Source organism: Ylistrum balloti, unplaced genomic scaffold (assembly GCF_031769215.1).
Source record: "Ylistrum balloti isolate Yb309-2 unplaced genomic scaffold, AGI_CSIRO_Ybal_v1 Utg370602, whole genome shotgun sequence".
NCBI lineage: Eukaryota > Metazoa > Mollusca > Bivalvia > Pectinida > Pectinidae > Ylistrum > Ylistrum balloti.
The window spans coordinates 141,879-286,057 of record NW_026782372.1 but is presented as its reverse complement, the minus strand read 5'-3'; the positions used below and the strand labels follow the sequence as shown (position 1 = coordinate 286,057).

The 144,179-nt window shown below is 33.7% G+C and overlaps 2 protein-coding genes across 2 annotated transcripts; one reads left to right on the top strand and one right to left on the bottom strand.

The window, feature by feature from the left end:
• The first annotated feature begins 23,492 nt into the window (after positions 1 to 23,492).
• LOC132556919 (U6 snRNA-associated Sm-like protein LSm7) lies at positions 23,493 to 26,376 on the top strand. Its single transcript, XM_060221375.1, has 4 exons — positions 23,493 to 23,555; positions 24,075 to 24,183; positions 24,839 to 24,910; positions 25,447 to 26,376. Exons 1-4 carry the CDS (start codon positions 23,529 to 23,531, stop codon positions 25,584 to 25,586), a joined length of 348 nt encoding a protein of 115 aa, XP_060077358.1. The 5' UTR covers positions 23,493 to 23,528; the 3' UTR covers positions 25,587 to 26,376.
• Positions 26,377 to 27,669: 1,293 nt separating this feature from the next.
• Positions 27,670 to 122,309, bottom strand: LOC132556915 (unconventional myosin-Va-like). The gene is made up of 44 exons (XM_060221372.1): positions 122,283 to 122,309; positions 115,942 to 116,049; positions 102,973 to 103,084; positions 102,447 to 102,503; positions 101,503 to 101,647; positions 100,849 to 101,005; positions 99,698 to 99,828; positions 99,162 to 99,256; positions 97,846 to 97,953; positions 96,670 to 96,776; positions 95,747 to 95,878; positions 95,078 to 95,211; positions 94,498 to 94,579; positions 94,193 to 94,333; positions 93,568 to 93,777; positions 92,712 to 92,852; positions 91,294 to 91,323; positions 87,753 to 87,850; positions 86,538 to 86,624; positions 85,924 to 86,035; positions 83,549 to 83,760; positions 82,927 to 83,041; positions 82,094 to 82,285; positions 81,566 to 81,655; positions 80,839 to 81,072; positions 80,161 to 80,245; positions 79,427 to 79,674; positions 78,983 to 79,087; positions 77,805 to 77,966; positions 77,382 to 77,555; positions 73,870 to 73,996; positions 71,412 to 71,601; positions 43,573 to 43,693; positions 42,010 to 42,024; positions 38,348 to 38,425; positions 37,910 to 38,003; positions 37,460 to 37,609; positions 36,920 to 37,071; positions 36,464 to 36,553; positions 35,727 to 35,877; positions 35,281 to 35,417; positions 33,926 to 33,997; positions 32,770 to 33,027; positions 27,670 to 32,152 (listed from the first exon to the last, which is right to left on the bottom strand). The coding sequence occupies exons 1-44, from the start codon at positions 122,307 to 122,309 to the stop codon at positions 31,913 to 31,915; spliced, it is 5,706 nt and encodes a 1,901-aa protein (XP_060077355.1). The 3' UTR covers positions 27,670 to 31,912.
• Between the last annotated feature and the right edge of the window lie 21,870 nt (positions 122,310 to 144,179).

Here is a 144,179-nt window from a genome sequence, read left to right as displayed (position 1 = left end):
GACTGTAGGATCGAAGTAGTGAGTCTGTCAGTATAATCCGGGGTCGGAGTAGTGAGTCTGTCAGTATTATCCGGGGTCGGAGTAGTGAGTCTGTCAGTATAATCCGGGGTCGGAGTAGTGAGTCTGTCAGTATAATCCCGGGTCGGAGTAGTGAGTCTGTCAGTATTATCCAGGGTCGGAGTAGCGAGTCTGGCAGTATAATCCGGGGTCGGAGTAGTGAGTCTGTCAGTATAATACGGGGTCGGAGTAGTGAGTCTGTCAGTATAATCCGGGGTCGGAGTAGTGAGTCTGTCAGTATAATCCGGGGTCGGAGTAGTGAGTCTGTCAGTATTATCCGGGGTCGGAGTAGTGAGTCTGTCAGTATTATCCGGGGTCGGAGTAGTGAGTCTGTCAGTATAATCAGGGGTCGGAGTAGTGAGTCTGTCAGTATAATCCCGAGTCAGAGTAGTGAGTCTGTCAGTATTATCCGGGGTCGGAGTAGTGAGTCTGTCAGTATAATCCGGGGTCGGAGTAGTGAGTCTGTCAGTATAATACGGGGTCGGAGTAGTGAGTCTGTCAGTATTATCCGGGGTCGGAGTAGTGAGTCTGTCAGTATTATCCGGGGTCGGAGTAGTGAGTCTGTCAGTATAAGGGATCATGTTCTCCATGTTCGTTTTTCTTTTTGCTTTATTAATATTTCGTATTGACGATATTTGCAAATTCAACATACAACACAAGACGCCCTCACACTATGTTATGTTTATCTAATACTTCTATAGGTAAATAGGTCGAGCTGCTCCAGGAACCACTGACTTAGATAATTATTTTATACAGAACAAACAAAGTCCAATTCACATGCACTATTACATAATATGTACTATTAAACTCCCCAAATCAGAACATCTAATTGACTTGTATGTGGAGTACGTCTGGCTTTTTTGTCTGATCATGTGACCTTTCAACTTTGACCCCACACCTGGACGCTTCCCCATGTGGGGAGTCAGACGAAAGGTAAACATCAAAGAAGAGCCATCGACCTTTTATGATAAAGCATGCGCGTCCACTGTGCAGTCTAACGTCTGACATCACAGGTGTGACCTATGACCTTTCTTTCCGACCCTTGACCCGACCTCCTCCGATGCAGCAGGTTATCTGCTACTTCTGTCGAACTGAAATACTTTGAATATCAGTGTTACACTTGACCCAATCTTTACAAGTAGACAAACGCATCCTCAGCGTAGTGATACCCATTAACCTATTAAACACAGTGCAAAATAGTGCCTACGTTTCCCACGCGGAGAGATAAGAACTATTTGTTTTGGCGTAGGCATATCAATACTCTATTTTATAAAGATATACTGATATAGGCATATAAATACGCTACACGTCACAAAATCGGGGAGACATATTTATCTACGATTTTTTCTCTCTCTCAAAAGTCAATGTCATATGCAGATCGTATCTGCTGAATGCGAAGGCAATGACCGATGTTTTCATAGTGTCAGTACATTGTGTATAGTACAAACATCCCACCCGGACATAGTATACCAACAAACAATAATCCACATCACTATTTGTTAATATTATCAATGATCATTTATCATGTGTTCTAAATTTCAAAGTGAGACGAATAAACATTTTCAAGAATTTGAAGAATTAAAAAGATTTCAAAATTCGTTCACTATGTGGACAACAGGTGCACTTATCGTACCCTACACGCAGGGTCATACGTTCATTTGATTTCATTGTACCTTGGTTTCGTCTAGTCGATTTGCTTTCATGACGCCATGTTATGCAGGTTTGTTTCTATGACAACGACCCATGATATGAAGCTATTTGTTATGATCACGATCGCTTAACTTTGTATGACATACTTTTTCAATTTCAGACTGCTTCGGAAAAAAATCATCAACAGGTAAAAATGGCGAGATTTTTCAGTACCGTTTTCATTTCTAGTTAAATAGTCATAATTCATTATGCTTGCTCACGTGTAAGCATAGGTAGAGCCATTACAATGGCGACAAGCAGGGATGAGATTTCTGACCAATCAAATGCCAAGAGGCACGAGACATTGCAATTCCCGACATGTAAAAATCGCATTGTCATCTGCCAAAGATATTTGGAAACAATTAGGCAGAGATTCTTTATGTCACTTTTACCACGAGCCTGCCGTCAAATTACGTCACATTTACCGTGGTTATGTGCTTGTCCTATCACCCGTCGTGTGTCTTCTGTCAGCGTGTGATAATTCGTCGAGACAAACTGGCGCCACCAGTCAGACGTTCAGAATTCTCGGGTTTGTACGTATGCATAGTTATAATATGTAACAAAATTATTATAAACAATCCTGCCTCCTATGACGTCAGATGTCAGATATACACCAAGGTCAACCTTGATATGGAGTGACCTTGGGCTGAGATCGCCCTCGTTTTCTATCATGAGTGACATATGCTATACTGACGGTGTCGATTTCCGTCAACACACGGTGTTGATTTCTACATATCACTCCCGACCCCCATATTTCCACTTTTCCCAGTGGCAGTTTCATTTTTTTTTTCGCTTGTACGACCTCCATCCTTCCTAACTCCATTCAGTCATTTGTTTGAAGGCCAGACCTCCACTGCCCGTCCCCATCCCTTGCTGTTTTCAAGGACAGTCTGAGTTACGACCCAGTTTTCATTCTTTGAAGCAGCTGACGTCCACATTCCTAATCCTTTACAGATCTTAGTATGCCCGAACTATATTATGGTCTTAATCATGTCACAAACGCTTGGTAATGTTGTAAGGGAGGTAACTGTCATAAAACAAAGCACCACACAAACTTCCTTTGGTAGCATACACCGTTAAGGGGATTTTCTACATGTCTTGATCTTCACTTGCTCGTCAATTGGCGGTATTTTAAAAAAAAACACCACACCTGTAAGTTTTGTAATTTGACTCGAAAAGATTACGGATTTAACATCGAAAATCTGGCTTCCGCCATCATTCATCAAAAAGGCGTATTAATGGTTGGGTGAGGGTGGGTGAGGGTGGGGTAATGGTGTCAGGGTTAGTGGTGAGGGATGTCTGTGAGGGGTGGGGAAGGGATGAATTGATGTGGTGAGGGGTTGGGATGGGGGAGGGATAAGGGGCAGCGGCTAGGATACAGATGAGAAAGGGACGAGGATGAAAACAGCATCGTTATTTCGTTTTTTTTTTTATTTTTGTTTGTTTTTTTTTGTTGTTGTCTTACAAGGCAAACAATCTGTGCTGTTCATTTATCTAACATCACTTTGTTCACTTTTCAACACTTGTATACTTAACATCGTATTATGGATGAAACGTTGATGTTGATCCCTAAAGTGATTAAGAACAAGAGATTGCCTTGATCTGGCAAATTACACGTGTCTGCTTCGAGGTTATTAAACACACGCATCAACCTCAACAGTGGTCTATAATTGTATAATAACGTGTATGGTGTTTGAACTTACATCAAATTATATTTTCGCATTTTTATCAAATTAAATCAAAATTCCAAGTGGCAGAATCGAGTTTATTCAGGTCACGTGGTTAAAGAGACAGACCATGACGTCACTGTAATTACTGTCTATATAATACTACAGGAAGATAATGTTTAGACAAATATCCTCTAATTTGTTTTTAGTCGTTTATGATATGTTGAAACCAACCCAAAATACACTCACAGTATTAAGATGTTTAAACATCATTCTACTAATCTAGATACCAATGTACCTGTATGTGATAGGGGTTTCGTTATTGTCGTAATACGATAAACGTAAATATCCTTATAAGGAAAACATGTTAAGGTATTCAATATTATACTAAGAATTATCAACCCGACAGTTTGTTCTGCATAATATGCTTGAAACATTGGGAGAAAAATTAAAATGACATTTTTGTTTCAAAATTTTAAAGGTCGGCACGGTCAGCTTTACGAAATATAGAAACTTTTCATCTTTCTCACCTATAGTTATATTGCTCTTAGATGTCCATTCCTGTTTCTTAACCGTGTTGGACGATCGAGTGTGACCAGGAATATACTTTCCTAAAAGAAGCATGATCTCAAGTTTTATTAAGAACAAAGACAAGTAAAGTGTATCGAAAGCAAGGCGACAACAAGAAAAAGATGAAAGACCAAAATTATGGGAGAGTATAGTGACAGGGTGCGCTCGATTAGATTTTCATCGTGGAAAAGAGAGCTTATTTTCTCGTACAACTGGATCATATGCGAATTTTGCAGACATTATCCTTGAGCAAGATGATACTATACCGAAATTGAAGTCGGCTGAATGCAGCGGACCTCCCGCATGTTGTTCACTGAGGTAGACATCATATACTGCAAAGGATATTTAACCTCAGAAAGACTGGGTGCTCACAAAGCGATAGAAAAAACAAACGAACAAACATCATACATGAATCTGGTTTTAGGTATTCCCCGTCATCCAACGAAGTAACAATGCATTATTGGAAGAACAGAAATCACGTTTCAAGCATGAAAAGGTGACTTTAAAGGGCTCAATATATCTGTTTGATGCAAAACATTATAGTGTGAAGATATAAGAACTGGTTTGGACCGGGTCCTACAACAATCACAGTGTAAATCTCGCTCGCGATCGACCACGTGGGTTTTCCCGCGTATACTCCAGTCTCCTGCCAGAGCAAGAGCAAGAGTGGTGATATTAAGTTGTTATAATTGTTAATATAAAAGAACTTGGAAGCTGTGTGAAAGAGACCATATAATCACTCTGGACAAAACATATCGACCAGTTCCTTCAACGGTGATATACATAATTCTCATGTATATATATATTTACTTGTTTATGTTTTGGTTGAAGCGCAGATGTACATGTTGACCTCGACTTGAAAATTGAAGAGACAATCAAATTACTTTTGTTGTCAGTCCTGTTCATTGTTGGTAGCGCTTATTTGTCAAATCGACCACACAGGTGCGAAATATACAGGTATGATCACCTGGTTAATCCTTTAATCATCTGTGTTCTTTGTTCACTTCTGGTTCATTTCACTCCCTTGTATAACAAAAATTGACATGTCGGGGATTAGTAGAACGTTTTAAATATTTTTATACTTACTATCACAAGAAATTACACTCGTTTCTTCTGTATGGAAGCTTGGTAGGACTAAATTTAGTGAAGAAATATTTTTCATATTTTTACATCACTGATTCTGTCCGTGAAAGAATATAAACAAAAATGTGCCTTCTGATCCCCGACAGGAATCGAAGAGAATCCACGGGTCTACATCTAAATCGAAGAACCATCATACTGCATTGCCGGTTATTTTCGTGGGGGTAATATTTTCGTTATTTCGCGGATCATTGACGTAGTCTCGAAAAGTTGGACAGTGAAATAATAACACATAGATAAAATGGATATTCTCTTTTCGCTGATTGTGAAATTTGAATCCGTTGAAGTTAAAATTTGTCATTCTAAATGGAAATCAGGGAAATTTTGACCCGCGAAGATTTCCGGCTCTACAGTATATATCAATAAGTTTAAGTCACGCCGCATAGCTCAATTCACATCTTACTATTTTCGTTCATGTGACGAAAAAGTCTTAAAATATTTCATTTAAAACCTGTCATTGTGTTTGATTTTATCCGGACCTCGACACCGAGAACAATTTTAAAATACACGTCAAAGTAATGACTGCAGCAAGAATTGTAACAATAATATGAATATCTATCATTGTATTACGATGCTTGCCGGTAATGAGGCGACTAATGTGAAAGTCCCTTTAGAATCAAGACTATATTTATATAGATGATGTTATTACTCACTATAAATCGTCAATCCCAATAAAAGGAATTTATATCAAGAAATTGTTAACAGGAAATTCCCTAACCCTGCTTTATATGTCAGTGTTTAAAGGTTCGTGGCAAAGCTATTTATAGAATTTCAACATAAAATGCATGGACATGTCCAGATGAAATTGTTCCTTATATCACTTTAACACTAAATTGTTCATTGGCTTATTACTAATTAGTTGATGTTGGAAAAATATACTTGTGTGTTAATACACGACGATGTGTCGTGATCAGTATCGGACTCATATTACTGTAGTGTTTTGATTTTTGAGGGTTTTTTTCCCGCTATCGTTACGAAAACAATAAAACCACAAAAAATGATACCATGAAAATGGAAAATTACAGAGAAATCGTAGTCTGGATCATGATTGCTGTTAAAAATATATATTTTTCTGTAAACTTATCGCAAACCCGCGACAATCGTGCTCTAATGACTGCTAAGACAATAAGCCTAAGCCATTCCCCGCCCCGCCCCGCCCCGCCCCGCCCCGCCCCGCCCCGCCCCGCCACGCCCCGCCCCGCCCCGCCACGCCCTCCTTCTCCCCACTCCCCCGCTCCAACACCTCCTCCGAAAAACCAAAACTAAAAAAATATATTATTTTTGTATGAAACGGCGACGGCTTAAAATCGAAATCGCGGTTCCATTTAACGAATTACACCGTTGATAATAAAGTGTAAGGTAAAAACATTGCACTGAATAGATATTGCATTTATAGTCCTGATAAATGCCATAGCTCTGCAGAAATAACTCACGTCTTCATATATGTAAAACCCCAACAAAGTATTTGGTACTGACAAGTATCCATACTGAAGTCACTTTTAGAGAGTAAACTCTCTTCGGAAACCAATTACAAACAATTATGTTAACAATGAATTTATAGGTTAGGAATTTTTTAAGTGGCGCATTAAATATGATCGTGTATTCATGTCGAAAATTATAATTACGTTGTACTCTTCAAACTCGCAAAAAAAAAAAGACCTGATTACTTTTTATATTAAGTTTTAGACGTGTTCGTATTTAAGTTATGGGATATAACAGTACATTGTTTGACCTGTGTACTTTACAAGTCCTTCGCACCTGTACTTACCTGCCCAGTAGTTATCGCTACCTGTATAAAGCCAGGTGGATCTTCGTGACTGTCAAGCACTTTACAATCACATTACTGTCTTTATCGTAACACCAACCTCGAAGGTTTAGCGTTAATAGTTTACATGGATGTATGTGGAATGGAAATATAGCTAGATGTTGAATTATACATTTATTTCAAATGAAAATTAAATTTTATTTAAATAATGTTATGCAGTAGGTTCTTATTAATAATCGTCAGTTTCTTGTTGATTTATAAACATTAATGACTGCATTTATAATCTATAATTCTTTCTTTCGATAAAGTTTTTTATTTACTAATGTTTGTGTTTTTCGTATCCCGTTCATATTCCTTCTAAAGTCCAATTCTAACGCACTGACAGTATTGCAAAATCCGTATTGTGGGATATATATGGGAAAGCTTAATCGAGGCATTCTCGATATATTGTCCATGAATCGATATACTATTGAGTCCTCTTCAAAAATGACTTCAAGCGCACACAAAATATCATAAATTTGGGAAAAAATAGAAAAAAAATTATGAAAAAATAAAAACAAAAAACAAAAAGAAATCGAAAACACTACAGAGGCCAATCCTGTCCCTTTATTTATATCTTTGAATATCTTCTTGTTTTTATAACAATTATGAAACAAGGACGGTTGAACTTCGATATCTCGAAGTCGGCGGGATCGTGGGAAATCTTCGAGTTATTCGATTTAAATAATTCAGAAGAATGTTTAGAGTAAAGTTGGACAGGGCCGACGAAATACAGGGTATTCGAGTTATAGGAGTTAGAGATAATGAGGTGTAACTGTACTCTTAACCGAATTTACTTTGCTTTTTTAGGTTTTGTTAGGTGCTATCATAGTAACACATAACAGTACTTTATATCTTGCCTCAAATTCAAATATTCAAAACAGATAGGATGTTTTTTCACTGCATGATCGTAAGGCGTGACTTAATTTTCGTACAGGTACACTGACAAAAAAGTAGCCAACTCCATTTTCAGTCCCAAAATCACTTTTAGCTTTTTTCTCGCCTGTTTTTTTTTTTTTTTATTGGAGAGAAAATGGCTTATCGTTCCGGAACACCGTGTTTCTACACAGTTTCTTTTATTAAACATCCGTTAGGGACTTCCGTTGGTGTCTTTTCAGGCGGACATTTGTCTACTGTGTTATATAGTTGTGTCTAGTCGTCCCGGCTTTAATCCAGTGTACTTATACAAGACATCGTTCTAACACGAGTGCTGTACTTTTATCGTCCCCGCTTCTCTTGTGAATTATAAAAGTACAAGTGACATCTCGTTTTAAGTGGCCACGACATTTACAATTTTGCTGTCTACTTGTGTGTCATTGTTCTAGATGATGTGACCCCTTCACTGTTCGTAAATCAAAACATTTATATCCCCTCGATGAATATTTGTTTATGTTAAATGGCAGATATGGACTCTTAAGATATTTCAAATAATTACCGGTGTATTTGTGTGTGCGTGAAATCGCTTCTATTACTTTTGTCAATATGATTGCGTTCGCTATTTAACATCCTCGCAACCGACAGGGTGATAAGAAAACGTAGTCAGCGGAAGATTGGGCCACAGGTGAGGTTTTTAAAGTGCAATCACATTGAAATGTCATAATCATGACGATGTTACATGGTTATCATATCCAGTAATATTATACAGCAACGAGCTGACTAAATAGGTCACGTTGGATTTTCCTCAGTCCTCTTCCTAGGCTTCAAAATTCAAGCTCTTAGCAACATTGACGAGCCCTTAACAACATTGACGAGCCCTTAACAACATTGACGAGCCCTAGAAGGACAAGAAGCTGCATGATGCAGTTTCATTCATTGTTTTATTCTACTCTATCTTACTCTAAATTTGTATTATAAGGTGCTATTCAGTTGTGTGTCTTTTGTACAATGGTCGACGATAGCTTGATTTATGTTAAATTTAGTACTATCGCGTGGAGCCGACATTTCGACATGGGGTCGTCGCTGTTTCCATGACGTTGTGATAATTACCTACTGGATGTCATTTATAGCACCGTGAATAACATTTCTTACCAATTATAGTTTATATTCCGACATTACAAATTTAGAAATGTATATATATTTTAGTTGATAATGATTCAGGGGAGATAACTTCTACATCTGCCGCTTATCTCGATCTTTACCTACAACGAAACTAACTTGAACTTTTTTCTTCCAAGCTGTATGATAAGCTTAATGATTTCAATTACCCGACTGTGAATTTTTCTTTTCCGGATAGCAACATTCCTGTATTCCCAACCGAAAGCGATTGGATGTTGCAGTTGATTCGATATTCAACAGTCTGCTCCCATTATCTCGATTTCCGTGCAAGAAGTCGTCAACTGAACGGCGAACTAACACATGATTTTAAATGAAGCAGATTGGTGAAATATATAAGAAGGTTTAAGGTCACCACAATGATCTCAATGAGAAATATTCTATTTCTTCGTCGGATATGAAGCTGGGTGTGTTTGATGCTCGTTAGTTTGCATATTCGTTTCGTTGCCGTGTAACTTGTTCTCAATTGAGAACGTGACATTACTTAATTGGCGGGTATCGCCGTTGAACCAGAAGACGCTTACACTTCCGGAACACCCGGTCATTTTCTTCTTGGTCATTTTTTTTCATTTGTCTCCTTGTAAATTTTTCTTTAGTTTCTAATATGCTTTAGTTTTATTGAATTGGAGCTTGGGTTACGATTATGTTGACATGTTGGTATTTTCTTGCTGTTTACTGAAAAGAGTAACCAAAGTGGCCCATTTCCTGCAGTTTTGTGGATAATCCCTGAAGTATACTAGCTCAGGAAATTTCACAAAGTCATGCTTCAGTTATCTTAAGTCTTCATCTAAAATCAACAAGAAAAACCAAATTACAGATTCTTATTGCCTGCTCTTAAGTCCAGACTTAATTCAAAAGTAGTCAAATCCACAAACCGTGCCCAGAAATCACCCTTTGTCGTATTTTCTATATTGTAACATTTGTCAAATTCTCATAAAAATTATTTGGACATGTCGTAGTACATTGATTCCGTACTTTTTCCTGTTTCTTGAAAAAATGGTGCGTGCGGTGGGATGAGGGAGAACACAACATTATGCACAGTGAATGATAAACAAAGTGTGCAACTCCAGAGGGAACACGAATGCCATATTCTGGTTAATTGATGCGGACGTGTTGATGACAATGTGGACGTATCCATGGCAACGCGGACGTGTTCATGGCAATGCGGACGTGATCATGGCAATGCGGACGTGATTATGGCAATGCGGACGTGTTCATGGCAATGCGTACGTGTTCATGTCAATGCAGACGTGTTCATGGCAACGCCGACGTCTTCATGGCAATGCGGATGTGTTGATGGCAATGCGGACATCTCCATGGCAACGCTGGTGTGTTGATGGCAATGTGGACGTGTTGATGCCAACGCGGACGTTTTGATGGCAATGCGGAAAGGTCCATGCCAACGCTGACGTGGTCATTCGAATGCGGACGTGTCCATGGCAACGCTGACATGTTGATGGCAATGCGGACGTGCCCAATGCAATGCGGACGTGTTCATGGCAATAAGTACGGTTCATGTCAATGCAGACGTGTTCATGGCAAAGCTGGCGTATTTTTGGCAACGCTGACGTGTTCATGGCAATGCGGATGTGTTGCTGGCATTGCGGACGTCTCCATGAAAACGCTGACGTGTTCATGGCAATGCTGACGTGTCCATGGCAACGCTGACGTGTTCATGGCAATGCGAAGGTGTTCATGGCAATGCGGACATGTTGGTGGTAATGCAGACGTGTCTATGGGAATGCGGACGTGTCCATGGCAACACTGACGTGTTCATGGCAATACGGACGTGTTCATGGCAATACGGACGTGTTCATGGCAATACGTACGTGTTCATGGCAATACGTACGTGTTCATGTCAATGCAGACGTGTTCATGGCAAAGCTGACGTGTCCATGGCAACGCTGACATGTTGATGGCAATGCAGACGTGTGCATGGCAACGCTGACGTGTTCATGGCAATGCGGACGTGTTCATGGCAATACGTACGTGTTCATGTCAATGCAGACATGTTAATGGCAAAGCTGACGTGTTCATGGCAATGTGGATGTGTTGCTGGCATTGCGGACGTCTCTATGAAAATGCTGACGTGTTCATGGCAATGCTGACATGTCCATGGCAATGCTGACGTGTTCATGGCAATGCGAAGGTGTTCATGGCAATGCGGACATGTTGATGGCAATGCGGACGTGTCCATAGTAACGCTGACGTGTTCATGGCAACGCTGAAGTGTTCATGGCAATGCGGACGTTTCCATGGCAACGCGGACGTGTCCATGGCAATGTGGACGTGTTCATGGCAATGTAGATATTTTTCTTGATGTTGCTGTTATTGCACCATCAGGTGAACTTTTCTTGTTGTAACTAAATTATAAATTATCATCAGCCTTGTACAGGACACCGAAAGAGATATCGTTTTTCCATCCTCCGTGGGAGTTCTGTGTCCTACAGTATCTCCAATAAATTACTTTCATTGTGATTTTGTCTTAATTCGTGCCATTTAGTGAAATGTAGAATGTTTTAGAGTTCAGAAAATGTCTTGGTGCTAGGTAGTTTGGCTGGTGTTGAAGTGTCTCCTTTGTTGTTACTTTGCCCTCGTTAGGGAACGTGACCTTTATTGCTTGGACTGAACAAAATGTACTTGTCTTGCGTCGACGATGAAGCAGAAGACGTTTACTCACCTGTAACACCTGGGCCCGTATTCATGAAACCGTTCTCATGCTCAAACATGAATTTTGTGCTCAAGCTTTATATCTTGGTTAAAAATTAATAAATAAGGCTAATTTTGCCAAAGATTAAAAAAATGAAAGAACTTCAAGTCAAAGTTATATTCAGTGTTTATATTTGACTTTTGTATTATTTTGTATAATTTAGACGAATTAAAACAAATCAGAATCGTGCAATTGAATGAACGTGTTTGTTCTGTGTTACACTGTCTAACCGAAGTTGTCATTAGGAAAGGTAAGTTACCGTTCCTTATCATTAGGTTTAAAGTTGTCTATGTTGACAATTCTTCTAGTCTGACCTTTGTTTAATGTGTCCCTTATGCTAAAGTCATCCACTTCACATTCGTGATAAAGAAATAAAGGGAATTGTTTTAATATCATTTTGGCAAAATCCTGCTACAAAGCTGTCACCAAGTCCTGACATGGTTTATGACGTGGCGTTTTATTGCTAATCAAGTTACGTATTAATAGCAGGTTGATAAAAGTACAAAAGTCGGGAAGTACTAAAGTACTGAAACATTTCGATTATAAAATCAGCATATTATTTTTTATGATTTTTTTATTTCATTTTTATGCATCTGGTTTTTTCCCAATTGTACTGGATAAGGTTAAAATTTTTGTTGGATGGTACATTATAAATATTCATGCACTTGAGTGTTTCTAACTAAACTTTAACTGAGATTAATATTGATATCAGCACACTACATTGTCGCATATGACTAAATGTGATTAACGCGACCCTTCAGATTTCTGTAGAAGAATTTTACTAACCCGAGTTTGTTACATACAGAGTACCATAACGCTTATTCAGGTATACATTTTCTTACCGTCTTTGTACTTTTTCACAGCTCTCCATGTAATGTTCCTTTAATTCAAATATTAACCTCCTTTGGTCGATTTAGTGTGCACGTGTGTTTGGAATTAAAATTCTGTCAATATATCGGTATTTACTCCTTTTAAAATACTATTAGATGAATTGACAATTTACTAAACAATACCGTCACATTTTCATATATTCTGGGCTGATGCAAGGGTCAGTTTTATAGACCTCGTTATAGAAGTAGACCTAGTCGGAGTGGTTTTCTAGAGATATCGTTAAGATTACTGATAATTAATCATAAATAGAGAGATTATCTTTTACGTGCTAATTTACAAGCGGAGACTACCATGAAAATAAAAATACTGTAAAAGCCGGGCGATTAAATTTTTCGCTATTTTTGGAGGGTAAATAATAGCCGTTTATAGTACTTTCGGAAAAAATGTTATTTTGTTTCATATTTTTTATAGTATTATAACTTATAAGTATTAGATATAAAAAGTAAATTAACTTTAAATAAAAGGAAACGGCGAACAATCTTTTATTTAAGGTAATACAGAATCTGTCAGATTTCGATCAAAACCAAAGATTTGGTGTGGTTCAAAATCTAGATGGGATGGTGCACACATAATACGGTGAATCTCGCAATTTTCATACATCTAATTATTTTCGAAGAATGTACATTGTGTGACCCGTGCTACCACTCGAATGAATTAAAACATGTGCAGGTTAGGGCAAATCTTAGGGACGTAAAGCCCACCAGCAGTGTCTTCTTCCACTTGCATGATCCAATGTTGTACGAAAGACACACAAACAAATAAAGCCAATTTAATACAAATATACTGTATAGCCAAACATTGAATTAAACTGCATCATACAAATGTTTCAAAGACTCGCCAAAGAAGCTAAGTGCCTAAACGTTGTAGAAACTGTAAACAAAAGCAGGAAGCAAAAAATGACACGCAGACTACTGAAAAAGGACAAAGAGTATAAGACCAGATGTTCCGGAAGAGTAATCGTATTATGCTTCATTAGAAACACATAGCGTGTAAATCAGGAAGTAGTGTCACGGTGCCAAATATAACAACAACACATCCAGGTATATATAACTAACATAAAATATGTCCAGCTTCATATCCACAAAGAAATAGAAGTTTGTATATGTAATCACTATGACGACCGTAAACTTCCTCAACCTGCTTCTCTCGAAACCCTGTGTTGTTTGTTTGTCAGTTGGCGACAGTCGTGATGCGGGCAACAAGCCCTAAAATATCTAATCAATTTCTTAATGAAAATACCAAAGTTTGTAAATGCAGGAATGTTGTCATCCAGAAAAGGAAAATCTACAATAGGGAAATTGAAAACATTACTTTTATCATTCAGCTTGGTTAAAGGCCTTTTGGCTGCAGGAAGAGATCGAAGTGAGTGGCTGGTAAACGAGTCTGTAGTGTTCTTGATTTTAAATTGCAAACAGTTGAAACGGTTTGGTTGGATGCCACACAAAGTTGTATAGTAAAATTTGATCAGGTTCCGACTCCTAAGGCTGGTAAGTACGGTAGAACTTATTAATAACGAATCCCATTGGGCTATTGGAAATAGTTTGTTATACCCGAAATTCATCAAAAGATTTTCAGCAGTGTTTAAGGTTTTCACCATACATGTCTTTCCACAAGTCTTACTCTTGCATAAGAGCTCAATACATTCAATCGTTTTACTTTCATTTGAGGAAAGTTTGAGGAAAGATGACATTTTTCCTTCCATGTTTTTCGCCCGAAATACGAATGAAATATCAAACTTCACAGGTTCTTAAATAGTACAACCATTTGGAAAAATAAAGACACTGAGTATTGCTGAGTATCCATGTCCCATCATGGCACCATAAGCTATTACATTTATGAATTTTCTATAAATAGCAACATTGACCTTGACCCAACAACTATGAAACTTACACCTGTCCAAGGTAATTAAATGATTGATAAGTGTGTGAAGTTTGATGAGAATTCCTCGAAGAACGAAGTCATTAGAGCGCTGGTAAACATATACGGACGCATGGACGGACGGATGGAGAAAAATGTAGTATACCCACTCCTGGTTTCATCCCCGCCTCCTTCACCGAAGGTCGTAGAACACGGGAGGGGTGTTACTGTGGGAAGAAACTGGAAAACCTAAGCAGTTGGACAGGTGACCCCTTTTCTTCTCTTGTCTGTTTAGGGAATCGAACCCCAGACGTCTAGGTGTCAGATTACGTGAAATTGACAATAGTATTTTTTTTCTAATTTATTGTGATAAATTAAAGTCTATCTAGTATAGTAAAACTTGAATCAATTTAAAATAATTTCAAACTTTCAATGCTTAATGCATACATAATGTATATTGGGATGTAGGATTTATTCTGATGAGAATCGAAGTGGCGCTAGGAGACTAAAGTTCATTTCTCGTCACCAATTAGTTAAAAAATATTGTGTTTTGGCTCTAACCGCTAAATAATCTATATATAATACCAAAACGGAAAGGGACAAGCAGGGAGGAAAAGGGGGGGGGGGGGTGGTTCATAAAGTAAAGAGTGAAATGAACCATCACAAACATCATCGACTCATAAATTAATGTTGTTGAGACAAACGTTACACTGATCTTAGTGACAATTACATCATTTGTGTCTGAAATAAACAAACAAAATACCAACATGTCAACAGAATCTTATTCAAACTGAAATTAGATAAAACTCGACCAAAATATGAACAAAAGAAAGATATACACTAATACTTCTGGGGTCGTGTTTTGGTGGTACCAAATCACACTTGTGAAAGTATCATCTGACCAAGATTGTGAAATTTGCCTCGTTGATGCATCATTTGATATAGAAGGAACAAACGTGAGACTAAAATTATTTTCCCTGTGTAATTAACACTTGATTTACACGCACATAAATGTTCTCTGTTATCGAGCTTCTCACCTCTCTGTCTCTCACTCCATATATACTATTCAATACTCTGGATATAATTTATGTTATGAAATCGAAAGTGCACATTGCCTGCCTTGTAATGGGTGTACTGCGGTATAATCACCGGTAACCCGAGTACGCTAGGCATTTAACATGTCATACAGACCTATGGACGACAATTAAAGTCGTTAGCCCTCTATAATCACCCCAAACTTTACTTAAACTTTCAGTCTAATCGGTTGTAACAGGTAAAAAGACGTCCTGCACGACTGCAATGATTTTATTATTACGGTCTATAAACTGCACTAAGTACATATCATACCAAACCCTCCTGTCAAGGAGATTAAAAGTACAACTTTTTTTTAAGTCACTGAAGACAGAAAAATTATTAGTTCAGCCTTTAGCTGTCTTACCAAAAGCTTTTAAACGAAATGGCGCGGTTCAGAACATACAAATGTACCAGACATTCTTTTGAAATGACAAAACAAGTAGAAATTATAAAACCTTGTTCATTAACGAAAATAGTGCGCCTCTCCGTCTAGATTTCGAAATCTCCTTCGGTCATTTTTTAATTTCGTCAATTCCTCCCAGGTTTCAAAGTTCGGGCCTTTAGTATATATGGCGAGTCCTAGAGAAAGGAAACGACTGTATGATGCAGTCTTATTCATTATTGTGTTCTACTTATCTGCTTCTCATTTCATCAGGGGCCTCGGTGTAAAAACTAAATATTGTGCCCGAACGTCATCAGATTTGTTTTTTGGAGTAAGATACTGTTATCATGTCGGTACTTTTTTCGTATTATTTATCATCGTGTTTATCACACAGCTTAGTGGAAAGGAAAGCTGTACATGATGGTTTCGTTGTAGGAAAAGACCGAGATAAGCAGCTGATGTAGACGAGATTGTTGTGTCTTTGATTTCCAATTCTGATAGGTATAAAAGACCTTGCAAAGTCGTTTAATTTTTACTTATATATTTTGATGACGTCGTCTTTTATCAACAATAAGTTTGTTTACACGTCCATCATATTTACTGTTGATATTTTCTTGATTTTTTATACTGAAAGGTGTTATTCGTTTGTACAGTTTGAAAACTCTTTCAAGGAAGACATCAAATAACCTTTGCTCATTATTGGGAAGTTTCTTGAAACGGACGATAATTTCATAGAGACGTTTCATGAAACGGACGATAATTATATAGAGACGTTTCATGAAACGGACGATAATTATATGGAGACGTTTCATGAAACGGACGATGATCTATAGAGACGTTTCATGAAACGGACGATAATTATATAGAGACGTTTCATGAAACGGACGATAATTATATGGAGACGTTTCATGAAACGGACGATAATTATATGGAGACGTTTCATGAAACGGACGATGATTCTATAGAGACGTTTCATGAAACGGACGATAATTATATAGAGACGTTTCATAAACGGACGATAATCATATGGAGACGTTTCATGAAACGGACGATAATTATATGGAGACGTTTCATGAAACGGACGATAATTATATAGAGACGTTTCATAAACGGACGATAATCATATAGAGACGTTTCATGAAACGGACGATAATTATATGGAGACGTTTAATGAAACGGACGATAATTCTATAGAGACGTTTCATGAAACGGACGATAATTATATAGAGACGTTTCATGAAACGGACGATAATTCTATAGAGACGTTTCATAAAACGGGTGATGTTTCTCTGTAGTTATTTACACAGTAATATTACAATCAGTAATGTGAATGTGATGTGATGCATCTGGATAGTTACGTTGACACCTAAACATACCTAACTACTCCCGGTGGCTCAAAAGGCTCAAAATTGAAATTGTTCCACTGAAAATACAAGAAAGTTCATGGTCAAATTAACACACGATATATCAATCTGACCTGTCTCAACAAATCAATGAAATGATAAAAAAAATATCAATGTTGTTAATTCATGTTTGAAAATTAATAATTTACCATTGGTTATCTCGAACCAGCTTTTGAACAACGGGGCCAGGTCTACACCTGGCAGATGTACACGTTGAAATAAACACCAGATCTGGTTGTTCAAAAGCTTGTTCGAGATCTACAGAGGTTAGCAAAAATGTTCAAATATGAATTAAACAAAATTGAGAACATTCTTTATTATTTCTAGGATGTAAGCTTCTTAAGACAAATCATGTTGATATATTTTGACTTTTCCTTTCATGCTCTTGTATTTTCTGTGGCAACATTTTTTCACTAACTGGTTAGTTTTAATTAACCTTTAAGTAACCGGGACCTCGTAACTGGCTAGTAGTTTGATTACGAAGGAGAAATGCGATGTTGAGCTGGTCTTTTGAACGTTTTAAATCTGTTCTTAACTCCGGAATAGTCTATAAATTAAGATTCCATTTCCTAAAAATTCTACATTTTTGTAATGCTCTGTTCTTCACTGTTTTCGGGAACCAAATAAAAACTTGAAAAAAGTGACATTGGAAATAAAAATAAATCGTGACCTCGGGAAACGAATCGTGACCAATTTTTCATATCTTTCATAAAAAGACATATTCGCTTCAGGATTTTGGTAAAATCGCAAAATTTCGAATCATCGAAATCAGGCACTTTTTCAGCTTGCTTGTGGTCGTATTCATGTAGTTGTATAGACGTCTATATACAAGTGTCAGTCACGTGAACTCATATCTCACAATCCAATGTCAAGGTCACCCTTTGTGTCTTTCTTCGCACATTGAAGCGAATTGTATCTGACATCAATAATTTGTCTTTGTCTAAAAAGTGTTTTCTTCAATTAGTAAATTATAGAAAATACATTTATCAATTTACGAAGGAATATAAAAAATTGTAATTGGTATGTGTGTCACTTATCACGTCCTTGATTAATATCAAAATGAGAATTTTCTTTAGATGAACTAAACATTTTCTCTGAAAATAAAATACACAAAATAAAGGGGTTAAATAATCAATCAGAACGTTTTAAATTCTAGTACACTTTTAAAACGTAACATTTCGTAGTTTTCAATTATCACAATACTCACAATGTTGCAGTACTTGTGAAAATATTAAATTATCTCGCCATTACTCATGAAAATCGGCGAAAGATTAATAAATAAATAAACTAGAAAATTAACAAGCTGATTAAAATGCAGATACTAATTCTCGTTCGGTTAATCTCCTAACAGGGAGAGAAATGGAACGACAGTTCAGATTCACCTCTATCTCAAAATTATTTATGTGTCAATAAAGAAATCTATTTTACGTTGATCTGACGAGGCCGAAATTACTGAGGAATTTAAAGGTGCCCAAATGTCAACTTCAAAGACAGAAAATTTAAATAGGTAGCGTATGTTTACAGATATTTATGTTTACGTTGGTTGTGATAAATTATTTCTTGTCACGCAAGAATTCAACTAGAGTACATTTTTTTTTAATCGTTAATTTGATAATTATATTTCCAAGGGTATCCATAATTTTTTGTTTACATTTATGATTTTTCCGCCACTCTGTTATAATTTGATAAATGCTTCCACAGTCGTAAACAAGGAAGTTTAATTTCACACCTGTCAATTATGTTGTTCAGACTTTTCACCTTTCGGCCGGTATTCTTAGTGAAACGATGATGGCGATAATACTGTCTTAAGAACAGTAACGGAATTTCTGAACTTGAAAAAAAAAATGTTTAGTATTTATAGTTTTTAACAACAAATGATTTTGTCCCTTGCCTAATTTTGTCACAAGTAATGTGTTTTAGCTTAATTCTATTCCAAGTCCGTGGTTTTAATAAATTAACTGTTTAATCAACCGAACACTCACCAGAGCTACAAATACTTAAGTTAAGTAAGTACGTTCTAACGTCTGTTCGCCTTATTAAAATTCTTGTAAAACATAAAACACCCTATAGACCTATACCAAACCAAAGGTATGCACGTGGACTTATTCTATGTTCACGAAAGTAGTTAGTTCAGAGCGAGTGAGATAGAAGAACGACAACTCTTGGTCGTCTTTGGTTTAAACTCTATAAAATACCGGTGTTTGTGGCAGGGTTAAAAAAAGGGTGGGGTCAAATTTGAAAACGTAGCAAACATCCCTTTTGGAATTATTTCTCCCACGAAAGCGTCAAAAATTTTAACTACATCCACTCTTGGTCGAATCCAGGGACGTATATATATATACGTCCCTGTTAAATCATAACATCTTCGCTAAACCAGACTCTCATCATTGTCTCTTACGCTTGTAGACAGTCATCGTGAAATATCATGATTTGATGGTATTCTGTTATTTCTTTGTTCAATTATTGATTATTTCATAAATATAATAATGATAAAATTTATTTATTTTACGATAATTGCGAAACAAGTTATTTCATCTTATACTAATCACTCTGGTTGGCCCGGATGTAAGCACGCGAGGGGGCTTATTGTGGGAGGAAACCGGAGTACCCGGGGGAAACTCACGTGGTCGTGACCCCTTACCTTTTCACATCCGTTACGGGAATCGAAAAGGTAAAGGGTCGTTATATACCTTAACATCGTCAAGTCGACTAGTTTTTTGAGCTAAGTACAAACTGGTTTTTATTTAGTACATATAGTATATCATAATGTACTTTACATTTTGTTAAATACAGTGTCTGCCGCTCAGCTGAACGAGCAAGCCTCTTTGACTCAGTTACGGTGGAGCCGTGTGTTATTACGTCGCAGACCCGAGTTCGATTCCTGTCATGGGCAGTTGACAGGACAGAATGTGTCTTCCCGTGTGCTGATGAGTGACAGAGTGTGTAATACTCGTCACCGAAATGTCACACGTTTATAGTTGACTTCCTGTGAAGGATGAAACGTGCCTACATATACATTATCAACCAAACTATAAAGTTCTAAACACATTACTAATTTCAATTTGGAAATATTCACCATATATCAATATTTTAAAGAATTAGTTCCGTATTCACTATGTATAATTTTTCACCTTATTTCACAAAAATAACTTTTTCATATTTAAGTAAAAAATGATACGTGTCTCCAGGGAAAACATGTTTATTTCGGTATTATTTCAACTTTTTTTTTCAAAATATCTGCTTCTATAAGATAAATTTAATATTAGTTACTTTTTGAAGAGTCGTAAATTTTTAAAATTGCAATTGTTGGTAATTTGTATTCAAGTGTTTGTTTTTAATGAAATGCTGATATATCCATTGACAAAAAACAGCCTTCGAAATGATAATTTCAAGTTTCATTACACATCAAAACATCTTAATTTTATTGATTACGTGAAAACAAGCATGATTTTATTTTATTTTACTGATATAAATGTTTCGTCTACCATTGTCGTTTGTTGTGGTACAAGGGAAATAACTCCCGTGATTAAAATAAAGCCGATGGTAACTTTGTTCCGAGTCAGAAGTAGATACACGTCCGTTCCCGTGTTGCAAATGCGATTTATGTAAAGAAAAAATGGAATAATTAGAAAAAGTAACAGTGTAGTATATAGATTTGTAGTTTGATAAGTATTTCGGCTTAAATAACCAACACGTAAAACCTGAAATCTAACACTAATCAAACCGTGTCTCGTTCTGAACGGTCCGATCTTGGAAAAATTGCCTGATGTTTTCCAAAAAATGGTGTGGTAAAATGTTGGAATGAAACGTTTTGATGATGATGATGATGATGATGATGATGATGATGATGTTGCTGCTGCTGATGATGATGACATGCAAATGATTGTATGAATGTCATTTCTTTTTATTTATATGTATCAAGCAAAATTTTGAAGAAAAAAAAATCCTCGTCCTCTGTTCATCATATTAGTAACGGTTTTATTTCATCAAGAAAGATTCCGAACGAAACAAAAGGTCAACTGGGCCTGATTTCACCAGAGACGTATATATACGTCTCTGATTTCACTAACCTTTATGTGAGCAGAAATTATTCTGACAACGTTCAGCGGATGCTGGTAAACTATAACACAAACCAAGATCAATAAACATATCGTGGGTCTCGAAACCGCGAGCCATAGATGGGAGCGTGATCAAGGCAGTCAGACGCCTTAACCACTGAACCACCGCGGCGACCCTTCCTTCTTATGATCAAAGGTACTAGAATTAAAAGTTTGAATAAAATTGAAATTTCCATAAAAGCAACGCAATAGTGGTGCTTTATATAAATGATAAACCATCCGTGGTGAATGATTCTGTACACATGGATAGAAAATTATAACTTACCTCTATACCTCCAGAATCCGCCATGTGCTCGTTGATATGTGTAAGATGTTATGGAAAGGTTTCGATACCCATACTGATGTCATACATCCACGTGTTAAAACTTGTTTACCAATAAATCGGCACAATCTTCTGTATGTTGAAAGAGGTCGTTAACAGGTAGATGTAAAGAAGTTACTATTACGAGACAGATTGAATTCAAACAACAACTAAACAAATCACGTGATTTTTGCTCGTCATACCTTGTACAGTGCGTGATGCACGCGCTCACTCGAATGACATAAGGTTGCCCATACGTTCAGCATTGTTAGGTTAAGATGGAAGTATAAGAATGTTTCTGGGTAAGGACGTTTGTGTAGTGAACTAAGATTGCATTATATATAATATGATCATCTTCTCTGTAGTTATTGTTACATACTCCGGTATTAAGCTTATTTTCTTAGTAGAATTGTTACTATTCTAGACATTGTCGATATTCTGGAGATCGAACCACTATTCCGGACATTGTCACTATTCTGGACATTGTCTCTATTCCGGACATTGTCACAATTCCGGACATTGTCACTATTCCGGACATTGTCACTATTATGGACATTGTGACTATTCCGGACATTGTCACAATTCCGGACATTGTCACTATTCTGGACATTGTCACTATTCTGGACATTGTCACTATTCCGGACATTGTCACAATTCCGGACATTGTCACTATTATGGACATTGTCTCTATTCCGGACATTGTCACAATTCCGGACACATTCAGGACAGTGTTACACTGGACATTGCCACTATTCTAGACATTGTTTCTATTCCGGACATGTTCCGGACGGACATTGTCACTATTCTGGACATTATCACTATTCCGGACATTGTTACTATTCTGGATATTGTCACTATTATGGACATTGTGACTATTCCGGACATTGTCACAATTCCGGACATTGTCACTATTCTGGACATTGTCTCTATTCCGGACATTGTCACAATTCCGGACATTGTCACAATTCCGGACATTGTCAATATTCTGGAGATTGCCCCACTGTTCCGGACATTGTCATTATTCCGGACATTGTGACTTTTCTGGACATTTACACTAATCTAGACATTGTCTCTATCCCGGACATTGTCAATAATCTAGACATTGTCTCTATTCCGGACATTGTTTCTGTTGTGGACATTGTTACTATACTAGACATTGTCAATATTCTGAAGATCGCACCACTGTTCCGAACATTGTCACGATTCAGGACAGTGTTACTATTCTGAACATTGACACTATTCTAGACATTGTCTCTATTCCGGACATTGTGACTATTCTGGACATTGCCACTATTCTAGACATTGTTTCTATTCCGGACATTGTCACTGTTCCGGAAATTGTCACTATTCTGGACATTGTCACTATTCTGGACATTATCACTATTCCGGACATTGTTACTATTCTGGATATTGTCACTTTTATAGACATTGTCACTATTCCGAACATTGTGACTATTCTGGACATAGTCACTATTCCGGACATTGTCAATAATCTAGACATTATCTCTATTCCGGACATTGTATCTGTTGTGGACATTGTTACTATACTAGACATTGTCAATATTCTGGAGATCGAACCACTATTCCGGACATTGTCATTATTCTGGACATTGTCACTATTCCGGATTTTGTTACTATTATGGAAATTGTTACTATTGCCAAATAAGCTATGTATAAGAAAGAAAATTACAGACAACACTGTACTGTGGATCCGGTCCTAGCCCGGTCCCTACTTTACCTAATCCCATATTTTGGAGTAGCTCCCCTTTAAATTAACTTCCGGTGTCGAAAGGCGTGCGTTTTGAAACAGAGAATGTCTCAATTACCAAAACAACAACAGGTAAGACAACAATATTCCCGGACAAGTACTAACATTTTACGTTAGTTTACATCACTCTATCGTGATACCCCATTTCTGAAACTTCTGATTTGAATACAATGCGTGTACATTTGGAGTGTTGTTGTTCGGACGCCGGTAAAAGAATTGAATCCCCCTTACACATAGCCTTCGTTGCTATATTTTGATACTAGATTGTTAATATCGAGCATGGGAAATTGATAAGAGCATATTTTTCTCTCTGATCAGAAGTACATTTCTATCCGATCAGAAGACCGCACAGTTTATGCTTAATCAAAATTTTGTTCTGGTCAGCAACTCATATTACTTCAGTGTTTTCTACGTCAGAATGATGAATTCTGTTTCATCAGGTTGAATAGAGGATGCACCGGATCCAACCGTGTTTTCTTAGCTAATATGATAAATCCTTACTGTCTCATAACTGAATATTCAAGTCAAATTGCTGTTCAGACATATTTTAATTTCCAAACTAATGATGTATTTTACTTTTTTTTTCTTCAGACTGGAGATAAAGATAAGGACAGAGAAAAGAAGAAGAAAGAAACAATCTTAGATCTGTCAAAATATCTTGACAAACCAATCCGAGTCAAATTCAGCGGCGGACGAGAGGGTAACTAAGATTTATCTCCTGAGTGTTGAAGAAGCCAAACATTTATGAATTAACGAAATTACAAAATGTATTTTCTGAATACTAAACTTGAGATAAATATTTTTTAAATATCAGTCAAAGTCTGACGATAATTTATCAATCATGTCAAAACCATGTGGAGTGAGGGCAGTATGATTGTCAAGTAGGTCTATTTACAATCAATTTAATATAAAACTAATCGGGGCAAGCTTTGGCAATTTATTGGCAATGAACAACACTTAGTAATTTTTGGGACTCGGATATTTGAGTCCTTACCCATGAGTTTTCTATGGGACTCACTTAAATTTTGAGGACTTGCTACATTTCTTAGTTATAGGACTCATGAAAAATTGGAAAATGGTGTTCTGATATCAATGAAAAAATCATGAAAAAAATTGCTTGCACTGATTTGACTTTGAAATTATGTCACAGCTTTACAACTGCTAGCATGTGTCAATTTTTTCCTTTTTTTCCCTTGCACATGCTATAATCCCATGTGTGGCTATTATCTATACTTTCTTCTAATGTAGTGTCGCTAGCATCTTAAAATAAGATGATATGTAAATATTTCACTATCTCTCTATTAGATTACTTCAGTTAATTATCATTTACTTTGTTGTCACATTATATGTTACAGCCAGCGGAGTGTTAAAAGGTTATGATCCCTTGTTGAACCTTGTACTGGATGGAACAACAGAATATCTCAGAGGTATGGAGTAAACTTCACTAGTTAGGACAAACAAAATAATGATGGTTTTTCCTGTATCAAGTAGGTAGATTCTTTTATTTTAGCCGATAATTTCATATGGTTTATATAGGAGAGTAATCTTGATATAAGCAGTGCTTTCTTAAAAATTGTCTAAATACATTTATGAAAGACACAAAATATTAAATTTAATAAGGTTACCAGAAACAGAAAATACTTTTTGTTCTGCCTAAAGATAATACAGCTGGGTAAGTTGGCTAGAAACAGAAAATACTTTTTGTTCTGCCTAAATATAATACAGCTGGGTAAGTTGGCTAATATTTTGTATCAAAATTTGTTCTCAAACTATTAAATTCTAAGTTAACACTAACACTCTTCCAATGGCATTTATAGATATTTTGAATGACTCAAGTTTGCTAGCAACACTAACCATATTAGCAGTGATGAGGTTAACCTGTATGTGACCTCCGGGGTCACTAAAAGCTGAAAATGACTGCTATTTTTATGCTTTAATTTCAACTTTTTGTTACTGTTTTTAGATCCTGATGATCCCTTCAAGTTGACAGAGGACACACGCCATCTTGGACTGGTAGTATGTCGAGGGACGTCAGTTGTCTTGATTTGTCCATCTGAAGGAATGGAGGCCATCGCTAATCCTTTTGTCCAACAAGAAGGATGAAAGCTAGACTTCACAAAATGTTCTTCAGGCATAAACTTGTTATATACACTTTACTTTGAGAATTTTTTCAAAGTTCAGGGTGGAAAATATCATATTTTCTCAAAAATCATCTTTAATGTGAAACATTGAAAAATGACATCCAAGAGTTTCTTGTTTCCTTCAAACACAGTGATACTCAATATTGCATTTCTTGAATTTACCTGTCCAAATGGTAAATGATAATTACCTATGTTATGGTAAAATGTTTCGCTTGTCCATTGTGAACTATAGCAAAAAAAAAACAATTTTTTCTTATCAACCATGATTTCAATTTTAGCCAGTATCTAGCAGGGAAAATGTGCTATCAAGTTTATTCTATTGAAAGACCTTGACCTTCTTTAGAGGTCAAATTTGTTAAAATCTGCAACAACTTATTTAGAACCAAGAGGTCGAGGTCATGATTTTTAAAAGCTTTTTGCAAGGATAAATATCAGTAAAATTTGCCCAATATAAAAACCGACTCCTGAAGGATCAGTAAGTGAGTGAGACAGGTTTTTAAGGTCTCTTGTCAATACCATCTGATGGTGCAGAGTTCTGTATCAGTGTTAGAACCTGTTTTTGATCAGTTTGAAAAATTGTATTGAAGGAATTGATGAATTTTTATGTCAACAGAGAAAGTGCTGATATGATGTTTGTACTTACCATGAAGTATGAAGTGTAAGAGTATGGTGTGAGAGATGTTTGGACTCTATATAAATGGATGAGGATGTTGATTGTAAGTGTTGAAAACGTGAATAAAGAATGAAAGGACTCTATTGTTTTTTTTCACTTTATTTTATTAAAGTTTCTGTTTAACTGTTTACTGTATAGTTTGTTACCATCAAGGCCGTCTATTTTTTGCTGTTTTGGACTTTCTGGCTTTCTAAAACACAATCAGTAGAAGATACATGTGTAATGTCAAAAATGAAAACTTTGAATCATCTTGGGAAAATCCCTTTATAGTGTGTGGTTCGGTGAATCAGCTTTATACTGGACCTTTTACACAATCACTCCAGATCATCTTAAACATAATCTAGACCAGTATGTCCTGTTACATCACTTTATCACGGGATCAGTTGTTATACCCCCATATCATGGCTTATAATGGGCCCCCAGATCTTCTCCAGTGTCAGAGGTTTGGTCGTAATCAGTGCACTTTTTGGCATCCCCGTGACAGCATGTGGAAGCTCAACAATAAGAAAATTGACAGGCATAGACATGTTGACGGACATAGACGTGTCAACAGGCATAGACGTGTTGACGGACATAGACGTGTTGCAGGACATAGACGTGTCGATGGGCATAGACGTGTTGATGGACATAGACGTGTCGACGGACATAGACATTTTGACGGACATAGACGTGTTGATGGACATAGTGTAGACACGGTTATTTCCACTAGTTAAGGTATGTTTTGACATGTGTGTAACATGTTTAAAAAGATCATGTGTGAGTGAAATTTATGTGCATTTAGTGAGTACAACCTTAACTTGACATAATTTCAAATTGTTTACTGCCTACTGCTTTACAAATCTCACAGTGTAACAGTTGGGGTACAGGGTATGTTGTTAGCAGCTAGTATATTACTAGCGAGACATAATATCAAAGTATTTTAGTTTGTCTCGTGATATGCACTTGCATGAGAGAACAGGTCCCCTTAATAGCCTCAGCTAATGGGGATTTCCCTTTAATTGGGCATAGAAAAGTCAGACTAGAGATTGAAGATTGAAGCTAGTTCAAACCCAAGTGATGGGAGGGTGTTTTTCATTACTCCTTTCTATTACAGATTTGGTGTCGTTGATCACTCAAACGATAGAAGCTATAGTCTTGGGGGTCGAATACTTTGTGAAGGAGGGAGTAGTGTTGAAGTCTAGAGTACAGGTGACCTTATCAGCCTTGGTTAGTTAGAATTTATTTTTAGTAGAGCTGTAGAGTGTATGGCTACAGACTGAAGGGTCGCTAGTTCGAACCCCATCCGTGGCAGGGAGGTTTTTATATCTCCTTCCTATTACACATGTGAAATAATCTCCGTAGAATGTCATGAAAAAAAATAATCACAAGACAATTTTTGCCTGATCACATATTTAATAGTTCCAGCTATCACATTGGAATGATACAAGAGAAAACACAACAAGCGTTCCCCACAACAGAGGCACGTCAACAAACGGAGGATTTTCTAAATAACGTGCAGTGTGTATCACATGTACCTATTACATACATTATCCTAATACATCTTTCTAAAGACATAATAAGGGATTATAATATATTTGAGACAATCCTAAATCTGCTACTCAATGTTTGTTTATTTACTTATGTCTTAAAGACCTCGCATAGAAATGATAATTCTCTTCGAGACATTCATTTTCATATAAAATTTTGAGACGACCCCTCTTTTACCTCAGTCATTTTGAGACAAACCCAATTATCAATATCTCAATCATTTTGAGATGACCCCCTTATCACAAGTCATTTTGAGAAATTCCCTCATATAGGAGTAAAACATTCATATCTTTTCTATCAATTGCAACACAATTTTCAAAACGACTTTTCCTCAAAACTGCCTCCGACATATATGAGAAAAAAAAACATCATTCACAAGGATTCATATACATATATCGATGAACTTTACAAATTATAAGAACTGTTCATATATAGATTTTGAAATTAAGCACTTACCAAATCATCTTTATTAAAAGAAATGGATAAAAGCATATGATTGGACAATTTTTCCTACTCGGCCATATTGCATGCAATCCAACGTCGGACATGTAATGAGAGTAATAATTTAAGATCTGGTAGATTTTTAAATTGTTCACATAATTTGTGGAAAGTATCTTATAAAAAATTAGTACTTGGCAAGATTTTATTCTCAAAACATCGAAACGATGCACAATAATCCATTATTTTAAACCCATTTTTAGATGCAATATATAAATATAACCAGAAACAGGAGAACTGGTATCCGAAAAGCATTCAAACACAAGCCTAGTTCATTAATAATTAAAAAAATAAAACTTTTACTTACAAATTACTTGCATACAAAACACAAATTGATGCGATGCTACAAATACTTCAAAACATGCTGCATAAACAATAACATATATCTATATCTATATCCCGTATTGTTAAACTATTGCAAGGTTTTCACAAGTCTAAACAAATCCTGGCGGACATTTCCAAGACTTGTATCCTCTTTGTAAATATCCCTTTATAGAACAGTGCACCAAAATTACTAATCTAGTGTACAAAGATGATCGGTAAATTTTCTAAGAAAATTCCATCCATGTATTAAAAAAAGTTAAATATTCCGTCTTAATGTCTTTTTAAGTCATCAAGTGCATTGGAAGAGTGTTAATTATTGTTAACTACAGATAGTTTGTAGTCTGACCAAAATTACCTGTCGTGTTTACCTTTTAAGTCATATTAGTTACAGGTGGGTTCATATTCTAAAGGGAAGCGTAACTATATTCTGTACACTGAACAAATAACAGTTGGGCATACCTTATACCAAATGTAATTGCCCAACTCGAATATTCAAGACCAAGTTCAAAGCAACAGGAAATTCTCAGGTCTGATTACAAATCAAGACTTCCCGTAGAAAAAAACAAGATGGAGTAGTGTAGAAAGAATGGGCAAGTGTTTCTATTGATAGTTAAATGTTATTTACAGAAGGATAAAATCACGCTTGTTAAAAAAACTTGAGTCGTTTCGATAATGCCACTGTGTGTGTGTGTGGAAGACGGTGCCTCTTTTAAAGTTACATTTGGTCCATTTAAATATTAATCATCATTTACATCCATATTCAAAATGATAAACTGATATCAAAATAATGTTTATAAGCAATAAGAAATATAAACAGTGTACGTATGTTATAAATGTAGATAAGATGCATCACATGTTTACATTTTATGAAAAAAGTAAGAAAAAAAAAAAAAACACAATTTTATTATTTTTTGTATCAATTGTGTATATGTAGAAGAGGATTTGCCATTTTCAGGCTTTGCCATTTTCATTTGGCTTCAACAGTCCAATATAAATCTTAAGTCCGAAACAAAACAGGATTCAAAGATAATGAACATATATATTGGTAATAAAATGAAACATAAAAAAAAATGAATTCCCTCGAATTTGTCCTCGTTATATACGATCAAAGAAGTTATTTTCAGGGAGTTCTGCCTTTTGCTATTTTTCAGGACAACGCAAAATTGCCAAAAGTAATATCTTGAAAAAATGGAGTACATAAAGAAAATAGAAATATGTTTTTGCTTCAAATTTTGAGTTAACTTAGGGAAAAAAAAAACATGACAGACAAGATTTTTTTCTATGTCAACGAAACTGAATGTTATAAAAATGGTTCACAGTAAGTTTCAAATTAAATTTTCTGTCGTGCGATACAGGAGAATAAAGACTCAAATTAGCAGATATGATAAAGTCACTGCTTATAGGGGAGAAGGGCACCAAAAGGGCCACATCTCTTACATTCTACGTAAATGGCAACAATATAGTTCAGTCTGCATTATAAACGCTTACTGGTAATCACAAGACCAAAGGGAGATAACTGAGACAAAAGTCTGGAAATAACATTTATATAACAGTTGTGTAATTTGATAACATAATGGTCAAACACCATTCATACGCTAACAAATCTTTAATAATTAAGATAGTAAGTAGATGGACGAAATGAATTATCAAGAATTATACATAACAAAGTTCACACAAACTTCCTTTCATGTGTAAATAACTTGTCATCATTGAGCTTATTCAAGTAAAATTTCACAACCCAAGAAATCAACACCATTTACAAACTGGCAGTTGAGGAACACAGCGTATTCGATATTCTAAAAATATTACACTCCTCTTTTTCCATTGCTTGCATTTGGGAGAAATTAACTCTAGCAAATTTGTAAAAATCTACAAATTTATAATAATGAAATTTGTGTTAATAAATAGTAAATTGATGAAATCCAATATTTGTGGAGAAAACATGGATGCCAATTGTTTAATGATAAGGGAAGGTAGCGAGAATTCACTTTCTGCCATCTTTAAAAGTGTTTAAAATATTGTGAAAATTAAGTACAGTTCACCATGAAACATGACTATCTCATGCATTCCTTTCTGCTTCAATCTTAGCATGAAATCGTAAAAAAAAAATATGGAAAAAAAAGACTTTTACAAAGTTTCAAAAGAACTCCTGACTGGCCAGAAAAATGAATTAAAATTACAAATTGTGTGAAAAATGTCAAATAATATTAAAGTGCATAACCTAATTTGTCATATTTCATTTATTTTTCATTACCAATACACAGAAAGCAACATCAGTAAACCTATTCCAGAAATTAGCATTAGATATAAATTTACACTTGATGATTGACAGCAAAGCCAGGGTTTGACTTATTACAGAAAAATGAAATAGAACTATTTTCCATTTTCCTATAACAGCAATATATATATGTATAGGTGGGCTGACTACCAGACTTTGGCTTATTGCCAGATAATTTAACATTAATTCTATATAATTTTACTACTTCTGTATAGGAATAATGTTTTATATACAGATGTTTAAAACGTAACGAGAAAACCTGACATTAACAGTAACAGTTATAGACCAAGTCTAGAAAACATATGTACAACAAAATGGAGTTTTAATAATAAGACAAAAAAAACTTGATGACAAACTTACATTGTGCAACCTGTCTAAAACGACCCTTTACTATCAAGAAACCTTCAAAAACTGATTCCTCACTTAGGTTAATGTTGAGTTTTCTGATATTTTACATTTTTGGGGTTTTTTCTTTTTTATTATTAAAATCAAAATGCAAATCTGTGAACAGAATCTGATTTCTAAACTTCAGGAAAAAGTTCTAAAACAAATTTCCCAATAAAATCACAAATAAATCTATAAGTTAGCCCAAATTGTATTTAAATCTGGGTGCCACATCTCATGCAGAATGACTGTATATATTTCCAGATTCATATAAAAAATTTGTGAAATTTAAAGTAAGGAAAATTGTTGAAATTGTTAAATAGAGAGAAACTATCAAGGACATAAAATTCTAACATTCTAATAATTATTCCACTATTCTCTATTTGAGGACATTGAATTATTTAGTCGGTAAAGACAGGTTTTACAGTGTGCAGTTTTCATAAGCATGAGAGCATCTTATACTGATTTTTTACTGTGATTCCCGATGACGCAAAAAACTAAAAAGTGTTTTTCTATGATACGGAACAGGAACACAGATACTATAAAAACAAACATATGACACATCTGTTCAATAAATTAAAGTAAGCGACTAAATTGACTAAAATCACACACGGGTGAGGAAACCAAGATGGAGGGTTTGAGGAACTTCCACTGTTTCCATGGCGATGCTTGATGGATTGAATGGGAATGTGACAGGATACGAGAATTTTGTGTCCATTAGAAGTGTATTATCCGAATCTTGTGGTCGTGCTTTCAACTTTTTCTGAATTTCGCGGATGAATGGAATTGGTACACGCTCCTCAAATTCATCTACTGGTGTGTAGAGATTTAAAATTTTCACAATCTGAAAAATAAAAAATCGTAATACAGTTAAAATGCAAAGACCTTATTTTTGGGGTTTCTTTTAAAGAATTCAAATATGTTAAATTTACGGAAATGTTTGGGTATGTGCATCACTTCCCCCTCAATATCTCATCTTTACATTTGTTTTAGCAATTCTAATTTTCAAAAATTCTCGTTTAAGATTTTCATCCTCGGCACCTGACATCAATGACGAGTCCCAGGAGGACAAGTATTCGTATGATGTAATTTAATTCATTACTCAACCTATACTTTGTCCATTACAAAATTTCTATGCGAGTTTTTTACCCCATTTGTGTTTTCTGTAGCATCATTCATATTGATAAATAAAATTTTTGTCCGTAAAATATGAAATTAAAACTAAGATTATAAAGCAATTTATTTAAATATGTATTCATCACTCATGTTGGCCCATATTGAAACATATGAGGCATTATAGTGGGAGGAAATCAGATTACCTAGAAAAAACCCTCCTGGTCAGAAGACTCCATACCTGTTCATGTTCGTTACGAGAATCAAACTATGGTTATATGCGTCGATGAATAAATTATTTATTAGCGATAAAAAATGCAATTTAACTAAAATTTTAAGAAAATTCACCTGAGCTGTTGTGAGTTTGGAGCACATCTCACAGATACTGTCCACATCGGCGACAGTTTTTCTCGCCTGTAGAAGCTGTGATGCTTGGATGATGGGTTCCATGGTAACCTGGGCTCCTACTTCATGTAGTTTGTTGTCGCGTAGCCATTGTTCTAGATGACTAAGGTTGTAACGGATCTGCATTCCCTTCGACCAATTACACATGTCCTTCCTTAGCAACAGGTTGTTAAGGGCACCCGCACATATAAAGTAGTAGAGCTAGACAGGAATATAAAAATAAAGTATTAGGACAGATCAAATATCAGAAAATACGTTAAATTACAAAAAAATGCAGTTTTTAATTGTTTTGTGCAATGGTATTTACATTCACAAAACTTTTGCCAAAAGGAAAAAAAATGTTTTCTTAATTTTAAGACTTATGCAAATTATCATGATGGCTGCTTTTCATAAACATTGAGTAGTTTTTTCGGAGATTCACATGGTTACTCTGAGGAATGTTCATAGTTACATTGTGTTTTTATTCGTTGACTTTCTAGCTATAATGTTATCAGAATTCAAACATACAAAGTATGTATTTTGACTTCTTTTTAAAAAACATCCTTAAGAGGAGCTTTTATAAATTACTTTTCCAGAAGGACTGACTTTTCAAATGATAAATAAGAAAAAACAAGAGGCCCATGGGCTTTAACGGTCATCTGACATAAAATACAAGATTTCAAATTTTGAACTTGAGAAGAAGTAGAAAAAGTGTTTTCAAGATGGCGGCCATGTTGGATTTCGGACCAACCCGAAATTAACAAACTTTGGTCAGGATCATGTCACGATCATGTCAGGTAAGTTTCAGCTCAATGAGACATGTAGAACTTGAGAAGAAGTTGAAAATGTTTATGCCGGACGACGCCGGACAAAAGGTGATCGCAATAGGTCATCAGAACCTTCGGTCAGATGACCTAAAAATTACAATAGTTTACTTATCGATATTGATCCCTCCTATACAGTGATTTATTTTGAATGAAGATATATTTTTGAATTCATGTTGCTGAAATTCATCAAAAGTTGGTACTATTCTAAATGCTGGAAAAATCGTGAATATTGAATAAAAACAGACTCCATGTTTTACAGTTTTAGTAAATAGTGGGATATTTATTCAATTTACCTGTCTGAAGATTTGCTTGACAAGCTCAGGATCAACAGCATGTTGGGTTAATACTTGGCTGTACTTGTTCATCTGGAAACAAAATTTACAAAATTCCATAACATTGTACATAAAATAAAAGAATATAGGGATAGCGACCCAAACACAACCCTGGAGTTTGATAATGAAGATAAAACATTCACTGATTTTCATAAAGATACAGATAAAGTACCTGGTCTCTTTACAGAGGTAGTATCTGCAGAGAGTATTACTATATTTTTCAGGTGATAAGTCCCTGTCTGGAAATAAGCCCACACATATATATTTCTGTTTGCTAAAATACAAGCCATTATTTTCTTGTAACCTTATTCCAGTAAAAAAATCTATCCACACCCCAGGACTCCAGGTTTTGTTTAGGACTATTTCAGTAAAACACATTTCACACCCCAGGACTCCAGGTTTTGTTTAGGACTATTTCAGTAAAACACATTTCACACCCCAGGACTCCAGGTTTTGTTTAGGACTATTTCAGTAAAACACATTTCACACCCCAGGACTCCAGGTTTTGTTTAGGACTATTTCAGTAAAATATCTTTCTCATCCCCAGGACTCCAGGTTTTGTTTAGGACTATTTCAGTAAAACACATGTCACACCCCAGGACTCCAGGTTTTGTTTAGGACTATTTCAGTAAAATATCTTTCTCATCCCCAGGACTCCGGGTTTTGTTTAGGACTATTTCAGTAAAACACATTTCACACCCCAGGACTCCAGGTTTTGTTTAGGACTATTTCAGTAAAACACATTTCACACCCCAGGACTCCAGGTTTTGTTTAGAACTATTTCAGTAAAACACATTTCACACCCCAGGACTCCAGGTTTTGTTTAGGACTATTTCAGTAAAACACATTTCACACCCCAGGACTCCAGGTTTTGTTTAGAACTATTTCAGTAAAACACATTTCACACCCCAGGACTCCAGGTTTTGTTTAGGACTATTTCAGTAAAACACATTTCACACCCCAGGACTCCAGGTTTTGTTTAGGACTATTTCAGTAAAATATCTTTCTCATCCCCAGGACTCCAGGTTTTGTTTAAGACTATTTCAGTAAAATATCTCATTACACAGTAATAATTTGCTTAGAATTTAGATAATGGACAAGAAACTTCACCATCAATAGAAATTTATTTTGGAGTCCTCGGATGAGATAGATAATTTAAATACTACAGCCTCGGAAATGCCAGCAGTCAACAACTTTCAAATAGAAGTAATATGTTTAATATAGCCTAATAGCTTATAAATCTTGACAGAAAATATATGTTGATCACATAAACTGACCACATTAATGTTGTGTTTCGCGTTATTTATAACACTTACAGCTTTCATGAGAGAGTCAAGGGAGAGTTCCTTCACATCGTCTGGGTCTGTGGCAGTACTGGACGACCGTCCTCTCATTCCTGAAGGTTTACTTGCCGTGAGTCCAGCGATGGCCTCATGTTCCAGCACCGCAGCCACTAAAGGAAAAAAATATCTTGTTACCCAAATAAGCCCATGACTGGTAATAAACCTTGTCTTATACCTAAAATTATTTCATTTTTAAATTCTTGATATCAAGCTGAATAAAAGATTATTTGAACTTATACAAATCACTCTTTTTAGCTTGGTTAGAAGTACAAAAGTGGTGGAGAAAACCAGAGAACCTGGAGAAAACCCACAAGGTTACCAGGTGACACAAATACCTTTGATCTCATTTAAATGACTTTGTTATTTGTTTTGTTAAGGTTATATTTATGATATTGTATCAGATTCTGTGTAATATATACCGATCATCGGCTGTATGGTCTCCTCCATCAGTTTGATTAGGGTCTGATATATCCAGACTGCGAGATCACTGAACACCTGCCGATACTCAGACAGGTCAAAGTTCCGTAGGCAGTGTTCGTTCTGACGTGTATTGTTGTCCGACTGGAACGCCTGATGATATCAAATATTGTGAAAATTAACAATGGATGCCATTCTTATTTTTCATTTCCTTTTTTTATTATTTCTTTTATTATATTACAGTCAAACCTGTATATAAAGACCGCTCATAGGGAAATAAAAAAAACTGGTCTTTATAGACAGGTGGTCTTTATTTTATTATTATTTTTAATAATTTTTAATGATAATATTTCATTATTACTCTTACTTCCACTTTGATTAATTTTACACTGTTTTCAACTCAAATAGAAACAAAAGTCCATCTCCAGTACAAGTATTTAAGATACAATGCAATATTCACAATCCTAGTAACATGACTATATATAGCCGTTTTCAATTCAAACAGATATCATTTTAAAATGTAGGTCCATTTTCAGTACAAGTATACAAGACACATTGCAGTAATCCAATCCTTACAGTAAAATTATATATCATTGTTTTCATTTTTGGCTCGGCAAAAAATTACAAACATATTTTCCTTCTTTGTCATGTAATAAGTCCTCTAACATTGAATTTGTCCAGTCTGGACTTGGCGAAGGATACATACCCAGGTATATATAAGTAAGACTTCATTTCTTACCTTTTCTCCGCTGTACTGCTTGAGTGTGTGTAATAGACGACAGGTATTGGCTAGCCATAAGGTCACACGGTCAAGGTCACCATGATGTTTCTGCATAAAAAGCATACATCAATATCAGACCTGTTTTGTTATGTAAAATAACGGTTCATGTTGTTGCAAGAAAGACAAATGCCGGTTTCTACACTCCTAAAATCATAATATTCAGTAGTCCACACAAACGGCCAAGGAAAATGTGAAAAATAATACAGATTTAATTTCATCCCAAACTATTATTTTGGAGCCAAACTAACCAAACTCAAAGCCTTTTATAGGTATTATTTTTCGATAAAATTTAGAGTTCACAATTTTTTTTAATGGAAAAACCATTAAATTAAAGTTCAATGAAAATTTACTATTTTATAACTTTAATCTAATTCTGCTGTACACTTTTCCAGCACAAGGTTTAGAGTTACCTACCTTGACACACTTTCGTACACTGTTTATTGAGTTGGTGAGGAGAGAGCGGACCTTTTCATCATCATTGATGTAGTCTGTGTGTCGTACACACATAAACAGGACATACGCTGGTAGACCAGGCAAAAGACCTGCAGCAACTTTTGGCTTCAGGTCTACAACCCAGCAAGATTTCAAAATAGTCTGAGAAAATGAATTATCCAGTACTTTCTTTCATTAGAGTTCCCAATTAAAAAATCTTTTAATTGGTTGTTAGAGAAATTTAACTATTCTACAAAATAATTGTTGAACACATTAGGTACAGATCCACGAAAATTGCTGACACCAGTAAAAATACACGAAAACTTATGACTCTTTTAACAGGAAAATAACAATGGGTGACATAAAGGAAGAAATGGTACACTCAATCTGATGACACATCAGGACTGATGAAATTCAAATGTACGCAAGAACTGATGACACAATGTTAAAGTACACATAGATTGATGACACCAAATAACCATTGTCTGCACTAGTTACATAACAAACATTTACGGCACTCACCCATGATGAGATTTTTGATGAGTACATTCTCGTCCTCCTTTTTATACTCTAACATTCCCATGTACATGCGTTCTCTGTGTTTGATTGAGGCAACATTGTCCACACTAGCCTTATTCTCATCCTGTTCCAGCTCTGCAGCTATTTCAGCAGCTGTGAAAAAAATTTACAATGTAAGAAAAAGTGAGAAACTGCAAAAAGAAGGAGATAATGTAAGTTATAACACATTCTACAATATATTAGCTATAAATCTGATCAAATTAGATGAAAAGGGTTGATTCATGTGATGGACAAGAAAATTATATTTGTACTGTGTTTGGAATTAAATCATGTAGATTTATTTTTACTTTTGTTATTTCAAATGTTAAACTTCGAAAAGAAGGGTGTTACATTTATTTTAATAAAAAAATAAAGTAACAGAAATAACGATCAAGGGAGATAACTTATACATACCCTCGCCATCCTTCAGACGTTTAGCATACACCTTCAGCATTTTCTTTAGTCTTCGCATCTGGTCGGAATTCTTGTCTATGGTTTCTCTCAGGTCCTGAAATTTGTTACATTATTGTTTATTTCATTTCATATCTTGCAAAATACAAGGTTAATAGCAACTAATTTTTTATTCCTTTTTTTATTCAATTTTACGATGAAGAATTCAAAACATATAAAAGTGATGTGGAACCGAAGCTGCATTGATGTTAAGGTACGCTGAGACTGTGATCAAAATCTCCATTTAACAAAAAAATATAAAAAAAGAATGTATTAATTTCACTAGATTGTTAAAGGATGTTACCTCAGATTTAAAGTTACAGATGTTTTTTCAACGTTTTTTTGTTTCTTTTAATCAAATTTGAACTTCAAAATAAAAATAAAATGTAAATGTTTAAATACCAGGTTCTCTGACGTGAGTCGCGTGATCTCATGCTGCATTGTTGCCTCGATCTTAGCCTCGGGAGATAGAGAGATATTCTGTAAACAAAAACAAACTCATTATATCACAATTACTACTCATCATGAAACGTAATCTGTAACATTTAATTATATGGTCTTCAAACTTTAATTCAAACTTTGTTATTCAAAGTTTCCATTAAAAATTCCAAAAAATGCTTGCTTTAAATATTTACCTTTAAGACTGAGTTCAAAATTCAAATTTCATCCCAAATATTTACTTTCAATATTCAATCTTCAGACTGAATTCTAAATTCAAATTTCCCCCCAAAATACTTCCTTTTAATATTTAGCCATCAAATTGAAATCTAAATTCAAATTTCAAAGTCTTAACCAAAGAATTGTTAACTGTCTATGTTTCTATGACTTATTATCATAGCACGTGATTATCAAATCAACAATAACGCAGTCTACAACAGATTGTGCATCATTAACAGTTCTTGTCACCATATTATCTGGTACTTCTCTTAATACATATTTTTCTGTTTTGTACATAATTGTGAAATATCAACATGAATTCCATTTCTTTAAAATTTGCTATGTTAAAAATGTAATTTAGCGAGGGGAAAAAACCCACAATTTCTTCAATAAATTTCTTTTTCAAAAATATGTATTTAAACAAAAATTCACAAAAAAAAAACATGCGAAATTTTCAAAAAGTTCAAATATGAAACAACATGCTTTTGAGCATTTTAAGGAAAGTCTGCATGCTTTAAACTTCAAAATACATTAAATATCAACCACTTTAAGCAAATATCAAAAAAGTTGTGTATATCAATTATTTTCTTAGAAGTCCGCCTAGAAGTTGTTCAAATGAAATGCACAGCCCCAGATGGCCATCACCAAATCTGAAAAAATGCATTATGGGTATTCTCATCACCATGGCTACATAATGTTTGTCATAACAACAATCATGTCAAATTTGTTCCAGATTGTATCGAGATACTAACATTTCAATGAAATGCTAATTTCACTAAAACACATTTCATTGTAAATTAAATTTCAGCAATTGTTCATTTCTAAAATATCCTTTTAGCCCTAAATATGATCCATCTACACACGCTTGATAACAAAAATATTCTAATACTGATCAAGGCAATTCCATGATCTACAAGAAATTGATCAAAAAATAGATCTTTAAGTTTCAAATAACTGGAAAACATCTATTTCCTTTATAAGGACACTAACTTCAGCTAAGTACTGAATAAAAATTTTTACTAGGTACAATGTACATTGAAATTTTTTCAGCTACATTTTTTTCATATTTGAGGAATTTAATTAAAAGCTACATTAAAAATGGCACTGTTTTCCTAAATTTGATTAGCTGAACCACAACCCAAAGTGCAGCATAATATGGTGGAATATACACATAAGTAATATAACTGTATCATCTTGGTTAATATTGGAGCAAAACATGGTTAATATTAACGTAAGCAAACAGACAACCAATAATTCAATACATTTACATCAATATTGAACCTTATCTGCATACAACATCTTGTTTGATACATAAACCAAAAATACAATTTCTTACATTCATTACAAATTCGTCCTTTTTTATGCTATTTTTTTTACAAGCTCTCTTGATTAAAGTTTAAAACATGCCTCAAATTTGTTTTGTAAAATACTTTTGTATAAACCAAACAGAAGAAACATTTTAAAAAAATATTTATCATTGGAATTTTGTTACTTTGCACCTTTTTGCATCTATTTTGTAAATCTTATAAACATGTGAAGTATTTGTTTAAATTTGATAAATACAAAATCTTAAATATTTCGGTTTTATGAAACACAGATATCTAGTTTTTTGAAAGAAAAGAAAATGGTTCGAATATTTTATTTTAATAACTATTGAGAATTTATCAGAAAAAAACAAACAAACTGACATGTAATTTTACCTTTTACTAGAGAAAAAAATAACAGCACAGATTGGGTAACATTTCAGGTATGTAATGAATATTAATATATTTGTTATCAAAATATCTTTCAATAATGAAAAAATTCTGAAAATTTAATTTTATCGAATACGAAATTAAGCAAGTTGATTAAACTATTTCTCAGAATTTCAGGTTCTCAAGATGTTATATACATGGTATTCACAGATCTAGAGAACATATACGTATATAACTGTATAGCTCCATTCATTAGCAAAGTGAGCATTCAAGGCCTATTTGGAAATGAAAAACATATTTTTATCATTCTGTTATCATAAAAAAAAATAACCAGATTGCTTTGTACCATCTTCTTGCATATTTTTTTTATCTCCTTATAAAATGGAATTTTAAAAAAAAATCCCCAAATAGGCCTCTAAACTTTTAACCAACCAGAACATACATAACAGAAAATGGAATTATGGAATATACTATACTCAATAACCTTTACACAGATAGTGAAACCTTGATTTCTGTTTAAATACCAAATTTCAAGAGAATTAGATCATTAATAATTTTAAGAAATATTCATATTTTTATTTCCTTCGGAATAAAGTAACTGAGTGAAGAATTTATTAAAAGTTATCTATTTAAGTATATTATCATGCAAAAGAAGAGAAAAGATGAAAGTTAAAATATGAATAAAAAGCTAGTGTATATTATGATATAGCCATTCTGTGCTTCAAAGAAAACTGCAGTGAAGAATATTAAAAGAATTATGGTTTAAGATAATAAATTTGTCTATAATATCTAAATATACATATCTATATCTAAATGATAAATAGCAGACCAAGAGTGTTTTGCCTAATCAAAGTAAAATGTTTGGGATTATCTCTCCTTTATTTCTGTGAACCCAATATATTTCATTATCTTTGTTTAAAAACCTTTCTTCCCTCAGTTTTCACACAAGTCAATAATCTTAGGTTAAGGCTGTATGTTACCTTATAAATTATGATAAGAATCTGTGATTACAATTTCTTGCATATCATTAAAATCAGCAATAACATAATATCTCCACTTTTTTTAGATCATTACTATTTCAAAAATCTAAGTGTAAACCAAACAATATTTGGAATGCTGCCATAAAAATATATTGGACCACTTCTGTTTAGGAAAAAATATATTTCACAAACTAGGCAGCATATATCATTAAAACATCAAATCAAATTAAAAATATTTGTTTTCACATATCTATTTCAGTCATTCCATAACTTTTTGAGAGTTTTTTTTCTAATAATTGTTAATGATCTGGAAAGGATTATGAGATAATTGAAAGAAGTTTTAAATATTTAAGAACTTCACTCTTTGATTTAAAAAAAAAATCTAAATGAATCAAGAAGTTGAAAACTAATTGTAGCTTTGAAATTTGACAAGCAAAATATGTTCAAACAGTGAAAAATGTTATTACAGAATTTACAAGGTTTGACTATCGTGACTGATCTGAAAAATCCAGAGTTATTTCCCCTTAATTTAATAAATATTTCTGGTAAATAATTAAATTTCAATCAAAATCTACGACTTTTTCAACTTATTTCTTACATTGGAAAATAGCTCTCTACTTTTAATGATTATTTAAGCAAAAGAGTGATGCAGTCAGTAAATTGGCATGTTATAGTGTAAGGGGAGGTAACTCTACATGACTTCCAAAACAGTATGTAGACAATAGCTACCTACATGTGATTTTTTACGCTGTGAAAAAATAAAGATTAAAACAACTACTAAATAAATGGCTAACAAAACACACAATGACAAGGGAAATAAATAAATGGTCAAAGGTAATAAATATTGACAGGTACAACGTTTACAGGTAAATACTCTAAATTGTTTCTCTGTCACAAATAATCTTTAAGTAACCACTTTTCTAAAATACAATTAGTAATGAAAGGACAAACAGGTAATATGTACTATAAAATTTTTTATTTATTTTGAGTATCTATATCTCAAGTTTTTGATATACATATTTTGAAATTTCCATAATACAGTAAGTTATCAACATTGTAATAAGAAATAACACAGGCTAAATTATTTGTGAGTAAATGTAAACATTTTACAGTATTATGAACATTTTTTTACGTAAACATAAACAAATAATATTTTATTACAGTAACCAGTCACTCTATTCTTTTCCTTTTTTCAAAGACTCAATACCCCTTAATTACTCTTATGATCAATCATGACTCAAAATACTTATTTTTGCTTCCCCTCCTAACCCCACACACATATTTCTGGTTCCACATCTATTCAAATTTTACTCAAATAGTAAATGATTTGGGAATCAACCATATTTTCTGTCAATAACCCCATGTTTGTTAATAAGCCCACCCACGTACATCTATTGCAGTTTTATTAGAAAAGCCAACAGATGTTATATTACTGCAGTGAAATGCTGTGAAATAAGCCAACCTACCAGCTTTCAGTCAAAGTTAAAGTATTCAGACCAACCGCCCGCTGCCCCACCCCACCCCCAAACCGCCCGCTTCCCCACCCCACCCCCAAACCGCCCGCTTCCCCACCCCACCTTCAATGACGGCTTATACAAATATCATACTAGACTGACTGCAGTAAGTTTTACAGATAAATGTACAGCTTCACCAAAACAATTGTCTCAGTATATATACAAGTATTAATATAGATAATATACACAGGGATTTTCCTCCTCAGAAGATAAAAACAGAATTCTTTCCCAAACAGAAATAACCCATTTACCTGAAGAATTCATTTGTTAAAAAAAAAAAAATGTTAATAATTAAATCTCCTTAATTTCCATACACATACGCAGGTTTTATGTTTCATATTGTCTGGTTAAATTGAGAAAAATTTTATCATATGGAATTTTCCTCTCAGTCGTATAGAAAATGAGAGATTGGGAAAATCCCTGATCTACGTTTATGGAAAAATACTGTTAGAAAACACAATATAATAAACACAATAATATTTATATATGATACACAAATTAGTACATCTTATAAAACACTCAAAATGTATATAGACACTATGATGTGATGGTCAGTTAAATTTGATATTTGCACATTTCTTATCTAGGAAAACTGTCCTTGAAAATTTGAGTACTCAAATGTTCTTATTTCATAAAAATAATGAAATATCTCTTTTCAAAACAGGTTATCTATCCACTAAGATCTATATATTCTAGTCTTGTTCACAAGCGCTAATTAATCCCAGGATTTCAGTTTTATTTATCTGTCTGTCCAACACAGTAATTATTATGACAACACCTACCTGGGTGATAACTTTCTGCTGCTCATCGTTGTCTTTCTTCAGTTGTCGAATCTCCTTTTTCAATTCTTCTTCCTTTTTCTTTCCGTCTTTCTCTGTTTTCTGAAGTTGGTTTTCTAACAACCTGTAATATTACAGGACATTTTAATGCTAATAACATTTTAGAGACTCTGTGAGGTTAAATTTATAAAAGAAACATTATCACCAAATAGAGTTATCTCCCTTCAATAGCAATTTTTTTTTAAAAGTCATTTTTGTGTAGGCACATCAAAAGTACAAAGACTGAAATAAAACTAAAATTTGTTTCACACTGCCATTGTCATAAATGAGTTATCTCCCTTCATTGTTAATCTTTTTTAAAACAATAATCATCTAGTTTGTTTAAAATATCATTATTTTAAAAAAGTTTTCCTGATAAATTTGTATCCTTCGATCATTTGAAAATTTTAATTCTATCAGTTAAAAATACATTTTTAAATATTTTTTAAATTATTAATTTTAAATAAACATTTATATAAAATAACGAGTGATTTACATATCAACTGAACTCAAATCCAGCTGCTTAAAACAGATTTCTTTTTCTTTTCTTTAAGATGCTATTCTAATCCTTCATGAGGTCTTTCATCTCTGGATTATACTTTTAGTTATTAAAATTTTCTATTAATTTGTGTTTATTACATTAATTTATCAATTACCTCATTATGACCAAAGTTGTCATTTTTTAAAAGACTTTTAACAGCGTTATCAATTTCAAACTTAATAGTATGTATGTAACTCTTTTGTCATGAAGATAAATATCTGAGGAAGCATGTAGGAAGTAAAGCCAATAATCCACCCTGAAATTCTGCATAATTCACTATCAGGGACATATCCTGTCAGAATCGTTACATACCAATGACCCAGTGATGTCCCCCCGCCTAGCCACTGTGATCTGACAGCTAAAACCTGTTGTCAATTTCACCTTTATCACACGTTGGATTATACAGGTGTGAGAGCTAATTACGTAAGGATACATCTGTACTGATTGGATGGATCGGTCAGCCTAGTGATACAGGTATCCTTATACACTGGTCAATAGGCTATTATCATTATTGGAGATAAATATTAATTACCTGTGACCGTAACTCAATCTTTTCGAAATCGTCCATCACACTATCAACTATTATATACCTACATAGAAGGGAGACTACTCCTACTTAGTCCCCTTTCTCCCACTCTCTACTTTCACTAACTGCTTTCCCCATTCTACTTGCTTTCCTTTTGTTTCTTGTCTGCTGAAAAGGTAATATGACCATAAAAGCAGACGCTCAGCCAATTACCGTTATTTAAAATAAATACAGAAAAATTCTAAATTTGTCATGAATTTCTACACAGAAATAATCTGAAAATTCCTAAAATGTCAATTAATTTTCCTTGTACTTTTTCAGAAATATCCGTACAAATCTTTCTTCTGTCCGCCCCCCCTCCCCCCATCCCCACTCCACACCCCCCCCCCCTACACACTCCCACTCTCTGCTTCCTTCTCTAAAATTTAACTAAGAATTGAATTCTATCAGTAAATTTGTTTTTAAATTGTTCCTTCAGTTGTAATTCTGTTACATAAAACACTTAAATTTAAGTTATGATTTCTTTAATTTATTTTCAAATCTTTTACTTAAAAAATTTTAATGTGACGAAATTTATATCAAAGTAAACTTAAGATTGTATCTTAATAAGTTTTACATAAATCCCATTTCAGACCTGTCACTCCATGACTTGAAAATTTATAAAATAAAATATTTTCAAATGGTATGATTTTTTTTTAGCCCAGAGTCTTACCCTTCACAAATTTCACACATTAAAACATAAGGGGGCTCCTCGGGACACATTGTGGATTTATCAGACGTAGAAATTGTTTCTATTCGTAAATTTTTCATACATTCTTCACAAGTACAGAAATAATTGTTTTCAGGATTGTATTCAAAATGACCCTCAGGCAAAAAGATAGCTTCTCCTTCTTCTGAGATAGGGTGTAATCCTGATCCCTTGTTTGGTTGTGATGCGTAACAGTCATAATATTGCAAATCCCCATTTTCATTTAAATCTTGATCGTCAAACGTTTGACAATCAGTGTCAATGTATTCAAATTGTTGTTTGTGATCGTATTGACATTCCACTATGTCTTGTGTCATGTGATGAACTGTGGTCATGTGATTAACTGTGGTCATGTGACCAACTTCTGTCAAGTGACTTTCTGAATCATGGTGTAAATGTGACAAGTTATGATTGACAGACAAATCCATTTCACTATTGCGGGACAGGAGATGAGACTGTTCCTCAAGAGGACTTTCGTACATATCTTGTCCTGGACTATCGTAAGAACCTTCACCATCCGAAATGTAATCTTCAGATAATGCATTGTCAGAGAAGTGGTTGTCTGAAACGCTTGTCAGTGTTGAAAACTGAGAATTCAAAACATCATGAGATTCGTCTTCACCAGCAATAAACTGGCTCTTTAAAATGCTTGAGTTTTGATGAGATGATGATACCGAAATTGATGAATTTGCGTGATCCTTAGAAATACATGTCTCTGATATTTCTGTTGACTTCGATTCAACTGAATTTCTCTCCGAGTAATCAGAACCTACAGAATCAACAGAAACTTGTCTTGTAAAACTAAATCCATGCGATGAGTGAGGAGATTGGGGTGGTGATTCGTTGATCTCGTCCTCAAAAATATTTGAACTCACAGGAATCTGTGTCATAGAAATGTTTGAATCAATATGAGAAGATGAAACATCTGAACCACTTTGATTCTTTGGCACACTGTCACATGATTCATTCAGTGTTAAGTCGTAGTTTGAAGAAGAATGAATCTCTTCCGCTACAACATTTGAATTTGTCATTGTACTTTCATTATTATTGCACAATATGCTTTCAGCCTTTGATAAATTTTCATCTTCATCACAATCATTTGGAGAAAAACATCCATGAGAATTAGCACTAAGGGCATCAATTTCAAAAATCTGATACTCTGGGTTTGAAGAAATCGTAATCAAATCATCGGAGATTTCAAAAGGACTATTTATAGCACTGTTTTCAGATTTTCTTGACCTTAGCTGATCCAAATCTTTAAAAAGGACTCCTTCTATTTCAAATGATCCTTTCGTCTCGTGATCTTTGACCTTTCCATTAGGTGAACAATGTTGGCTCTTTTCTTTTCCATCCGGTGGCCATTTTGCATCAAAATCAGCTCTATCATTCAGAATGACGCCACTGTCTAAACTCTCCGGAGACTTCGGACCGTTGTCTGAACTGTACTCGGTCCTCGTATCTATGTGAATAAAGTCTTTATTGTTTTCGTTGTATTCTGAAGTAACAGTCCCTCCCATCGTGTAATCGATGTGTGTAGGAGACGTCTTCAATAAATCAAGATGGTTCAACGAAAAATATCTGTTCGTTTCTTCGATATCGTCCCCGCCTTCATCGTAAACAGAGTTATCTCCCCTTGTCCTAACCATTAATCCTTCGGCTGGGGGAACTCTTATTTCCTTCATAGGAAAAGTTGGAAGTAGTTCTAGGGCACTTTCTCTGCAGTCTTTGGCGTTTTGAAAATGTTGAAAAGATACAAGGGTAAATCCAATTTGTTTTTCTGTTTTTCTTTTAAGTGTGGATTTTTCAAAAGACTTGAGCCCAAAGAAGATTCCAGTTCACAATCTGTAAATCAGACAGAAAAACATTGTGAAATCAATTTTCATCAAAATGTAAAAAATTTTAAAAGTAATAGAAAGATCACAATTCCATGGTTTACAATTTAATGAAGATTTATTACTAACTTTAAAAATGATCTATTATTGTCCATTTCTACAATTTACCTCAATAATAAGTAAAACCTGAAATTTGTTTCTATGTGATATGGGATTTATGGAAATTTTCACAAATTTTTCACTTTAGCTTGACATATTTTTGCTAAAGTGATCTATTCTTAGACCCATTTCATTTAAAAGTTACTTGACGCATATCAAATTGAAACCCATATATGATCATGTATAGACAACACATAACAAATATTTGTTTTAAGTCCAATGTAGTATTTAGGATATAAAAGTATAGATAACCTCACACTGCAATTACTGAGTAGTATTTTTTCTGATAACCGACTTTACCCAGGCAGATTAAGAAATACTACAAGTACATGTTAATCAGACTACTGGAACTGTATTGCAATCAATTAAAGGTCCTGTCCACAGATCTGTAAGAACCTTGGCAGGAGGAATTAAAAGTTTATCAGCAACATGTGGAGAAAATACCTGGAGTGTCCATGGCACACGTACCGAAGTGATAAAAGCTCAGAAATTTTTCTAACACATGACTGGTGGAATTTGTCGATCAAAAAATACCTAGTGTGCTTAATGAATTTTATTGCTCTTTTTCCCCAGGTTGTGTTTTCTGAACGAATTTTTATGATTTACAATTTTTCTAAATTTTCTAGCATATTAACATATCTCCATGTTATTCCTATATCACAATACTATCTTACTTGCAGACATTTAATGAGTTAGTTTGGCATTTCTCATGCTCAACGTTTACTTTTGTCCATGAAAAATCTTATTTGTAGTGTAAATAACAAAAAATATCAATTTTTCTAAAAATTCATTAATTTGATATAACATTTCCAAATAGCAATGACCTGGCAATCCAAACGCCCACTTAAAAACTGAAAATCAGAAACATATTTAATATTTAAAAAAAAAAATAAAAAAAATTTTAATAACAAATTTTGATTTGAAATACTAGTAGGCAATGCTAACAAATCTTGACACAGCTTTAGTATAAAGGTATTAAGGACAATAAAATACCTGATCGTTTCTGAACTGTCATAAAATCAGTCTGGCGCAAAACTGATATCACTGAGACGTATAACGAATTGTATTGTAACTAAACTGTGTTCTGTGATCAGAGATATCAACATATCTGGACGTACACTGCAGGGTAGAACATCAGTCCCTAACCACATATAGATTTTTGTAGAATCAATGTTACCTGAATAAGAGAGAGTTGATACCAATTTTTTTCTTCTGATATAAATTTTTAAATCCATTATAGTACATCATCCTGTCAAAAATGAGTGGTCATTTTTAACCGAATAAATACACCTGACCATCAGTTTGGAAAAAGCACTATCAATTTGAAACAAATTAATGATTTGATTCCTTGCAATATGTCAATGTCTGGTAATAAGCCCACCTACATATATTGATATGCATTCTGTAGAAACATGCCCTCCCTCTCCTCCTCCTTTCTTTCTCTGACTACAAATCAAAAGTTATAGTCTGGCACCCTGGGCTCACAATAAGCCCAGGGTGCCAGACTATAACTTAATAGCAACATTTACAATGTGGTGCATCATTTATCATAAAAATCAGATTGTGGTTTTATCTCATGATCCAATATACATAGCTGTATAAATGGACATCATCCCAACTAATGATCGTGACACGTTTTAAGGATTTTACTTTTTTAATAAGAAGTGATCAATTAGCATTTAAAAATTCATATCATGGAAACAAAAATTTAGAACTAGAAATCGACTCTGGTCCCTTAACTAGCATTGGCTTGTTGGATTTTCACTTTGATTAAGTAATAGAGAATAATCTAAGACAAAAAAGCCACTAATTTGAACCCCACAGGGCAAGTCAGGGTATATTTCATTACTCATTGTCACCTTTAACCACTCCAAGGGTAAAACTATAAGAGACTGGGATGCTTTCTTGGAGATATTGAACCAGTGTTGGTGTCTAATCAGGGTTGAACCAGTGTAAAAGGAGAGAGTTCAGTCATCGGCTGGAAACCTAAAGTCCTTAGTTCAAACCCCACCAGAAGCAGGGTTAATTTCTCATTACTTCCCACTATATATTTATAGTAAGTATGTATGTACGTACAACCATGTTTGGCGAAATATCAAAATTACCCAAACAGTGAATATCCAAGGATTTCCTACACGAGAGTAGGACACATCTATGACATCAATTTCTGGCATACACACCCACCTCTTTATAAACGATACTACAGTTACAAAGACTTATTGAAATGCCAATAAAATGTGTAAAATTATCTGCTGTACACAAAATCATTTCATCTCAGTGAAAGGCCTTTCATCTCAGTGTATGGTTTCTGCACATCATCTAAGCAAGCTTAGACATTCAGACAACAACTGTGCATGTCTCAATAAGATCTTTATTAAATTTGCTGATTGGTGAAAATTGAACACCTTATCTAAAATCTTAACACATTTAAAATAATAAATATGGCTCACCAACTTCTTTGAATTGAAACTTGACATAAAATTTTACGAGAAACTTGTGAAATAAACCAATACTTGTGTACATGTATAGACTTACCCAAGTCTGTAAGACAGCAAAACATCAGCATTAAACCAATAACCTTAATGGTTGTCCTCACATAGATAGAAATTCTTCCACTGACTGATGTTTTGGTTTACACCAACAGGTGAGATATTGTACACATAACCTTAACACACAGGTACACTATGTATGTACATGTACTCCTGACCTACGGGTGACAAGGAAATTAACTCCTGTGTCAATATCATACAGGTGTAAATATTGACCTTAATTAACACCTGAGTAGACCTAACAGAGCAATTATATAAGTTGACCTCTCACCTGTAGCATCAAAGGCGTGCACAGGTAAATTAACATGTGAGACATGCATTAGGATGTCTATTTACAGCTAATTACCTGTAATTATGACAAGCACTTGAGATTTATGCCTCAGGTAAGGAGTAATTAACTGAGATATTTTAATCAATAGTCATCAATTTCGGAAAAGAGGATTATCTAGTTTAAACAGGTTTTGCTTTGCAACTGAAAAAGGAGACTTATGATTAAATGTTCTCAGCATAGCTGCCAACCAGGACTCATTCAGACTTTTACAGAAAATATTTGGCACAAAAAATTACTTCCATAAAATCTAACCATTGGATGAAGTGAAGACAATTGTAGAGAGTTTAATTTAAGGCAATCTACCTGTGATTTTCACACCTGTTTGACAATTACAACTTCAAGGTCCATTTAATACTATGTATACAAGTATATATAAGTCATTCTTTTGAACCAAACTCAAATATTATTGTGTATACTTCCCTCTTCATAGTGTGTCACTTTCCAACCAAACTGCTGATTGAACTAGATTGCCAATAAATACAAAAATATATACACAACTTAACAAGAAATGTTTGTATATACCAAACACACTTAAGATTGGTAAGTCGAGGTAGTGGTCAACGGAATCTGTTATAAGACACTTCAGACAGGTAACAGGTTCAAGTGTAAATATATTGGACAGGTAACAATCGTGGGTATTAAAGAAACACAATATACCGACAGTGAAATAGGCCAGTCAACAGGACTAGATTACGACAGATCAGACAGATTTAGTATAATTTGTTTCCAAAACCCAAACAAAATTCAAAGATTGAGTGCCAACAGTAGTCAACATTACCTGCCTTCTTTATGCGATAAAACTATTTAATCCAGGTATCAAATTTCAACACTAGTGACAACCTTTTTGTTTTAAGAGCAGACACTGTAATCTTGAATCTTAATTCCTTGAACTTCTCTTCAGTTGAATTTTTTTTAATGAATTTGAAATCCTGCAGAATTTAATTAAGAATCTAGTGTTGTTTGATAAATGGCTTACCTGTCATTAAAATCTACCTGGTTATACTTCGTTACAGGTAGACAAAGTACTGGAATACCTTTACAAACAGGTCGTGATTTGATTGTGATTATAATATAACACATGAATCCAACATATCAACATGAATATCAGTATTAATGCTGAATAACCTTCAAGAATCTTATACTGAAGTTTTAAATGTATTGAATTTACCCAACAATAAAACAAATCTATTCTATTACTTTTTCTTCAGAATGAAATGCACAAAACTGCAGTTTAAGAAATAAATTTCAACATAACCTTGCTTATTTTTTCAATTATATTTGAAATAAAATCTGCTGAAAATAGCTGTAATATAGGTTGGATATTTCAATGCAAAATACAAGTTAAGGACTGCTGTCACTTCCAGACAGTTTTCAAGCTAAGGACCACTAAGCATCGCAGTAACTTTTGAAATAGTTAGAAAAAAAAAATTCCTTTAACTATAAAGCCAATTTGTAAGCTTAAAGTAGCATATCATTAGCAAAATTTTAAAAAGATAAAACGTTTCAACAATTTTTCAAAACGTATAAATTGTTGTTTGCTTATAATTTTCAAATCTAAATAATCTGTATATTTTTAAATTTGCATGTAGATAGATAAAACTGAAAGAATAATCACAAAAATTTCCACTTTTCATATTTTTTGTTCTCAAGCTAACAATACCCAAGAAAGATATGGCTTATCAAACAAGGTGAAGAGTTGTGAAACATTCCACATGTACTTGTACAGGTAAATCTACTATCATGTTAATTAGCCATTAGCAGGACATTATGGCTGTGTTCCATGTCAACATAGCTTTTATCTGCAATACTTACCTGTATATATACATCAACATGTAACATAGAGATAAAGATGTCCAGTTTTGATCGGTCAACCCAAGATTATTACATGAACAATTTACCATAAAAACCTCAAAACAAGCTATGATCATATTTACAATGTCTAGTTCCCAGGGGCTCCTTGATCTACCTGTAGTATACCAGGTATGTTGCCCGTTGGGATTGCTACAAGGCAGTAGCAACTCATTGTAATTTAACATCAAAGCTTTAGGGAGATGAAAATTAGCCAAAACACAAGCTGCACATGTCTGTTATATAATACAATATAACATTTATGAGCAAAATGCAAAACTTTTATGCTCAAACCATCCCTGGCACAAGGTCTGCATTTTCTTAAGTCTTAAACAGGATACTGCTATATGTATTTTTCAGTTGAAACTTTTTTCTCCTCCTGTAGAAAATATCTTTGAATCCCGTGCATACATGATGTGATATTTTTCTTTTCTTTGGTGTAAATCAATCTTAGGTAATTTCAGCTCATTTATCTGGCTATTTCTTACAGCTTCAGTGAAATTTAGGAAGACTGAAAAGCTGTTATGTTGGACCATCAAGCCTGTTAAATTAAATTGTAACAATTTTAGGCAAGTAAAATTCCTTTTCTGAATTCTATCTTAAGTTAATTATCTCAATTTAATCTCGTGCTGTACAATTGATATTTTCCACGCAACAAAATTGTATTTACATCAAACAACTACCTTCCAAATTACCCTGTACTCAAGAATATTTATTTGTTTACAAAACTGTGACTAAGTAACAGAAATAATGTGTTACAGAATTGTATTTCTCAAGGTTAAAAGGACAGGTTTTAACAACATAATATTGGCCTTCATGCATGTGTGAACAAAATATAAAATTCATGTAAGATATTTTTGCATTTCACACTGATCCAGAAGCATTAAATTACAGTTGAACACACATAATCTCTATTCCTGCAGCTTTAAATGAATCAATTTTCAATTACCAACAAAACAAAAACAAACACTGTAGCTCCAGGGTTTCTTCCAGATGAGTTTACAGTCAAATGCTTAAACAATTTTACCACTTCACTTTGCATATCAAGATCTTAACATAGAAAATTAAAAAATTTGATTATACAAATTGTTGTCTACAGATATGTCTTCCTTACGAATAAAATGACAAGTGTGAAGATTGAAGGAAAACAAATTCTTCACATCTCTTTAATCTTCTAAATCTCATTTCACCTAGCCATGATTATCCCAGAAATATTTATAAATGAAAACTGTCAAATCCAAAGAAAAATTATTTCGGTTCGTTTCTTTGACCTTTTTTTTGAACCAATTGACCAAAAAAAACATTACAACTGGAGATCATATAACCTTTGATAAAAAATCCAAGCAAAAAAAAGCAAGGACATTTGAAATCTATTTTGATAATCATGAGCTAATTAGTTAAGAGTACATGAAATAATACTAAATTAATACTGATCTCAAATGTGTCAATTTCTGTGTGATGTTGATTTCTGTCACCATAAAGATCAGACGTCAGTTTCTGACGTCAATTTTTCAAGACTGATGTCAATTTCTGACAACTGTTTCTGATTGGTTCGCTAATTAGTAGAGTTCAGTGCACTATTGAAGGCAGCAATCACGGTCACATGAAATAGTCTAAATCCATGATTAGCAGTATAGGCGATTAGGATATTACAAATCTTAATAAACCCCATATGATATCTAACATTCAATACTTAAGAATATTGGTGACTATGACTGATACACATGCCTGTAGTGATTAACTTTATAATCCCTAGCTTTCATAATCACAGACATATTACTGAAGTGTCAAAAAGTGTTGTGTGCGTATACGATCGATTAAAACATAATCTTTGACTTTTATTGTTAGCACATATTACTTATGCTTACTAACTATTAATGTGCTTTGTATATTAATTTTCAATGCACAAAGTTATATTTTGATGACTTAGATATACATATCTTATTTGGTTGAATTCATTTCTAATTTGGTTGAATACATTTCTAATTTGGTTGAATACATTTCTAATTTGGTTGAAAATTTCTAATTTGGTTGAATACATTTCTAATTTGGTTGAATACATTTCTAATTTGGTTGAAATCAACCCATGCAAAATCAACAATTTGGAACTATGTTAACTCTTGAAACTGGAGATTTTTTTTTATTTTTTAACATTCCAGATATGAAATACTTTATTGTGCTGGACTGACTGAATATGATGAAAACTTTTTTTTTCTGAAAATCTTTAGAAAATTCTATTCAACATTTATCATTTTTTCCCAAAAATTTCCCATTATATCTATCAAAAAGTCTTTATTTATCTAAAACCCTCAGACACTTTGTGTATAAACATATCATATGACTGAACTTATCTATGATCAGAGATATAATACAGGTACTTAGAACACAACAAAAGATCTGAAGAAATTTATGTTAAAACATTTCTTCCTGAATCATATTCTCCATTGTGGCGGACATTTAAGAACCTAGAATATATTTTCATTTATTATCATGTAATATCTTTCTTGTTATCAAGAACATCACAAAAACAAAATAACACACCAACTGAACTAAATTTATCTGTTCAAATGTGCATACCTGTGTTTATATTTATTTAAGAGATAACGAGACCCTTACACTCACAGATATCATTGCACCTTCAAACATATTTATCAAAAGATCCTTTTTAAGAGCAAGCTAAAAAGAAAAAAACTAAAAAAAAAAAAAAATTAAAAAATAAATCTTACAATGCGAAATATTTCGGTCTCCATATGATTTTTAAAATTCATTCAGCTATTTTACCTGTCACAATCACATTATGATAAATTCAATACTTATGACATTGCCAGGAAGATTAATCCCTGACCTTTCGAGTCTGTGAATGCAATATTCTGCATGTTTACTGTGATTCGTGACATCTGTGACATTCTTTTCATTAAATCTTTTCAAAACTTAATTTAATAAACACAGATTAATGTAAATATACATTATATTATTAAGACCAAATATCAGAACAAATTATTATCAGACCTGAAGGCCTAATGGTCACACGAAATTTATCTTCCAGTCGGATTTGCAAGCAGACACACTGGCACATTATATTCAATCAATTGTCAATTCACTACTATCTCAATCCAAAACACTTGTCAACATTATATAAATTCCTTTTTCTCCTTGCTTTAAAAATTCAATGTCTGCTTTTTAAAATAGATCAAATTAAAAAAAACAAAGTTACAAAAAATGTCCTTTTAAAATCAAATAAACTTACATCAAAACCCCAGTTTTAAGAAATTAAAAAAAATAACTAATCATATCAATTAGAATAAAATTTAGAACTTTAGTCGTTTTCTTCAGGGTTAGAAGTGTGTTTATTTTCTTGTTCAACCTTCGAACTAATCCCTGGTAAAGAAATCTGTTCTACAGACAAGCTGATGGTATAATGTCCCCAAAAGACAAATTTTATCGTAAGATCTTGAGATTTTGTAGACAATTCTTTTGTGGCAGTTATAACGTCATAAACACCCAACATAAACATGACGTAAGTTTGTTTTTCTGAAAAGAGACGTTTAGTCACCAAAACAATTCAGAGATTTACATTTAGACAATTCTAAATATATCACTGATGTGTATCTATAATTATACAATAGTATGCATTGTCACAGTGTTTCTTTAAGCCAGTTGTGTATTACCAGCATATAAACTGCCAAAAGCATAGGAATATTGTAGGTAATGTGAACAAATTGAGATTGTACTACAAAAATAAAGAATGTAAGCATTCAACTTATTATCTATAATCTATATAATAACTTATTTTCAGCTTTTGAAGACTGGTTTGTATTTTAAAACTTAATCCTGATTGGACGATGACAATGATATATAAACATAGTTTTTAGGGATTCTAAGTGTCTAGGGCTTCCCATTGGCTACAGATTTAACCCAACCCCCCTCCCCTATCATGGTATAGTGCCATCTCACTGAAATATCACAGAATGAAAACACAGTTATATCATGATGACAACAGGCTTACAAGGTCAAGATATGAATCAGGAGAAAGTGCCAAAACTGTTGTTGAGAAGTACACAAGATATACAGCCAATTACATTGACAGAAAATCAAAATTTTTAGAATGTAAATGTCCTTATAAAGTTTCATTTCTTAGAATTACTTGATCAATGATATCAGTGTTAAGCTGTATCAACACAAGATTATAGATTTCTATAAAAAAAGACTTGTACTGTCAGGATTTTCTCATTAATCAAGGCACATTATAAATCGTACATTATGTAAATCTAACAATTTTTTTATCCTTCAAACTCCCAACAGATGAATGACATAAAAACATTATTAAAATTCTATACATAGACACATATTCGGTCAACTTACCTGTCGACAAGACAAGTATGTAACATACAGATTTGAAACCAGCATCTTGTTAAGTCATGCATAGGACAGGTATGTATTAGACAACAGGTATGAACAGAGCACGATGTTAACCCAAGACCTGATCATCTTCAAAGTCACGATTATTTGTAATACATGTATCCTTAAGGATATATGTGACCTTTTTTTTTTAGGACAGAAAAAATATATCCATACAAAATTTACCTGTGAAGTGAAGACTTGAGTTTTTGAAATAGGATAAAATCTTTGAATATATTAACACAGATCTATTAATAGATGTTTATACATAAACATGAGTGAGGTATGTCTGCGTGGGTTTCCGTCTATTACAATGCTAATAACTTCCTGTCCTTACTCATTATTCCAGCTGTGGTCCAGCACATTATAAAAACCAGAAACTAACATACCTAAAACTCCAGCCTTTCTAGAAATCTGAACTCTAAAACACATCAAAATTTAGCTCCAGAATTCAAGGAGAAAAATTCAAACCCTTCTCCAGCACTTGTGGGTGATATGCAGGAAAGCAGAACCATGCATTCCAAATTCCAATTTGGTTTTATTGTGTTTCAGGACCTTCCCGCACTCCACCAAATTTTGGATTACATCCCTTAAATATCATACATTTTGAAAACTTTTCCCATATGCATGTCTTCTTCTTCTGATACATACCAACAGAACTCAAAAGTATCAGTACAATGGTTTACAGTTCTGGCAATATTGGAGTAATTATGCCAAAGTTTTTGAAAGCCAAAGACAAAAATGACAAGAAACTGGTTAGGGTAACTTTTAACTTCATAAAACTGTTCAAATCACTGATGCTTTTCATAAATATTGGAAAATATATCTTCAATTTTTTTTTCTTATTTTTTTCTTCAAAATATCAATGCAGATGTATTTAACAAAAAGTAAAATTAAAAAAAAAATGTTTTGAAGCATATCTTTCCTGAACCAAACCTCAAGCTCTCAATGTTAGCTCAAAATATTTGAAAATCTGAAGGAGTTTGTATGTCGCAATTTAAGTAGGAGTGTTTATAATCAACATTGCTAAACTAAGTATATACAACAGATTCTACAAGCATTGCTTCAGTCAGGATACAATACCTTAGAAATGGCTATTAAAGTTCTATCGGGAAAAATAAAACCACTGTCTTTATTGTGTAATGATGCCCATACATATATATTGCAGTTCGAAATTAGAAATCAATGCTATATTTGTATTTGTCAGCCCACCATCGCGCTTTGGGTAGGAATGGTTTTAAAGCCCCTCTGGGTATACTTTAGGAAGCTAAATATTTAGGTATGGCAACACTTTTATATAGCCAGGACTGAAATTGTTTCCAACAGCAATATAACATTTCCTCAACGACAGAGTCTCACACTGAATTCCTATACCTTGTGATGCAGGTACCTCTCTATACAGCTGGGATGACTAGAACAATCTGTGAAATGATAAATCCCAAGACAGAGTCAATATGGATATTTCTTACATTGTGACTTGATCTGTCAAAACTTTTTTTTTCTCTATCAAAAACAAAGTCAAAGTCTACTATGGTTGCCCCAAGAAACCCTAAAAAGATAAGCTGTTTTTTATCTCCTTTCCTATTGCCACAAAATCCTTCAAAATCCTGTAAAATCTCACCTCGTATCAAATCCAGATATATCATTTATCTATAATCCTTTCAGACCTTAAAACCTAAGTAATATCAATTTCCTTAATCAGCTGTGACACTCTATTGTCCTAATTAAATACCAGTTGTGATACAGATAGTTTAAAGAAGATATTCTGGGTCTTTCGATCTTGATTCAAATTTCTATTTATAGCCATGAGTTTATATATCTGTGGAATAAGAATTTTGACTTCAAGATGTTTGTATCATTTAACTGTGAAGATTCCATATAAATATGTTTGGTCTTTATCAATTAACTAACTTAATTAACAACACTTAATTAAAAGACTTCACTAGAACAGTCATCCAAAGGGCCAACTCATATCATACCCCACAATCCGACATAGTTCCCAAAGGGGCATAACTTTCTTAAAAAAAAAGGGAGGTAGCTTAACCTGATAGGTTACGCACATCTACGATATATAAGGATTATAGCCAGCAAGTATCACTGAAATCAATTTATTAGTTCAAGAGGAGAAGCCTATACATTGTTGCCTCAAAGACAGACCAACAGACAGCCTAATTCTAGTATACCACCCCTTCCCCAAACTTTGTTGTGTGTGGGAGTAGGGGATGTTATTATTAATGATTAATTGGTTTGTTCAACATTCCTACATTGGATTTTATCAATTTAAATTTAAAATGTTCTCTCACTCTCTCTCCTACCGTCCATCTGTATATATATGTATATATGTATACACTGCCATTTCATATTTTGTTTATTTTTACCCATTTATACTTGAAACCTGAACCTCAAACAGGAAATTTGGATACCAACTCCCGACCTCCTCTCTCCAGGTATCAATTTATATCATAGTGCAGTAGTCTCTGCTTATAATGCCAATCTCATTTACTGATCTTAAGTTACATAATTATGAACCCACTTGAACAGGAAATCAGGAGTTATGCTTATGAAATTTACAGAGGCACACCTTTAAGGAAGAATGAAAATTTCAATTCTTTGAGGCAGGAAGAATTCCTGTCAATACATTGTAAATAGTCAGACTTGCTATAGAAAAGGTGTAGAATTTATACAATAATACATACATATTTGAAGTCATATATTATTTCAAATATTCAGTTAAGAAAACATTATGTTCTTCCTGTTGGGAGAATTTGAGGATGAGAATATATACATTGAACAGTAATGTACAAGGTCACTGAACACCATATATACACAGACAGGGGCAGACAATATATATTATTTAGAAGTATGATATATACATATCTATTGAAAATTGTTTTTTTCCACATGGTGTACCTGTATATCTGTCTTATATCTCGTTAATCCAGGTAAATCACTGAACACAACATTCTCAAATTTTCTTGATATTTCCATACTCCACATGGCTTGTGACACAAAGAAATATAGTTGTTGTATACTAAGTAGGTCACACTCACCATTTCCGTGTTTTCTCGTTAAAAATCCAGGTAAAAAAATCCAGGTAAGTTATGAAATCCAAATTAGAAATTTATGAAACTTGATCATGAAACTGTCCAGCACAGTTTTTAGTCACTGTCCGTGTTATGATCCAGACTGAAGTCACATACCTGTAGATATATTACTAAGCAAACCCCATGTGTTTTACCTGTAATCTGCTACCGGTTCTCTTAGGCGAGAAACACCTGAACAGGTGAGTTACATTGTAGTGCCTGTGTATACCACATACCTGGATACATACCTCCAGACACCAGAAAGCATTGTCAGCTTAACATCACTACACAATATTAAATGCTAATCCTTTGTATTGCTTCGAGTGTGAGATATATACACTTGTCTCTAAGTTATTTCTAAGTAGAAGAATTCACAAACTGGTCATAAATTTCTGAAAATACCATCAATCACTAATTAAACAGGTTTAATTAGAAGAATATTAATCACAGTTATAAATGATAAATCAGTCTTCAGGTTTTTATTAAATCTGAAAAGAAACTTGCGATGTACATAAGAAAAATATGTCTAAAATAGCTGATTTTGTTGGATAGGATTTTGACTTTTATCAATTAAATTGTGAAATGTCAAGGTCTATGGAATTTTTTTCTTGGGTTTTTATGAATGGGCTTATATTTTACATTCCAAGAAAACTTACAGATAATTAAAACCAGAAAATGGCAGAAGTCTTGTCAAAGAAAATACACGTTCTACTACAGCTATCAAATAAATGACCAATTATGGAAATAAAAAAAACAAAATATATCTAACCATTTCATTTGTGCCTATTGAACTACATATCAAATTAACAGTGTCAAAATGTTAAAATATTTGATTATTAAAAAAACAGAAACAATTTAAAAATGAATATCACAATCTAATTTGTGTTTATTCAACTTAATTTTCAATTTAAATGTTGTTCAGAATAAGGAAAAGCCTTTCAAGTGAACCATACATATTTGTACTGTGACCTTTCTTGACGACCTTTGACCTCCCAAATGTTCCCAGTCTTGGTCAACCCCCATTGACTGGGCAGTCCTTGTGGGAGCCAACAAAGGGTCCACACACTTAATGTTCAAATGTCATTATTGGTCATATGAATGCCTATTCAGAGGGAGAAAGCAATGGAACTTATTGCATTGTCATCATCTCAACCCTATAATTATCAATAGCCTATTCCAATTATTTGATATGGATCAGTCCATTACAGATATTATGGGACAAAGGATGATTAAACTAAGATGTATGACCTATGAACCCACCACAGGCAGTGTTTCTAGAACAAGATCTTGGTGGAAATATGTCAATAAACAGCAAAAATATCATATCTGAAGATAATTTTGAAAATCCCCTAAAATTTCAGGTCATACTTTTATCGTTATGGAATCTGTTATGAACCTGTGGTCAATCTGTAAAGCCATCTCAGTTTCTGTGAAATGACCTTGAATTTGAGTTCACATTTCTTCCACATGGCTTAATTTAATATATAATGTGTTTACAAGGGCTGATGAGCACTTTCGACTGAGAATGTCAATATTCTACTACCATGTAAGTCACAAATAGGACTGATCTAAAATATTTACAGAAAAGCCCTGCGACTTCATGAAATAATATCTCTGCAAGTATGACATCCATGAAGCAGTCATTTCAGTGGCATTCATGTTTATATGAATGAAATAGACTAAGGGTCAATAAATTTTAGGCATACAGTATTTGTATCAAATTTGATAAAACCTGCTCAATATTTCATAGCAACAATGAAAATTGATTCAAGCAATGGGCACCACCAAAAATATAAATGTATTTCAAATTCTGAAATAGATTCCAATTTCATGGCTATGACTCTACATTTGAATTTTTTTTACCTGAGGCAATATTGCAAATTTGTGCTAAAATTCTTGCTTTGAAGAAAAACTAGAATAAGATTTATTCAAAAATGAAATTGGATATCAAATCACACTTGAAATCAAAGAATTTCTAAAGTTTTATTTTTTTTGACGAATTGTGTAAATATTTAAAGACACTTTCACCTGGTAATCAAATCTGTCTTACCACCATGACACATTAAGCCCTTTAACTTTTCCTTGTATTAACTTAAGTGTTACACTTAGTTAAATTTCTTTTTCAGTGTGTAATGTGCTTTGTTGAAAAACAAATACCAAGTTTTTGTACAACTAAAGCGTTAATTTAAACCCCCTGTCAGTTACTAAAAGAGAGCAAAATTGTTGATCTCTAATATTTCACATTGTGACAGCTAGGTCTTTGTAATGTCTTTAACCTGTATGTTACAACAAATAAAAAGGAATTTTATCTCTTTTCAATTAATTTCTCACATTGTTGGCACACGTAGAACTTCCCAATGAGACTTACTATATTAGGCAGAATCCAGAGTACATGTGTACAGTACTTGGACATCTGCAAGCTTTCAATCCAGCAGTTACCATCTTAATTCTGAGAAAATGTAACCTTGTCCCATAGGTGACGGGCGAGAGTGTTAATAACTACCACTACAGTGGTGTCATATTGTATAAAAACATTGGCAGTGAGTGTTTATCATGTGTTGACATTTTCAAGATTTTAACTTAATTAAGGTAAAATGTCTCTTTGTTGTATCTCCAACAACAAAGAGTTCTGATTTGTTTCAGAATCAGATAATTATATCTTGGAGTTGGAAAAGCCTTTTTAATATCACCATGACAACAGATGCAAAAAAAAATCTATGAGAGTACTTAACATCAGTGATAAAATAACTTGTCCCCCCAGCCCCCCTCCCCGCCCCCATTTGTTAACCTCAAACCCAATTAAATGGCTATACCAAAGAGATTTGACTGATTTCCGATCTTTTGTCAACAAGGGAGATAATCCCCTGTACCACACAGTCATCACACAATAAAAATTCAATGGCAATATTAAATAACTATCTTACAGTATTAATGTTTTAAATCGAAATTTTCTTTAAAAAAAATTAAGTTTTTCTCAAATCATTGACGATCTTTTATATATTTGGTGAGGTAGTTATCACCATATCTCATGTGATGAACATTCACAAGTTATTAATGTGTGTTAATATATGGTTTCAACATTATATCTACCATATACATAAATATATATAGTATCTCATATGGGTTCTCATTTCGCATCCAATTTTATGAAACAAGTCTTAAAAAGTTTTCAATTTTGCGAAAATTGGCTAGCAAAAATTAAAATCTTTGAGATAGGTTTCATGAAATATCCAATGAAATGATTATGAATTAAGATACATGTTATTACTTAAACAGAAAAGTAAAATTTCAATGTAAAAATGTGGAGGACAAAATCAAAACTTTCTGTTTTGCAATTTGTCATTCATGACGTAACATTATCATGATATGACAATTAGTTTCTGATTGATTCAGCCAATGAAAATTGCTCCAGGGTATATTACACCAGTGATTATATGTAAAAATATTACATTCACTACCTAAACATGTGGATTGAATTGATAAATATATGTATATATACCTACCAGACTTTTAGAAGTTCCTATAAGTATTATTTCCGCTCATTATCCATGATCGACACACCTTATACAAATGATAAATCACTGAAGTCTCATCATTTCATCCTCAAACATTGTTTCTGAACTAAAATTCAGTTCATTTAAGAATGAACTGATTACAACAAATATTTGTATCATCCTTGAAGCTTCACATGCTACAGTGTTGATCTTCCTGTGTAAACGATATCATGGCTGACATTTCTTTATGTCTCCAGATAACTTCTGCGTTATATCCGTGGGCAGATCCTATTGTATATTACAATACAACTTCACAGCACACGTAGAAAAATATATATCTTTTTTGTTTTGCCAGAGTCTTTACATTTTAACTGCTGTGTGTCACTGGCGTAAATCCTTGCGTTAATCCTTCAGGATGTACCTTCCATCAACTGTGTCAACAAATTACGGTAACACAACACCAAGGCGAGGTTCGTCAGTATATCGTTACGAATCCTAACCCATCATTACGGCACAAGCACAACCGCACTACCCGCAACCCCACACTCACGCTTTTGTGTAGATCTACCAACAGTTTAAATTCAAATTTGAGAGGAAATTCCTATCAGGTGAGATAACGAGAAATCCTGAACAGGTAACCGGTGACACAGGTAAGACATCACCAGACATACAGGCGAAATTGTCACACCTCAATACCCTCAATTATCAACAATGATTTCTTTTCTGGAAAATAAACTGTTGAAAAAGTTACCATTTCACAAACGGGTGTTAATGGATTTGTCACACTAAATACTGAAAAGTATGATATCTGTTTAGAAAAATATGCAAATAGATGTGTCAAATATGACAGGTTTTTGTGTTTTGTACATAAAAAAAAACTGTATTTAGTCTACAAATACTAAAAATATATTTTCTTATTTGTTTATCTAAATATTTTTAGGTTAATCTAGATGAATTATCAACTCGTCTATTTTTCCAAATTATAATTCTTTTCAGTTGAAAAAAATTACATTGATTTTTCTGTAACAACCCAAAATGGGTGGGTGGGTCAGGTGTTAATATCAACTCAAAATCAGATGGTGGGCATATTACCATGCATTGGTTTAAAATTCTACTGGTAGGTTTATACTATGCAATGGGTTATTATCAGAGTTACATGAGTAAATACAGAGAATATGAACAGAACTGCACTAAAAAAAGTAAAAATTTTAACAAAAATAAATACTATATACTTTCCTAATTGTAACTGACATTAGTTTGGGCTGAACATATTTTGATGGATTTGGCCTGGATAAGTTACAAGTGATGGAATTTACCAATCATGTAATTTTATCTCTATTTTCTCTGGTTTTATTTCTCAGTATTTGCCAAACCATCAAGCAAAACATGCATATCTTTCACAAAATCCACAATAAAGAAAATTTCTATAAATTTCTCATATTTTCAAGAAACCTACAATTTATGGTATTGTCTACTCCTTGACAACATCTAAAATAAAGCTCGCTAACAATAACAACCTTTACAGTATCAGATGATATACATAGCACTGATTGTTGTCAAATCCTTGATAACATTAAAACCATATGAAGGGATTATTTGGCAGGAGAAATTTTCTTAATACAACATTCCAACCTTTCTAGACAGAAAAGTATTACAACAACATCAGTTTCTCTCATTTGCAGTTGTCATATTTCTGATAAGAATCCAAAGAGGATTATATTATCTGAACACTCTTCATCCTCTGCCTTAAAATATCAGTAGATCAAATGAAATATTGCTTCGTTAGAAACTCTAAGCCATACTTGTCACTAATCTGTGGTTATGTCTTTAGCCCCTTTTTGTTCAAAATATCCCAGGTCAAGAATTTACATGAAAAAGAAACAAACGTACTCATTTCTTTATCTTTGATAAAAAATGTAATGAAAAATCAATAGTTAAACCAAAGATTAGTTTTACATTCAAATTAATAAATTCATTTTTTTAATTCATGTCTTTAAGAATGATTAAACAAGAATGAAATTAAATTTATAAATTTCCTCCATTTTGTCACCAAATGTCAAAACAACAGGTACTTTGAACCCAAAACACTTGAAAGTTTTACTTTTTCTTTTAATTATCTCGAAAGAAATTTTAACTCTTACTGTTTTCCTGTGTTTGGTATAAAATCAACTCTGGAGACTTAAACAACCTTGAAAACCTGCTCAACAAGCTTGAAAAGTCCTATCCATTATGATTCATTACCAGCTATAAAACATTTCTGTTGCTTAGTCACCAATATAATTTTTTAAAATTAGAGTTTTGAAATTTGTACAAAGAGACATTTTAAGTTTATTTCCCTGTTTACTCTATTTTATTATCCTAATACATCGAGAAACATACCACAGTAAATGTATCTTATTTCGCATTAAGGTTAAAACGAATAATCATTCGTATTCCAAATATCCTGCAGTTGACAGAACTGATATAATTTTGGACACAATCCACCTGCATCATTCTTCCCACAGGATATACAGCTTTTGAATCTATTGAAATTAGCATAATCCTGATCATCATACACATTACAATTTGCATAATTTTTATTCCGTTTGAGATGATAACAGAAATTACCATAAAAAAACACAACACATATAATACCTAATAATTATGTCCTTGAGAAAAATCACATGATATGTCACATGACATTTTTTTTTTATCAAGCTCTGTGCCTTGAGCAGAAAGTTGAGCAGAGAGAAAAAATAATAATAAATTAAAAACCACAAGAATAAATTCAGAAATTGACACTTTCTTGTTCATTTCATATTTCAAGTTTTCCAATGAATTTAATTCAAACATTCTTTTGTTGTACATGGTTAAAAGCTTCAACATGATTCAGAGCAACATCATGGTCAATTAAACTCTTAATAGCTATGGGTGAATATATTATGATGGTGGGAACAGGTGGGTGGCACAGTAACAAGCAATAATTGTGTATTTAGGGAACATATTAAACACTGATTTACAATCAGTAAAATCCACCTGTATATCGCCCACAAACTTTTCATTCTTCAACCATTACATTAACAATAACAAACCACTTTAAAGTAGATTTGATAATATCATACAAGTATTTTGGAACATTTTCTTCAGGTTGGTAATATCAATAGAATAGAAGTTCTTATAACACAACCACTAGAAGATCAGAGTGTGACATTTCGATGACTACAGTCACCTTCATCAGACAAATGACCAACTTTTCGGTTGCAACATAATTCTAAGAACTCTAAGATCAAAATCAGTGTGACGTGATGGTGTGGAATCGACAATTTTTTTCGGCTGCACTATAATCCTATGTACACTAATGTCAAAAATAGTGTGACGTGATGGTAAACAGATGACAGACCAAAAAATACACCAGATGGTAACAATGTACTGTAGTCAATTCAGCTATGCTTGTTGAACACTTGGTCATAGATGTGAGAGAGTGTGTAGCCCCCCTCATCTCTATTAAGTACTGGCCCGCTGTGGTCTACCCAGATTGATTCCTTAACCAACTGTCTGACATTCAAGTGCCCAAAGCTAACATCTTATTCATAGGATTGATTTCCCAATTTCAATCACTGACACAATTATAACATGATATACAAACCTTAGTTCATCATAAACAAATGAAATCACAGACAAATCTGCTTGACATATATTTCTATCAACATCCCCATATTGCTGACTGCAGAACTTCATAAAATGGCCCCATTAAAATGTTTAGATCTAGGTCGGTGTTTCAGCACATGTACCACAACAGATAAAATTGTAAATCCCTACGCTACTTTTGGAAAGATGCTGAAAATATTGACAATAACATGCTAAACATCTACTTCATTAAATTACAAAATAAACAAAAGGAAAACTGCCAAAGTCCTAATCACTTAGACTGATGGCTTCAAATGGCCGCCATTTTGATTATGAGAGTCATGTGACTATACCTGAAAAGTGATTTAGTCATGTGATACATGTTGTAAAGCATTAAACACTGCCCTATAGCAGTCCTGTCAATTTACCCTGAAAACAACTCACTTCATTCTTCCAACATAAAAGCATGTGGAATGGTCACATTTGTTTCTTTTGTCTACGTACTGGCCTGTACTCCATTATTTGAATTCAGTATGGACACAACATGTATCACACGACTAAATCACTTTTCAGGTATAGTCACATGATTTTCATAATCAAAACGGCGGCCATTTGAAGCCATCAGTTGCAGATATGGGAATTTTCCAATCATCTTGATTAAAATGTCTACACCTTTACAAAGGGTACATAGAATAGAGCTTTTGTCTCAACATTCACAAAATAATGTATTATGAATATGTCTGCAAAGATGAGTTTGCGAAGCAAAGTATATACAAAATTTAAGCGATTAAATGTATATCTCTATAATCTATATATAGAGGTTTTCAGGACCTAGCAGTCCGGGATTCGATTCCCAGAACGGATGTGAAAAGGTATGGGGTCACCTACCCGACCACATGGGTTTCTCTAGATACTCCATTTTCCTCCCACAACATGACACCTCGTTCACTCCGGGCCAACAAGAGTAATTAGTATAAGTTGAAATAACTTGTATTGCAATTGTTGTAAAATGAAGTTTATTTATTTATATCTGTGTGTCGGGAAATTTTGATAAGAAAGAGAGTATTCAGTATATACTTATATACAGTACACTTAATTGATGGTCAGTGCTTCATCATTGTTTATCTGACGACACACGCCTCAGTGATTTCAGAATTAGACATGATCAGGTGATGATCCCCAGTACATATCTATACATCTCTAACCCTTTTGTTGAAAGATTTGTTAGATTAACAAAATCATACTATGAAATTACATCAAGATTTTTAAACCATTTTGGAAACTTATTCATTTACATATATTCGAATAATTCTTTTTCAAATTATGTCATTTGAGTTATTCATAGCATTACTCCGTAAAAATTTTCTTTTGAAGATTTTCAACCGAGAAGAAAGATTTGCTATTACTCACATTAAGTTAACAACAAGGCTGTAAACAAGTGAACCCAGATCTGTCATGCGGATTTATTGATCACAAGCCTGGGGAATGTTACAGATATATAACAATTCTATGTCTGGTCCATTACACAAATCACAGGGTCATGAACACTCTCCTATTTATTGTGATAACAACTGTTTATAGCTAAAATTTACCTTCTCATAAAGATGTATCATGACCCACCTACTTTGTGCTATATACACAAGCATAATGGTTTAAGTGACTATAACCCAATGTGACAGTTTTGCTGACTATAACCCAATGTGACAGTTTTGGTGACTATTACACAATGTGACAGTTTTGGTGACTATAACCCAATGTGAGAGTTTTGGTGACTATTTACCTCCAAGAGTGATGGATTAAGTGACTATTTCCCCGGTGATAGTTTTAGTCCCTATTTCCTAATGTGACAGACTATTTCCCTGGATGAAATGACTTGACAGTTTTTTTTGTATAAAGTGATATTTGTGGTTCTCTGGATGAGGATATACATATATGTGATTCAGGAAGTCTCAAATACAGAAAAATAAACACAAAATCAATGAAAACCAAAATCATTTTCTCAAACCTGAGATTTCTTTTTCTCAAATAATCTAAAAAATGCTGGAATAAGCTTCAACCATGTATCTGGTATCATAACACACTGTTACATCCTGTTCATTTAAGGGACATGACCTTTGACCCTTAATTCCTGTATTCCACAGTTCAATTCCTTTTGTACTATTTATAATCCCTGGTCCTTGAAAAGGAGCAATGGTGACTCCCTAAGGGCATTCATAAATCTCTGATTAAGGTATAAGTTTGAGTTTTTAATCAAACAAAAGTTAACAGAAGCTTGTACACCCCAAGTTAAGATAAACACTGGGTACATTTTCTGATTTAGTAGTTTAATTTCCTGTTGTTAAACACAATAACACTGATTTGCACCACTGATTTACAACTAAGTAATTCAGCACAAAGGAACTTCAATCCTAAATAAAATTGCATTTTTTGGCATATGGCAATGATCTCATTCTGAATTCTGCAAAGGGATTGGGCCCTATTTTTTAAAACTTCTATCAAGCCTTTTCTACAAAACATTCACACTACGTAAGTCTTTTAAAAGACGGCATGGCTCAGTACAAAAGCGTGTGAGAGGGAGGGAAAGTGAGAAACAGGGAAAAAAAAAGACTGGGAAAGAAAGGGACAGAAATTAAAGAGAGAGAGAGGGAGAATGAGGGAAAGAAATAAAGAGAGAGAGAGATATTAATTACAGTTTATCTAAACTGAAAATAACCACACCACATCCCGATGGTAACCTTGGGTTAAATTCCCATGAATATCACTCTGGGTTTCATTCTCTATACACATACAAAGGACACAAATACAATCATGAACTGACCTTTCCTCTCTATAAAGTATAATCTTCAACAAAACAGTCATCAAATCTAATAGCACAATTCTCGGCCAAAGTTTCAGAATCTGACTACAAAACATTCTTTTAACCATTCATGAAGATAATATCTTACTGGGTCACAAGGCCTATTTATAGTGTAGATATTGAGAAATGTCCCTCTGCACGCATAGTTATATAAATTTTACCTGGTGTGGTAGATAACTTGAATTGCTATTAATTACAAACTGATAGAGTGAAACTTGCCTTGAAGGCCAATGCTTTATAAGAAATACCTTTCTATAAAGGCAAACCCTATATAAGAAATACCTGTCTATAGAGGTCAGCAATATATAAGAAATACCTGTCTATAAAGGTCAGCAATATATATAAGAAATACCTGTCTATAAAGGTCACATCGATATAAGAAATACCTGACTATAAAGGTCAGCAATTTATATAAGAAATACCTGTCTATAAAGGTCACATCGATATAAGAAATACCTGCCTACAAAGATCACCCCTATATAACTACTTGTCTTTGAAGGTCATCTCTGTATAACGTATACCTGTCTATAAGGTCTATGGGTTCCTATGTATGATACCATTCCTAGTAAAGGACCTCTATATGAAGACCACCTGTGTATAAAGGCCACTATGCAGTGACCTTTATAGACAGGCTTTAATGTATTACAAACATTAAAGGTTGCTGCGTACCTCGCAGTAAAATAAAAGGCAGTGATTCTTTGACAATTCTTAAAGAAAAACAAGATGCCAGGATGACCGTTTTGTGACTATTTTTCATTCTTTAACATTTTCTGCAAATTTCTTAAGTAAAACTGCAATAAATTATTCATTTCAGTCAATATAACTTTGTAATGATTCTACCAGCTTTTATGCCTCCCCCAACATTTCCAGAATTACTCTGAAAAAATTTCCACATGATCCTGTAAACATTCTCCTGAATTTACAAAGGAATAAAACAGTCACTTACTTTAGACTCTGTAACATCTGCGTGAAATGCTGCTGACTCTAGTCCTCCAACTCTGTGGTCTTGTTCCAGAACGTGATGGTGTTGTTTGCTTTTGCTAAGTGTGGCCATCATATAAAACTTTATGGCACTCAAACCATAGCCAGAAGTTAGTGACAATCCCAATCTGTTTACTGTTTTACTGATATGTAGTATCCTGTTATTCACATGATTAAGCTGAAATGTGATATGTTGTCCAGCAGCTTTCCATGACGAAGACAGGAGTTATTTCCCCTTCATTCCATCCGACATTTCATATCCTTTTGATATTTTTTTGTGTAATCTACCAGCAAATGCGGTCAATGTTAATCCAAAATATTCCATGCATCTGTGATGAAATTGTCCATGACAATGTTCTTTCTAGAGAAAATAGTTGTCAGCAAAATGACCGATAAGCTGGTCATCGTCTGTTTCTTGTTTACTAATAAGTTAACATGGTTTTAGAGCAGGGGTGATATTCTACGAATATATATTTTATTTTCTTTATTTTTTTTTTTATTTTATTTCTTCATTTATTTATACTTATTTTAATTTTGAAACAGTAATAAAAATTATTCTGTAAAGTTTATTTTGTAAAGAGAGAAAATCCTCTCAATCAACTTAAAAATTCAGTTGACATATCGTGACAGCATTATTTTTATGCACACTTGAAAATGAAACTTGAATGTAAAGTTGATGGAAGAATGTAAGAGAAGTTACAGATAAATTTAAAATGAAGGGAGACAACTCTTCATAAACAAATTTAAAGCAAAGAAACAATTAAATATTTGGAGAGAAATCACATTATTATTTTAAAATGTCCAAAAACTCTATATCAAATATCTGAAAGTAAAGGTAGATAACTCTGACCTGTTAAGCTCCTTCTGTGTTCTGTATGCCATGGCCAGTTCGTTGTCCTCATTAACAATAGTGTCGATACCGCCATATGATTGCTTGGCAATCTCATGTGTAGTGATACTTCGTTCAGCCATCATGGCACGTAACTGGAGACATTCTTCTCGGCGACGTTCCAACTCATCTGTCATTGCCTCAAATTGTTCTGTGGGGTTACATCAAATGTTAATAAGAAACAGTGATAAATTAAGTATTTAAGGCTATTTTTCGATTGAGTAAGTGTTTACAATTTTATCATTTTTTGTTACTGTACCACATAAAAAAAATTTTTTTTATTTCGTTTTCCTCAATTTTTTACCCTTTCTCGACGAATTTTTGAATTTAATTGTTTACTTTTCTCCTCAGAAGATGTAGATATGTCTGATATATATTCAAATCTAAGTTACACAGTCATAAAATTAATTCAGCAAAAGCAACTATCAATACCTGTAGTTACTGAGCCAACTTTGACGTGCGAAACAGTTTTGTCACAACACTTATTACAGATTATATTGATATTAGAGAACAATACAGTGGCCAAGCTGAACAACATCTGTACACACCACATCACGGTTATTTTAGGAAAGATTCTCAATTACCAATACCAAAAGTAATAAAACAATAGTGAAGGTTCGTATATATTTTCATACTGTATTCAACCTTATGGGAGTGATGTCCCTTCAAGTTTCACCCATCAACTCAAAAAAATTTAAAGAAAAGAGGAAGCTTACTGAATCTGCCAATACAACGGTCAGCCTTTTAAAACATTTGCTTCCAACATAAGGCATCAAATATTAATTAAATAATAAAAGCAAGATTAGATTACCATGCCAAGAATATATAGTAAATACAAATTAGAGTATGAGTACATGTATAATGGTAGCAGATTGGTTGCTAGGTTACAGGTTTTTGTATGTAAATAGTACACCATTTTTTTTGTAGTAAAACTAATGCGGTGCTACAATTTCATGAGATAGAGTTGTTTGGTTGGTTTATCACCACATGAACAGCCAGGGTCATTCTAAGGTGGGGTTTCCATGTAGTAAATGGTGGTTACCTCACAGAACACCATATGGAAGGCCAATCACATGACATCCAAAGCAATTACTTAAGGTACAGTGTTTTTTCTTCCTCATCCGTGACAATACGGACATGTTATGTGATAGCAAAGTGTATACATCTCCAATCATTATGTGAGATTGCAAAATTTGATACTGGAACTATAACCCAACCTTACCTTGTAATACTTTGATTCTGTCAGTATTTAAATCTTGTGCTAATGTTACATCAACACAAAGTCACAGCAACCACACGGGGTAAGATCAGCCACCATGACCATATTTTGAGGTCAATGTTCACAACAAGAACAAAGGTCACATCACAACCACAGTTCAGAGTTCACAGAAGTGACAGCAATATTAGCATGCAGTTAGTAGTTGGAAAGAACAGAAGACACAGACAGCAATAGATATGAAAAGAAAAGAAAATACTACAGTATTATTAGCAAATACATACTATATATAGTTATCTCCCCTTGACAATACTCATGACACCATTAAATATATTGGAATGACTACACTAAGCTCAGTTATCTCCCTTAATATAATACTTATATAATACTATCATCAGCAAATATATACTACATATAGAAGAATTATCTCCCCTTGGCAGTATTTCAGTATCATTAAAATGTATCAGAAAGACATCACTAAGCAGAGTTATCTCCCTTAAATAACACTCACTTTTAGAAGCAAATCCATACTATGTATAATCTTAATTTAGTTATCTCCCCTTGTTTATACGTCACTAACATTAGCAGCAGGAATGACACCACAAAGCAGATTTATCTCCCCTGAATAAAAATTCAGTAAAGTCCAACCAGAATGACATGACATGTTAACGTTTTCTTAATATACCGATCTCATACAGATGGCGAATATATGTAAACCTTTTTATATGGCATCTAAGGCCTTATACTGGATATCTGACAAATATCTATTGAGTACAAAATTCAATTTGTCAGGAAATTCTGGTCAAACTCTAATATTAGCAAATATAGCTTAATCATAATAACAAAAATCAGAGTTATCTCCCTTAAAGTATAGCACAGCATTATTATTGGAATTTAGTGTATATAATCACCGAACAGTTAACTTTCCTTGTTTCTGATAGATGTAACAAGTGAGTTTGTTGTTAAATTGAGATTACATTCAAATTTTTCTTCCATAATCTGAATATTTTCATCAAATATTATTTAATATGTTTTCCATCTAAAGGAAGATAACTCTTCTTATTACTTACAAAAAAGATAAGGAATTAATATAAATAATAAATTATTAAAAAGGGCAGGAAAAAAAGCAGCATTATTACATCAGCATGCATATTTACAGTGAGAAATATTGATGAAAAACACATTTTGTAATCATTTTCTTACCCAAAAACTCTTTACCAGCAGGTGTTAGCTGTACGTTTTGATCAAAGTTTGTTGTTTCTGTGATGGATGCGACAAGCTTGGCTACTTCACGCTTTAATTTATCATTTTCATTTTCCAGTTCTTGCATCTGCCAAATAAAAAACGTAAAAATCATCCATTGACATAAAAATATTCCACAATATAACTCAGTTTCATTGCTTACATGTCTACACCATAAAATGTAACAAGATATTTTCACTTAATAACAATTTGCTCCCAATTGGAGCAAACTGTTGCCTGTGGTGAACACAAATATAGTTTTCATTATATTTATATTAGTTAATTTAATGCCAGGATATTTCTAGTACAGTCAGGTAAAGTTTTCTTCATCAAGTCTATACCAAGAGGTCAAAAAGGTCACTTTCAATATAGAAATGAATCTTAATACAGTACACTGAATGACAATGTGAAGTTAAAAAAGGCTGAATCATGCATTAAATTTGGCATCCTGTCATCCTTTGGCAAGTAGATATTTCTTAATGTTAGCACATATATACATTACACAAGATTTAGAATAAAAATTTGTCATCAATTAACAGATTTTCTCGTTCAAGAATAGTTACATTAGAACACATCTATGGATCAATACACAGAACTAAGAATTAGTACAATTATGACTCACTACAATGTTTTTAGCATAAAACAGACACTATAAAAATAGTTAAGCATGTTAGAAGTATGTTGTTTACTACATAAGCATGCATTTGAGATGATAAATATTCTGTGTTGTATACCTGTGTAAAAAATTGTTTACTCCAAATATAATATTGTATTAATGCCATACTTGATCTGCGAGATGCCTAGGGGTGACCTGAACTCACATCAATGTCAGGGGATGGGCTTAATACTGAAGAATGAGTTGGTTGGACAAGTGGGCTTATTAAAGAACAATGAACAGTATCGTTAGACAGGTGGGCTTATTACGGAACAATGAACAGTTTGGTTAGACAGGTGGGCTTATTACGGAACAATGAACAGTATCGTTAGACAGGTGGGCTTATTACGGAACAATGAACAGTATAGTTAGACAGGTGGGCTTATTACGGAACAATGAACAGTTTGGTTAGACAGGTGGGCTTATTACGGAACAAGGAACAGTATCGTTAGACAGGTGGGCTTATTACGGAACAATGAACAGTATCGTTAGACAGGTGGGCTTATTACAGAACAATGAACAGTTTGGTTAGACATGTGGGCTTATTACGGAACAATGAACAGTATCGTTAGACAGGTGGGCTTATTACGGAACAATGAACAGTATCGTTAGACAGGTGGGCTTATTATAACACAATGAACAGTATCATTAGACAGGTGGGCTTATTACAGAACAATGAACAGTATCATTAGAAAGGTGGGCTTATAAGAGAACAATCAATAGTATCTGTTGGAGATGTGGGCTTATTTTAGGATATATACGGTAAAAAGTTTTTACACACAATACATCCACCAACCGTTCATTAAAACATCAAACTGTAATGATACTATAACTTAGTGGATATTGTATCTTCATGCTTTTCACACTAGAGATAATTCACTAAAATATTTCACTAATTGCATGTTGTTAATATATCATATTGTGAATAAGTTAATTCATCATTTACACTTAATGGTTCAAATGTAAAAATGCCCTAAAATTTGATAGCGCAAAACAAGAACACTACAATGATCAGAAATTGACTGAAATTCAATTCAGATAAAAATAAACCTTGGTACATCATTTTGTTTAGAGTATACATTTTCAAAGAGTTAGCATAGATATCAACTTTATATATTAAGCTTGAGTGAGCATCTTCTTAAAATTTGTTACAATTTAATGCACTTTACAAAAAAAATTTCGTAACTTAATCATTATGTTACTTGTTCTTCATTAAGGAATCTACCAGCGACTGAATATTAATGTTTCTTATTCAAACTTTAATTTTTCAGTCAATAGATATATTCTGAAGATGAATTTTAAAATAAGGAATGCAGTACTTGTTTTGTTTGGTTATACAGTCAAACCTGTCTTAAAGGTCACCTTTGATACAAAGACCACCTGTCTATAAAGGCCACTTTTTTTTGGTTGTCTTCATAATGTAATTCATAAAGATTGAACCTCTGTATAGAGGTCATCTGAGTATAAAAGTCACATTTTTAATATTCCTGGTGTAAAGCAATTCATAGAAATTGAACCTCTATATAGTGGCCACCTGTGTATTAAGGTCACTCTCTTCTGCTCTCTTGAGTGACCTTTATAGACAGGTTTGACTGTATACATACTGTATAGTTGGTTAATTTTGTGAGGTAATATTTTCCCATGTTCCAAATTTAGCTAGTTCACAGATATTAAATTTTGTGCAAGTCAATGAAATATGCTCATGTATACAAGAAAATATGATGTTGCTTGACAATTTTCATTCACTATAGAAATTATCACTGAATATATACTTTCATTTTGTCTTTATCTACCACTGATATTGGGAAATTAAATCCTTAATTACTATACCAACTATACAGTAAAATAATTACCAGAACAATAGATCTTATTTGTTTATTTTTTAACTTGCACCAACAAGCTAGAAAAACAACCACACCTCCACAAACCAGACACACCTTCATGTTAAGATAGAGTACAAAAAACATCAATATTGATAAAATTTAAATATTACTGTATAGTGTAGAATTTTGCTGGGCTAATACTTTGAACTGGTCTCACTTAGCTCACATGCATAAAATTTTGCAAAACATTGTCTTGTAAAATTCCAGCAGTATATCTGTGATCCTGTTTGATTAATATCATATTATATTATAAATACCAGCTGAAATTCAGTTCAGCCAATTCTTAATGACAGCAAATATAACAACATTATATCCTTACAAACAAATGTCTTTTTTTTTCCTTTGACAGTTCAAAATTTTTGTGATTTTAGGAAAAGCTTGAAGCCAAAAAGATATATTTTTCAAAGAAATTATGAAACACTATGAATTTCTCCATTTGTTTGTTTTTCAACGAATCTATCTGTGGGAGATTTTCTTCCACTTTTGTAAAATAGCAAAAAAAATTTTCTCATAAAAAATCAGAACATTTACTTCATTAATAACTAACTAACTTGTAGATAACAAAGATCATTAAACATCCACCGACTAGCTACTGGCGTATATAGCAGACAAGCTTCCCTGCGACCAAGAATACCATCAGATGGTAAGGCAAAGTATTACAAAGTTAAAGATTTCCGTATTCATCCACAAATAAGTCCTTTCTACATTTTTAAAGAGTCATCGATTTTAAAATTAGGAAGTTAAAATTGTTAAAAAATAAGCCTTTCGAAACTTAAATACGGAACTTTTACAGTATGGGAGGGGACTTATTTCAGGATAAAATACAGTAGAAGTACAGACACATATATTTAGAGAGTAAAATGAAAAGATTAGTCAAATTCCACCACTAACTACAGTTTTATATAGCACACAAGCTTCCCTGTAACCAAGAATACCTTCAGGTTATTATAGGCATATTCGGGAGTCATAATTTTGAATCCCATATTCTCATCCTCTTCCTCGCGTTCATCTAATTCATCAACAAGCTTAGATTTTGCTGTTTCTAATTCCCTGATTCGTTTTTGTAATTTTATGACAATTTCTACGTCTTCAGCATTCACCAGCTGTTTCTGTTGACAGAGTCAATTGGTTAAGGTTACACAAAGGTCAAAGTTGATTTATACCTTAAATGGAGATCATTATTCAACATTACATGATTTCTCTACACAACAGGAAGAAATTACTAAAACAAAATAAAATTTATTTCATACAACTCTATTTACTGAAACTACAACTAGTAAATAATGAAGATGACAACAAACAACACTAATGTGACATTAAGTGTCCTTTGACCTTCACCTTAGAATGTTGAAACTGACCTTGAGAGCATCAAATGCAGAATCAGAGATAACAGCTGAGGATCGATGCATGGGACTTCCTCCATCTTCAAAATTGTCCACTTTCTTCTGTAGGGAATCTTTATCTTTTTCAAGTTCCTTTATACGGCTCTGCAACTTCAGGACAAGTCCAATGTCCATATCCTGTCATGATAAAAAAGACATTGACAAGGTTCATAAAACATCATGTGAACCTCACTTTCAGTCATTAATTATCTCTATCAAACCTCATACTGACCTCAGAGTTAGTTATGAATTGGGTTATTGTTGCTTTAGGTCCTATTAATAGCCAGGGTCATTTACGGATGTGCCAGGTTTGGATGGTGGAGGAAAGCTGGAGTTCCCGGAATAAAACCGGGTGGTCGGGTGGCACATTGGTAACACACTCACCTTTCACCTAGCCGTCCGGGGTTCGATTCCCGTAACGGACGTGGAAAGGTGAGGGTCACCTGCCTGACCACGTGGGTTTTCCCCAGGTACTCCGGTTTCCTCCCACAATAAGACCCCTCAAGCACTTACATCCGGGCCAACAAGAGTGATAAGTATAAGTTGACATAACTTGTGTCACAATTTTTGTAAAATAAATAAAGTTTACATTATATATAAAACCACTGACCTGTGGCCAGTACCTGGCAACTGCCCTATGTATTCCTTGAATCAACAAACCCTTGAGGTGGAGGGCTTGTGATACAGACGGTCAGACATCTTAACCACTCAGACCCTTTATACATTGGCTCTATGATGAAACTTTTATGCACCTCAAGATTAATTAGTATGTTTATCAAATCTCGGGATGACCTCAGGGTATCATTTGGGTCGATGAAAACCTATACACACCTCATAACAAGTAAGTAAGTGTTTGTATCAACATTTAGTAACCTTTCAGTACAATTTAGAGAATTTGAAGAAATTGAAATATTTAACATTGGATTAGGACCTACTGTAGTCAGATCTCAGAAAGGTTTCTCTATTCTGTAATAACATTATATCATTGATGAATATCAAATCTTTTGTACTTCTATATAATGAAATTTAATACAATTAATGGCTGATTACGAGGTTCATATGAAGTTTGACAACCATGTTTTGGATCACCAACACATAATTTACTACGAGAACGATTTACAGAAACTTGGTTATCCGTTAAATGTGTAATGTACCTTGTCAACATGAGTTCCATTGGCAACTGTATCCACACTGATGGTGGGTGGGGCGGGGGCGGGTCCCTTCTTTTTCTTCTTCTCTGTAGTTTCATAACCTTGATCCTACAAATTATCAGCAAAGTTATCCATTTTGTTTCTTCTTCCATCAATTTCAAACTAAAATTAGTCTTTCGGAATAAATTTTCTTTAAAAAGGTTGAAGTACTTTAAGATGAAAATCAATACCTGGAATAACAATCCTGATTGTATTAGTTTTACTGAAAACTTGAAACTAAAAGCATTTTTCACAGAAGTTATTAAACAAACTGTGGTATTTTTGATCAGTTGTATTTTCAAGCTATGTCATTTTCACTCTAAAATACTTTTAAAAAGCAAGATTTACAGAATTTTTCTTTGTTTTGGACAACAAATATTTGTTGCACATCTGACAATGAGTACATACTGATTCCTTCTCAAAATCCTCGGGCGAGATAGAACTCGCGTACGACTCTAGACTGATAGCAGAGATGTCTGAGGGTGTTCGCTTGTGTCCCTGTGGACTTGTCAAGACCTGCATTTCGCCCTGAAGGTTTTCTAGACGTTGTTGAAGACGAGCATAGTCTTTGACCAGACGTTGATGATGAGCACGTTCCGACTCAAATTCTGCCAGCATGATTTTATTAGCAGTATCTAACTGCTCTTTACTGGTATCTGAAGGAAATAAACACAAATATAGATAATGTCAAATTCGGACAAAGTTATGAGTTATCTCCCCTCCTCTAATATCTAATAAAGTTTATATGTATCATAGATTTAACTGATAAACTACAAAAATAACTTAATGAAAAAGAAGATAAAATGTGTTGTTTTCAATGTAAATAACATCCACAGCAAATTAACAAATTATTCTATAAATAGGTCCATCTTTAAGATCAAATGTGGTCCTTCTTTTAGGCTACAGTAACGACTTCAATGCAAACTCTGATGTTTGAACTTTACCTTAAACCCTTTCTCCTCACAAAAGATTACAATGCAAAACAGTAAAACAAAACAAAACAAAAGAAAACGAAAAAAAAAAAAAGCCATATCTCTTCAATCAACTTCTAATAAAAGGGAAACTGGTGGTGAATTCATAACCATGTTAAAATTATCATTGACATTTAACAATATGAATGATAAAAATTTGTATTAACGTACCTGCTGACTGTTTCTCTTGGTCCCGCAGTTTCTCATTCGCCTTGTTTAATTGTTCCTTGATGGAAACATTTTCATCCATCAACATCTTTGAGGACTGGAAACAAAGAATTACAAAGTACCGTTGTAGAAACTTATCATCTCAGTTTTGGCGAAAGTCAATCCTTAAAATCATTACCCTGTTCTTTCACGGACATTGACAAAAGTACATCAGTTTCATTTAAGAGTTCTGATTTTTGTAGATTTCAAAATATCTCATGAAAATTTAAGGAAGACATAAAAGAATTTGCAATTCAGTCTTAAATTTAAGTGTTTTTCAAGGTGTTGGTGCCACACTCCAAGCCTTCCAGGCATCACACTGTCAAGCTTTTTCAGGAAAGGCTGAAATTCAATGATTTTTTTATATCTATATGAACCAGGTCCAAGTTTCAAAAATCTTCCGTAATCTAAGGAAACCTTGACTACCATAGAAAGCATTACAAAAGTTCAAGAAAAACTTTGTCTATAAAATGGCACAAACACACTAAAGACCAATTGCTTTCCCATCATATATACCTCCTTTATATTGGCAGAATCAATTCAGCATCTTTTCGTGTAAATAATCGCTGTAAATAATTGCTGGAAATAATCACTGACTATCTCAGTACACTGACTATCTCAGTACACTGCCTACCTCTATACACTGCCTACCTCTGTATGCTTTTTATGCATGAGTTCCTTCTCTGATACAAGGTCTTGTTTCTCGCCCTTCTCTCTTGCCAATTCTTCCTTCAATTCTTCTATCTGCTTCAGTAGTTCGGTGATGCGGTTGGTTGACTTTTCGGCCATGCTGCTGTTCTGACGAAGCTTTTCCATCTCCGTCTTCATGTTTGCGATCTCCACTTCCTTGACCTTCACCTGTTGCACTTCTTTGTTCTGCGGAGAAAAAAAATGACAATATTACCACAACATTTTTTTACTAGCGTCTATGTCTTCTTCAATAAGCACAGGGGGCCAACACATAAATTCTGACACAAAGTCGAGGTGGGGAGGGTGAGAGGATGGAGGTGAGGGGGAGGGGTGGGAGGAGGGGCCTTATCACCAGGCAGGGTCTCCTTTTATGGCACAAATATGTAAATTCTACAAAGAAAACTCCTTTCATTCATCATAAGTTTTCATTTTTGTGAGCCTTGGTGAAAGGAAACATTTCAAGGTGAGTGAAAAAATTTTATACAAAAAGAAAGAAATCTAAGAAAGGTTACATTTTAAGGGATTATAAAGTAAGAAAAGATTAATACAAAAATGAATGGAGTTTCTGCTAAATCTGTCCATCAGAATACAATTTAAATTTTCAAATCATGACAAACTTCAGCCTGTACTAGAATTTAATGATCAGAAAAGTTTTGATGTATGGAGTACTTGATTTTACCCTGTTGTCTAGTTTCTGCTGCAGCTCAATGATCTTGTTCTCCAGTCCTTTGTTAACTCCCTTGATGTGCTCCACCGACTTAGCCTCGATCTGAAAAAAAAATAACGTAAGGTCAGATACCATATCTCTCATGTAATGAAAATTATCGTTTGTAGCCAACACAAAGAAACAATAGCAATATATTCAAATCGTTTAGAAATATTCAACAAATTCTAATCACATAAATATATACTATATCACAAGTAAAATGTTCAGTAGGAAAGAAAAAAATACATTTCATACAGATTTTCTAATTCATTCTTATTTCTCATTTTAAAGTTCAATACAATATTCTACTAGGATCAGAATTAAGAATCTTGAATTAAGCTTAACCTTTAGAACATCGAGTTGAGTCTTACCTTGAGAACATCGAGTTGAGTCTTACCTTGAGAACATCGAGTTGAGTCTTACCTTGAGAACATCGAGTTGAGTCTTACCTTGAGAACATCGAGTTGAGTCTTACCTTGAGAACATCGAGTTGAGTCTTACCTTGAGAATCTTGAGTTGAGCCTTAGCCTTGCGTCGTCGGTAGTGAGACTGAATTAAGATGAAGCCATGAATGATCTTACGATAACGACGTCGTTGGAGCCAACCTCGAACATGACGTTGAATGACGATGGCTCTGTGTTCGTGCATCTGTTTCTGATACATTCTTCTTCCAAATAATCCTCGGATACAAGCCTAGTGACAGAAAGTGTTACCATGACAACATACCTAATGCAGGAAAGCAATTCAATGATTTTGATTAAAGATATGATGAAAATTATAATTCCGTCCTACCAGCAAACTATCTATAGCCTTTCCAACAAATTCACTACAACAACAACTTGTATCAGTGCCTGTGTTTACACAAGATATAAATAATATTAAATGATAAACATACTTACAAGGAAAGCTGGAGTCTCCAGATAGGATACATATTTTATCTACCTGTAATACGATAGTGGCTCACAAGGACTTGTATCGTTTTCTTTACCTATCTGTAAATTGGTGGCTACCATTTTCGTGGCTAGTGGCTATTGTTTTCATAGTCATTGTTTTTCTAAACCTATCTGTAAATCACTGGCTATCGTTTTCATGGCTGGTGACTATCATTTTCCTGGCTAGTGGCTATCATTTTCGTGGCTCTTGTTTTTCTTTACCTATTTGTGAATCAGTGGCTATCGTTTTTGTGGCTTATGTTATTTATACCCATCTGTAAATTAATGGCTATAGTTTTCGTGGCTATCATTTTCGTGCCTAGTGCCTTTCGTTTTTCTATACCTATCTGTAAATCAATGGCTGTTGTTTTTCTACATATTGTATGCAATCTAATAGCTTACCTGTATCTTGACCACAGCTTTTTTCTTGATCATAAATACTTTGCGAGCCTGGAAACCTTTAAATGTTTTCTGGATCTTTGTAGCGGCCTTCGTCTCACGGAGAAATTTAGCATGTCTATGTGAAAAAACGACAAGTTAAAAATTGTTTGAACATCACACAAAACATCATCAGAATCACAGGGAATAGGTGAGCCAACATATCAATTCTTTTGTGAAACATATTTGCAAAGAAATATTATATGAATGAGACTTGTTGCTTATTTCAGAGCTATATCATCATCACCACGTAGTTGTAATCATTTTTAGATGTTTTCGTATATGTACACATATCTTAAATACATATATTAAACACATATTTTACTTACTGATATATATCAGAATAATTACATGTAATTGAAGTCAGTATAATCAGCCTTATTTCACCCAGTCTACTAAACATCTTGAAACTTTTATGTTTGTGTTTTCTATCCATAGGTATGAGAGGGACCTGCTCCACTTACACAGAAAATCTTACATTTCATATCTTAATGTTTCCTAGAGATTTGCACCCCAGCAAAATAACCCATTACACAGTACCTAACAGGTAAAGGGAGGTAACTATGTTGAGTCTGATCGACATTACCTTCTTGCCAACACTCCCCGTCCATGTTTTTGTATCAGTTTTATAGACCGCATAATCTTCTTGTACCGTCGCCGTGCCAACCAGCCCTTGACATGTTTCTGAATCATGACACCACAAGCACGGAGTTTCTCCGATCGTAATTTCTCCAGATACGCCACTTGACCAGCACGGAAAAATATTTTCGTTTTACCAAATCGGTATTTATCTGGGTCCTGATTCAAAAAAGAAAATATCAGTTATATGATGACGACTATATTTCTGTTTTTTTTGCCCCCTTTTTTTCCGTAAATTTTGTTTTATGAAATTAGAATTAATCACATCAGATCTTTAAACATTCATAATACGTCTAATTAACTATTACCACACATCTAAACAGGCAAAATATAAGACACAATCATCAATTTTATAACAAAGATATAAATACAATGTCTAGATCTTATATACAGGCTTTAAAGTTCTGCTGCTGCTGCAAAACAGATTTTTTTCTTATCAACAGAAAAAAAAAGATGTTTGTATATCTACATATGTCCACAAATACAAAACCAATCACTGTAAATACAGGAGAAACAATTACCAAAAGTAATTTTTTTATGAATTATTTTGTATGCGGGATTGATGTGGCTGAAACTGTACAAGATGTGGTTATTATCGTAACAAATTTTAACTGGTGACATTAAATGACAATAAACTTTGAAAATGGGTTAGTAAGAACAAGAAAACATTTTTGTTGTCAACAACTGTTAGATAAAAAAAAACTTAATTATCTGAATACTGCATTTGAACGTCATGCTACCAATTCACAATTACACTGAAATCTTAATATTTTTCTGATGTATCTATAAACAAATAGCATCATTTTCGACAAATTTCTAAATGGTATAATACACTGAATGATTTTTTCAGTCCCAAAATGAGCATGCACTGATACCATAGGATTTTCAATATCATCCATGCAAAGTTGTTTCAATACACAGAATTTTTCTTTCAAAGAATATTGAAGTTTTAAAATTCTTTAAAAAGTCTCACAGCCTTTGTATTGTAAAACAGTATATTTACAGATTTGTTTTTGTTTTTTTTATAAAATTCATTAATTTGGAATGGAAATGACAGATAAATCATTTTCTAGATCGTGATTTTTCTTCTGTAATAATCCAGAACAATTAGGCTTTGAAGTAATGCCTGGGCTTATCAAAGACAAAGTTACCAGAATCTTGAAATACAGAAGAGAATCAGGAAAACTGTGAATTGTTATTGAGTGACAAAGAACTTTGAGGACTTTAATCATACAGAATACCTCCACTAACTTCTTTTTCTTGTGTATAAGCTTTGGAGAACGGCCCTGATAATGTATAGGATAAAGCATACAGATAATGGCCCTGATAATGTATAGGATAAAGTATACAGATAAAGGCCCAAAAATGTATAGGATAAAGTATACAGATAAGGGCCCTGACCATGTATAGGATAAAGTATACACATAAAAGGCCCTGACAATGTATATGATAAAGTATACAGAAAGGCCCTGACAATGTATAGGATAAAGTATACACATAAAGGCCCTAACAATGTATAATACAGTACATAACACTTAAAGAGATTCTAACCTTAAACAGAAAGCATAACAAATCCAAGTTCTAGCGATGTATATGAGTCATCAAGGCCATGACAAATGTATAGCAGAATGTTTCACACTTAAATCTAAACATTGGACAAAATATAGAACACATAATAAAGGCCCCAGCAGTGTATATTATAATATCTTTTGTAGTAAACATACCACGGCCCTGAAAATGTGTATGGTAAAACATGCTTAGATGGCCTTAAAAAGTATAGAATATTTCAGATATATTAAGATCCCTATGATTTATAGAATATACTGACTGTACTTATCAGGCCCCAAATAAAAGAATACCTAAATATTTCTGGTCCTAATTAATCTGCAAAATATTGCAAGTTAAGACACATACAACAAATGCTAAATATAGACAACGGAAAGATTTACATGGAGACCCCTAAAAATGTACAAGAATAATGCCAAGTGGTTCAGAAGAGTAAGCTTTATCAACAACACCCGTCATGTAAACATAGGTCAATCCAAGAAAGTAATGTCATATTCTCAAAAGGAGAACCAAGTCAATAACAAAGATACAATAGAGCATGAAAACAATCATCAAACATGTCCAACTTAATATCACCTTATATTTTATACAGACTAACCAAAAAGTATCTATTTCAAATATATACTTTTCAATTTCAATTTAATACACATGATATGACCAAAACTTAATTGACATTGAAATCAAAATTATAACCTTGACATTTCCATATCACAATCACCATGACCTATCAATATAACCTTTCAACTATGACCTCACCTGTATGATTTTGATAAGAATGTTTTCACATGTCTTTCTGGGGTTTGATCGGTTGATATCTTTAGACCTTGCCAGGACTCTGTACCTCTGGAAGAACTCACTGTAGGTCCACCTGGGTAACAGAAAAATACAATTATTATAGTGACCAGTTATGAGTAAAACAACATTCCAGAAAGAAAAGAGTTCCAAATTTAACATTTATATCATTGCATTCTCAACCATTTTAAATTAAAATTTTGTTTCTTGAAGAAATTATAATTTTTCTATTTTTTTCTCTCTCAAATCCATCAGAAAATTAAAATTCTATTTGTGTCTATAATGAACAGAAGTGTCTATTATCTAATATTCCAGAAAAAGGCTATCTACCCTGGTAAAACAGACTGAAAACATACTTCTTAACTGTACAAAAGGCTATCTACCCTGGTAAAACAGACTGAAAACATACTTCTTATCTGTACAAAAGGCTATCTACCCTGGTAAAACAGACTGAAAACATACTTCTTAACTGTACAAAAGGACTCCAGAATTGTATAAAAGAAACTGCATCAGCTGAGTTCTGGGTAATCAAGGTAAACACAAATGACCTTCTTAAAGGTTGTGACCTTTGACCTTACCTTGAGGGGTAGCCAGCAGCACTGATACGTATAGTTTCCAACACTCCACAGGCTCGTAGTTGTTCCACAGCTCTGTTGGGCTCAAACCTACACGAAATAACATGTCAAAATTAATCAAACTTGTAAAAAAAATTTTTGCCAATGTCCAATTTTTGACACAAGATTTTGAGGTAAATATTGGACTGAAACATTTTAATTTAGATGAGTTTACATTCCAGAGTTTAGGTCCTGCTCTTCAATGGTACAAATATGACATGGCTAAAAATAGACATTCAGCTTTTCACACTACATATGGTGAACTTCGGCCTCGGGAAATAAACCTATTATCTTATAGTCAGCAGTTTGAAGTGGAATATGGCAGAAAATGTAGTTATGAAATATGTTTCTTTTTTTCTTTTTTTTTTCAACATGCAGAGAAGACAAATATTTCTCTAAACAAAGTCACCTAAAATCTGATGGCATCTCCTGATTGGAAATAAAAGACTTCTATGAAAATTCCTGCATAACATGACTGTTCCCACATAATGTAATAGTGACCTTGACCTTCACACATCAGCAATGCTAAACTTGACTTTTACATGAAGAGAAATGATGACCTTCATATTCACACATAGTGTAACATGACCTTTATCTTCACAGAGTGGTGACCCAGACCTTCACAGAATGGTGACCTTGACCTTCACACATAACATTTCAAAATTCAATACAAGTAGCGTAAATTTGTGGGTATAGTGCACACTCGAGTATAATGCGCAGGTACTTTTTTGGGGTCAGATTCAAAACAAAAAAGAGGTTTTCTACAGAAAGATACTTTAATACCCAATCTTTGAATTAAATTTTGTCAAAATCTTTTAAGAATTTATGTAATAGAGAGATGTCATTTTACTGGTGAAAATTTCCATTGATAGTATAACCTTTGACCTCACCCTTGTGACACAAAAATATTAATTGTTCTATTTATTTTTCTTTTAACATTGACAATTATTCCATTAAATCTCTGAGTTTGAGTCCTTAATGAAATGAAGTTACAAATAAGAAAACAGCCTGGAACAAGATGTAAGTCAAGGTGACAAACATTGATAACAGAGAAAAGAAGACAGCACATAAATACATCCATATGCGAAATGATACCATCAGTTTGCTTTTATGATTGTGAAAAAAATGAAATTCTGAACTTGCTTTATGTATTAATTATTAATTGGCATCAACACTCACGTAAATGGTTCCTTAAAGTCGTTAGGTTTTATACAACGGATGTAATGTGGAGTGGTAGCGTTTAGTGTCTCCATCAACATCTTCAGAGAATCTCGGAACTGGAAACACAGAATATTTGTTACAAATATAAAAAGTTTACAAAATTCATGAAATCAAAACAATTATTTCCTAAACACCACAACAAACAATTTAAATAAGGGTTAAATCAGGGTTTCAATTGTATACAAATTGAAGTTGTATTAAAAAAATTCAAAATTATCTTAATTTTTGCCATAAATATTGATATCTCGTAAGACCATGGCAATATTTACACAATTTTCTTCACAAATTGTTTTTGACAACAAAATAAAAATAATGATTTTATTGTTTTGATAGCGATTCCTTCCATTATCGAACATGTCAAGTCACATGAGATTTCTCCAAGTCATGTGACATACCAAAATCATGTGATTTATCCAACAACATTTGACCAACCAAGACATTTCCTGATTTATCCCAAGTGAAATGAGACTTATCCAAGTCATGTGATATTTTCAACATCAGGTAACTTATCCAAGTCATGTGATTTATCCAAAGTCACATGATTTATCCAAAGTCATGTGATTATACTGCTTACTAATGAATTCATGATACAAGTTTGATGAATGATGCTAAATATTTTCTAAAAATTTTTAAACAATTATAATGCTTGAGAGACGTAACAAATTGATTTATATGGCCACAAGAGATTTTTACAATTAGGTTTTACTCTTATATATCATGAAGACCAATATCAAATTCTATCAAAAACAAATATAAAAATTAAAATCCATTATTCCAATAACTACAACTAAAATTTTGATAAAATACTACATAAATCTAGTCACCATCCTGCATGCTTTTTTTAAATATTTAATATTAGTAAAAGTCAACAAACACCATTAAAACTATGTTAGGTATTTCCTGCAATAGTATATATATATCAATATTTTTGCTAAAATCTACATGCCATATAATTCTAACTGTAAAAGACAAATTTGTAACAAAATTATTTAAAATACTTTTCTTCTGATATTGTGTTTAAAGTAACAGAAATATGTACTGAGCATATCAATCTTAACCTCCTAAAAATGTCTAAAAAGTTATTTCAAAGCAAACTGGAATTCTGGTTAAAAATGGATATTAAAAACACGGGAATGTTAAAAATTAGTATTTGGAACTTCAGGATTCCAGGATGGGGAATGTTTTAATTTCATGCAGAATATTAGTTGTAAAAAAAATTATTTCAATATTAAAAAATAAAATAAAATGTTTAAAAAGGAATGACATATTCTGAATGATGGTCCAGGTTTACTAACATAATATTATACACTTAAATCTGCATAAATACATAGATTAGTCCTGATTCACAATTTTTTTGTGTTAGTGATGCAAGCTTAACATTAGTAATGGCTGACACACTCACTACTTAGCAACCAATCAAATGTACTCTTACAAACACAGTTGGATTATGAATGAAGATGTAAAAGCACATTTGATTGGTCATCCTCACAAATAAGAGTTTTTATTGAGAAAACATAACCTAATACACATGTAGTTTCTTGTCAAATTAGCAAGTTAATAGTAACCATTTTTTCTATTTGAAAAAATATCGAAAAGCTGCCTTATCAATTTCAAAATATATTGTATCATGGTTTACTTTATATAAATAAATAAATAAATAAAAAATTAATCAAAATAAAAAAATTATTCTATATTACATTCAAATATTATTATTTTATTAAAATTTTATGGTTCTAATTGAAATATTATGTTAAGATAATTTTATTATTTCATTTGATTGAATAAAAACAAATGTTTTATACTTGTATTTCACAGTTCAGCAGCACACTTTCACACACAACTGCTTTTTTCAACAAAAATAAAACAAATATTTTTTTTTCTCTAACCGACACATCTGTTCACTGTTAACACTGACAGACTGACAGGCGCAGGCTTATCATGTAATCCAGCAGAAAGTCATTTTGAAGATTTTAAAGGGATATTCCACACAAGTTAGGATTTCTTAGCTGCTTTTAAAGTAAACTGTACATAATTATCTACTTATGTTCTGATGAGAAATGATACACCTAAATTTACCATTAAAATAAAGATGATATTTAAATTTGGGATATTCTTTATAGATCTCTTGGAATCAATTTACAAACGTTGCACAGCCGAAATTGCATCATAACAAGTTTAGCAGAACTGAATGGAATATTTAGGTAATTATAAAAACAACAGAAAAAAAGCCTAATGCCGTTATAAAATTGCAACCCCAGCTGAAATTTTAGTAAACAACAAACACACTTGTGTATTTACCCAATACTCTACTTAAAATCAATGATTCACTGATCCTTCGATTTCAGATTTCCCGTTGCACTATATTTAGACAGTCAAATTTATATTGACTGGAAATATTCTGTTTTGCCTGTCCAAACTGACCACAGGAGATATATATTTGTACGCTAACAATAGTTTAAAAAATCATCAGATTTAATCCTTAAAATGTACAAACAGAAATTTTGCAATTTGAGCGATATATCCCTTTAAAGCATTCAGGCAAAATATTAATTTTAATTTTACAGCGATGTAAACTTGCAAATGAAAGCATTTTATTTTAATCTGCATTCATGCAAATATGTTTATTATGTTAAACTTGATGAAGCAGAAACAGCAAGATTGGTGACTGAATGTGAAACTTTGTTTCAAATTTTCAAAAGTTAAGAAAAATATTATAGTCCTGGTTAAAGCTATGACTAAGAATTAAAATTAAAATTACAAAAATATTTCTTTCACACAAGACATGAAGCTAGAATGACTTTTTTCAGTACTGGCTAAAAAGAGCCAACTATTAAAGAGATTCAGCTGTAGCATATGTACAGAAAGATTCAGGTATACATAGATATATTATGACACAGTAGTGGGACAAAAACAAAACTATTACAATTATGTGTTTTACTAAAATACATCAGCTTAATATATCTCATATAAATCTGAATTGCTCAAAGATTTTACAATATCTTTTCACAGATGTTGTTAAATTTGAATTTAACTAAATAGGTCTACACAAGCAACCATATTTTAATTGTTTTATATTTCTTTTCTTTATTTAAAAGAAAAAAAATTTTTTTGGTAAATTGCATAAAGAATTTAAGAAATATTACTAAAATTTCAGGGCATTTTGATGAATTTCTTAACATTATTCTCAGACTGTAACATGGATTATTTTAGATGAATTTGCTTAATGGGAGTGGTGAGCACATTAAAGACTTATTCATGAGTTGAATTTTTTAATGGGTTTTTCATGAGGTCAAACATTTTAATGAATTTTTCATGAATTGAACTTTGAACAATCAAGATATAACTACAGCACACAATAAATGTCAGTAAAAAATTACAAGTTTTTGGCTACATGTGTTGGCATCAGTAAGAACAAAGAAGTAAGAAAGGTGAGAGCCCACAACCAGACATAACGGGTTACACGCTCTGTCGCACACATGTGCGATGGCACACGCTTTACCTGATCTCCAACTGTTGCCTTCTGTTGTTGCTATAGCAACAAGGAAAACATGTCAAAAATTTGGTTACAAAAGCTTTACACACAGGCAGGCAAATTATACAGCCATGTTCTCCTTCTGAGATGGAACTATCATTCTTTTTCTTTCTTGAATCAGTTTAACTAGAGATTTACTTTCCTAGAAGATATCACTTGAAATTCAGTCATGCAAATCCTATCCAATTTCATCTCCGTTAAATTGAATCTTGTATTGAAAATATTGCAAATGTTTGAAATCATTGTTTAACTGAAGTTTTAAGTCTTATACTTTACAAGTATCTATATTTCCTATTTATAAAATACCACTGATTAAGTCTAATACAACACTGTTAGTTGTAAATTATCTATCAAAGAAAAGAAAATTTTCACAAATTACAGTTGGTTTCTGTGTTTCTAAAAGTCAGAAATGTGAGTCATTTCTCTGCTCTATTGATTAATCATCTTCAGAATTTTTGTATCGATTAACTGAATTTAATTCCTTCATTGATTAATTTCAAAATTATTTTCAAATATCGTCCCAACACTAAATGAACCTAATCTTAATGTTTGTAAAAGAGCAACTGAATTGATCCAAGAAAATGCACAAAAAAAAAAAGCTATGAAGTCCCTCCACTGTAGTTGAATGTACTATTTCCCCAGCCTAAGTTGGTTTTGTTTGATAGCTTTATGTGACAGGATTAAGTAAAACTTTACAAAGAAAATTACATATTTTTGTGGTGCTTAAATTTTGTAGTTTTCCAAAAATATGTATTTTCACTGGTACTTGATTTTGTATTTAAATATTGCTCACAATATTTGCTAATACTGTAACAATATTAACATTTCCATTTAGTAATTTGTATTAGTTCATGGATTTAGAGTACCCACAATTTCAGAGAAGATAATCCCCCTTGAAAATTAATTGTTTTACAGTATATCTAATTCTGGTGAATAAAAATTTTGTTTTACTGAAGAGGAACATGGCTGTATTGTTATAGCATAAACTAGAAAGTTTAAAGTTAAATTACAGCATCACATCAAAAATTATAATTATACAATATTAACATCATCAAAATCATGAATAATGATAAATGGGAGTTACAACTAGAATGAGTAATGATGCATCTCAACAAGAAAAGATTTTTTGTAAAGATATAAATATTTCTAAAAATCGTATTTAGTAAAAATCTAAACTAAATTTTCTACAAGCTAGGAAGGAAGCATGATTAAAATATCTGTCCATCAATTTTTTGTTCTTTGATTGTTTTTTTTTAATTTCAGTGAATTAAAAATATATATGGTTGGATATCCCATCTTAACTCTTCCTGTACAGCAATATATAAACTTAAATTATCTCCCCTCAAATTACCTCCCCTTACACTATATGAGGCACAATATACTACCTGTGATCCCACAGTGTTTCGGTTTGATTTTCCTCCTGCCGATTTTGGAACTAATCTTGTGGGATGGGTTGTAGCAGATCCTGCACGAGGTTTTTTCAAATTTGGATCTTTAATATCAAAGAGCTCGGCCACCAGTTCAAACTGAAACAAACAACAAATTTTTATAACAATTTTAATTCATAACGTGGTGAAGTCGGTCTACTTTACAGAATGAGGCAGTTTCACCTGGGTGGCATGTCTTGTAAGAAATGAGATGCCTTTGGATAGGTTGGGCACCAACTGACATGAGGTCTATTGTTAATAGCTTGTCTTACAAATATCATACTTATGATCTCTATAAAAGTTACATGCTATCTTGCACATAACTACAATATCTGTTAAGAATATACACTTTGTTACATCATGACTTTTGATTGTATTAAGGCTGTATCCTACATAATGTTAGAATGTAAGAATATCATCTCTATACATTAGCGTGCAGTGTTCACTCTTGCCTTTTAAAACTGGAGATACAGTGTACCCCTAACAATGTATGTATATAGTTGATAGCTTGATGGCCGGGGGTACAAGTCTTGAATTTCACCACTTTCAGGGGTTTTGTACCCTCAATCGGGGTTTATGGGGAACACTGCACACTTAATAGCCTTTTGAAAGGTGAAAGCAGCTTGTTCAAGTCAATCATTAGTTTGATTTTTATTTTTTACGTTCACAAAAATATGTATGAAATTGACATTGTTATATAATCAAATTCATTCATCAAAGCTCCAACCGTTTTTTTACGTAGAACTCTTTTTGAGAAAGAAATACATACAACAAGAAGGGATCATACATCCTTAAGTATAATACATATACATACCTCACTGGCTTTGAGAATATTGATGTGTTCTTCTAATACTGTATCTCTGTTTTTCTCGAGGAATCCGTCCGCCAGGTACTGAACTTTGTCAGCAAAGTGGGCAATAATGAAAGCTTTGTTTGACATACGTGGCTTGTCAAAGTGTTTTGCCTTCCCTAAATGTTTACTGTACAGTTTCTGACACCAGTTGGCGTCCGAACCACGCGGCATCTGTCAGAAATAAACATAAATGGTGAAATAAGAGTGAGAATTTGAAACTAAGAAGCAAATTTATCATTTTCTTTTAGCATGAATATGTTTAATTGAAATAAGTCCTGGTGTGGTAATAAGCCCATTCAACGTATCCTTCAATAAGTCAAAGAAATCAACATTCCAATTCTGTCTCAAAGTTGAAGCAGGTTTATTACAAGACAATGACATACCATATTTTGTAATTCTACTGTATAAAAAATATAAAGAGGTGGGCTTATCAACAGACATGGGAATATTGACAGATGGATAAAATCAATCAAAATGATATTCAGAATTGTTTTTTTTATCTTATTCCTACAGAGTCTACAACATCTAACCCCTTATACCAATTCTCTTTCTAACCTTTGACCCCTGTGACCTCAGTTGAACCTACCTTACATTCCTCGTCTAACAGATCAAGAATTCCCAGTTTGCTTTCGATCAGATCAATACATGGCTGGTTGTCATAGAAGTCAATAAACGACCACTCGATGCCCTCACGTACGTATTCCTCCTGCTCCAGTTTAAACACATGCTGAAACAGAAAAGTTTTCATCAACATTTTTTTGCTATGTTTCAACCATAGATATACTATTATACTATTAAAAAAGAAAAAAAAAATTTGGTTTCCGGTTTTATACAATTCAACATTTCGGCTGTTAAAGGACAGGAATGAACATATACATGTAGTATACTTACACTGTTGAATATCTGTTGGAGTTTCTCATTGGCATAATTAATACAAAACTGCTCAAAGCTGTTGATTTCAAACGTCTCAAACCTGCCAATAAATATATGATAAATTGAGTAATCAAATAGCTTGTTATCTTTAAACAATTCAAAGAAACCATTCATAACATTTCCATTCTCAACATGAATACTTCTATTATAAAGTTATTTTAATATTTTTTAAATCTTTTAAAAATGACAGAGAACCAAGCTAAACCAAGAAAAAGGAAGGAATTTTAGACGTTCATTTTCTTTCATTTTTATTTCCTTAAATCAAATATTTGATCAAGCCCTTTTTACATATGGAAATTCTTCTTGGTTTTTTCTTAAACCTTTATTCATAATGCAATATTTTCTTTGTGATTTTCATTATCCTCAATAGCAGTAAAAAATAGAATCCCACGTACCTTATAAATAATGATATTAACATTTTAGCAATGTAAAGATGTTTCTATTGCAAATTTATTTATTTACACTGAATTTACACCACTGATAGTAAACACGGACTAAAAATGTTGATAGTACACTTTATGTTTTAAACTGACTTTACCCATAAATATCCAAAACACCAATAAACTTGTATTGTTTGGTGTTGCTTTGCAGTGTAATGTTAATCTTGTTGACAATCCAGGTGAACACCTCAGCGTAGATATGCTTGGCAAGAGCGTCCTGAGCAAAACTGGCCTGATTTTCAGGGAAATAGAAAATGAAATTGTATTTAAACATTAACAACAGAAGGGTTTCTATAACTTCATTCCTTCCTGTTATAATACATTAACACATCTTAGTAATAAGTTCTGTCACACGGAATTTATCATAAAACAGATGTTTCTGTTTATATCTTCAATTCGACAGGTCCTACATGTGAGTATGAAAGAAAAACAACTGTGAAAGTTATCATTGTACAATATTTGACCTTGACCTACCTGACTGGCATTGAGAGGTCTATCAAGCATCTTATTGACCTTTGAACTAGTGTAACATTTTACTTTGACCTTTCTGAATGGCAGTGAGAGGTTAAGTCAGCAACTCAACAACATTTGACCTTGTGTAACATTTGTCCTTGACCTACTTAACTGGTGGTGAGAGCTTTATTGAACATTTCAATGACCACTGACCTTTGTGTAACATTTGACCTTAAACTACCTGAATGGTAGTGAGTGGTTTATTGAACACTTCCATGACCTTTAACCTTGTAGAATATTTGACCTTGACCTACCTGATTGGCGGTGAGAGGTTTAGTGAGCACCTCGTTGACCGTTGTGATCTTTTTATGACACAGCCACATCCTCATCTGCGATTCCTCTATCCCCAGTAGTGAGCAGCACATGGTTAGTGACTTGTCCTTGGCCTGAACACAAACAACACAAACATTAACAAAACTGCTTGCTTCTCAGATAAAAAAACTCACTTTCAAGGTGTAGACAAAAGGGAGGTAACTTTACTATCAAACTAAAGAAATAAATCAAATTTCACCAACTGATGCAATGTCTGTCGGACAGAAAATATAGGTCACAATGATCCAATTTTTTTTTTTTTTTTAATTTTCGAATTTGTTTTCACATCCATTCTAATTCTGGTCTTGAGTAGATACTAAAAGGTGTCAAATTTTATTTTGATGATTTCTTTTTTCAGTTTTGTGTTACAAAGTTTAAGAAAGATTTTGATTAAAACCAAATTTGGTAAAATCAACGATGTCATCAGTGTATGTTTGCAGGCGTGAAGTGTACAGTTTTTTCAAATCTCATCTCTTGGAATATAAATCCTATACATATATCTTAGAATAAATACACACTTTTATATGCTCTACCTGTCATAAAAAAATAGTAGTTTTTTTCAATATTTTTTGAAATCTCAGATAAATGAGTTAATTGGAAACCTGTCAAAGAAAAGAGAACATTTTTCTTATTGTGTCTCAACAACAAATTTTAAGATATTTTTGAAGAAAGAAAAGACACCTGCTCTTACTTTACTGGAACAACTGGTCTTATTCTCCTTGTACTTTTTCAGGAGTCTCTGTGTAAATCTTTCTTTTCTTTATATTTTGTCCTAATTTCAATGAATTTGAGTTCGGATTATGATTGCGTTGACTTCTTCAATTAGCAGGATGAGATATATTGTTTTCTAAAAGTTAGAACATACCGGAATTTCACAAGACTCTCCTTCTGCTTCACTTATTTTAACATTTCCAAAATGGAGAATTCCGGAGAGTATCTGAAAAATCATCATTTGATGTCTCTCACCAACACCTGTAAAACAAACAATATCATATCAGTATGCCATTATGTTTACTTGTTTGCTGCATTTATAGCCCATGAATAGACAGGGTCATTTGAGGGGAAGTCTTTTTTTTTAACAGACGGTGACTTCTTCAATGAATATCATATGGGAGGCCCACAACACCCTTGGATCTCTACACAATTAGGTTAGATTGTGTGATGCTGCACTGACTAAGCTATTGCAGTGCGGAAGCACATTGCAAACCTTCACAATACAGTATCATGGGGAACTTCTACCGATTAAGTGAAATTAAAATGGCAGTTAAAACTGAGAAATGGGTTATCCTTTAAATCAAATTCAACAGTAGGCAAAAATATCTTGATTGGATCACTGTTGGTGAATGTTTCCTCTTACAGGAAGCCTGTCGAATACAATATCTCTAATCACTCAGTCCAACATTTGCGAAATAATAAAGCTGACCAATTCCATTTGTCAAAAATCTCTATAAGATTATTTTGCATCACCACTATACAGTAGTCTGTAATATGTGCAGGTCTGTTCATAAACGTATTATTTTGGATTTTTTTGTTGATTTATCACCAAATCAGGCAGGTTCGTTCCAATGCCGGGTCTCCTTGTAGTAGGTGTTGGCTACCTTACTGAACAACATACAGGAGGGTTGTCACATGTCATCCAGGGCAGTTACAATTCAAATGTCTCGAACAAAAACACAATGATGTCAGCAAAGTCTAGTCAGTTTCTCAGCTTTCTGAGAAACACAAACTACAACGGGCAGGGAGCATCGTATCGCCCACTTCAGACCTTCTCCTGGGACTACACAGGTCAACACTCTTACAATTCTATCGTGACCTCTCACCCAACAAACCCATCATGAAGTTTCAGTAGGATTACTATTAATGTTCTATACTAAGCCTGACGCCTGATATTCATTCACATGTTAACCCCTAAACTTACACTGACCCATAGAGCAAAACTCAACACAGTCGAAAATAAATAGCAAAGACATAATTCAAAAACTTTGATATATGCTACAGACAGTTTTTAACATATGTTCACAGTAGTTAAAGGGTTACGAACCTAGTAAAGTCAGGGCATCCATTGTATGTGTCAGGTTTTCTGCGTCATCTACTCCTTGTATCTCCGGCGCCTGACCACAGCTTGTGTAGAAAAAGTCATCAGGATTTTCTATAAAAACAATAAATATTACATTAAAACCAATTAAAATTCATTTCATTTTACAACAGTAATAAAGTTTCTGTTGATATATTAAACAATCTGTATCAGTTTGATATTTTTATCAAAACTCCCAATTTGAAAGAAAGTACCATTGCGTGAAATCATGTATTTTTGTGGGGTTTAATTTTTGTGGTTTTTGTTGACACTTAATTTTGTGGATGAATAGAACTAAACAAATCCACTTATACTCATTTCAACAGTTTGTGGAGATATGAATTCCTGGATTAAGAAAAAATTTATGCAAATAAATAATTTTACTGTAACTAACAGTGGAGTGTCAACAATTACTTCTGTTTAGACTTCTGGTGCTCCTACTGAAGTTGGGGGGGTTTCATCCATATATAAGACGTACATTTGACTCACAAGGAAAAGGTGTGGCTTATAATCCGGAATATACGGTAATTACGTAAAATACATATACACTAATAACGTACACCTCCCTTACTTCCTCTTTTCTTTCCCAAATCATTATTTGTTATACACATCAGTACAATCCATCAAGGTTTGAGTACTAATGACAGTAGGATAGTTCATATTATGTGTGAGGTATATCCCAATTTTACATGCTTTATAGCTTGTGCTATTTCCCTGGGCTAATATTTCACTGTAGTCATAGTTTGGGCTAACCAATGTATATTATACTTCCTGTCAACTGGTATCCATGTATACAGACATAGATTTTCTGTGATTTTGATTCAATGCAAAAAGTACTTGTTAGTTACTGTAAAATTGTAAATTTTTGTGGGAGGATTTATCTTCCTTTTATCCATGGGTTCATGAAATCCATGAATTTATATGTCAATGAAATAATAAACAAATAAAAGTTAATGAGTTATAGCACTAGTGAACATTGTGATCTGAATTTATCCTCAAAAACAAACATCAATGTAAATGTGTATTTTTTGGGAAAACCACAAAAATTTGAGTCCCCCAAAAATGTAAGATTTGACAGTATTCTATCTCAACTCAAATTTATTCCACAGCAAACACCACTATCTATTACTTATCAATAACAGTAGTATAAACAATGACTTTTCTTCCTATCTCGGCTATTGGAAAAAAAATTTAAGAAATGGATCCCATTTGTGCTGTAAAAGTTAACCACAGTTTATTACAGCAGTGATCAAAGTTCCATCAGTATCATAATAAAGACATACTTAGCTGGAACTTCTTGAACTCTGGGCGGTCAGCAACAGCACATAATTGATAGAACACATGGTAGTTTCTTTCTTCGGCAGCTTGGAAAACAACTCTGTAAGATTCAGATCACATCGTTATATCAGTAAAGCACTCAAATTAGAAATGTTTTCTCTACACTTTGGGTTATATAACATTTTGAGATGAAAATTTTCCCCGTTTTCTCACTTACAGAAATGACAAGATAGTTTGTATTATGAATAAGAACAATAAGATATCTGATCTAAGATTTTTTGTTTAAAACATGTCAACTCACTGCACCAAATTAGACTCTGTGGCCTCTAAATGTACCGATTCTTTGACTAAAATCCTTTATGCTTGACCTTTGACATCTGACACTTTGTCTCTTATCTAATATCAATGACCTCTGACCCCTACCATCACTGACCCTATAATCTTAAATCAGTGTTATATGACCTTAATTAACACCCAGCTTTTGACCAATCATACATTTCGTCTATCAACCTCTCAACTTTAAATTTGACCTTGACCTGACCTTGACTTCTCTAGTAGATAGGTCCTCATATGGGCACCAACAATTTCATGTTGTTTATTGAAGGAGATCTCAAGGTACTTCCCAAACCGACTGCTGTTGTCGTTTCGTGTTGTCTTAGCGTTGCCAATTGCCTGTGGAAAAAAAAAATATTTCATTAACTCAAATTAGACCACAAACAGTTATAAGTATTTTACCAAAATGAAAATGCAGACATTTTGAAAGAAATATCATTCAAATCAAAATAGGTAATCTATGTGTTAGTATTATATAATAAGTACATAGATAAAAGTCTGCCCACTACAGTGTGTTTAGATAGATATTACGGATCGTGGTGCATATCATATATATTTTATAACCTATATTTTTTCTTCAAAATTCAAGAGTTCACACTTTAATATGCTCATTATCCCATTTGCTCTGATGTTAGTAAGTCTAGAGACTGTTAGGGGGTCATGTATACCTTTGACCTCTTTGATAAAAGATAAAAGGAACAATAAAATTAAGTAAATCACAGTCACTCACAAACATACCACCTAACTATGAGGAATCCATACCATATAATGTTCCAGTGACATGTAGTGTAGAGCACAGAGCCTAGACAATCCTTTTAGCTGATGTAAATCAAAGGTCAAAATATAGATCAGAGTGACCTACTTTTGGTACATGACACACTGCCTCACCAAGGTGAGTCTCTACCCCAAGTATAAAGTTACAAGTGGTGTATGAGATAGAACTTTTTCTTTGATGTAGGTCAAAGGTCAAAATATAGGTCAGAGTAACCTAATTTTGATATATGACATGCTGTTTAGCCAAGATGAACCCATACCCCAAGTATGATATTCTAGTGACAAGAAGTATAGGATATAAACAAGTTTGCAGAGGAATGGACGAATGGACGGAAGGACAGACGGACACAATGCGAAACTATAGTCCCCTGGTCCCTGGCTGAGGATAACATGGTATAACTCCATTGCAATCCTCCGCAATAAAATGTTGTATTTTGACATATACCATGGATGGACAGAACGTATGTTTCCTACTCCATGTTTCTCGTACCTTTTACTTGTCTTTTTTCTTTTCAATCATTTATTATGAGAGAAATCCTCACATTCTGAAGATATATGATCTACCACAGGGGCTGATCCACTTACCTCCATGATCGGGTTGGAGGCTAAAACCTTCTGTTCCACCATTGTCTCAGCCTGTGAACCTCCCACAGTAGCAAAGTACCTCATGGCATACTTAGCAGATACTGTTTTTCCGGCACCTGACTCTCCCGAAACGATGATCGATTCGTTCCTGTCAAACCTGGCAAAATAAATAAATAAATCCACGTAAATAAACATCAATAAATAATATAACTTTTGAACCACTGAGTCTTTTTCTTTTACATGTTGACCTCTGACCCTGAACTCTGACCCTGATTATATTGATGTACTGACTTTGACTTTTGTATGTTAACACCTAGCCCAAAATGTCTTTTACACCTTGATAACACATATTACAGTTTAAGCAAATAAACATTTGACATGTTAAATACAAAGTCCACCCCGAGACCTCCATTTTATACCCAGATTTATCTCAATCATGTCTCCTTATTTGAATGCTGATCTTGATCTAAAACCATATAAACAAACTTTAAGATATAATTGACCTCCATGAAATTTCATTTCTACTCTCATGAGATGTTTTGACCTTAAAACACCATCACCTTGACCTTCATCTTGAATTAGTGTCCTTGATCTTGAATTCTTAACCTTAATATTGCAATAATTAACCTTATAACCTTTGACCTCTGCACTGACCTTGACATGTGTTTGAAGGCTTCCTCGGCAACGGCGAAGATGTGTGGGTCCATGGCGCCCATATCCTGTCCACTGTAAGCCTGTATGATGTCATTACTGTAGATGTTTACCTCTTCGTATGGATTAATGGCCACCAGTACAATACCTGGCCAACGATACAAAAATCATATTTACAGAATTTTTGTAAAATCTCTGGAAATCTCCAAGATCACATTTCGATATACCTGAGATACGTACACGAAAAACGTGATAATCTGGACATAAATGGTCCAGAAGCTTGTAATCTGGATCAGGAATAAGTTTGTCTGAATTATCAAGGCACTACGCCAGTGTTCCCACTTGCCATTTGAAACAGGGAGTACAATCTACCCCTAACAATGTATTTACATCTAAGACTCCTTGGCAACCGGAGGTACAAGTCTTGAATTTCATCTATTTGGGGGCGGTTTTGTACCCTCCGTTCAGGGGTGGAACAATGCACCCGATATCAACAAGTCTTATTAGAAATATCTTGATTTTTCCATTAAAGTTTTAATGCTGGAAACGGAAACCAAATCAGAAATATATTTTATATTTCTCTGCTGCTGTTCTCATTACTATATATATACCAGGTCGATTGCCAATGTAATTTATAGAATATAATTACAACAGGTCCCATTATATAATGACAGAGCTTTTACTGGCTATTCTATTTTTTCCGCTATTCCATTAATTGGATTTACATTTTTCACTAAATATAACCAGGTACCTCAGTAATAATGCCTAAAATGTTGCTGGTAATGTGGATATAAAGGTTTTTTCAGAATGTGATTACGGTCGATATAATTGCCATGAGAAGCAGGTTTTATGGAATTTGCTAGAAGGTTATTTGAAATTAATTCAACTATAATTACATTCAGAATATCACTTAATTGTTCAAATACTTTTATCGATGACAGACTTACCACAGTAGGTATAAATGATGTTCCTTTCAGCAAATCTGACGTGCAGGTTATACAGAACTGAAAAGCAAAATTGAAGTCTTTTTAGGTCAAAGGCCCAAGTGGACAAAATAATTGAATATTCATAATTTTTTCTGTCTTACAAAATAGACAAAAATAAAGATAAATCCAAAGAAAGATGAGATTTGAGTCAGGTGAGTTTTTTAAAATCTTCTGATTAATTAAGATAAATGAGTCAGGTGAGTTCTTTTTTAAATCTTCTGATACATTAAGAGAATTGAGTCAGGTGAGTTTTTTTTTAAATCTTCTGATACATTAAGAGAAATGAGTCAGGTGAGTTTTTTTTTAAATCTTCTGATACATTAAGAGAATTGAGTCAGGTGAGTTTTTTTTTTAACCTTCTGATTCATTCAGAGAATTGAGTCAGGTGAGTTTTTTTTTAAATCTTCTGATACATTAAGAGAATTGAGTCAGGTGAGTTTTTTTAAACCTTCTGATTCATTCAGAGAATTGAGTCAGGTGAGTTTACCTTCTGGTTCGTTAAGATAACTGAGAGAGGTAAGGTCATTTTCTCCTATCAGGATGTCCGGGTTTCGGAGATGAGGAAGCTTGCTTTTATCACTGACTGCTACTTCCGATTCCTAAATAACAAAAGAACACTAGAATTAATTTCATTTACCTAACACGTTTTTGTCTACTGTATACAGACAACAGGATTAACTCATTAGTAGCATTAATTAGACAAAAGAACCTTAATGATAAATAATAAGGATGCATCTGTCAATAATTGAGCAAAATGTTTTATTTAAGACATGTACAGGTCACTGAAATATACATAAGAAAGTATTTTTTGCTAAACTCTCTGTGGTAATATTTTTCTCAAGTCTTGATAATCTTCTAAACTCAAAATTTTAAATAAAATTTGTAAAAAAAAAAAAATGAGACAGATGAATTGCTTAATATACTGTAAAACAATATATTTTTGTGAGACCCAAATTTTGTGGTTTTCAAAAGAATATCACTCCATGAGCATTTGATTTTGTAGATAGATAAGTAGAATTCAGAAATCTGGTATTAATGATTTTAAACGGAAACTTAAGTGTGAACATACAAATTCATGATTATCAATATAAAAAAAAAAAAATAAGAACACCACAAAAATGAATAATTCTACAGTATTTGTAATCTGATTTATAATCTATATTTTAACAGTTTTATACATATCACTTTTGCCCTAAAACCACATTTTTGTAAATGTTTATCAACCTATATCGCTCCTTTTCTTTCTTGAGAATTTACGGTGATTGCAGATCGTGGTGGTGATTGCAGATCGTGGTGTAAAACCAGTTTTACAGTTGTCAGTTTACAGAGGACAGTAACCCACATAGCAGGGGCCAGTATAATCATCACTGACAGATCTGTTAGTTTCCTGCTCTCAGGACAAAACACATCATGTGTACTCTGACATAGCTCACAACATCTATATCACTCATTCTACATAAACTGACTCGCTTCAAACACACACAATGTGGAGCTAGTTCAACATAAAAAGAAATAAGGCCATACCAATAAATAAGGTCACATCAATTAAAAAGGTCACATCAATAAATAAGGCCACATCAATTAATAAGGCCACATCAATTAAAAAGGCCACATCAATTAATAAGGTCACACTAGTAAATAAGGCCATACCAATAAATAAGGTCACATCAATTAAAAAGGTCACATCAATTAAAAAGGTCACATCAATTAATAAGGCCACACTAGTAAATAAGGCCATACCAATAAATAAGGTCACATCAATTAAAAAGGCCACATCAATTAAAAAGGCCACATCAATTAAAAAGGTCACATCAATTAAAAAGGCCACATCAATTAAAAAGGTCACATCAATTAAAAAGGTCACATCAATAAATAAGGCCACATCAATTAAAAAGGTCACATCAATTAAAAAGGTCACATCAATTAAAAAGGTCACATCGATAAATAAGGCCACATTAATTAAAAAGGCCACATCAATTAAAAAGGTCACATTAATTAAAAAGGTCACATCAAGGTCACATCAATTAAAAAGGTCACATCAATTAAAAAGTCCACACTAATAAATAAGGCCATACCAATAAATAAGGCAATCATGAAGAGATAAGGTTAAACCAAGAGATAAGGCCACATATATATTTTTCATTGAGTCCAGTATTTGATCAAGAGATGATGTGTTAAATTGCCATATAGGACTAATGTAGACTTTAATTATTGAATACCGAAAAAGACTCTCTTACATCAATGATGAAACAAGCTGATAACACCAAAAGTACACATTTTAGGCATCTTACAAAGGGAGAAAACTCTGGAATATCTCTCCTGGAGAAATCCAACATGTTCAGGTCATAGGTGACCCCATTTTTATTTTGCTTTATTTATTTATCTGTTTTTTATATCTGATCAGAGAATCGGACTCTAGCTGCCTATATCAAAACATGTTACCGAGGAGCCACCTATCATACCTGTAGTAACATCAATCACAGAATTCCACAAAAAAAATACATGAATAAAGAAATCCAAACAAAACTCAATTACGGAGCTGTGCAATTAATTTTTCTCCAATTGGCGATTTTTTTTTTTTTTTTAAATTTGTTCCCATTCCAGTGAAAGCTTGTTTCCATTCCAGTGAAAGCTGACAGAAAAGGTTTTAAACTAATGCATTTTTTCCATTTCATTTACATTACTGATTGAACAGACCAAATTATATCTTACAATTTCTGTTCCATATCATCAAAGAATGAAAAACTAAATTATTGAACAGGTATAACATTCTTCCCTACCACCACTAGGAAAATGTCAAATTGTCTTTTGAATGAGAATGAGTGAACATTTCTATACAAGGTTTCCACATGGTTACAATAATTTCCAGACAGGAACTTCTCTGATTTTCACTCCTTGTCACAAACAACACCTCTTTTGTTTACAGTGATGTAAACAAGAGCTGAAACATCAGGAAATTGTCACAGGCTGCTGGTGTTCTCGCCCCAGTAAAATGTCAGGGATATACAGCTTAACACCTCTAGTGAATATTAAACAGTGAATTCAGGCTGTAATAATGAAATACTATATATAATTACTGACAAGTCTGGAATAACAACAAACATAATTGTCATTCATGATGTTTATATCTTTCACTTAATTTAATTTACAGCTAAACATGTTAAGGGACTGTTCTTTACAATGTACACAATAGCAATACATAGTTTTTAATAATTTCTTTTTGATTTGAATGAGACATTGATAGATACACCAATGTAATACTGATCCTTTCGATGATGAAAATAAGAAAAAATATTCCTCCACTGTTTTACAGAAAATCAGTGCTTCTTTTGCAATTTAAAAATATTAATATTTGATTATTTTTAAAACAAATCAAAATAGTAGGAAGAGCACAACAGCTGAGGCCAGGTTCTTAGGGGTTTTCCCCACTTATTTATTTTTAAAAAAGTAAGAAAATTTAAATAATTTCAAATTAGCAGGCATAAAGATAGATAGAAATTTCAATGATTATTTCTTTTTGTTTGAAATGATTAAGATCTAAAAATAACATTAATATTGTCTTATAATAGCCTGAAAAAGTTAAAGACGTTAATTTCTACACATAATTGTAATTGCCAGCTGTCATCCTAGTATTTGCATTAGTCGGAAACACATACAAGTGATGTCCTCAGTCAATGAATTACCCACAATCATATCTTATACAGTGATAATGTGTATTATCTAGGTGATTCAGAAATAGATACAACATTCCTTTTACCTGTAGATCATTTACCTGTGTATATAGATATTGCTACCTATTAGCGAGCAATTTACCTGCCGTCCGACTGTCACAAGTTAATGCTTGCTGATATAACTCAATCATCTACTGACCACAGTACTTTACAATGCTACTTGACCAGTAGTGACCATTACAGACAGAATTGTTAAGGTCTACATCAGCTCAGTAAGTAAAGCATCAATTCGGACAGTTCAAACTTAGGTGTCTGAGGCGTGTGATTCCATCTCTACCTCAGACAAATCTTTGTTTCTCAGAAAATGATATCACATGTCATTTCCATTCTGTAGATTTGTTCTTTGGTAAAATGCTTTACCTCAATAGTTTTGAACAGAATGTGATGGGCCTCCCATATGTTGTTCAGTGAAGTAGCCACCAGCTACTATAAACTTACCGTTAATTAACTGATGGGCAAATAACCCAGCAAACAAACATGACGGCAACATTCTATGTAGTTATACTATAAAGTTGAATTTGACTGCTGCTGACAAGGAAGTCGTCAGTTTACAGTACTAATGTATCATTACCAGCAGATAGGTATTACTTATATATTGTACAACAAGTCCACAGAATCAACACATAACCTCTGATTCAAAGTTAGGAGGTGGGCTTATTACAGGACAACATATCAGTGTTTGTTGGTAAATGTTTTTTATAGCCTTAATTTTTTCTGAGTTACTATTTTTTTGACAGTGAATCAAGATTATGGCAAAGACATTTTTTTACATCATATCAAATTGTCAGATTACACTTTGTATGTGTTTCATATCATGATTTCAACAAGGAAAACAGGGCCAGTTTTTAGCATAGGAATCATGCTACTGCACAAATTATTGTATCACAAGCCCATGAGTCGGTATTTTCTTCTGCGCAACTGTTTAATGGCTTGTAAATTGAAAACACGTTTAATTCAATACACTGCATAATCGCATAATAAAATCTTTTAATGTGAAATGAATTTGAATATATCCAAGCCTTTACCTAGATGTGATTTGTAATGTGACAATGCGTGTCTTGTTATCAGAATCACACGATTATAAAACTTATACTTCGACACCCTATGATAAACCACCGAGTGTTAACATTATATATACTATCTTACATTTTGTTTCTGAGATGTCTTTGAATTTTTCATTTTAGCGAGCTTCCAACTTCACAAGTGTTCCACAATAAGCCCATCCTTGATTTTCAGTAAGAAAACTTCATTACATTTTCACCAGTGAAATAGAGAGAAATATTTCCTTGATAAAAGTGTTATTTTTCACTGGTGTAATAAATAGAATATGTAATAGTGTCTACAATAATAACAAATATATTTCACATCTAATATTTTTTGTATCTTTCATTGGTACTGTACACTCGTGAAGGATACTAAAATATTAGACATATTTGTGAAATATCTTTGTTATTACTGAAGACACTATTAGATACTGTCTATATCTGACCTATGATGGGCTTTTGTGCCATAAATACGGTATATCAGGGACATCTCCGGGAGTTCAAGATCTAAGAGAAAGGGGTTACTACAATAATTTCTAATCAATGTCGAGCTGTGTACTGTCAGATATGTAAAATGTAAATGGAAAAATGGTGGGGTATATTTCAGTTTTAAGGGCTCTAGGACCCCTTCAAGGAATCATTATAATTGTCAATGTCCTCAAGATTGTACAATGATCATGAGCTTACATATAAATCACCTTCATGAACTTAAGTTAATAATACACAACACCATTAACAAAACTGCGTACACTGACTCATTGTTCTGCACGAATAACACAGTTTAGTCAGTATTGAAAAGATTAGCATTCCTCATTCAACAACTTTCCAGTATTTACACAAACTTTCTGAATTTTGAGTTACAGAAATTAAACAACAGGCGTTTCCAGTAAATATTAAGAGTTATAAGATTTTTAAGGATTAAATAAACTTCAGCTAAATTCACAAACATTTTAGGTAACGCTGGTGGTGAATTACCTGTGGGGTTGTTCTTGTTTACTTTAATGGCTTCTAGTCGGCTATGGGATCTTGGTTTTTTTGGAGGGTCTCAAAATGGGGTTTCTATAGACTTTTTATAAGTGCTTCTATGGATTTTCTTTGGCTATGTTAAGAGGGCTTTCATGGGGTGTTTTAATGCTCTTTTAATGGACTTCCAACTTTTTAATGCTCTTTTAATGGACTTCCAACTTTTTAATGTTCTTTTAATGGACTTCCAACTTTTTAATGTTCTTTTAATGGACTTCCAACTTTTTAATGTTCTTTTAATGGACTTCCAACTTTTTAATGTTCTTTTAATGGACTTCCAACTTTTTAATGTTCTTTTAATGGACTTCCAACTTTTTAATGCTCTTTTGGGGGCTTCCTTGGGTTATTCATGCCCTTTTTTGGTAGTCTTTAGCCTCTATGGGATTATCCAAAGCTCTGTTGAAGGGCTTCTTGGGTTTTTTTCACACCCTTTTGGAGAGCTTTCATTTTTTATGTGGCTATCGATCATTTTATGGGTTTTCATCAGATGGTTTAAATGCTTTCATGGGCTTTTTCATTGGCTGCGGAATTAGTGAGATTCAATGCTGAGATGTCTTGGGTTGTTATGTCTTGGCTTATATGAAATTTTATGTTGGTGAGCTTTTATGTGTTTTTTGACTTCTTGAGCTATAAAGTTCTGACTATTTAGAAGGTTCCGTTAGGGTTTTTATAAGCCATTTCGAAAATCCATGGAATTTAAAAAGTGACAGATACTAAAATTATTCAACATCCCATTAAGTGCAAGGACAACATATTTATGTCTCCTTTAACAAGTTTCATGAATAATTGATTATAATATGCAAATCAAAATTCCATACTTGTATTACAACACAGTCATCACTGTGCTCAGATCCTGATGACAGTAGAGCAATGGAATTTGTTATCAGAACCTTGGACTCCATATTATTTTCAATTTTTGAAAACAATACAGAAATTATTCAGAAAAAGAAAAGTCTCTCTCAGGAAATCATCAAGAAAGAGTATGTACCCAGTGTTTTCTGATCTCTGTACATTTCCTAGAATATTGAGGGTCTTCTCTGAGGTCCAGAACTTTAAAGTGTACACCAATATTCCATGTCGTTAAAGGGAGAATTATTCTTGAATCACAATTGCATTATTAGTAATGCTACAGTTTTTAGTATTAATGGTAACTAATTAAACATCATGCCAAATCTGTATCAACTAGAAGCTTGAATATAAGCAGACATCTCCATCTATCCCTACAGTGTATACTGCCAGGAGTTAATTCACTGCACTTTCATGAAATTGATTTTCATCCTAAAACAGAGCCTTGTATACAAAAAGCTGTACCAACCACACACTGTATGGTAAATAACCACAAGATTTGATATCTGTAATTATATTATCATTTATCCGACACTGTAACACTGTTTCCTATTTGGGATACCTAAAACCAACTCTCAAAGGAAAAACTGAAGTATTACACTGACACTGTGATGTATCTATAGGAAATATTTTTGCATTCTTTTCGTAAAGGAACTGAGTTGCCAACAACTTTAATATATATGTATTTTTTTCAGATAAAAGGTGGAAATCCCAGATCATAGTTGTTCCTATGAAACTTAATTACACTTAAAAAACCCATCTTATAATCTTTTACTTTCAGGATTTTTAACCACTTTTAAGAGGTTCTTTTTCTAGAATGGAACAAAGACTGGAAATGATGGAAATCAAAGCATGACCTTGAAATCTCTGTAAGAACAACTGCGACCTTGAGGGATATCAATTATGGACATTAACCTTCAGAAAATATTGATAATGACCATTAATGACCATTAATGACCATAATCTATTGATCGTTTTAACTCTGAAATAAAAAACCAACAGTATACTTAATGCCTACAACATACAAGAACATTTACCACAGTATTGATATTTTCCAACTTATGATCAGATATTTCACCAACATTTTTGTGAGACATTTACCTCTTTACACCACACAACTATAAGAAGAGTAGGGAAACCACTTTATGGTCAGTTGTCAGGCAGACTCTAATGGTTCAGTGTCACATAAAACTCTCGAGAAACATTCAATATCATCATTACTATGATACACGGCATATTCTACAGAGATCATTTTGGCTCCAGATATTCTGAAGTTAAATTTCAGTATCATCAAAAGAAGAATTTTTCTGATGGTTCTTCACTCAAATACTTTTTCTTTAAAATGGTAAAGAAAGCATGTCATGCTAGAAAACTTTTAGTAAAATTATATTTTTTGTGACAATTTTTTACCATAAGTTTGCATATAAAATGCCAAATGAAAAACAAAAACTTTGTGTCCAGTACAGTTATATCACTGGTTTAGGAAGTTGTGGTCACCTCCACTTGGGATCAGTAAAGCTTTTTGGTGAGCCTTAAACACTTCATCATTTTGCATTTAACCTACAGTTGATTGTTATCTAAAAGTTGGTGGGACCATGAGAAAACTTCATGTTATTACATTATTTGATGTGAATAATTTAGAACGTTTGGTGTAAAGTTTGGCAGTGACCGACAAAATACTTCAAATATTGACAGGAAATGGTAAAACTGACACACAAATAGTGCTAGTTACCTTATACGATCTGAGGTTTTGAAATTGTTTGAAATTCTTATACATGACTAATGCTAACACAATAAAAGTGTTGTACAGACAGAAGACAGACAAATATGAAGGAGACTGACAGACACAGTATGTAAAAAAAATTGTATTATTTTAACCATGTTTATTCACAAATATTAGGATCAGGTAAAAAACCTCCTCAGTGATATGATACAGTAAATACCCTCAAATAAGCCCACCTCATCGACATTACATAATAGATACCCTCAAATCTTTGATACAATACCCTCAAATCTTTGATAAAATACAATAAATAAATAAATAAGGCCATCTTGATATAATAAAATAAATATCCTATAATAAGCCCACTTCATCAATATAATACAATAAATACCCATTAATAAGCCCAATAATATAATACAATAAATACCCTATAATAAGCCCACCTCATCAATATAATACAATAAATACCCATTAATAAGCCCACCTCATCAATATAATACAATAAATACCCTATAATAAGCCCACCTCATCAATATAATACAATAAATATCCTATAATAAGCCCACCTCATCAATATAATACAATAAATATCCTATAATAAGCCCACCTCATCAATATAATACAATAAATACCCATTAATAAGCCCCTCTCATCAATATAATACAATAAATATCCTATAATAAGCCCACTTCATCAATATTACAATAAATACCCATTAATAAGCCCACTCATCAATATAATTCAATAAATATCCTATAATAAGCCCACCTCATCAATATAATACAATAAATATCCTATAATAAGCCCACTTCATCAATATTACAATAAATACCCATTAATAAGCCCACCTCATCAATATAATTCAATAAATATCCTATAATAAGCCCACCTCATCAATATAATACAATAAATATCCTATAATAAGCCCACCTCATCAATATAATACAATAAATACCCTATAATAAGCCCACCTCATCAATATAATACAATAAAAATACTATAATAAGCCCACCTCATCAATATAATACAATAAATACACTATAATAAGCCCACCTCATCAATATAATACAATAAATATCCTATAATAAGCCCACCTCATCAATATAATACAATAAATATCCTATAATAAGCCCACCTCATCAATATAATACAATAAATATCCTATAAGCCCACCTCATCAATATAATACAATAAATATCCTATAAGCCCCTCTCATCAATGTAATACGATAAATATCCTATAATAAGCCCACCTCATCAATATGATACAATAAATACACTATAATAAGCCCACCTCATCAATATAATACAATAAATATCCTATAAGCCCACCTCATCAATATAATACAATAAATATCCTATAAGCCCCTCTCATCAATGTAATACAATAAATATCCTATAATAAGCCCACCTCATCAATATGATACAATAAATACACTATAATAAGCCCACCTCATCAATATAATACAATAAATATCCTATAATAAGCCCACCTCATCAATATAATACAATAAATACCCTATAATAAGCCCACCTCATCAATATAATACGATAAATATCCTATAATAAGCCCACCTCATCAATATAATACAATAAATATCCATTAATAAGTCCACCTCATCAATATAATACAATAAATACCCATTAATAAGCCCACCTCATCAATATAATACAATAAATATCCTATAATAAGCCCACCTCATCAATATCACTATAATAAGCCCACCTATAATACAATAAATATCTTATAATAAGCCCACCTCATCAATATAATACAATAAATATCCTATAATAAGCCCACCTCATCAATATAATACAATAAATATCCTATAATAAGCCCACCTCATCAATATAATACAATAAATATCCTATAAGCCCCTCTCATCAATGTAATACGATAAATATCCTATAATAAGCCCCTCTCATCAATGTAATACGATAAATATCCTTTAATAAACCCACTTCATCAATTTAATACAATAAATATCCTATAATAAGCCCATCTCATAAATATGGTACAATAAATATCCTTTAATAAACCCACTTCATTAATTTAATACAAAAAATACCTTATACTAAGCCCATCTCATAAATATCGTACAATAAAAACCCTTTCATAAGCCCACCTCATTGATGTTCTGCTATAAATGTTTGTAATAAGCTCATCTCTTTGACTCACAAATCATGTGTTTATTGACCCTTACATTTAATGTAGGTTTATCTACTGTATACTCTATATACTTTCTAACATCTAGGCCTGTAAAACAGACCCTTGTACATTGTAATTAACATCCCTAACAATACCTCACCACTTCTCCAGGTGTATAAAACATGGACAGTGATCCGACCAGGGAGATAACAGGTTATCAGAAGTAGGGTGTAACTGTCATACTGTAATCTCTATATAAGCCCACACTTCCTTGTGAGTGTCACTCTAATTATATACATACATGAGCCTATGTTTCCTGGACCAGACTATTAAAACATTCCCTGTATAATGTATATCAGTGTTCCGCAGTTTCCCTCTGTATTCATACCACAATAAGAAATGAGTTCCCTCCTTACCTTAAATAATATGCTTTTTCGTTAAGAGATTAAAATCATATTTGAAAAGTAAAACAGAAAACTCTGGTTTTCTTCTAATGACATTACCGAATGAAGATCTTTCTTTTTTTAAGGAGGGGGTGGGAGAAGGGGAGGAGGGGCAGAGGGAGGAGGGGGGGGGGGGGTCACATTCACACTAGATAAGGTCAGATATTTTACTTCAAGAATCTGATCAACATTAATAACATTCTTTAGTCTGAGTCTGATCAATGTTTGTATGGGTCAATACGAGAACTGTTGACAGGATAAAGCTTTGATGAGAATAAGACTAAACCAAACAGCATATGAAATCAATTACAGAACTTTATCTCTACAGCACTTTTATGGTAGATCAATGGATTTCTAAGAGGTATTCCAAGGAATGTCACTAAAAATAGCCAAGTGAAAAATGTCGATCTGCCTGGCAAAAAATCATCAAAATCAAAAAAAACTTAAAGAACTGATCAAATATCATTCTGACCTTTGAATTAAAAAGAAATACAACCATTTTAGAAATACTGTAGGTTCTTAGATATTACAACTGACAACTGTACCCTGTCCTCATCACTTAAAGACAACAAAAGACAATAAAAAAACGTACATGTCCGAAATCCAAAATTTCATCTACATATATTGCCTCTTGATGTCAGTCATAGTTTGCCCATGAAAACAACACGCAAACAGAATTCTTCAAACACACTAAGCTTTCCTTCTGAGTCTGGACATCCAAACTTAACACTGCTTTTAAGACAAGAAAATGTATGACATGTAGGGCTGACCTGGACTGACCAGGGCTGACCAGGGCTAACAAAAGATTGACCTAGACTGGCCCGTGCTGCCTATCTTCTGAACACACAACTGTACAAATCTGTGTTTGTGACCCGAGTCTCTGAAGTTTAATTTAAGATACTACATGTAAATGAGTCTTAATCAATAACTGTACTGGTCTCTCTAAGACTTAAAACTTACACTAATACATCTCCTTGAAAATCTGATGTTTATACCATACAGTTTACCTCAGATCAAATCTACCGACAAAACAAATTCAAACCAAGTCATTTGCTTAGATGCAATTTTCTGCAAATGTCTTTAAACCTGTATCATATTTATCCTGCTATAAGCCTACGGTGATATTATACCCAATTTCTCAAAACCAGGGGTGGGCTTATTACAGGTCAATCACTTACATAGCATGATGGTTTGTAATTTCATGCTACTGCGATATATATACGAATGTCCTGATTATCAAATATGGCCTTAAATATTGCCTTATAAGTACAGTCCTTCATCGTTGACAACCACATTTCTGTATCCTACTCTCTCCCATCACTTCATACTATATCTCTTCTACTCAATTTCATATCTCCTGCTGAAAGGCCAAAAGACCATAATAGTTACTGTAAATCCCATTGAATAAATACATAAATAAATTCTGGCTATTTGCTAGTCTGCTGAAAGGTTATATCGTGATAGTAGTAAGGAATAAGCCTACTATAGATAAAAAAAATACAATTCTGAATATAAATTATGGGGCATGCATATCTACACTGTAACACTGTCATGCTTTCAATTTTAAAAATTCAGGATAAAATGAAAGAAAATGAAAGAAAAGTTTTCAGATTAATGATACAGCAGTGTGTTTAAGACATATATGAAATTTACATGCATTTCAGACATGCAATGGAAATCTTTGATGTCTCATCTCCCCCCCCCTACCCCCATCCCCAGCCACCTCCCCCCATTCTCCCCCGCCCCACCCCCCCCCCCCCCCCACCCACCCCATCCTCTTCCTGAGATAAAAAGATACTACAGTATATACAATATACACTAATAACAACAGAAAGAAGGGATTTCTAATCATGGAAACACTTACTTTAAATATACCTGTACCCTGGAAATGCCAACCAGAATGCAGATTGAAGCAAACAGAGGAAAACGACAATAATTTTTTTTCAACAAATATTCTGACATAGTGTAAGTTAAACGTGTTTTGATGGCTTAAGTCATCGACAAAACAAACACGATGATTTGATAATATACAAGATGTACATTTTCAATCAATTTCAACCATGAGAGTAATTTTAGCCAATCATAGACATGTATTACCTCTGCAACTGATCATGGTTGACGTACCGTTAATTTACTTATCAAGTCAACCGAAATGTTATTTTTACATTGTTTGATATTTTAAACAGATTTTTTGTTTGAAAACATTACAAACCAACTCTATGTTGAAAATAAAATAAATTTATGATATCCTGGCTACATCTAATCTGAACTACAGGACAACATCTACTGACTGAAATATTTGTTTCCAAATTTTAGATGTAATTATGATAAGCAGCCGTTGTATTCTTTATCTAAACAATGATTTCCTTGCATAATTTTTATCAATGTGAAGATACACAACATACAACATGTCCTTATATGGTTATTGGTCAATTACTGAGTCCTTACATGGTAATGTTTATTTATCATAACATAAATGTCAAATATTCAGGCACCTACCTCTCCATCCTCATACTGGATCTTGATGGACTTCTGCCCAGTATAATTTTCCAACAGTTCTGCAGCCCGCCAGACAATCTCGGAGTCGGGGATCCATACCCGGGCACCCTTTAACATTCAAATCAAAACATTCAATTGACAGTTATAAAGTAACACATCAAATTTCAACGAATTCGACCACAATATCAAATGATTAATCAAAATAAAAAACCTTGGCTGCCATCTTGAAATTCTGTTCATACATGAAGTACTTTTATATGGTCTGTAGAACTGATGAACCATTACTGAATGTGTTCACAGTCTTTAAGATCTCTGAAGTATTTTTTGAGAAATAAATATTTAGCGATAAAAACCTTCCTTAACCAAAATCCAAAATGGTAACTGGTGGCTTTCTTAAATATTTGATCAAACAAGCAAGACCTGTTGCAGAACAGCCTGCTTGTCTGTCAAATATTTGTCATAAAACAATTTTTTTTTAATTCTGAAGTTTGGCATGATATCAGATATCAGTAGCCTAGGACGTACAATTATACATCAATATACTGATGTCTTTAAACACTTATACGAAAACGTAAACATTTGAAAACTAACACTAATGCTTGGTCACCACTTTCTTCATAAAGGACATAGCACTGATCAGAATGCTTGGAAATACCCATTATCTGATGATAGCAAATAAAAAACATGAACCAAATAAAATCAACTCTTGAAATCATAAAATGTTCAAATTCAGGGACCAAATTAGTCCATACACCGGCACGGGCAGGAAAGTTTTTCTCGGATAAGGAATCAAAATATATCTGAAAAGCCTCAGTTGAATGTTGTGTCTGCCATTACTGATGTTAAATTAAGGCTTGTCTTTATCGAACCGACATCAGCAATTTCTGACTATATCAACAATACACCTGTCAACATTAGTATTAAAAGATCAATCCATAAATTTTTACTTACCTTAGTATACAAAACATCTATATCCTGTTTTTTCAAAAAAGATTGAAATAGAAATCGTTGATATATATCTCCAAGTCTGTTCACTTTGTATTTAGACATTACGGATCACAATATAAGCCATATTTCCGTTAAATCTCATTAATGTGATCTCCATATTTGATATTAATTGTGCAGAGGCTGGGTTTATACACAAATTCAAAGGTTATCATAATTTTCCATGCAGAGAATTAAATGCTGGTATTGTTATTTCCCAAATTATGTGGGTCGTTACACGTAATTATCATGAACTTTCCCTGTATTGTATATTATAAATGCTATTACGGTATATTTATCCCGTGACGAATACAACAAACATTCCACACCCTGTCCACATTTTCTTGTATTTCACACATTGCAAAATTATTCTAAACACACAAATCCAAGAATTTACCACATTTGAAAATTTTGAGAATTTAACAGGATTTTTTAAAAATTCAGATAATTCCACATTTTGTACTGTTATTGCCTAATTTATTCAAATTTATTCAAACAAATCATATGAATTTTTGTAACATTTTTGTGAATCTCCCTCACCACGTAAAATGGACTAGTCCAGTAGAAGTTACAGACAACCTTGGAGGACATTGAAATATTAATATGGATACATCACAGATATACTCTGATCACATGACATTTAAAATGAGGGCTTGAAACAAAACACTCTCATCTCAAACAGCTACCAGCATGGACTACAGACCTAGGGTGTCACAACAGTAACAGATGAGGTCACTCAAGAAATCCGACAGCTTCTCGAAGTGTGGTAAAATTTAATTTTACTCAAAATACAAGTTAAGTTTTCTATTTTTCTGAAATAACTTGTATAAAAGTTTTGTTGGCTTTTAAATTTTTTTATTTCCTCCAACTAATTGCATTTTCATGTTTTTTTTTTCATTGATAACTAACGGCATGCATCATTGACTAAAGAGACTGTAATCAACAAGTAAACATCAACAACATTGTATTACAATTTCTCAAACAATTAATTACCAATTATCAATAACAAATCAATATTCAATTAATAAATGATTATAAAGAACAAGATATATATATATATATCTACCAAACAAAGATATTATTAATATGACTACACTATAATGGCTATTTATTTTCAGTATCAAGCTTTGTTCAGATTTAGGACTTCAGTGTGTTATATTTTCAATCCACTTTCCAGCTAATAAAAGGAATCTTGAAATTTCCACAGCTGTATGATATTAAACCATAATTGTCATGGAAAAGCAACATTAAAAGTTACTCTATAAAATAAACGATTGTTGATTTAATTAATTAAACTGATTAATCAAAACAACAACACTCTGCAAGAACATCTTTTTTCTCTCATATCAATGATTTTTAAGATTCAGAAATTTCACTCATTTTTTTTTCTATTCGAACCCAATATATATTTTATCATAGGTCTCATAAACATTTTGGAAATTGTGATCTGGGGTTCACCTTATCCTACAAACATTGCTGTTGACATTTATAAAGATATCTATAAATAGAATTATTTTCTTACTTGTGTCTAGTAACTTAATATTTGTTTAGGATACTAAAAATGGATTGCTTTTAATACAAGAATCCTGTCATAATTTTAAATTATGCAACTGCATGTTTTATTTATTTTTTAAATTTTATTTATATCTGAGTAGAATTTCTATTATATAAACATCATTGAGTACAATTTTTGCAAATAATAGATACACATAAGTTTAAACAAATTTGGTAAATAAATTGAATAAATTGAATTTAGCTAAGTGATTTTTTCATCAAAAAAATAATGTTTAATTAGTCTAGAATTTCATTCATTCATTCATTGTGCTATCTCTACAATTCTTGTTTTCATTCAACTCAGTCCTACAAGGTGGGCTATGTCAATTTTACTTTAAGGGATGTAGGTTGGTATCCTATGATCAACCATATGACCAAAATTGACCATGTGACACCGTTTTAAACTGTCATGTGAAAGCTTTTAACTTTTTTTCTACCTAGTCAGATGTAAAACTTCTTACACTAACTGTCAACTTTGACATAACAATTACAAATTCTATGTGCTGATAAATTTCAGGAATGTAGTAAAATGCATATGTTGATGTTAATGACCCGAGATTACTTTTTAGCACTTGTCAATGTTTTTCATTTCTTATACATAAATAAGTAAATAAATATAAATAAATATAAATAAATAAGTAAATAAATATAAATAAATATAAATAAATAAGTAAATAAATATAAATAAATAAGTACTTTATTAAATCATTTAAATCTGAACTTAACCGTCCAACATGAGAACTGAATTCATCCAGATTATGTGACTGTTGTTAAACATCTGAAGATTTAGAAATGAAAGTACTTCCGCTGAACTCTCATGCTTTCCATCCTTATATATTTATATATATGCTAATATCATTACATATGTATATAATAAAATTGGAAAAACTTTCAGCGAAGGTGCTCAACGAAGCAGAAAACACTTCCTCTTCTGGAACACATGGTCTCATTCTTCTTGCACTTTTTTATGAGTCTCCTTGTAAATCTTGCTTTTGTTCATATTTCCCCAGTCTTATTGAATTTGAGTTTGAATTATGATTATGTTGATATGTTGGCATTTTCTTGTTGGTTTTTTTTTGTATTTCACTGTGTGTTGTAAAACAGAACTAATTATGGGGCACCTCCTGTACGTCGGGGGTGGTTTTAGTGATATTTTTCTACTAAGGACGAGAACACAGTCTACTGTACAATTCATGATCATAAGAGACAAATAAAATGGGGTCCTCGGCAGAATCAGTACTTTTCATCCATGCCTTCTACTACAGGAAAATTGAGAGACTAAAAAAGAACTGCTGTCACCATGGTAACAACTCGATCATTTCTGTCTGCTCTTTGAGAGACTAAAATAGAATTGCTGTCCCCATGGTAACACTGTGGATCTTGATCTTACTCTGGAGACATTGAGAGACTAAAATAGGTCTGCTGTCCCCATGGTAACGCTGTGGATCATGATCTTACTATGGAGACATTGAGAGACTAAAATAGGTCTGCTGTCCCCATAGTAACGCTGTGGATCTTGATCTTACTATGGAGACATTGAGAGACTAAAATAGGTCTGCTGTCCCCATAGTAACGCTGTGGATCTTGATCTTACTATGGAGACATTGAGAGACTAAAATAGGTCTGCTGTCCCCATAGTAACGCTGTGGATCTTGATCTTACTATGGAGACATTGAGAGACTAAAATATACCTGCTGTCCCCATGGTAACGCTGTGGATCATGATCTTACTATGGAGACATTGAGAGACTAAAGTAGGTCTGCTGTCCCCATGGTAACGCTGTGGATCATGATCTTACTATGGAGACATTGAGAGACTAAAGTAGGTCTGCTGTCCCCATGGTAACGCTGTGGATCTTGATCTTACTATGGAGACATTGAGAGACTAAAGTAGGTCTGCTGTCCCCATGGTAACGCTGTGGATCATGATCTTACTATGGAGACATTGAGAGACTAAAGTAGGTCTGCTGTCCCCATGGTAACGCTGTGGATCTTGACAGGATTTTATTTTCATGTTAATACAAGAGAAGAGTCAGCTGCAAATTCAAATCCATCATAATTTTTTTGTACAAAAAAAATCTGCATGGCGTCTATGTTGATTCCACAACAGATTCCACATCATTAGATCAGCTAGATACATGTTACATTTCAATTCAGATATTTTCAGGTAGAGTCATTAGTGATGTTTGAATTACCTGACTTTGTCCTGAGTATTGCTTGGTTACGCCAATTATCTGATTAATCAACTACAATCTTTCATGACCGATCATCAGTAAAATGAAAAAGGACATCCACATTTTCCTGTCTTAGACAGAAAAAAGGTTTTTTTTTAATTTAGATCCTGTCAATGAACACTGTGAATTGATCAAGCATCTAGATGAACAACACTTGTCAATACTGTCGCTTAAACGCTTAATCCTATCATTTTCCAGTGTGTATGGGACATATCTAATCAAAATGCTGGAGTCTATTTTCCGTTACTTTCCCGGTCAAGAAAGTTTGAAGTACACTTTTAATTCTTCTTTGTTTATGTATAATATTATCAATTATCGTTATAAAAATGGAGATGTATATCCCTCCCTTAATCAATAATTAGTCGATTATCAATAACTTCAGGTGATCTGATAATCAATCCTAAAATTACAACAATATTTGTCACATGATTCTCATAAACAAAATGGTGACCAATTTATGAAGCCTCTAGTTAACGGTTATTGGAATCTTGCAGAACCTGTGTCTTTAATACATCATCAGTGGTGAATTCAAAGTTAATTCTCGATCAGCAATCCAGAAATCATGTATTCTCGATTATAAGTCTGAAGATATTTGCGATATAAAAAATATTTCCAAAAACTACAGTAACTTACAGCAAACCTAGCTGTTGCAATAGGGCAGGCTGTTAAAACGCATAAAAATTTGATAGAATCTTCAGAATTCAGTGCTCATTGTCTTGATGGTGGGCTTAGATTCAAACAAGATTTCTCTGAAAAAACTGTTGACACTTCAGGAATCTTTTAAACTTAACACAGAAAAACCACCAGTGCTAAATGATCCTATCATCAACATTTACTCCACTTGGACAAGTCTTTCCTGGTGACTTTAATCGAAGAGTTTACCAAACATAGAAATATTTGTCTACTTGTGTTGCAATCTAAAAGATGATGAAAATTTATTCTGTTATAAATTGATAGTTCAATTTATATTTGATTGATTATAGATTTTACTACAATCAAGTTTCATAGCTTTTTACCTGCAACATAATTTAACAAGAACAAATTATAAATCCTTTTTCCTCATTTTATATAAATAATGATAACAAATTTACATTAAGCCAGAACACTCTGTAGTTTTGCGTTAATCTTTGTAAAGACTAAATTTAGACCTCACCTCAATAAGCAAACAGCTGTAAGTTGAAGTGATAATGTGATTCAAACATATCAAATTGCCTGCTATTATATCAATTTATCTCTCACTCATGGGGTGTGCCAAAATAGCACACCGGTGACACGAGTCAAGCGTGCCATAGACTGCGTATTCCAGCCACATGCACAATAGATATACAGGATTTAGTTTTCAGAACACTGAACATAAATTGTACCAAATGCGTTAAAATCAACGCGAACCCAGTTAAAACATCACAAATTAATTGAGCACCTGTTAATGTATCAGTGCACGTGTTTAGCTTCCGAGTACAGCGTTTGTTGACATTGAAATGTGATCGGCCCCCTCAGCCAAAATGTCAGCTGACCCAAACTGTCAACCGGACCACGATCATTTTATTGCTTCTCCGTCAGTAAATCTTACCTTTGTGTACAATTCAGTGGCCGACATCTTGCGGCATAACCTTTCTTATGCGGGGTCTTCAATTTTTACAACCTTATGTCATCTTGTTAATGAGCGTGCACCTAGAATGTGTTCAGTCTCGACATAAAATTCTCATAGACGCCATATTGGATAACTGTTGTTCTCTAGAGCTTTCCGCCCACCGGGTTTATCAAACGCGCTCTGATTAACGTAGACGCTTCCTAAATTACCGATATATCACCCAGTGAGAAGCAAGCGTTTTCAAGAGTTATGTCTTTCGGAATGCGTCGTCTGTTGACCATCGCTATTATGAAAATCGATGACTCAATATCGTAATCACATCACACCTTACATCTGTCAATTCACAATATATGTGTATTACCTGGGGCAACTATAAAGACGGTGTACGATGTGATCATATCAAAATATAGGTAATCAACAACGCCTTAAAGCGACCACATGGACAGCGTCGCCTTATGTTTATTTTGAAATGAAAATTGTAACTTCAGGCTAAAAGAAAATAAATAATGCGGACAATGACAGCACATATAAAATCCATAATTCCTCAGAACATTGTATGCTAAATGATTGAATTGAAAAGACTGATTAACTGAGCTTGAACTGACATAAAGATATCATTAAAACAAACAATGTCATTCTGAAATGGTAAATGCAAAAATTAATGTTTTAACACACCAGATACATATAAAGCAAAAAAAAATGTCGCAGAGTCGGAGTAGGTCAGGAGAGGACAGATGTACTTAAACGTTCTACATTTCAACGGATTCCGTTAAAAATACATGTACATCGCTCCATTTTACTATAATTATTCAAGTTTGAAACCCGAGTAGTCGTCAGTTAAAATCATTTGACACATACATTACTTACACAGGAAAAAAAGAAATTAAATACACATGGATTTGCTTCTGTGACAGACTGGAAATCTAAATTAAGACCTCCTGGTCAGACTGGGACGCTAACTATTTTTGAGGCCTCACTGGTACCTGATTGGGACACTAATCTATGACATCATGGACAGAGAGGGACGCTAATCCGAGACCTCACAGACAGGCTGGGACAATAATTCGAGACCTCCCTAACAGAGTAGAACGCTAATCCGAAATCACTTCGACGGACTAGGACACCAACACGTTATTCCGTAAAAAAATATTACATAAGTCGCCCTCGGCGTGCCCCATTCCCCTCCTTTGTCGCTTCCTACCGTTTTGGACATTGATATTTCCCTAAAACACTCCCATAAGTCCCCCCTCCTGGCATGTCCCTCTCACAAATCGCTTCCTAACATTTCGAACAACTCTTCCCATAAGTCGTCCCCAGGCGTCTCCTCGTCATAAGTCTCTCCCTACAGTTTCGGACATCGATATTACCCTCAACTCCTCACATAAGTCGCCCCCTCCCTGGCATGTCCCTCTCACAAGTTGCTTCCTACCATTTCGAACACTGACATTCCCGTCAAACCCTCTCATTATTCGCCCCCTTGTGTATCCCCCTCATAAGTCGCTTCCACTACCGTCCCTCACATTATCATCTCCTCGGACTCACATTATGCTGCCTTTTAATGAAGACCCCACATTAGTCGCCTCGTTTGACCTTTTGGCAGGATTCACTTCTTCTTTTTTTATGCTTTCATTTATTGTTTCAAACATAATTTCTGGTGTCATTCAGGATTGAGGAAATGTCGCTGGTATTGTAAATAAACGTTTACAACAGTAATATATGAGGCTTGTTTTATTACATCTATTTCTTTTTATATGTCTTACGAATTCGTAAAGAAAATATTTCCCCACAATCGTATAGACAGACCACGGATTTACATTAAGAATCCACGGAGGGCATATCATTGAGTTGGAGCAGTTATTGGGACACGGTCAAAGGGAGGTAACCACATGCAATTATCGTCATGTTTAACTTCATTGTCTTGCATTATGGAGACCCGATTTTGATTTTATCTTTTTGATCTGTAAAACCTTTCTCATTTTTTTAAATTTTTGTACTGAGTCCCAACAGTTTGATCCTTTATTCGTCCATTTCTTCCGTTCTTCCGTCAAATTCACTGACAATATAGGTTTTAGTTTGAAAAAAAAAAAAACAGAAACCTGCTGGCGCTTTTTCGGGTTTTACCTATTCTATGCACCCAGCATCAATACCCTAAGGAGCCTCATCCTCGTTTGTCAAAAATAAATATGTCATTGTGCCACTTAAGTTTCCGTAATTACGATCACAGGCACTTGAAACGAATTCTTAACCTCTTGGTCTGTTTATTTGTCACTGTAGTATTCGTGCCAAGTCCCTGTGATCAAAACGACACGTTATCGAGAAGGAATAGATACATAAACTAACTCGTCCCAACGCACCTAAACCAACCAACTCAACCTAACCCAACCCAACCGAACTCATCCCAACCAACCCAATCTAACTCATCCCAACTAACTAACCAAACCCAACACAACCTAACTCATCCCAACTAACTAACCAAACCCAACACAACCTAACTCATCCCATCTAACTAACCAAACCCAACACAACCTAACTCATCCCATCTAACTAACCAAACCCAACACAACCTAACTCATCCCATCTAACTAACCAAACCCAACACAACCTAACTCATCCCAACTAACTAACCAAACCCAACACAACCTAACTCATCCCAACTAACTAACCAAACCCAACACAACCTAACTCATCCCAACTAACTAACCAAACCCAACACAACCTAACTCATCCCATCTAACTAACCAAACCCAACACAACCTAACTCATCCCAACTAACGAACCAAACCCAACACAACCTAACTCATCCCAACTAACTAACCAAACCCAACACAACCTAACTCATCCCATCTAACTAACCAAACCCAACACAACCTAACTCATCCCAACTAACTAACCAAACCCAACACAACCTAACTCATCCCAACTAACTAACCAAACCCAACACAACCTAACTCATCCCAACGCATCCCAACCAACCAGCTAACCAGCTAGCCGAGTGACCCGTGCCTGGGTCGGCAATCAAACGATATGTTTGGAAATAGATTTGATTTTGATTTACCACCACTTAACGAATTGTGTAAGAGAAGTGTAGAAAGACAGCACTTATTAACATCATATCTCTAGTATCAGCAGTGCCCCGGTGTTAAACAGGTCTATCATTAGATCTAGAGTGACTTTCCGATGTGTAAAGAAATCTTCAAAATATCATTATGTTGTTTTTGATATCTTCTTTTAATTCCAGGAGAGTTCTCATTTCCTTGTTATACGATCGACAACTCTCTAGTGTTTGTTGTTGTTTTTGTTTTTTGGGTTTTTTTTTTCTTATTTTATTTTCCAGTATGTAGGTTTGGATTTCTATGAAAAATATTTTCGTTTACTTGAACAACAGATCTACGGCATCTTTGGTAGAATTGGTGTTAAATCTTTTCACACTTCGGAGGATACTCGAAATGTAAACGTGTATTAAGAAAACAAATGATTTAAGAAATTTGTTAATGAAACGTCCGAACATGAATAATTCATATGATCTAACTTCACGAAATATCAAGTCCGAAAATATAGCTTTCGTACACGGATGTTTACACGATATGTAAATATTGTCTATCGCACATGATCAGATCCGTGTATGTCTCCTAAGCTTGAAACAAGACCTATTTGATCGGGAAAAGTTTTGTTTAATTTCTCAAAGTAAACAATCATTTTTTTTTCATTACAAACAATTGATAATTTAACTTAGTAAAGAATGAGGAGGGGATAAAAAAAGACCCACAAGAGAATTGTTTTTTTTTATGTTTTTTTCATTTCGTACGAGTTACTTCCCTTCGTATACTAGAGCGTAACTCGGAGAAACTGACCGGTCCGTGATGACACGGTTGTGTCCTTGGGTAAAACTCTTTACCCCAGTCGTCCCGACGGCGTGCTACGGACCTCCCGTATGTTGTTCAATGAGATAACCACCAGCTACCACAAGGAGATCAGCCTCAAATGGTCCTAGCTGTTGAGAGGACAATAAACCCAGACAACAAACTTCTATTATGTGCCTGATAGATTTCGTGGTAAGGAATTTCGAAGATGAAAACGAAATTTAAAAAATAAAACGACATTGCACTTTAATTTACATTTCGTTCATTTCTGTGTTTCACAATAAAATGATTTTCTTTAACTTTTTTGATTGAAAAAGTAAAATTTACGGGCGAATTATGTGTATATAACCTTTAGAATCATACCCTGAGATAAGATATGTCTACATATGAACTAGACTATCCAAAACTAAAGTACCAAGTCATTCAAATACACAAAGAAACGACATTTTGGTTCACTAATATTCCTACGAAGAATATGAAAAAAATATTAGAAAGTTTTCATAAAGATATTCATAAACATGAGAGTGCATTTTTTTTTAATTTTCAAATGTGAACCCTCCCCCCACCCCCTCCCACCCCCCACCCCCTCCCACCCCCCACCCCCACCCCCCACCCCCCGTACCCCCACCCCCTCTCCTCCTCCTCCATTTGTTTTTTTTTCAGCGTTTTTCCTTTGGTATAAAGTTATTTTATTCGTTCTACACTGGACAGCTATTCAGGATGAACTTTAAAAAATGCACTTTCACGTTTTTTCGAAATAATGTCACTTACGCACTGCACAGATGGACGTTATTAATGAAGAAAGAATATAATAAAATCCGAGAACATCGATAAAAGGAGTGGTTGGGTTTTGCCTTTTTCATTTGAACAAATCAATGTAATGTAAACATCAGAGGAGTTCCGTGTTTTGACGTGTAACGTTGATCAATGGCTACTGGGCCAGTCATCTTGGACGTAGAAGGAATAGATTTCATGTTGGACTTGTCTCATCTTTCCTTGAAAAAAAAACAAAACAAAACATCACCTGCACGTGACTTACAACGAATATTGAATTTTGGGTCTTTCGGTGTAAAGTCCTTATATATATATATATATATCAAATAATGTTTTCCTGAAATGAGCTGCACATATTACGCAATGTCACAATCTGTAAACGACACGCACTTTCAACAGAAGTTCAAGTCAGGACGTACTCGACACCATTTGAAATGTTGTTGTATGACGTGTTTCTTTTAAGTGTAAAAGTGCGACACCATCTGTAAAGTCAACGAATTGTTCAGTTATGTAATGTTGTAACAAAATTACGAAATAATTCTTTAACCCAAGCACTTTCTTCTCTGTAGAAACAGATCGCCATGTAATTAACCTCTATACAGTGTATCTGAGTACCCGTTCATCTGTTATTTCGGCACCGTGTATCTATGTATACCGTGTGTCTATGTATACCGTGTATCTATGTATACCGTGTGTCTATGTATACCGTGTATCTATGTATACCGTGTGTCTATATATATCGTGTGTCTATGTATACCGTGTGTCTATGTATACCGTGTGTCTATATATACCTTGTGTCTATGTATACTGTGTGTCTATATCACCGTGTATCTATGTATACCGTGTGTCTATATATACCGTGTGTCTATGTATACCGTGTGTCTATATATACCGTGTGTCTATGTATACTGTGTGTCTATGTATACCGTGTGTCTATATATACCTTGTGTCTATGTATACTGTGTGTCTATGTCACCGAGTATCTATGTATACCGTGTATCTATGTCACCGTGTATCTATGTATACCGTGTGTCTATGTATATACCGTGTATCTATGTATACCGTGTGTCTATGTATACCGTGTATCTATGTGTACCGTGTGTATCTATAAATACCGTGTGTATCTATGTATACCGTGTATCTATGTATACCGTGTATCTATGTCACCGTGTATCTATGTATACCGTGTGTCTATGTATACCGTGTGTCTATGTATACCGTGTATCTATGTATACCGTGTATCTATGTATACCGTGTGTCTATGTATACCGTGTATCTATGTATACCGTGTATCTATGTATACCGTGTATCTATGTATACCGTGTGTCTATGTATACCGTGTATCTATGTATACCGTGTGTCTATGTATACCGTGTATCTATGTATACCGTGTATCTATGTATACCGTGTATCTATGTATACCGTGTGTCTATATATACCGTGTGTCTATGTCAACGTGTATCTATGTCACCGTGTATCTATGTATATCGTGTGTCTATGTCAACGTGTATCTATATATACCGTGTATCTATAAATACCGTGTGTCTATGTATACCGTGTGTCTATATATACCATGTATCTATAAATACCGTGTCTCTATGTATACCGTGTGTCTATATATACCGTGTGACTATATATACCGTGTGTCTATATATACCGTGTATCTATATATACCGTGTATCTATATATACCGTGTGTCTATATATACCGTGTGTCTATATATACCGTGTGTCTATGTATACCGTGTGTCTATATATATCGTGTGTCTGTCACCGTGTATCTATGTATACCGTGTATCTATGTATACCGTGTGTCTATATATACCGTGTGACTATATACACCGTGTATCCATAAATACCGTGTGTCTATGTATACCGTGTGTCTATATATTCCGTGTATCTATAAATACCGTGTGTCTATGTATACCGTGTGTCTATGTATACCGTGTGTATTTGTATATCTTGTATCATTGTAGTGTTTCTGTATATCGTGTACATATATACCGTGTATCATTGTAGTGTTTCTGTATATCGTGTACCTATATACCGTGTATCATTGTAGTGTTTCTTTATATATTGTGTATCATTGTAGTGTTTCTGTATATCGTGTATCTATATACCGTGTATCATTGTAGTGTTTCTGTATATCGTGTACCTATATACCGTGTATCATTGTAGTGTTTCTGTATATCGTGTATCATTGTAGTGTTTCTGTATACCGTGTACCTATATACCGTGTATCATTGTAGTGTTTCTGTATATCGTGTACCTATATACCGTGTATCATTGTAGTGTTTCTGTATATCGTGTATCTATATACCGTGTATCATTGTAGTGTTTCTGTATATCGTGTATCTATATAGTAGTGTTTCTGTATATCGTGTATCTATATACCGTGTATCATTGTAGTGTTTCTGTATATCGTGTATCTATATACCGTGTATCATTGTAGTGTTTCTGTATATCGTGTATCTATATACCGTGTATCATTGTAGTGTTTCTGTATATCGTGTATCTATATACCGTGTATTATTGTAGTGTTTCTGTATATCATGTACCTATATACCGTGTATCATTGTAGTGTTTCTGTATATCGTGTATCTATATACCGTGTATCATTGTAGTGTTTCTGTATATCGTGTACCTATATACCGTGTATCATTGTAGTGTTTCTGTATATCGTGTATCATTGTAGTGTTTCTGTATATCGTGTATCATTGTAGTGTTTCTGTATATCGTGTATCTATATACCGTGTATTATTGTAGTGTTTCTGTATATCGTGTATCTATATACCGTGTATCTATATGTTTCTGTATATCGTGTATCATTTTAGTGTTTCTGTATATCGTGTATCTATATACCGTGTATCATTGTAGTGTTTATGTATATCGTGTATCTATATACCGTGTATCATTGTAGTGTTTCTGTATATCGTGTATCTATATTTCTGTATATCGTGTATATATACCGTGTATCTGTATATACCCGTGTATCATTGTAGTGTTTCTGTATATCGTGTATCTATATACCGTGTATCATTGTAGTGTTTCTGTATATCGTGTATCTATATACCGTGTATCATTGTAGTGTTTCTGTATATCGTGTACCTATATACCGTGTATCATTGTAGTGTTTCTGTATATCGTGTATCATATGTTTCTGTATATCGTGTATCTATATACCGTGTATCATTGTAGTGTTTCTGTATATCGTGTATCTATATACCGTGTATCATTGTAGTGTTTCTCTATATCGTGTATCATTGTGGTGTTTCTGTATATCGTGTACATATATACCGTGTATCATTGTAGTGTTTCTGTATATCGTGTATCTCTATATCGTGTATCATTGTAGTGTATATCGTGTATCTATATACCGTGTATCATGTATATCGTATCATTGTGTTTCTGTATATCGTGTATCTATATACCGTGTATCATTGTAGTGTTTCTGTATATCGTGTATATATATACTATCATAGTGTTTCTGTATACCGTGTATCATTGTAGTGTTTCTGTATATCGTGTACCTATATACCGTGTATCATTGTAGTGTTTCTCTATATCGTGTACCTATATACCGTGCATCATTGTAGTGTTTCTGTATATCGTGTACCTATATACCGTGTATCATTGTAGTGTTTCTGTATATCGTGTATCATTGTAGTGTTTCTGTATATCGTGTATCTATATAGCGTGTATCACTGTAGTGTTTCTGTATATCGTGTATCATTGTAGTTTTCTGTATATCGTGTATCATTGTAGTGTTTCTGTATATCGTGTACCTATATGCCGTGTATTATTGTAGTGTTTCTGTATATCGTGTATCATATGTATCATTGTGTTTCTGTATATCGTGTATATCTATATACCGTGTATCATAGTGTTTCTGTATATCGTGTATATCATATATCGTGTATCATTGTATATACCGTGTATCATCTGTATATCGTATATACCGTGTATATACCGTGTATCATTGTAGTGTTTCTGTATATCGTGTATCATTGTAGTGTTTCTGTATATCGTGTATCTATATACCGTGTATCATTGTAGTGTTTCTGTATATCGTGTACCTATATACCGTGTATCATTGTAGTGTTTCTGTATATCGTGTATCATTGTAGTGTTTCTGTATATCGTGTACCTATATACCGTGTATCATTGTAGTGTTTCTGTATATCGTGTATCTATATACCGTGTATCATTGTAGTGTTTCTGTATATCGTGTACCTATATACCGTGTATCATTGTAGTGTTTCTGTATATATACGTGTATCATTGTATGTTTCTGTATATCGTGTATCTATATACCGTGTATCATTGTAGTGTTTCTGTATATCGTGTATTCTGTATATCGTGTATCTATATACCGTGTATCATTGTGTTTCTGTTTACCGTGTACCTATATACCGTGTATCATTGTAGTGTTTCTGTTTACCGTGTATCATTGTAGTGTTTCTGTATATCGTGTATCTATATACCGTGTATTATTGTAGTGTTTCTGTATATCGTGTACCTATATACCGTGTATTATTGTAGTGTTTCTGTATATCGTGTATCTATATACCGTGTATCATTGTAGTGTTTCTGTATATCATGTACCTAAATACCGTGTATCATTGTAGTGTTTCTGTATACCGTGTATCATTGTAGTGTTTCTGTATATACCGTGTATCATTGTAGTGTTTCTGTATATCGTGTATATATACTATCATTGTAGTGTTTCTGTATATCGTGTATCATATAGTGTATCTGTATGTAGTGTTTCTATATACCGTGTATCATTGTAGTATATCGTGTACCGTGTGTATGTTTCTGTATATCGTGTAGTGTTTCTGTATATCGTGTACCTATATACCGTGTATCATTGTAGTGTTTCTGTATATCGTGTACCTATATACCGTGTATCATTGTAGTGTTTCTGTATATCGTGTACCTATATACCGTGTATCATTGTAGTGTTTCTGTATATCGTGTATCATTGTAGTGTTTCTGTATATCGTGTACCTATATACCGTGTATCATTGTAGTGTTTCTGTATATCGTGTATCTATATACCGTGTATCATTGTAGTGTTTCTGTATATCGTGTATCATTGTAGTGTTTCTGTATATCGTGTATCTATATACCGTGTATCATTGTAGTGTTTCTGTATATCGTGTATCTATATACCGTGTATCATTGTAGTGTTTCTGTATATCGTGTATACCGTGTATCATTGTAGTGTTTCTGTATATCGTGTATCTATATACCGTGTATTATTGTAGTGTTTCTGTACACCGTGTATCTATATTCCGTGTATCATTTTAGTGTTTCTGTATATCGTGTATCTATATACCGTGTATCATTGTAGTGTTTCTGTATATCGTGTACCTATATACCGTGTATCATTGTAGTGTTTCTGTATATCGTGTATCATTGTAGTGTTTCTGTATATCGTGTATCTATATACCGTGTATCATTGTAGTGTTTCTGTATATCGTGTATCATTGTAGTGTTTCTGTATATCGTGTACCTATATACCGTGTATCATTGTAGTGTTTCTGTATATCGTGTACCTATATACCGTGTATCATTGTAGTGTTTCTGTATACCGTGTATCATTGTAGTGTTTCTGTATATTTTCTCTATATCGTGTATCATTGTAGTGTTTATGCGTATCATATCATTGTAGTGTTTCTGTATATGTGTATCATTGTAGTGTTTCTGTATATCGTGTACCTATATGCCGTGTATTATTGTAGTGTTTCTGTATATCGTGTATCTATATACCGTGTATTATTGTAGTGTTTCTGTATATCGTGTATCTATATACCGTGTATCATTGTAGTGTTTCTGTTTATCGTGTATCATTGTAGTGTTTCTGTATATCGTGTATCTATATACCGTGTATCATTGTAGTGTTTCTGTATATCGTGTATCTATATACCGTGTATCATTGTAGTGTTTATGCCTATCGTGTATCATTGTAGTGTTTCTGTATATCGTGTACCTATATACCGTGTATCATTGTAGTGTTTCTGTATATCGTGTACCTATATACCGTGTATCATTGTAGTGTTTCTGTATATCGTGTATCATTGTAGTGTTTCTGTATATCGTGTATCATTGTAGTGTTTCTGTATATCGTGTACCTATATACCGTGTATCATTGTAGTGTTTCTGTATATCGTGTACCTATATACCGTGTATCATTGTAGTGTTTCTGTATATCGTGTACCTAAATACCGTGTATCCATTAAACACTGAATCATGGTATCATTATATTAATATAATCTTGATATTAAACAGACTAATCATATTGCATAAAGCGGATCTCATATCTAATCACGTGAAATAAGGGGTATGATATTTCTATACCTTAGTATGTATAGGTCGGAAACGATCCTCTTGTCCAACTCCTTCCAGCTTGAGGACATGTTATGAACACATAGTAGCACTGCACGTGCAATTTGTGTCTATTGTGCAAGCAATTTATCAGCCATGCAACGGTTTAATCTATTTTTCTATTCTCAAGGCAGACAATATATTCAGATAACTTTAGTCATGATTTCATGATTTTCATTCAGAATAAAATTTTGGTAAAGTTTTATTGGTCTACGGTAGACATAATTTGAGACAACTTTCTCGTTAGTAAGCATGGACAAGACACAGCGTTAAATTGTGGCGAGGTTATACAGTGTGGGGATCCCACGTGACTTGTTGGTATCACACAAACTTAAAACAAAATATCGGTACCATGACTGGTTTGTGTATTAGCTATAACTTTCTCATACTGCAACATATACTACAGTAAATCACATATATTTCGCGAATACTTTATTGCAGACATATTCGCGAGTTTATGATTTCGCGAACTCGTCTAGTACCAAGAAGAAACGTAAGGTGCCCGCTAAAACGGTATTAGCACGTGATACTCAATCAACTGGTTTTAGACGTACGGAATTCGTCAGTGGTAATATAAGATAATACAAAGTCACGTGGGGTCCCAATATTCTTATAGCTGACAGATTTCAACAAAAAATGATAATTACATTAATGTACTTCAACATTTTTCATTAGCCAATCAGAATCCCACAACTTTCAACAAAAAAAAATATCGTCTGAGCAGTATTCTGGCATTCACATATCACTAGCTTATTCTCATACGCATACATTGGGAGATCATCTGCTAAAAAAACAAAAGGTCTTGTCTGGGAATTTTTTTCAAATACGAATCGGACAAAATTGGAAACTTTTTTGTAAATATTTCACAGCTGTAGGCTTATAGGCAGGTTAGTGTGATATTGTTTTTTAGGGCCAACAAATCTTTTTTTTCCACAAGTCATCGATAAGTTCAAAGCAGAGTTCTATATTTTCAATCCGTCTTTGACGGGTCGTTTTTGGTATGGCATTTCCCATCTACGGAATGAATCATTTGGCATCGCCATACTGGATGTATTTGGAGACATATTTAATACCGAAATATTCAGATCCAACAGTCTAAGTCATCGTCAATTGAGGACAGAATCGAACACGCCATGAACGTGTAGCCCATACATTGCAAAGACCTTTATGAAAATGTTTCGGTTTGAAATGTCGAATTAATGACGTTAACGGGCGGGGGATGGAGGTCTGCTTCTAATTTAACTGTTTATACTATACTATAAAAACATCTCTGTCATCGTGCATTGAGAAAAGACATCTTTCAATACGATACTAGATTGACATCAAATATTACATAATACTTAATCGAAATTGCAAATGTTCCACCCAACCCTCGCCCCTTTAACCAGTATTTGACATGTTAAGGTAGCGTTAGAAAGAGGACCCGTCTCCTAAAACTACTCATTATCTTCAGACATCCGGACAGACGGTTCCACCCCATGGTGGAGATGCAGGTCGCCAAACACTGACATTTGTCCGTGAGACAACGCCTAGAGAGAAGAGGGGTCGAAGGGACTGCTAACCTACAATGTATAACCAACCAAACGACCACGTGCATTGAGATCTACATTACCTACTGTTGTGCACGTGGTCCAGAGGGGACGTTTTAAGATAGCGACATGTGAACAATTGGACAGCGGCGGATGGGCAAGATTTACCTGGTGTTTCCAGACAATTTGTCTCAAATTGTTACACTCACTTTTCACAAAATTGACCGAACTCATCACAGAGGTATGGGGAAATTTTCAAACTGGAGAGTAGACTTTTATTCATAGGAAACTGGGCTTCATGGGAAATCCTACAAATCTAGGTTACAATCAACATATATAAACTTCGAAACTGGTTTGTATTCGTGAATATGACAATAGTCAACATTTTTCATAACTACTATGCAGAAAAAAAATGTGTCGTATGCTTCCAATCTGCCATCGTGTAATGCTTCGTCCAGACTACGTGCATAATTATTATAGTGATGTTGTGGATGCAAGGAACGACAACTCTGGTAGATAATGTCACAAACCTTTATTTCATATTTGTAAAAATAAATATTGGAATGAATTTACAAAAGGTATTAACAAAGAGCGATTGTTTCCTGGAAGTGTTCAGTGTCGGTTTTTATTTATTTATTTATTATTTACCGTCAAACTATCTTCTTCGTTGTCTTGTATACCAGTCTTGCAGGTAGGGGGTAAGAATTGTACATGCGGCTTCCATTGGATAACGGTAAGAGGCGACCAAAATTTGGATCTTTAATTTTTCTCTTTTGTAAGACCTTTTTTCTTCCTAATGTCTCCCTTGACACTGCCTAACTTTCAGCCATAAGTTGAGCGTTCGCCCTTGTGGGGAAGGCTTTGGCTTTTCAGTTTTGTTTGAAACACGTGACGAATTAGATAGAATTGACACTTACGGACAAAAGATATCGATTAAGTTGTGTCATGTTTTCCATGTGATGCACTCCAGTACTTTTTGTTGTGAAATCTATCAAATCATATGTTAGTAGCAACATAAGTTCTATACTGAACCAAACATTCATGTAAAATGCGTAATATACTGTAGTTAGGAAAAAATCATTACAAAAGATTTCAGATACCTGATGGACGAAATTGTGAAGGAAGTTGTCTCACGATAAAAGATGATCTTTGATCTAAAAAAAATATCAACGAAATGTGACGAGATTCTAGTCACTTAAATGCTTGTCGCTAATCTTTTTTTTTAAAGAGAAGAGGGGGGCGGATTAAAGACAAATACCATTGGGGAGGGTCGTAGTACTTTAAGCCGTTACTATGTTTTAGAGAACAGTGTTGGGAAAAATATTCATGTGTTACTAACACAAAAATGCCCAGTTTTTTTTAGTATACAAAAGACCAAATCTAACAAAGAGTTATTTCCCTTACATCAAATTATTGTTTCGTAAAATGAGGGCTTTCATTTCTTCAAAAATTTAGAATTTTACCGGCGTCAGTAGTGGTCACCAAGGTAACACATATCGCGGGTTTGGTAGCATGTAGCATTAAGCCTACTGTCTCCATTATTTAAGGGCGAACTCGGAAAAGTACTATTAAAATAGATAGCAATGTATGGTTAAAATCTTAGGAACTGAACCGGACAAGACCATAACCAAACAAAGGGACAATTTTCTTACAGACTTTTGTTCCGAATTGATTCCTATGTAAGCTGTGCAATATCAAACATATATGTTTTGTTAATATTGTTTAACGTCCTATCAACAGCTAGGATCATTTTAAGAACTTCATCTTAATGGAAGCATGAAGACTGCACGTGTTGCACGAGTATGTTTGAGAGACTGTGATCATACAGCTATTTATCAGACAATGGATAGATGTTCAGTTGGCATACAAACCAACAGTATTTGGTCCGTGGTCTGATCAGAGAGGGGAAATGGACTTTAGGATGATTAAAAATTGGCTTTCTTTGGCTCGAAACAGAAAGGTCTTAACAACACAGTAGTATTGATGTTTTTATTAAAATGTTTTATTCCACATTCACCAAATCGTCAATAAATTCACCAGTATTTGTTTCTGATGCTGCGGTAATGTAAAGGGTGATATTGCAGAGTTTTACTTTTCCGTTACTTTACAAAAACAATCTTACTAGAGAAAATCAATGTTATACAATTTCCATGGTAAAAAATGCAGTTTCCAAATATTCAGGGAATGTGTATTTAAATATTTCACTATGAAACTTTATACATCATTCTCCAAGCGTCGGTAGAGTATGATTAAGTTATAGTCTTTCGCTTTCAGTGCATTGAAACAAGTTCACTACAGGGACTTCTTGTTGGAAGTAACTTTACCTTTGATATCTAAATCATAGTTTTATATAGGTTTTTAAAATGGCAAGGAATTTATCAACGTTCCTTCATTTGTTTTCCAGTTTTAAGAGAGGTATAAATTTCAAGATAAGTAAAATAAGTTAACAAAGAATTGTTTTATTTAAAAAAAATTCAGGAGTTGTTTTTTATCCATGTCCGACATTACTGTTTACGGATCCTCGTATCATATTCCCGACAAATACCAGAGATATTGAAATGAAAGACCAGCAACACGCATCATCAACAAACCACTTTTTTTTTACGATAACGGACAAGGCTATTTTATTTTCCGAATCAACTTAAATGTGGTTTCGCGATATCTGTACTTATAGGAAATATAAAATATCACCAAATAAAAAATAAAATGACGATCAAAAATAAAATCAGTTTATACAAGAGGCTCGTGGTCCTTAACGACCACCAGAATTCTGTGAATTGTTACGAAAATGATCTTGTTAAAAGATTACGATACCCTGAACTGCCTAGCACAATGTAATGTGAAATGAGCAATAACTGCAATCCCATGTGCACTCAAACCAAGACTGAGTTTTTTTCAATAGTTATGGCAAAAACAGAATTTTACAATATAAACTACATGTAAGGTTAAACCCCACCCCAGAGGGAAATGCATGACCCTCCCTTCCATGAAGAGTATCCGATCTTACCATAGCTGAATTTTCGATTTTTATTTATTTTTGATATTTTAAGTTATTTTGACCACCCCAATTAGGCCCCTGAGGTAGGAACTGCATTATTCATAATCTGGTTCTATCAAAATTGGTTAAAATGTTCTTGACAAAGAAGAAACAAATGCAGATTGTTGTCTGACGGATGACGAGTGCGTTTGTAGTATACCCAATACCAACTACAGTAATGATAGAATAGTCATAAAAATAAATATCTAACAACTTTGAAAACTAGTATTAGTGAAACTGATGAATGCTTACTAAAAACGACTGTATTGTATATGACATTTCAACAAAGGGCCATAACTCTGTAATTAAGGGGGTTGTAGGAACTTAATTCTGAACATTTCCTTAATATGACTAAGGTGAAGAACAAATGTCATTATCCGAGTTTTGATACAAGCGAAGCTATACTCATGACAAAATTTTAACAAAGGGCAATAACTGTATAACTACGAGAGGTCATGCGCCCAGACTTTGTATTTTGCCGTTGTAAAACTGATGTATACATCACATCATAGTTTATATGCAGGCGAAGTAATGCTCCGGACACAGAATTTAAACAAAGGACAACAACTCTGTAAGGGGTAAAGGACCCTGAAATTGGTTCACTGCTCATTGTCTTAGTATGATCAATGTATCCATCAAGTTTCATTATCCTAGTGTAAATACAAACAATTTAAAACAAAGGGCAATAACTCTAATTTAGGGGTGCGGATCCTGCATTAAGTAAATTGCACGTCGTCTTAATGATTGATGTGTAAACCAAGTTTCGTTATCCTACCTTAAATACAAGGAAGGTTATATTCCGGACACAAAATTTTAATAAAGGGCAATAACAATAATTGAGGGGTCGAGAGCCCTGAATTTGGTACACCACACATTCCCTTAGTATTACCAATGTACACACTAAGTTTCACGAGTCTTGGGCAAAGTTATGCTCAAGACACAAAAGGATGGATGGAAATGGTGGCGAATATATGCTCCCCCGAACATTTTCGGAGAGCGTTAAAATATTTACCGAAGTCAATACAGATAAGAAGCCATGATATTCGAAAATAAACCTCGGGAGCATATGGACTAATTGTATTGAATAACGACAATCCATTTTCTCGTGAAAATGTACTTTCTGACATTCCTTTCTGAGAAAACCAACCAAGTTTCTACATAGCCCTTGCTCCTCTATGCAGCGACTACAGAAATATTCTCGAATTCGACAAAAGCAAGATGGCTGACAATTTACCCACAAGCCCTTATCAGTTCTCCGTCCAGTGCTTTATAATCAGACTGTGACGAACAAGTGATAAGGAAACGTGGATATCTCTTCCTCGGGGTCGTCAATGTGAACTTCATCTTCTTCATGGTAATTTGAAAATCCTCAGAAACCGTAGATAAGTTTCTCTCCGATTTGTCTCCCTTGCAATGGAACACTCCTTTCCTGAGTTCCAGAAGAAACATTTAAGGATGAAAGCATTATGGAACACGTGTTCAGCCATTCAAGTACAAACGCAAGAAAAAAAATATTGTCAAATTAATTTTCAACTGGAAAGGTATTTGGTATTTCGGTAAAATAAGGATATGTTAAGGGGGGTGGGGGGAGAAAGAAAAAAAAAACTCACGGGAAATTATGAATAATTGTGCACAAGAATGGACAAAAACAAGGAACTTATCTGATGCGTGCTGAAAATAAATAGATTAGAAAATTGATCACAACATGCTCACACCGATCTCTCTCAACTTATACTCGCAAAAGCAATTGCCACTTGTACACAATAACACACCCATTACACATTCGTTCTCGGTTTCATCTTTCATTCTCTTACATTACACAATTTCACAACACACACAACATGCACACAATATCGGATTGGACGAAGAACTGATAAAGGCTTTGATTGGTCAAAGGTAAAAGGTCAAGCATGCAACCGAAATTTGTCCTCGGCATTAGATACGAGCGTTTAGGTCAGTATGTTTGCAACTGTTGCTTGATTGGTCAGTAATTCTGTAAAAGTCGCTTTGTTTGGCCAGTAAACTAGTGAATGTCACTATGATGGTCTTAAAATGTTACTTTGATGATTGGTCAAAAAAGTTTTTAAATGTCATTTTTAGTTAGGATTAAGTAATCAATATCTTATCACTCTTGTCTAAATTTGTTCAAAATAATCATTCTAGTCGATAATGGGGAGTAACTCTGTCCTGAGAAAGTCTCGATATTTCGAGTTGTCAAAATGTCCGTTGTTTGGTATGTCGATGAAAAGATCTTTGTTGCTTAGCAGACTGGTCTTCGTAATACCAATGGCCGACTTCACTTGTGTTAACTCAAAACCAAAAACACTTCTGAAAACTTGGGCCCAGTTGTCGACAGTAACGAATTCGTTTTCTCTAAAAAAAAAAAAAAAAAACAGGCGACAACAAACTCAATCTTCAAATTCCGAGTGTCGACCAAACAAAATTAACTCGATTTGTAACGATGCTCTGCCATTTCCCAAATTAATAGAAATTAAACATGGTTTAGTTTTTATTGTTTAACGCGCAAAGAACTTTTTTAATCCTTAAAACCTGAAGCATGATTTTTCCTGTACATCTATCATAGCTTTAGGATGAAAACCAACAAGTCAATCCATATTTCCCCTTGAAACTTACAATCAACTCCATTCTGAATTCAGAACCAGAGACGATTAATTCCATTCTGAATTCAGAACCAGAGACGATTAATTCCATTCTGAATTCAGAACCAGAGACGATTAATTCCATTCTGAATTCAGAACCAGAGACGATTAATTCCATTCTGAATTCAGAACCAGAGACGATTAATTCCATTCTGAATTCAGAACCAGAGACGATTAATTCCATTCTGAATTCAGAACCAGAGACGATTAATTCCATTCTGAATTCAGAACCAGAGACGATTGATTCCATTCTGAATTCAGAACCAGGGATTTCAGTATATACCTATTATCAATCCTTTTCTGTTTTAAAGCGATTACCAATTACAATTTTTTTTATCGTAAATCTTAACTTAAAGTTTCAATTCTGTAAACATGGGAACCATCTAACAATCGAGCGTTGGTTTAGTTTTCAGAGTTAACACAAGGTAAATCGGAGGTCAACGTTCACGTCATTCTGCCGCTTCACGTCATACTGCTTCTTCACGTCATACTGCTGCTTCACGTCATTCTACCGCTTCACGTCATACTGCTGCTTCACGTCATTCTACCGCTTCACGTCATACTGCTGCTTCACGTCATTCTGCCGCTCGACATCACAACTCGGTTACACCTTGGTTTCAAAGTCTTCATCTGTCATGTGACCTGAAAACATAAAAAGGAAAACAGAGATTATTTATTTAGTTATTTTGTTTGTTTGTGCGTGTTTTACTAAATACTGGACAAAAACAACCACCATTGTTTACTGAACAGATGTACCAACATCTAACCACTGAATGTTTTCCCGGATGTACCAACAGAATGACAAAAATATGGAGAAATTTACTCCCACCGAAACAAACTTCAAGGCCGTAACATCCACTACAAGACAGGAAATGGTTCTCAAATTCATGCACAAAGGATGCACAGCCACACACATGGGTGTAAGACAAGGCGTAGCACCAGAGACCGCCATATCACCAGCATCAGCAGCAGTGACAAATGATACCGAGAGGGATGGGGGCACATTTTATGCCGTTTTACATAATAACGCTATTGATTTTCGGCCTACTACTACAGCACATATCGTGCAGGCAGAGCAACGACAAACTCGAGACTCCTTCACAGCGAGAGAAACCATGATTTAATGACCGAACCTTGTTTTGCTGAATCAGCGAAAAAATATGTCTGTTTGGATATGAGGGGAGTGTTTTACCGTGTGTAGTATAAATATGACTTCATCACTAATCTTATACATTTATATATATAAGGTAGGAGAAATTTCTAATGTTTCTTATTTATAGATAAACACTGTTTAATGGTCGATGGATTCTCTTTTCTGACAAATTAAAAAATACTGTCTTTTACAATCAGCTGACTCTCGTAATAAATTCTAAAAAAAAAAATCTTAAATCCTCCAAATAGAAAGTACACCGAGCAAAACTTTTTACCGATTAAAAAGTCATTTAGATAATAAATCTTCAAATATCAATTGCCAGTTTCGCGTAGCGTTCCTTGAACGGATATTGGCACTCGACATCGAACCCAAATGATACTACGCATGCGTAGTGCCGATTTGTGGCCATGTGTTTATGAATGGATTCATTTTATCACTTTCGTGTGTAAATACTGAACCAATGATTTACGATTAACTACTGTGTACATACTTTAAGGACCTTTAAGCCACAGCGGCGGTGCGTGTCACTTTAAAACCGGTTAGTCTAGTGTCTAAACTTATGCCTTTACTCCCACCAAATTCTTAACATTATCGATCAGTACCCGGATGTTTAAGTATTGACAGCTTTAAATAGATAAATCAAGACATTTTGATTTCTATTTTCCGAAATTTATAAAAAGTGTTTGGTTTCCCTCGCTTTAAATTGATAAAGATTTAATTTGGTGTCAAATTTACAGAATTAATCTAAATTTACTTCAGATTTGAAATTATTGTCTAGACATAAGCTTAAGAAATATTTAACAACTTCGATCTCCGCAAAATGTCCACAGGGAGTTGTAGATTTTTTCCTAGCGGATGTGACCACTCCATCAAGTCCAGGACGGGAAGAGAAGTTAAAACACGTCTCTCCTCTTCATTGTTCGCAACCCAAGTATTCGTGGCAGCACTAATTTTAGACTTAGATATCCGGATTTGGAATAAAATAAGAGACTAAAAACTCCCAAAACATTCTGCTAATTTAAGAAGTACACAGACATCCGGTTGGAATTAAAATTTGCTTCCAATTACAAAGGTAATGAATAAACCTGATTTGAATACCCAGTGAACACTAAACACGGGGAAGTACGTTTATTTCTATCTATTTGCTTTTGAATTACATGCACGTGCTGTATTTTGTCAAGGTCACGACACTTGGGTCGTTAAGTGGTGATCGCTTCCTTTACCTTGTAAATACATTACATCAACATAATATACAAAACCGATGGAGCATTGTGTCCGGTTTCGACCCAACACTGATAACATAAGGAAGAAAAAAAACAGGAAATTAGCAAATGAACTAGATATTTACACAAAACATCGATAACAATAAACAAAACACTGGATTTTCGTTACCGAGTTGGAGAATCTCCATTATACTATTAACAAGGTTCTCTCATCACTCCTGTATTTATAAAAAGAAATCGTGGCAAACTTAACTACAATTATAAACCATTAATGCTTTTGAAACTTAAAAGTGCCCATGGTGTTGTAGATACAACAAGTACATTCAGTAATATTAATATTTTTTTTTCTTGAAGTAAAAATCTATCAAATTTCTCATATTATGAATAAATGCGTGGACCCATGGTCCTGATTTACATGTTTTCATACGGTTGGCGATTACGAATCTAGATTTAGTCAAAGAAATTCAAGTTTTTTTTTAAAGTCACACGTATAGAACAGGGAGAAATCGTTTGTAGAATCTTGTAAATGAAATTAATTTAAACTATAAATAAAGCTGTATATATATATACATATATAAATATATTTTCGGTATTAATTACATCGCGCGATAGAATTTATTTGGAGTTAAATCTACATCTAGATCAACTATAAGTTTGCAAACGGGAAAATTAACACAGTCGTATAATTTATATATTAGTACATGATCGTGAAATTGAGCAAAAACGACAGACTGAAAACAACTTATCAAGCAGCAACGAAAACCATATATTGATGTACTTACCGTTCCGGCTAATCCAGGTAACAACACACAGCATATATATACATATACCTATACCAGTTTAGTGGATACGTAGAAAATCAAGTTTCCCCGTCTGGTACCCCTTCATACTAGGAATAACACACCTGTGAGTAGATAGATACAGGTGTAACTATGTCTTATGTACCTACCTATCCCGCAGGTACATTTCTCTTTGATGTTCCACCATATTTACGTACCACTATATAGCTACATCCTAAACGTTACCTGAACCTCAGACCGTCATCGATTCTATTTTTAGATTTGTAGCCTAGTGACAATTCAGTTCGACTAGAAAACCTCACTTCCTCAAAAATTACAGGAAAATTTATACACATTCCTTGTTATAGGTGACTGTGAGAGATGGTGTCAATTTCTCTGCAATCGACACATGTTAATTTCTATGAAAATGGCATTATGTAAGAGCATCATTCAACCCCCAGCAGCAGTGTAT

Excerpts from the sequence above, each read along its gene's own strand:
- LOC132556919 (XM_060221375.1), top strand. The coding sequence starts at position 23,529 with ATGTCTCAATTACCAAAACAACAACAG. Across the intron at positions 23,556-24,074 it reads AATTACCAAAACAACAACAG|ACTGGAGATAAAGATAAGGA; the intron begins GTAAGACAACAA and ends TTTTTTCTTCAG. Across the intron at positions 24,911-25,446 it reads AACAACAGAATATCTCAGAG|ATCCTGATGATCCCTTCAAG; the intron begins GTATGGAGTAAA and ends TACTGTTTTTAG.
- LOC132556915 (XM_060221372.1), bottom strand. The coding sequence starts at position 122,309 with ATGTCGGCCACTGAATTGTACACAAAG. Across the intron at positions 97,954-99,161 it reads GTTCAAGAAGTTCCAGCTAA|AAAATCCTGATGACTTTTTC; the intron begins GTATGTCTTTAT and ends TTGTTTTTATAG. Across the intron at positions 73,997-77,381 it reads ATGCCTATAATAACCTGAAG|ATGCAAGAACTGGAAAATGA; the intron begins GTATTCTTGGTT and ends TTTATTTGGCAG.